At 37.6% G+C, this 144,179-nt stretch overlaps 1 protein-coding gene and 1 pseudogene across 1 annotated transcript; both read right to left on the bottom strand.

Annotated features, from left to right (window-relative positions):
- Positions 1 to 75,020: 75,020 nt before the first annotated feature.
- On the bottom strand, positions 75,021 to 140,265 carry MTX2 (metaxin 2). Its single transcript, XM_066346038.1, has 10 exons — positions 140,006 to 140,265; positions 112,320 to 112,367; positions 111,283 to 111,329; positions 90,448 to 90,520; positions 85,669 to 85,745; positions 84,339 to 84,431; positions 83,797 to 83,835; positions 82,929 to 83,054; positions 81,118 to 81,194; positions 75,021 to 75,688 (listed from the first exon to the last, which is right to left on the bottom strand). The coding sequence occupies exons 1-10, from the start codon at positions 140,043 to 140,045 to the stop codon at positions 75,505 to 75,507; spliced, it is 804 nt and encodes a 267-aa protein (XP_066202135.1). The 5' UTR covers positions 140,046 to 140,265; the 3' UTR covers positions 75,021 to 75,504.
- Positions 118,887 to 119,590, bottom strand: LOC136378499 (large ribosomal subunit protein uL23-like; annotated as a pseudogene).
- Positions 140,266 to 144,179: the final 3,914 nt, after the last annotated feature.

Raw genomic sequence — 144,179 nt, 5'->3', positions numbered from 1 at the left:
GCATTAAATAAGACAATAAGGTCAATGTTGTCGCTTTCCACATTAATTCCTTTCCCTCTCGCCCTGCTTTGCCATAGCACTACCCCACCCCTGCTCCTTTGAAAGTGTTGCACGCAGTAGCTTCTCTCTGGCACTGCACAGCACTTTTATTTTCCAGTGTTGTAAAGTCCAATCCAAACTACTTCAGCAGAAAGGGAATTCACTGGGTCTCAGCTAAGCACAGGGTAGGAGCCACATTAGACTCAGCTGGGCTGGGGCTCAAGGAGATCTCCCAGATGCAGCCACAGGGTAGGAGCCACATTAGACTCAGCTGGGCTGGGGCTCAAGGGGATCTCCCGGATGCAGCCCTCTCAGGCTCTGGGCTGGGCTCTGCTCTCCTTCAGTCGTTGATGCTCTTCTCAGGCTCCACGTGATCCACAATGGTGCAGGTGCTTCCCGCTTCCCAAGTTCAAGACCAACAAAAAACAACAGCCTTTTTAATCTTAGCTTTTCAAAAAAGGATTTAGATGGACTCTTATTGGAATAGCTTGAGTCATGGGCCCATCTCTGAGCCAGTGACTGCGGTCAGGGGGATACTAGCTGGATTGGCCAGGCTAACAAGCGAACACCGTGAGAGGGACCACATTGCTGCACATCTTGAGTTTAGGAGATCTTCAGTTAAAATGGCAGGTGTCTGCTTTTTATTGAGGTGGTGGTCAGAGTCCAAACTGTTAGTGTCTGAGGGCCAGGAGAGGGGTACTTCTGAGTAAAGAAGCAAAAGGAGGTTTTTAGTGTTCCCAAAATGACTTTTGAGGGCTTTTTGCTTTGGCCAAATTCTATTGATCTGGGTCATGGTTAAGTGCACAGGTTCTAAGCTGACTGGGTCCAAATCCCGGCTCTGCCAATTCCTTAGCTTAGACAAGTTACTTTTCTAGCATCTGTTTCCTCATGAGTAAAGAATTATGGGCCCTGGCTGGTTTCTCAGTGGTTAGAGCGTCATCCCGGCGTATAGACATCCCGGGTTCAATTCCCAGTCAGTGCACACAAGAGAAGCCATCATCTGTTGCTCCACCCCTCTCTCTCCCTCTTCCCCACCCACAGCCAGTGGCTTGGTTGATTCGAGCATAGGGCCCAGACGGGACTTGCCTGGTGGATCCCGGTCGGGGCACATGTGGGAGTCTGTCACTATCTCCCCTCCTCTCACCTAAAAAAAAAAAAAAGAAAAAGAAAAAGAAAAATTATGAGTAATAATAATCATCAACAAATAAAAGCTTAAGACAGTATTTGGCTTTGTAAGTACCCAGTAAGTCTCTTTTGTTAATGGAGACTTTATAAGAGCACCCACAACACCACCAAGGGCGTTAACATCGAACTACAAGTGGATAATTAAAGCTGTACATGCGGAAACCTCTTCAGAGCAATGAACCACATATGGCTCTCCAAGTTTCCAAATGCCCTGCAATGTGAACACAAAAAAACTTTGCACTGAACAAAAAAAAAAAAAAAAAAAAAAGTAATTAAAATGTAGTTCAGATAAATACTATTTAAAAAGAAAGAATGATTATTGAATGCCCTACTCCTAGGGGCCTTTGTTTACCGAGCTCTTACATGGACGGGTATCTAACATGCACTTCATTAAACCAGGAAAGCTAGAGCCTGGCTAATTGCATACCTAGTAGCAGCATTCATTACAGAGGCCCCTTAATCAGATGGTTAGCTAGCCTGAGTGATTCCCCTTGGAAGGTGACCTGACTAGTATCTGAAAACACTCAGATGTCCCAGCCAGGTTGATGGAGGGCAGGAAATGTAACCTTTGACCGGGCAAGTGGTAACAATGTTGCCCTTTCTGCAACCAAGAACCAAAGGAATTAAAATTGAGTCAGTCACCAAGTAGATTGCATTTAGGGTCACCTATAAATCTCTCTGAAGCATTTACCAAAATGTTTACTTTTCTTAGTAATTTAAAACAAATGGGAACAGGCTTTGTTCCAAACATTAGAAAAAGAAGCTGGGTCCCATCGTCCTGGTTCCATTCCAGCAGTCTGTCTCTCCGTCCGCTGGGAACACACTTTGCTCACCTCCTCAACATGACAGCGACACCGCACATTACGGTTCATCCTCTCACAGATTAGATATATTTCTGCCCCTTTCGCTGAATCAGTTGAAACGATTCTTCAGTAATGTACATATGTGGATGACCTGGAATTTTTTTACAAACGAAAGCATAAACGATGAAAATGTGTTCCAGGTAATTTACTTTAAATCTGCCTTTGTTCTGCACTCCCATTTAATAGCATTTGGATTGTGTTTGCAGTGTCACCAAGAGCTTGCCTGGGACACAAGGGACCCAATTCTGTGGTTTTTCCTGTTTGTAGTTATGCTGCTTATTCTAGGGATGGGGTTGGGGCATCGTGGATGGAGCTGTTCTTTCACAATTAAAACCAAGCACGTGTGAGTCTAAAAGCAGCCCAAACCGGATTTTCAGCTTCAGCCTAGATCATAAGGTTTGGTCAGTAGAGTGTAAAGATTTGGGTGAAACTGTAACCGTGTTTCCGTACTTCCTTTCTCGGATGTGTCGGCATTGGCCAGGGCTACTTAAGGCCTGATGCAAAGCAAGTACCACTTTGATAATGCTTCCTCCTTTGACGCTACATCATGTTACACTTTTCAAGCAACATATTGATTTTAAAATTGGCTTCCTGACTTCTAAGTAATTGTCAATTCTTTTTTTTTAATGGAATTCCTGTCTACTGAATATACATTCCTTTTCTGCTTTTTGCCTTCTCTAAGTGAGGGGCATTTTGAATTTCTCAGAATCATTCTTGTGTTGAGATGAAAAAGTTGAGGACAGCACTCAGAGTTCTGATCCAACTCCAGAACTTTCTCTACAGCTCCATGAAGGTTCTCTCAGCTCTATGTGTTCACATAATCCCTGAACTTTAACTTAAAACTCCACAGAACATGGTTTACTTGTAAGAGAGATGATTTTGTCTCCATCTAGCCAAAGTTTCTATTTGCGTTTTACATTTGTTTTATTAGGATGGCCTGGTTTAATTGGCCTCTACCCCATAGGCCCTGCTGGGAAAACATAACACAGGTAATTTCACTTGTAATCTAATCTTTTATATACACTGTCAGAAATGAAATGCTGTGTGAATCTGGAAATTACTGGGATAGACAAGGAAAGATTCTTAGGGGCCAGGCTATCTCTCAGGATGTCCAACTTCGGTTTGTTTCTTTTCTTTTTTAATTGATTTTAGAGGGAGAGAGGAAAGGGAGAGAAAGAGGGAGAGAGGGAGGGAGGGAGAGAGGGAGAAAAGGAGAGAGGGAGAGAGGGAAAATGAGAGAAACATCGATTTGTTGTTTCACTTACACATTCATTAGTTGATTTTTGTATATGACCTGACTGGGCATTGAACTTGCAACCTTGGCATATCAGGTGATGCTCTAACCAGCTGAGCTACCTGGCCAGGGCCTGAGTTGTTTCTGAGAAGGCCTGAGATTATCTCTTTATTAGACACTCGGGTAGATGGAACTCTCTCTGCAATGAATGCCCTTAGACATTATAGAAAAGTACTGAAAAATAATAAAGGTTGCTATCTCTTAATGCTGTCTCTCTGTGGTTGTGCTTCATTGTTAATCATTCATTCAACAGTGTTTCTTGAGTTTGGCAACATCCCCCTTAGACATCAGCAACCACTACCTCTGCCCTAGGTCCCACAAACTAGAGAATGTGCCTTGGCCCATGCCCCATTTTCTAGACCAGTGGTTGGCAAACTCATTAGTCAACAGAGCCAAATATCAACAGTACAACGATTGAAATTTCTTTTGCGAGTCAAATTTTTTAAACTTAAACTATATAGGTGGGTACATTTCTTATCGAGGTAGCACCCATACATGGTGTTTTGTGGAAGAGCCACACTCAAGGGGCCAAAGAGCCACGGTTTGCCGACCAGGGTTCTAGACCATGCTCCAGGTACCCAAGACCCTAAAATCCCCCATCCAAATGGCCCTGAGGAGGAGGTAAAGGACTAGCTATGGTGGGGTAGAGAAAGATAGAGCTTCAATGTAAGGCTGGAGGTTCAGGATTGGAAGAGAAAGGAGGATGGGGGGGACCAAGGCCCAGGGCTTCCACTTGCAGCTTTGCCCCAGGTCCTGCACGCATGAATTGACTGATGAAGGAGCGGACTGCTCCAGCACTCTTGAAGCCTCCAACCCAACTGGGAAGACAGATGGGGAAGAAGCAATTGGAAGGGTGATGGGTTCTGCAAATGAGAAGCAGAGGGTGCTTTGGGAGCTTCTACCTAGGGGTAGGGAGCCAAACTGGAGTTGGAGTGGGTAGAAGAAAACAGGGATGTCTTCTGTAAGAAAGTCCTACCACAGGCCCTGGCCGGTTGGCTCAGTGGTAGAGCATCAGTCTGGCGTGCAGGAGTCCCGGGTTTGATTCCCAGCCAGGGCACACAGGAGAAGCACCCATCTGCTTCTCTACCCCTTCCCCTCTCTTTCCTCTCTGTCTCTCTCTTTCCCTCCTGCAGCCAAGGCTCCATTGGAGCAAGGTTGGCCCGGGTGCTGAGGATGGCTCTGTGGCCTCTGCCTCAGGCGCTAGAATGTCTCTGGTTGCAACAGAGCAACACCCCAGATGGGCAGAGCATCGCCCCCTGGTGGGCATGCCGGGTGGATCCCGGTCAGGCGCATGCGGGAGTCTGTCTGACTGCCTCCCCATTTCCAACTTCAGAAAAATACAAAAAAAAAAAAGAAAGAAAGAAAGTCCTACCACAATTTCCACCTACAACTTTCCACGCACCCAAGCCAAAATGTGTACACTAGGACTCAAAATCGTAACATCTACAACTTTATTATGATTAAGTCTGATGTGCTAAAGTAACATTGTCTCTTTCAAGCAATCTTTACCAGTTTAATTCACTTTCTCTCAAGTTCCCCTTAATTGACAAATACACATTTTTCTCCTGTCAGCAGCTGAGTAGTGTCTTAAGAGCAAGATAAACCAATATTTAAATCGAGAAAGTTGTTTTCTCATAACCTGTAGTGTATGAAGTTCACACCCTGCTACCCATTTCAGATGTAGTTTGACTCCCAGCTCTATGACCTTGAACAAGTCCCCTCATCTGTACACTGGGGAGAACAGTGTCCATCTCAGAAGCTGGCATGAGGGATAATGGGATGAAATGCTTAAAGCATTAAGCACAGGGCCTAGGATGGGGTAACTGTTAGGTATACTTCTCTGTTCTCCCATTAACCTTAGAAACCCAGACTGGTTTTTAAAAACTTTGAATTTAAAAAAAAAGAAGAAGAAAGAAATGCTGTATTCTTCACACTCAATAGTACTCTTCTTCACTTTAATGTTAAGAAGCCATGATTATGTTTTCTATAAGGATAGATACCAAATAATAAATGCACACATGCCTGCTTAGATAGAGACAGAAACAGAGACAGGAAGAAAGCTACTCTTTCAAGGTGAAAAGAAATATAATAAATGCAAATATCATCACTCAGACTTCTGTGCTACCAATTCTATAGTTTGAAATCAGAGAAATGAATTCCTGACATGCAATGCCATCTTTGGACAGAAACTAAACAGAAATCATGTGGTGTTGCCATTGTTAAGTGTTTCAAACAAGTAAACAGATGTGGAAATGACAAGCATCATGACACTTCGGATTTCCTTTGAATGTGAGCATTCCTCCACCTTCTGCTGTTATCTAGGAGGTAGCTACTTCACACAACACTCCTTCCTCTTGGCTCCCCCAGCCTCTTACCTTCTAGACTCTACCTTTTAGTTTTACTAAATATACTTTCCAAAGATGACAGTCTCAGATACAGAATCAAATCCTGGAATTATCTAAACTCCAGTAACACATAATACATGAAAATCCATAGAATCATAGCTCTCAGTGGGTTGATAAATAGCACTTTTATACTCACCTTGGGTTTCTGGTGTGTTATGGTAATGTAACATGCCACTTTTCTGTATTTATTGGCTCTGCCTCCTTTTATTTATAGGGACTGACAAAACCAAACATCTATATTTTTTGTTTTGTGTGGCTTTGGGGAGAAGGTGGATCTATAAATGCACTATTTTCAAGATAATGTAGTAAGTACACCCTAATAAAGGTTTTTTCTAACAGCAACGTGACTACCTCCATAAAGTAAATTTAAAGATAAAAGCTGTTTGGAAGTCTGTTTTGAGTTGTTGGAAAAAAAAATAATGGATGCAATAAATAAAATGTTAGAAAACAATTTATATAAAACCTCATACCTTTATTTCCAGCACACATCCAGCACTTTCACTGTCTTCTATGCAGTTTTCATTGGACACATGCATTTCACAAAACAACCTTAGTTTAAATGTCATTGTGAGTTTTGCTTTCTAAACTTTCTAAACTTTGTTCAGGTTTCTACAGAACAAATTTTGTTCATTCACTGTGAATCTATATAATGTAATTACTATTAATGGCTTCAGTCACAGTGATTTATATTTTGATAATTGTTGCCTTCTGAGGAATTTGAACTGTTTTAAAAATAGCACCTAAGGTAGTGTTCCATTTTTCCAGATGGGAAAACTGAGGTTCCAAAGAGGTTATGGGACTATTCTGAGCAGATCCAGGACTGAAATCCACACTCCCAGAACCCAGGCCCAACCATGGCTTTCTGCTAAACCACAGCTGCTTCCTGTCCACCTAGCATCTCTGCTTGGTCCTGACTGGATGTTGCAGTGCATGTACGTCACACAAAGATCACCTCCTACTTACCAGTTTTCCCAACTCAAGTGGACCAGGCAGCTGCTACCTGTCTTGACTTAACGCTGGTTTAGATACTATGTCCTAACCTGACAATTCATATGTGATTACTTCTGTTTTTAAAAAACTGTTCCATATTTCATGGGAAGCTGAGCTCAGGTACCAGGTTCCACGCCGTTGCAATCCCGAGTCTCCTATCGTAGAACTGGAGGCTCTGTAAAGATGGTACATACCCTTATGCAAATTTTACTGCATCCAAGCCAAACCGGAGGGCTGCTCCACCACTGTCCTGGAGGGAACTCCCTAGGGTACCTCTTGGTGCTTTGGGATGAGGCAGGAGCCTGGAGGGAAATCAGAGCTACGTGACTTTTTCAGAGACAGGGAGTCAAACCCGGAAGCCAACTCCTCCCCACACCAGCACGATTCTCAGCAGCTGGAGTCATGCATGAAAGGTTTTACTCTGGGCTGACAGAATTCGTGCCGTTCACACAGTCACAGAGCACGTTTTCTTCTCGCACACGCCATGAGCCTGCAGAGCCCCGGGAGGCGTTACAAAGGCAGATGGCAGCAGGGTTCAGCAGACCGTGGGAGTTCTGGTGAGTTCGAGTTTCCCTGCACGCCAGCTGAAACGGTGGCCCTCGCTAGGGTTTCAGCGGCCCAGCTGTCTACAAGGGAGCCGGGAGCACCAGCCCCACATCCCCGCTGGCCCAGGAGGCCATCATGTGCCATAATTTTTAGTAATGGCTGAACACAGCTGCCTTTGAACTGATGACCTGGTAATCTGCACTAGAAAGGTCCAGATCCCTTTACAAATCCCCCAAGCCTCGCCATTTGTTTGACTTGTTGCTCTTAAAGTTTCACATCATTTTCAACACTTTAAGCCACCACTTCAAGAGCGTTATTGAGTCTGAGGGAGAAGGCAGCCCATGAACATGTTTTCTTCACCACTGTGCCCACTTCCTTTATTTTTCACAGCTCACCCACCAGAGCAAGCAGGCATATCATCAAGTTCAAGATTCAGTGCTGCTTTGCTCACTTGAAGGATCCACCTGCTGAGTATCTACAGAGGAATCAGCACATGAAGAAATGCTTTAGAGAACACATACATGCCAACGCAGGCAATTCTTCATGAAAAACAGCAAGACAGCATCTTACAAGATTTCACAAGCATACAGATGGCTGCTCCAGGACTATCAAGCATTTGTCAGAAATGTTAGACAAAGAAAGTTTTATGTTTACAACGCTATTACTGCTGCTAGCTGTATTAGATTAATATAGAATTTGCAGACAAAAATATCATCTCACTTTCACTTCATGAGTAATATTGCACTAGTGCATGTTCTTGGAAATTGATGTATATAATAATATGCTTAAAACTGTGCATTTCTTTCTTAGTCTTCCCTCTAACCAACATTTCATAAATATTTCATGAATTGTCTGTGTGTTTATTAAGTATATACTATCTACTAAAGAAAACCAAAAATTGTATAAAATCTGACATAATTAGAACTCCTGAATTATTTCAGAACTTTTCTTTTTGACTAGTTTTATTATTTTTTTTACAACTTCCTATTAGTTTATGGATTTAAAGACAACAAAACATATCTAAAATCGGATGCAATTAAAAACATGTAGAATATGTCAGAATTGTGTTTTTCTTTTCTCTTTTTTTAACGGTTATCATTTTTGCCCCTTCCTGGTGCTTTGTGGATCTAAGGTATTAAGTTCTTTTATAGTCTCTCAAAGCTGACAACTCACCTTGCGCCCCAGCACCACTCCGTGTGAGGAATTCTCTGGGGGCCAGTATTTGGCAGCGTTATTTTTTATCTTATGTACTGATATTTATGACAAGACTGAGAAATGTGCGGGGTCCCCAACTCCCTCCTCGGCCGTACACATATTTTATTCCAAAAGAAGTGATGTTTTTGTTCATGTTGTTTTGCAAAATATCTAAACAGAGAAACATTATGCAAAAAGTTTTAACATTCCTTTGAGTTTGGGGGAAGAGGTATAAGGGCTTCTAATGAACAGCTTTAAAATAAACTAGCAAATGATATGTGCTTCCTAGTAGCATCATGAATTTGAAAGTTCCAGATTAAAAATACCCTTCCAAAGCATCTTCTCCCCAAAACACTTGTCGCAATCCCTCACAGTGGGACACAAGGGAAACAATTGCAGTTGCCCTGATCTCCACATAATTGCTCTAGCTTGCTCTTCAAAGCCCACGTTCTAAAAGCATATTTGTCTCTTTTTTTTTTTTATTCCCACCAGGTATTGAAGAACAGAAATTTTCTTCAAAGTAGGCAACTTCAAGCTAAAATGGCTTAACTACTGCCCATGCCATAGGACAATTCTTTTTTTTTTTTTTTAATTTTTAGAGAGGAGAGAGAATGAGAGAGAGAGAGAGAAGGGGGAGGGAGGAACAGGACGCATCAACTCCCATATGTGCCTTGACCAGGCAAGCCCAGGGTTTTGAACCGGCGACCTCAGCTTTCCAGGTCGACGTTTTATCCACTGTGCCACCACAGGTCAGGCCATAGGACAATTCTTAAACCAGAACTCCCTGCCATTTTTCCCAGGCTGTTAGGACTCATCCTAGACCCTTGCCTAAAGACACAAAAAAATCAGGAAGATGGTCAGTGTTACTTTGATTACTGTATTTATCCTGGTGACTGAAGGGGTAAGCAGAAATGAAAAAATATTTCTGGAACCCTTAGCAGAGAAATTCAAATGGAACTTTACTATAAAGAGAAATGTGTTATATACAGAGAGCCACTATATCCTGAATTGGACAACTCTTTTTCTTAATAGCTTTCAGCAAAGCAAATATCTACTAAAGAAACCTTTAATGACCAAAGGGTTTTCTTAAGTATCAATATTGTCAGGACTCTATAGGCTTTAACAATTATGCTGTATTAATCCACTCAGGCTGCCATAGCAAAATATCACAGACTGGGTGTCTTAAATAACAGAAATTTATATTTGCACAGTCTGGAGGCTGGAAGCCCAGGGTCAAGATCTCAACAGGTTTGGCTTCCTCCGAGGCCTCTGTACTTGACTTGCAGATAACTGACTACCTTCTCCTGTGCCCTCACATAGTTATCCCTCCGTCTCGCTGTTTGTGTCCTAATCTTTTCTTCTTATGAGGACAACTGCCATACTCCATTACAGCCTGTCAATATTACAGTCACATTCTGAGGTACTGGGGGTTAAGACTTCAACATATGAATTTGGGGAAGTTACACAATTGCTCCCATAACATATGCTAATAAGAAACATAGGTAACGCTTAACTGGTAATGTTTGTTTGGGTTATTCATAATGTTCTTACATTTTCATTAATGTAATGGTGGCACTAAGTTATTTATCTGTCTATGTGGTGCTGAAAGACAGAAGACTTGAAATTCAGACAAACTTTAAAAGATTTTCCTGAGATTATATATAGAAGTACTTACTTTCCTGTAGCTATGAGATTCAACATACTCCTACTGGTAACAGTAAGGGGTTCAAAAGAAATTGCGATTTATCTGACATGTTTCTATGTAACCTGGTGAGGTAGAGAGAATATGGTGGTAGAAATCAAGAGAGTTGAGTTTCACCCTTACTGAAAGTGACTTTCCTCAGGGCACTTGTGGCTTATTTCCTCAGGGAAGGTAACAGTTACCAGTGACTTCTGTAGTCAGACTACCTGGGCTCACATCTACCACCTATTAGCTGTGTGATCTTGGGAAAACTACTTAATCTCTCTGTCATTCTGGTTCCTTATCTGTAAACAATATTTATCTAAAAGGGTGAGAGTAAATGAAGCTGTATCTTCAAAGTACTATAACAGTGTCTGTCGTGATGTGATAGCTTGGGTATTTACCATTTTTATTATCTAAAAAACATAAGGATTAAATGAGATACTTTCTGAAGTCCCTTCATTCACTAAAGCTAAGATAGTAATGTTGTTAATTGTGTTTTATATTTCTCAAAATTGCTGTTTGGCACTTGTATATCAACATATGTAGGCATTGTAGTATCTCAGGGGTAAATTTCCTTCATACTCTTTGTAAAAAGTTAGCTGATTTGTGCTATAGAGAATCAAATGCTCTGTGCATCACATTACCAGAAGCTCTTGAAATTACTTTGTATCAGTTCTTCAACATAACACAATATGCCCTAAAACACAAATAAGGTGTACCCTATTGCTTTATGCTATATGTCTCTATTATGCAATAAAAATAATTTTCTTTTGCTGTTATAATATTCAATATTTTATTCTGGGTAAGGCAAAGTAATAGAATTTTCCTGCCCATATTGAGGATACCAAAGCATTCTATAATTAATAAAAATACCAGACTGCTATGAAGGTCCCTTTCATTTAGAACATCAAGCATTTGAGACACTTTACCCTCAATTACAAATCTTTTATGAAAATAGTTGACAATTTAATTAATAATTAAGTAACATGACAAACAAACCATGGATTAAGGAGATGAGAAATTGTAACTATTTGAAAGCAATGGCCAAACGATTGTAGTTATATGGGAGGCTTGTTAAAAATATACATTCCCAAATCTATCTTTGAAGCACATTGGTAGGGCCAAGGACACTGTACTTTAGTGACTAATCCAGCCTGTCCTTAAGGCCAGGCAAATTTGGGAAACACTACATTAGTCCAGAGATTAGATTACTAGAACCAGCCCTCGAGCGTGGCAATGAGAATAGAAAAGAGGGATAGAGACAGATACACTCAGAAGTGATAATCACTATAAACATTGATTATAGTATTCATGTCTATGTATTCCATTATTGTAGCACTCTTTATAATATATTTAAAGGCCACTTCAAAAGCATAAATTTCCAAGGAACTCTCCTTAATTAAATAAGAAAAATCTTTTACTTTTAGAATTTTTAAAAAGGAAACTCTTAATTATTTAGAAATCTTCTTTAACTTCAGAGGGAAAAAGCAATGGAAACTCAAATTTATAAGTTTATTAATTGTCCAGAAAATTCAGTTCAACCAATTTTTTCCCTCTTTTTGTCCTTTTTTTTTTTTTTTAGTGAGAGAGATACAGACAGGAAGAGAGAGAGAAGAGAGAAGCATGAACTCAAAATTGCAGCACTTTAGTTGTTCATTGATTGCTTCTCATACGTGCCTTGACTGGGGGGCTCCAGCTTAAGCCAGTGACCTTGGGCTCAAGTCAGTGGCCTTGGGCTTCAAGCCAGTGACCTTTGGGCTCAAACTAGCAGCCATGAGGTCATGTCTATGATCCCACACTCAAGCCTGCAACCTTGGGGTTTCAGACCAGGGTCCTCAGCACCCCATGTTGATGCTCTATCCACTGTGCCACCACCGGGTCAGGCAACAAGTACTTTTAAAATATTTTTAAGGAGTCATGTGAGGTGTTGGGGGAAATACAAGGATGGAGCCTTTTCCTTTCATAAACTTTTTTAAAGCAGTGATTTTTTTTTTAATTTTTATTTTATTTATTCATTTTAGAGAGGAGAGAGAGACAGAGAGATAGAGAGAGAGATGGGGGGGGGAGGAGCTGGAAGCATCAACTCCCATATGTGCCTTGACCAGGCAAGCCCAGGGTTTTGAACCGGCGACCTCAGCATTTCCAGATCGATGCTTTATCCACTGCGCCACCACAGGTCAGGCCTCCTTTCATAAACTTTTGATCTAGCAGAATGAAGAAGATAAAAATCCAACTAACTTAAAGAAGGACAATGTGAAAAATGGGGAAGAGGAAGATAAACTGCCTTGAGGATTCTGGGGAAATGATATATTGCTCAGATATTAAGAAAATTTCTCTCCTGGGAAGAGAAGGGTTGGGGAACTGGGTGAGAAAGCTGAAGGGAATAAGAAGTACAAATTGGCAGTTACAGAATAGTCATGGGGATGTAAAGTACAGCTTAAGGGATATAGTCAATAATATTATAATGACTACACATGGTGCCAGGTGAGTACTTGATATAAATGGGGGAATGTTTTGTAAATTATTTGAATGTGTACCCACTATGCTGTACACCTGAAACTAATATAAAATGATATTGAATGTCAATTATAATTAAAAACTAAAATTTTTATTAGAAAAAAGTTCTCCTAAAAAAGGTATTATTTAGGACAATCCAAAAGATAGGGAAAATTTCAACAGATATAAATATGGATGGAGGTATAGACAAACTGCATGAAGAAACCCCAGAGGAGGGAAGGCAGAGTGTGGATGTAGGGTTAAAGGGTTGTGGGGCAATTCCAACATGGGCTGGGAAGGGGTTCTCATACCACCAAACAACTCTTGGACACCAGCTAGGTGTACTACAATTCAACTCAGTTCTGACACTATCTGTTTGGAAATAGCACCAGATCCCACAGGCTAAGGGCCCAGCCCCACAGGACTGTGCTCTCCCCACTTCAGATGCCATGCTGTGCTTCTGACTCAACAGCGATAGACTGGCGGTTCCAACAACCTCCTCCTTCGGTTCCATTAATTTGCTGAGAATGGTTCACAGAACTCAAAGAAACATGTTACTTCCTAGACCACTACTTTATTATAATAGACTTTAACACAGGAATAGCTAGATGGAAGAGGTGCATAGGGCAAAGGATGAGAAAGAGCACGGAACATTCTCCCCATATCTCCCACATGGTCACCAACTGGAAGTTTTCTGAACCTTCTCCTTTGAAGATTTTTATGGAGGCTTTATTATTTATGAAGGATTGATTAAAACATTGGCTACTAGTAACTTATTCCACTTCCAGCCCCACTACCCTGCAGGTCAGGCTGATGAAACTGAACTTCCAACCTTTGAATCACATGGTTGATTCTCAGGGCAATCAGCACCCATTCTTAGATGTGGTCCAAAAGTCACATCATTAGCATATCAAAGACACCTTTGCAGCTCTCATCACTCTGGAAATTTCACAGGTTTTATAAGCTCTGTGCCAGAAACAGTACTGAAGACCATCACTTTGATAGATAATAAGGTCCATATTGGATGGTGGCAGGTAACAGTGCTAATAGTGTTTCAGTTAGCCAACATCACTCAGGCTAAAATAGTGATGCTAACTCAAGGGCAGCAAAGCATCATTGAAGATTTTCCCGTTAGTGATAAAGTGAAATTTTCTTTAGAAAAATGTACCTAGTAATGATCAGGAAATGGAGTAGAAGAAAGGACCAAAGCTAGGGAGTTTTAATTTCATGAAAGAATTCATTTTCTCCACTTTCAAGATGATTTCTTTCATGAAGCTGAAACTCACAAATAGTTAAAAGTACTTGTTACCAAACTTCAGCATGATCAGAACCATCTGAAAAGCTTGTTCAAACACAGATTGCCACAATTACATCTGAGGATTTAATCGCTCCTTTCCACAATTGATAGAACTACTGAACAGCAAATCAGCAATGATATAGAAGAAATGAACACTACCATCAACCAACAGGACCTAAATGGTAGTTATAGAACACCACTTATAAGAGCAGAGTACACATTCTTTTCAAGCATCAATAAAACATATACCAATGTAGACCATATGCTGGATCATAAAACAAGATTCACAAATTTAAAAGAATATTTTCATACACCAATGATGAAACTTCAGAAAATAAACTAAAAAAAATCAATCTTTTTAAAATTGCAACAAAAAATAAATAAAATAAAATACCTAAGAATAAACAAAGGATGGGAAGGACCCATCCATATCCTGAAAACTACAAAACATTATTGAAAGATATTTAAAACGACAAAATGAAATGGAAAATATTCCATATCCATGGATTAGAAGAATCAACATAGTTAAAATGGCCACATTACTCAAAGCAATATACAGATTTAATGTAATCCCCATCAAAATCCCAATGTCATTTTTAAAAGAAATAGAACCAAGAAATCACTAGCTTTGTATAGAACCATTAAAAAAAAACCCACATAGCCAAAGCAATCCTGAGAAAAATGAATGAAGCCAGAGGTATCACACTACCTGACTTCAAATTATACTATAGAGCCATGATAATCAAAACAGCATGGTATCAGCAGATCAGACATACAAACCAATGGAACAGAATAGAGAGCCCAGAACTAAAGCCACGTACATATGGACAAAGGGGACAAAAACACACAAAAAAGAAACCAAAATCTCTTCAATAAATGGTGCTGGAAAAATTGGAAAGCCACATGCAAAAGAATAAAACTTGACTACAGTTTGTTCTCCTGCACAAAAATTAATTCAATGTGGATCAAAGACCTAAATATAATACTTGAAACTATAAATTACATAGAAGAAAACATAGGTACTAAGCTCATGGACCTTGGCCGTAGAGAACAATTTATGAATTTGACCGCAAAGCAAGGGAAGTAAAGGCAAAAATAAATGAATCAGACTATATCAAACTAAAAAGCTTCTGCACAGCAAAAGAAACTGAAACAACAACAAAAAATAGGCAGCCAACTAAATGGGAAATGATATTTGCAAACAACAGCTCTGATAACAGGTTAATATCCAAAATATATGAAGAACTCACAAAGATCAGGAACAAACAAGCAAACAATCCAATTAAAACATGGGAGAGGACATGAATAGACACTTCTCTAGGAAGAAATACAAATGATCAACAGATATATGAAAAGATGTTCATCTTCACTAGCTATTAGAGAAATGCAAATCAAAACTACAATGAGATATCATCTCATACCTGTTGGATTGGCTATTATCAGCAAGACAGGTAATAAAAAATGTTGGAGATGCTGTAGAGAAAAAGGAACCCTCATTCACTGCTAGTGGGAATGCAAATTAGTATAACTATTATGGAAGAAAGTATGGTGATTCCCCCCAAAAATTAAGAATAGAATTACCATATGACCCAGCAATCCCTCTACTGGGTATCTACCCCAAGAACTTGAAAACATTGGTACACGAAGACACATGCACCCCTATATTCATCATAGCATTATTCAGTGGCCAAAACACGAAAACAACCAAAGGGTCCCTTGATAGAGGATTGAATAAAGAAGATGTGGTACATATATACAATGAAATACTGCCATAAGAAATGATGACACAGTGACATTTACAACAACATGGATAGACCTTGAGAACATTATACTGAGTGAAATAAGAAATCAGAAAAAACGAGGAACTGTATGATTTTACACATAGGTAGGATATAAGTCTGACACTCATGGACATAAATAAAAGTGAAGTAGTTATGGGGGCGAGAATATGGGGGAAGGAAGAGGGGAGGGAGTAAAAAGGGACAAATAATAAGGTGACAAAAAAAAGATTTGACTTTGGGTGATGAATATACAATATAATCAACAGTTCAAATGCTATAGAAATGTTTGCCTAAAGCGTCGACCTGGAAATGCTGAGGTTGCCGGTTTAAAACCCTAGGCTTGCCTGGTCAAGGCACATATGGGAGTTGATGCTTCCAGCTTCTCCCCCCCTTCTCTCTCTCTGTCTCTCCTCTCTCTCTGTCTTTCTCTCTCCTCTCTAAAATGAATAAATAAAAATAAATAAAAATTTGCCTGACCTGTGGTGGCGCAGTGGATAAAGCATCGACCTGGAAATGCTGAGGTTGCCGGTTCAAAACCCTGGGCTTGCCTGGTCAAGGCACATATGGGAGTTGACGCTTCCTGCTCCTCCTCCCCCCTTCTCTCTCTCTGTCTCTTCTCTCTCTCTCTCTCTCTCTCTCTCTCTCTCTCTCTCTCTCCCTCTCCTCTCTAAAATGAATAAATAAATTTAAAAAAAGAAATGTTTACCTGAAACCTGTGTACTCTTATTGATCAATGTTACCCCGTTATGTTTAATTTTTTAAGTAAAATTTTTAAAAAAGACTATTCTCTGACCATAATGATATCAAACTAGAATTTAATAATAGAAAGACAACATGAAAATCTCTAAACACTTGGAAATAAAACAACACATTTCCAAAAATGTATGAGTGAAAAATGAAATCTAAAAAAAAAAATGATTAAATTCATAGAACTAAATTGAAAGTGAAAATACAAGATAATAAATTCATGGGATGTAGCTAAAGCAATTCTGAGAGAAAAAATATGTTTATATCAGAAAAGTGAAAGGTCTCAAACCAATAATCTAAGCTACTATCCCAAGAAATTAGGAAAAGAAGATCAAAGTAAACTTAAAGCAAGAAAGGAAATAATAAAGAGAAGAAAGTAAAATTGAAATCATGAAAACAATAGAGAAAAGGAATTTAAAAACTTTTTTAATCAAAGCAATAAAGTTAATAAACTAGCAAGACTGATGAGGACAAAAGAGAGAAGACACAAATCACTCATATCAGGAATGAAGTAGATTTCAATGCAGTTGCTAAAACGATTAAAATGATAATAAGGAGTTACTACAAACAACTTAACACTCATAAATTTGATAATGTAGAAGTAATGGATCAACCACACCAGAAAATTAAAATTACCAAATCTTAACTAGGATGAAATAGATCATCTAAATAGTCCTATAACCATTAAGGAAATTAAAATAATAATTTAGAAATTCTCCCCCCAACCCCTACATTATCTGGACTTAGATAATTTCACTGGAAAATTCAACCAGACAGTTGAAAAAAATTAACACTAATTTTGCACACTCTTTTTCAGTGAAAAGAATAGGAAGGAACAATTCTTTCTATGAGGCCAGTATTACTCAAACATCAAAATCAAACAAACAGCCCAGAAAAGGAACCTATAAACAAATATCGCTCATGAAATTAGACACACACACAAAAATATCTCCCCAAAAAAGTTAGCAAATCAAAGCCAGTAATACATAAAAAGAATTATGTACCACAACAAAACAAGACTTATTTTGGATATTCAAGGCTGATCCATTACTCAGAAGCAAACAATGTAATCCAAGAAATCAACAGGCTAAAGAAGAAAAAATCACATAATCATTTCAACTGATGAAGAAAAAGCATTTGACAAAATTCAACACTCATTCATGACAAAAAAAATAACTTTCAGCAAACTAGAAATAGAAAACTTTTGCAACTTGATATGAGCATCTACAAAAAACCTGAAGTTAGTATTATTCTTAACGGTGAAAAATTGAATGCCTTTTGCACTAAAACTGGGAACAGGTAAAGATAGCCTATGTTACTGCTCTCATTCAACATAATTAACTCAAAAAGACTACAGTCTTAGATAGAAAAATAATAAAACTTTTAGGAGAAAAAAGAGGAAATTTGGGGGACATAGAGCTAGAAGAAGAGTTCCTAACCTTCATACCAAAAGCCCAATCCATAAAAAGAAAATATGTTAAATTGCACTATATCACAGTTTTTAAACTTTGCTCTGCAAAAGATCCTGTTTAGAGGATAAAAAGTAAAGCTACAGACTGGGAGAAAATATACTGCTCATAAAAATTAGAAGATATTTCAAAAATGAATATGAAGCTATAAAGTATCCCTTAATATTTGTGAACAGTGTATTGACAAATGACATATCTGAAGGCCTCTCAAAACTTAACCATAAAAATCAAACAATTCAGTAGAAAATAAGCAAAAGACATGAATCAACATTTCACCAAGGACAAAATACAGATGGCATATAAGCACATACCACGATGTTAAAAATCAACCACTATTAGGAAAATTTTAATTAAAACCACAGTAAGATATCACTACACATACCTATCAGAATAGCTGACTAAATAAAAACAGTGGCCAAAAACAATTTTAAAATGATACAACCACCCTGGAATAGTTTGCAGTATTAAAAAAACACCCCAACTAAATATGCAACTGCTATATGACCCAATAATTGTATTGTTGGGCATTTATCCAGGAGAAATATAAACTTGTGTTCACACAAAAACCTGTACAAGAATGTTTATAACAACATTATTTATAATCGTCAAAAATTGGAAACTATCCAGATGTCCTTCCATGAGTGAATGGTTAAGACAACTGTGGGACTTCCTTATCATAAAATACTACTTAGCCATTAAAAAGAAACAAACTATTGATTCATGCAACAACCTGGATGAATCTCAGAGAATTATACTGAAGGTTTTTTTAAAGGAATAAAATTGAAATAAAGTAATTGGGATGCAAAGCAGATTAGTGATTGTCAGTGGTTAAAAACGGCAGGGGTGTAACTAGAGAAATAACACAAGGGAGCCTCATGGTGATGAAACAGTTCTGTGTCTTGATTATGATGGTGGTGACACAAATCTATGCATATAATGATATTACACAGAACGACACACACACACACACGCATAACTGAGTGCATGTAAAACTGCTGAAACTTGAATTAGCTCTTTGGATTGTACCAATGCCACTTTGCTGGTTTTAACATTGTACGCTAGTTTTACAAGACGTTAGCATTTGAAGAATCTGGGTGACAGGTACATAGGGCATCCCTGTACATTTGTTTAATGAAACTTCTTATGAATTTATAATTATTTCAAAATAAAAAATTAGAGACAATAAACCCAATTATTTTCACAAAAGATGAGGCACTTAGGAGAGTTAAGCTGGGGGAGGGGAGGTTAGGTGGGGTCTTTCACGTTTTACTTTATACACTTCTATAATTGGTTGAGGTAAATATATAACAAAGTTATAGATCCCCAAAGGGGGAGGGCGGAATGGGAAAAGATACATGGATTTCTTGTTAAATAGATCTGAGGTAGAGCTTAAGAATTTGCATTTCTGCCTGACCAGGCGTTGGTGCAGTGGATAGAGTGTCGGACTGCAACACGGAGGACCCAGGTTTGAAACCCCAAAGTCACCAGCTTGAGCGGAGGCTCATCTGATTTGAGCAAGGCTCACCAGCTTGAGCTCAAAGTCGATGGCTTGAACAAGCGGTCACTTGGTCTGCTGTCGCCCCCCCCCCCCCCAGTCAAGGCACATATGAGAAAACAATCAATGAACAACTATGGCGCTACAACAGAATTGAGGCTTCTCATCTCTCTTCTCCCTTCCTGTCTGTCTGTCCCTTTCTCTGTTTCTCTCTGTCTCTGTCACAAAAAAAAAAAAAAAAAAAAAAAAGAATTTGCATTTCTAATCAGTTCCAAGGTGAGGCTGGAACCCACACTTTGAGAACCACAGGGTAAGGAACCAGTAAATTCATTCAGTCCTTGCTAATTTAGTTTTATATAAAAGGGCTCCTAATCTAGTGGTTAAATAATTGCAAAAACTAATCTGAGCTATTATTTCACAGAGGCCACTTCTCTCAAATATACAAATATAGACAGAGAGTTCATATCAAATGTTTTCCAACTCAAACAAATGGCTACTAACCTGGTCCTAGAAAGAAAATAAATAAGTTAATTTAAATTTAAATTCAATATAATCGGTTTATAAAAGGAGATATCCTCATCTAATCTGTATCATAAAATAAATCAATCCTTCTGAAACTTTAGATAAAAGCAGCCTTTGAGAAAACCTTCTGCTCACCTTGAGCTTGGTAAGCCAGAGCCGAGTATTTTTATATCAACCACCCACAGGAGGGACATCCACCCTCTCATAGAGTAGAAGCCAAGCGTAGCTCAGTAAATAAAATGTTACTTTCGTTTTCAGTTTCTTTCTCAGTCACATTTCATGCCTTCTTCTCAGAATGTTTATCACCAGCAAGAGTCATATTTCTGTTTGAGTCTGGCAAGTGACTCCCTGCTGCACAGGCAGGGGAGAAGCCCCATAAATCAGAGCCCTGTACTCCTCATGCTGCCTTCCCAGCCAGGGGTGGACTCTTGAATATTCTTCAAAGCTAAGGGCTTCAGAGCAGCACTCTAAACAATAAAGATCCAATTACTCAGAGCTGGGTGGCATCAGAAATACCCCAAATCCCCAAGTTAGAGGAACTCTGAAGGGCTGTGAATAGTTCCGTTGGCTTCCAAGAGCCCTGACTAGCTCTGACCCTGTAAGTTCAGGGACAACATACCTCCCTGCGATGCCAGCCTTCTCAGACATAAGCTAAAGGTATCCACTGGGCCACCAGGAGAGGCAAATAAAGTACAAAATCATGGGTCTGTAATTATCAGTAAAAAAATTATGACAAATCAACATAAGGAAGTTCAGCATGTCTGCAGCACTCTTACTCTTAAAAGTAACACAATTTGGAGCACGAACAAATTCTTCCAAATATTTCTAACTTCTTATGATTCAACATCTGTTCCTCAGAAGGGCAGCACTGGCATCGCCCGTGAGCTTCTGCAAACAGACTCTGCAGACCCACCCAGACCTGCGCAGTCAGATTCTGCAAGGTAACGAGAGCCCAGCTGACTTGTGGGCACACTGACGTTTGAGCGGCTCTTGGGCTAAGGTAGCACATACCTGTCAATTACAGAGCGGAAGCTGCTGGGGAAGGGGAGCGCAGATATGGAGGCTGGATCTCATGAGTGATTGGGTCGCCCCCACAAACCCTGCAAGACCGCACTGGAGGAGTAAATCGTGTTGAGTTCAGGCCTGAACAATCAGGAACATTGCTATAATCTGTGACACTCTGTCCTCATAAAATGCCCTTGAAAGGCTACAGAGCTTTGAGACTCAGTCTTAATTCAAACCTCATATATCCCCAGGGAAGCACTATTTCAACTCCACTCAGCATTCCCTAATTGAATGTCTATTTCCAAAATAACTGGGAATTTGATAGTTTTCAGAGGTTTATTATTAGGGAAATTTTGTAATAACTGAATTTAATACCAGAGGAGGTACTCTGGAGAGGTGGTGAAATTCATCAGTCATTACAATTGTTGCTTGTTTTTTTCTTTGCTTTCAAACCTCTAGTTATTATCAATGGAATCACAGGCATTGACCATGGAGAAAGGCTGAGGTCTCCATAGAGACCGCACTGGAGTTGGTGCATTCTATCCATCTGAGTTTGGTGATGTTGGGAAATTTCTTGCTGTCTTACATTGTATGAACTTTTATGCAAAACAGTAGCTTTGTGATAATCATAGTAACCATAAATACATTTAGAATAATTGTGTTTTACAGTTTCAGCACTTGGTTTGAAATATTTTGTCTAATTACACAAATATTTTTAAAATATTATATATATTAAATGATGATTCTAATATACAATTAAGGTAACCTGGAAATATCGTCTCATGAATAACTATTGTAAAAAACATTGGAGGAGCTTTTCTTATTTATCAAAGAGAATTTGAAGGCCTCTAATTGCTTAGGACTTTGCAAGAAGCCATAGTCACATGGACACAGGCTTGGGCATAAGCAGCATAAGAGCAGCTGTATTTATGAGGTCTTCAAAGTAGACATCAAAGAGAAGGAAGAGCCTAGGGTTGAGCCTCCAAGAACTCTCCTTTGGAAACAAGAGAAGAAAGAAAATCAAGCAAGCCTAACAGAGGACAATCGAAGAGTTAGGAAAATGGACATTTCTACTTAAACCTGGTAGATTTCACAGATTCTCTTACTCTTAGTCCCTTCCAAATCACTGAAGGGATAATCAAATGATTTTTAAAAAGCATTCATTTAAAAGGATTAAAAGAAGAGATGGTGCCCTGTCTGGATGGCTCAGTTGGTTAGACCATCATCCCAAAGCACAGAGGTTGCTGGTTTGATCCCTGGTCAGGGCACATACAGGAACAGATTGATGTTCCTCTCTCTCTAAAATCAATAAAATAAACATTTAAAAAATAAAATAAAATAAGGAGATTATTTTTAAAAAGAGAGAGAAAAAGTGGAGAGATGATGATAATAAAAATGTGGGAGCTTGGAAAGCAGAAGGAGAAGTCTTACCTGTGTCAGCAGACTGAGAAAACAGAACCTGAAGCCAGCAGTGGAGGAAACTGGGGAGAAAATATATTGGCACCACAGAACTCCGACAAGCTCAGGAATTAGAGGCACTTGATAACTCTAGAGGTGGGGTGCAGTGAACTAAAAACAATAGGATAGTTAAAATACTATATATTCTATAGCAGTTATATACAACAGATCTTCTTCTTCAGCAAGTTTAGACAATACCCTACCCCGAATCCGGCAGTATTCTAAAGATCTGTTCTCTAGAAAAGTTGACTTTGGACACAGGAATACATATTACTTCTGAGCACAGGATTGCGTACTAAAACCAGAAGGACTAAGTGAAAATGTATTGTACATAGTGAAGAGTGCTGTTCCCCAACTGAATTCCAAGGAGAGTGGGAACCTGGCTTATCTCTCTCAGGCAAGATTCCTCTCTGAACAAACTGACTAAGCTAAAAAAAAAACCAAACTCAAAGAACAAAACAAACAGTTAAGCTCTCCCTAATGTAAAGATGCAGTCAGTTCTAATAGTGAAGACTAGTGCTCATCCAGCACTGACTCAGGCATGCACACACACACGCACACAGACCATCCAGATCACATGGTAGAAACTCACTCTTACAAACCAGCGTTCCAAGATCATTAGACATTTAAGAAACATTTCTACCATGAAAGACAAAAGGGAGAAGGAAGAAAGAGAGGGAGAAAGGGAGGGAAGAAGGGTGGGAGGTAGAAAGGAACAGGAAGGAAGGAAGGAAGGAAGGGAGGGATGAAAGGAAGGAGAAAGAGAGGGAAGAAGGGAGGGAGGGTGGGAGGACCAGATTTGGAGAAAACAGGTACACGTAAGAACAGAAGAAAATATTTAAAAATTAGTAAAATCCTCAAAAGTATAGGTTATTTTGAAAGACATATTCAAAAAACAGTAAAGACTTCTTGGAAATTATAACCACTGAAATGCTGGGAAAACAATAGAATGGTTGGAAAATAAAGCTGAGGACAATTCTAAAAAAGATAAATGTGTGACCATGGAAGAAATAAGATGAAAATTTATATAATTTGTTTAGGAAGTCCAGCTTTTGATTATAACAGCTTAGCAAAGAATGTAAGGAAAGAGATGAAGAAAAAAAACCATCGAAGAAAAACACTAGAATAGGACACATGGAAGAGAAAGAAAGACATGAGCTTTTGTATTAAGGGGGCTCATGTACCCAATATAGTAAATGGAGTAAAATTGATTACAAAGCTCATAATCATGAGATCCTGGAAACATGAGGAAATCCTGGAACGCTGATGTGAGGCTGCGTACAAAGGATGGCATAGGAAGTCTTAATGGCAAAATTAGAAATGGGAAGACTATGGAGCAATGCCTTCAAAATATTTGCACACTCAAAAATTATTTGCATACTGGAATTCTATTCTCAGTCAAACTATTGGTCAAATATAAGGATAACATTAAAAAAAAATGTTTTTGGGCCCTGGCCAGTTGGCTCAGTGGTAGAGCATCGGCCTGGCGTGCAGGAATCCTGGGTTCGATTCCCGGCCAGGGCACACAGGAGAAGCGCCTGTCTGCTTCTCCACCTGTCCCCCTCTCCTTCCTCTCTGTCTTTCTCTTCCCCTCCCGCAGCCAAGGCTCCATTGGAGCAAAGTTGGCCCAGGCGCTGAGGATGGCTCTGTGGCCTCTGCCTCAGGCACTGAAATGGCTCTGGTTGCAGCAGAGTGATGCCCCAGATGGGCAGAGCATTGCCCCCTGGTGGGCATGCCGGGCGGATCCCGGTCGGGCGCATGCGGGAGTCTGTCTGACTGCCTCCCCATTTCCAACTTCAGAAAAATAAAAAAATTCAAAAAAAGTTTTTGGCAATGCAAAGACAAAAGGTGATCTCCTCTGCATTTTTTAAGTGGGAAGCTAACACTTCCCAAAGAAGAGATAAAACAAGAAAAAGGAAGATTTGGCATGCAGGAAACAAAGGATCCAGCACTGAGAAGGCAAAGGAATCTACATGATGACAGTGAGGGACCTTCTAGAGTAGCAGCCACGAGGCAGTCTAGACTGCAGCGAGGCAGAAAAGGGATTCTGGAGAGATGGATCTAAGAAAAAGCTAAGTGATTTGTTTGTCATCAGAAAAATCCAACTTTGTCTAAGATATAGGATTAAACTAGAACAAAATCAGAAAACTAAACAATGAAAACAATAAAGAGAGTTATTAATTTCAGGGGAAACAACAAAGTAGATAGTAAAGGAAATGCTGTCATACCATATGGCTTAGCGGTAAAGATGTGCTTAGTCATCAAATTTAAATATCGACCTAACTAAAATGAATGAAGATGTCTAAAGAAAGAAAGGGTAGAAAAGCCAAACTTGGTAAGTAAAGGTAAGAAACTAATAGAGGCCCTGGCCGGTTGGCTCAGCGGCAGAGCATCGGCCTGGCGTGCGGGGGACCCGGGTTCGATTCCCGGCCAGGGCACATAGGAGAAGCGCCCATTTGCTTCTCCACCCCCCTCCTTCCTCTCTGTCTCTCTCTTCCCCTCCCATAGTGAGGCTCCATTGGAGCAAAGATGGCCTGGGTGCTGGGGATGGCTCCTTGGCCTCTGCCCCAGGCGCTAGAGTGGCTCTGGTAGCGGCAGAGCAACCCCCCGGAGGAGCAGAGCATTGCCCCCTGGTGGGCAGAGCGTCGCCCCTGGTGGGCGTGCCGGGTGGATCCCGGTCGGGCGCATGCGGGAGTCTGTCTGACTGTCTCTCCCCGTTTCCAGCTTCAGAAAAATACAAAAAATAAAAAAATTAAAAAAATTAAAAAAAGAAACTAATAGATAATAGCTAAAGCTAAGAAAAAATTAAATTATAGTGAAAGGATGTTATTCAGAAACACAATCACAAACACTAGAAGAACAAGTTAGAAGATTGAGCAGCAGTCAGTTGCACTAAAGAGGACTCAAGAGGGAAAAGTTGAGTCAGGGGCTGCTGTTCTTTTTTATTTATTTATTTATTTTTGTATTTTTCTGAAGTTGGAAATGGGGAGGCAGTCAGACAGACTCTCGTATGCACCTGACCGGGAATCCACCCGGCATGCCCACCAGGGGGCAATGCTTTGCCCATCTGGGGCATCGCTCTGTTGCAACCAGAGCCATTCTAGTGCCTGAGGCAGAGGCCACAGAGCCATCCTCAGCGCCCGGGCCAACCTTGCTCCAATGGAGCCTTGGCTGCAGGAGGGGAAGAGAGAGACAGAGAGAGGAAGGAGAGGGGGAGGGGTGGAGAAGCAGATGGGCGCTTCTCCTGTGTGCCCTGGCTGGGAATCGAACCCTGGACTCCTGCACGCCAGGCTGACGCTCTACCACTGAGCCAACTGGCCAGGCAGGGGCTGCTGTTCTTAATTTTAAGTCTTGAAAAATGATTTGCCTTTTAAAATTGTATCTATATACACCTTTATAAATGTTTAAAAAATAAAGGGACAAAATAAGTAGAGTCAAGATACCAAAATAAACACATATTTTAGAGTCAGATGCATTTATGATAGTGAATGAATATTTCAAATTTAATGACAAAACTTGTTAAACAATCTTTCAAGTTTTACAATTTTAAGTTAATAAATTTTTATAAGGAAAATGAGAGCATTGTAATGGAATTATATAGCCACAGTATTAAAATAGTGCTTCTTAAGACAGTTTCAATACATTATGTACATCTTCATATCTTAAGTATTTTGTATTTTTTTAACTAACATAACCACTATTTTCCAGTTCTGTATTCATTGAGAAACAATACTGGGTAGATGACATAGTACAAAATCTCCAGTCCTCAGAGGTTTAAAAAATTTATTTCTTATATTTTCCAGATGTCTATGTGGTAGATGCTGTCATTGATTTTTTTCCCCAGTTCATTATTTGAATAGTTTTTCACATGTATAAATGTGAGTATCCAAACAGTGGCTCACAATACACTTCAATTTACACCCATAAACATTTTGATGGGACAGAAAACTGTACTTTATTCAAACAATAGATTAGGGATGAGATAGTAATTTTAAGGTTGTTTCTGACATTTAAGAAGAGCTGAAGTATTTTTATCCTTTTGCTGCCTGTTGTATCTCTTAATACCTAATAACTTTGAGAAGATCCCAGTATGTTATGTACACTGAAACCCCCTCCAATGCAAAGTGATATTTCCCTTTCTATTTTTCATTTCTGGCTACAGTCAGCAATATAATCGTGTTCTCTTATTGATTTTCTTATAAAAATGTATCCTTGTTCAATTTATTGATGACTATATATTACTGAGACACCTGATACCATTTCATTGTTATTACCACCACACAGGAAATGCCCTTTGCTGAATGAAAAGAACTACTTTCAGGGTGGAGATGAAACTAAGCTTAATGCAGAATTCCAGAGAGTGGCATTCTTATTTGAAAACTAATCATCAAGGACTCCCACCCTCACATCAATTCAATATTATTCTCTGTTGAAAAGGTGCACTGTATCATTCTAACTTGACCTCAGTTTTCCAGTTTTTAAGAAAGATTAACTTTCCATTTTAAACACTTAACAATTTAAAGTGTTGGCTCTTCAAAAGGATTCTGATGCTTTCAGGACTGGCCTGTGCATTGCACCTCCTGAATCACTCTCGATAGTTTCTGGTGGCCGTATCTGATAACTTAAATTGACCTGGGTTAGAGGATTTGTTAGAACAACTCAAGCCAAATAGTGACTTTGTATTTGCAGAGTTGCATAAATATATAACCCATAGTTTTCTTCCTTTTTTATTTGGGGGATTATAATAAAAAGTCTTCCTTTTTACTAAAAAATGCTAAAATATTCTCTCTGGGTTTTTTATTGTTGTTGTTGTTTGTATTTTTACAAAGATAGAAGAGGAAAGGCAGTGAGGTGATGCTCTGCCCATCTGGGGGGTTGCTTGTGTACCCCAGAGCCATTCTAGCGCCTGAGGCAGAGGCCATGGAGCCATCCTCAGCACCCGGGCCAACTTGCTCCACTGGAGCCTTGGCTGCTGGAGGGGAAGAGAGAGATAGAGAGGAAGAAGAGGGGGAGGGGTGGAGAAGCAGATGGGTGCTTCTCCTGTGTGCCCTGGCCGGGAATTGAACCCGGAATTCCACACGCTGGGCCAACGTTCTACTGCTGAGCCAACCAGCCAGGGCCTAATATATTCTTTTTTTTTTTTTTTTTTTTTTGTATTTTTCTGAAGTTGGAAATGGGGAGGCAGTCAGACAGACTCCCGCATGCGCCTGACCGGGATCCACCCAGCATGCCCACCAGGGGGCGATGCTCTGCCCATCTGGGGCGTTGCTCTGTTGCAACCAGAGCCATTCTAGTGCCTGAGGCAGAGGCCATAGAGCCATCCTCAGCGCCCGGACCAACTTTGCTCCAGTGGAGCCTTGGCTGCAGGAGGGGAAGAGAGAGACAGAGAGGAAAGAGAGGGGGAGGGGTGAAGAAGCAGATGGGTGCTTCTCCTGTGTGCCCTGGCCGGGAATCGAACCCGGGACTCCTGCACACCAGGCCGACACTCTACTACTGAGCCAACCGGCCAGGGCCCTAAAATATTCTTTTATTTTATCAGAATTACAGGCTTCCTGAAATTCCTAAAGCACCACACTGACAAAAACAACAGAGAATTTGTTGTTGTTTTTTTAAAGATTATGAATTATTTCTAAAAAGTCCAACTAAAAAGGAAATCGAATGTTAATACTGTCACTTAAAATGTGATATGACATACTTTTACAAGATCATTTGCTTTTCAGTTAAATTCCATCTCAGCCTGTTCTGTTCCTGATGGAATGGATCATGGAGATACTATTTTAAAAAATAAAGTTGAATTTTCTTCTTGATGAAAAATAATTTTTAAAAAGCAATTTCTCATTTAAAATTAGAGTAATTGTTAATTTTAAATAATAAAAGTATTCAAAATTCCAGAAGGATGACAGAAAATTGATGAATAAACTTAATTTTTAAAATTAGGACACAAAGCTAGCACTTTGCTACATAAAAGATGGCATCAGCCTGACCTGTGGTGGCTCAGTGGATAAAGCGTCGACCTGGAACGCTGAGGTTGCCAGTTCAAAACTCTGCACTTGTCTGGTCAAGGCACACATGGGAGCTGATGCTTCCTGCTCTCTCCCACCCCTCACTCTCTCTCCTCTCTAAAATGAATAAATTAATTAATTTTAAAAAAAGATGGCACCAGAAACTGTAACACTTGCTAGTTTGGTCTAATCTGAAATAGAAACTATTTTAATCAGTTTTTTATTTCTTTAAATTTTACACGATAACTCATCCAGCTTACACGGCACTGGTAGGAAGAGATTATTTAGGGACCTGATTAACAAATAAAAAAATAATTTATAATTAGTATCCTAATTGCACATGACTGGATGCTTCCTCAGACTTAAAATAGCATTACACTAAGCTATGCTTTGTAGTTTATTAATTTGTTTAGCAAATCCTTTCTCCAGTCTAGAAGTAAGAGCCCAGTTCTTGCCTTGATTATCAGAGCTCTTCAGACTACAGTATCCCTACAGCTTATAGGTAGCACATTGGCTAGATTTTTAAATAAACTGACCTGGCTCCTAATTAATCACTTCACTGTCTTTGGCTGAAACTGGAGCACATTATTTGCATGTCTGCAAGCCCCAGCCCTGGCTGGATAGCTCAGTTGGTTAGAATTTCTTCTCCATATAAATATGCAGAGGTTTTCAGTTCGATCTCTGGTCACAGGGCACATAGAGGAACAGATTGATATTTGTCTCTCTCTCTCTACCTCTTTCTCTCTCTCTAAAATCAATACATAAATTAAAAAAAAAAGAAAAGTGGGGACAAGGGTCTGTGCAAGTTCAAGTGAATCAAGAGTTCAAATCAAATTTGATGCTAAAAAAGATGATCAGGCAGATAGTAGTTTTCTCCATAAATCATTTTGAGGGAGTTCTGACCACAGTAACATCCTACTTGGCCATTGTATTAAATGTGTATAAACAAAGCTACTCTTTTAGGCCATTCTAAAAAAAAAAAATTTGCACTTAGGGAATTATAAACAGCATATTTTTATTCATTAAATCATTTTTAAAATAGGCTGTGAATGAGAACTTAAAAGTGCTTAAGAAAATATTATTCATTCTGCAAAAGAGTTACTATAGCTCAGGATACAAACTGGTCACTTGGGACTGTTTAAAAGCTACAAGCAGAAGGAGGCAGAGGTCATTGCCTCCTCCCTCTATGACAACCCAGACCTCCTCAGACTTGGCCTGTCCACTCCTGATTCGGGTGGGGCCATCCGCTGGGACTTCTGCAGCCTGAACATGACCAAGATGTTTGATTTGAACAAGGGAGAAAATCACAAAACTAAAAACAAATTTGAGATAAGGAAAAAATGTGCTTTGCTTTGCAGATTTTATTTTAAAACATTTATTCAGGCTTCTCTATGATTTCAAGCCCCACAGCCCAAAGGCATTAAACTGTATTGAAGCTTAATGACCTGAAAAGTTGCTTTTTGAATTAAAGCACATCCAGTTACAAAGGGGGGAGGGGAGGGCATCTGCAACTAATCTGAAAATTCCATCTGATCCTGGACTTTGAGGACACAAAAATAGCCAGCCGAATCTAGTACTTTCAAATCACGTAAGGGAGCATATGATTTCCGGGAGCTGGGTTTCTACCAATATAGTTAAGGGAATTTTCCACTAGTGAAAATAACCTATAATATAGAGAGGTTAAGATGGGCATGGAGATGGAAAAAAAAAAAAGCTACATAAGCTTTTCTAGATTCTCTTCTCATGAAGTTCTTCATTTATTGTACAGGCAAATTCTACAACCTTTCATTCATTTTACAGGTAAATGAGGCATTGCTCCCAGACCAGTGGACTCCAAAATAAGAATGATATACTGGGCACAAGTAGAAATTTTATATTTTTTAATTTATGTGTACTATTTCAATTATCTTTTTAAATTTGTGTTTGGTATATGTAAATACATGTGACATCTCCTAAATAAATAAATGTACTTATATTGGGGTATTTAGGTAAATTCAGAGATAACTCCTCTAAACACTACACCTGAGACATAGTGAAGTTGTTCTAAATCTTAGTCCATAAAGGAATCTCTTGAATGCTGCAGATGCAGCCCCCACAGCTCAGAGAACCTGATCAACAATAGCTCCAGCCATTGGATTTTCTGTTATTGCATCCTGCTGTTTTTCCTTTCATTAAAAAATAAAATAAAACAGTGCTAGTGTGCATTGTTAGCCATGAGACTATAACAAAATACAAATAATTGAGTCCTGTGCAAATCTCTATTATCAACTGTCAATGTAAAATATGACATTATGATAGTGCAAAAAAGAGCAACTCTGACATGATTGTGTTCCGCTGGACGTCCTAGTTATTATGATCACCTAGACTATCTCAGGAGTAAAGATATGCTCATTATCAAAGTGGACGTTTTTAATATCAACTTCAATCTGCTATTTTTTTGTTTGTTTTTACAGAGACAGAGAGAGAGTCAGAGAGAGGGATAGATAGGGACAGACAGACAAGAACAGAGAGAGATGATAAGCATCAATCATTAGTTTTTCATTGTGACACCTTAGTTGTTCATTGACTGCTTTCTCATATGTGCCTTGACTGTGGGGCTACAGCAGACCGAGTAACCCCTTGCTCAAGCCAGCGACCTTGGGTCCAAGCTGGTGAGCTTTTGCTCAAACCAGATAAGCCCGCGCTCAAGCTGGAGACCTCGGGTCTCAAACCTGGGTCCTCTGCATCCTAGTCTGACACTTTATCCAGTGCGCCACCGCCTGGTCAGGCTCAATCTGCTATCTTTGAAGAGCTATTTTTGTCTCTGTACAACAGGAATAGCAAGTACAACATACTTTTGTTAAATATTTTTTTTATTTGAGTGTAAGCTGCCTGGATGGTTATTTAGAAACTAGTTATTTAGAAGTAAGAGAGACAATGCAGGGAGCTGAAGAAAACTTCCAAAAACTACAATTAAAATCCTCTAAGGAAAAAGAGAAAATATTGTATCCATGAAACAAGGCTTTATAAAAACAAAATAAATAACAAGGATAAGCTTCTAGAAAAAAACAATATGACAGCCAAAAGAAAAATCCAGTAAGAGTACTAAAAGATAAACTCAATAAAAATCTTCTAAGGAAATAGATAATGACAAATATAAGAAAATTTGAGTGTTAATGTAGAGTATTGAATAGCTAATAAATAAAATTGACAAAAAGAAAATGGTTAGGAGAAAATTCTCAAATGTATAATATAAGAAACATTCCTAGAACTGAAATTTATAAATCTGATAAATGAAAATCCCTTTGAGAATCCAATATACTCAATGAATGATGTCTATATCAGGAAAATCTAAACCACTCAGGATAAAGAGAAGATCCTAATAGCTTCCAAATGGGAGGCTGGTCAACCCAGTACATACAAAGAATCAGGAATAAGAATTCTGTATTCTGCTCCTTGGGTTGAGGAGCAGGGAGATATGATGGGGTGGGGGGCAGGAAGAAACAACAATAAATTAGATATATTTTATTGTTAAGATTGATCTTTTTTTATATTGAATGATGGGTTCATGGATACTTATTACTTCATAAAAATACACTAAGCAAGTAAACAATAAGAGCAAGACCAATAAGAATGTGTCATGAACCAAAAATTATCAGCTCATTTCTGTATACCAGAAACCTGTGGAGACAAAAATCTATTAACCCAGAATCCTGTTTAACTCATAATAACTCAGATGGCACATTGCCCATATATTCATTGGTCACATGCAATAAATATTTATTAAATAACTCCTAAAGAGTAAGGCATTAAATAAGTTCTATGGTTAATTAATAGAGACATGGCCCAAGGCCTATGGGTATTAGAGAATCACCTTTTCCTTTCAGAATTTAAAAATGATATTTAAATATCTGGACCATTTCAAATGTTTAAAAAAAATACACATTATTTTTAACAAAACTGAAAGGCAACAGTAAAATGGGTTAGGAAAAGTACAAATATGTGTGTTGGCACTTCTAAAAGAAGCTTTAATGAGGAATATAGTGACTTCTAAAAATGTCCACGCAGGTTCGAAAGGGCCTATAAGAGCTGATGATGCTGATCCTTCCCTCTCCTTGACGCACATGTCCTTGAGCACTGCTAAAGCTTACTAATCAAGATCAGGGACATATTTAGGTCACAGATATATGGGTACATGTTAATACTGAGAGCATACTGAAAGTCGCTAAATTCTCTCCAAAAAGCAGTACTTTCCCATTATTTCTTGATTCTTCCTCTTTTATACCCATTCTTTTCCAGAGTTTCTCTCTAGTTTTCTCGAGTTGTGTTCTATCATTCTAAGCATGTCTCTGAATGTCTTGAGTACAAAACAGGTTTTAGCCCAGAGGGATTCTGGTTGAAACCATGCTCTCCACACCTCACAGACTGCACACACGCTCACTCCACATACACCTGGCAGCTCCATAGTCAGCAGGCTTGAAGTTCATGATCGTACATCAGGGCCAAGCCTTAACATGGGCTTATTTAGAGAAAATATATTAATCCTGCATTTACAACTTTGCCAGGGGCTAGGACAGCAGATAGGTGATTCCTGGTTCCTGGTCTCTAAACACACATCCTCATCTCCCCAGGAAATCAATGCTATAGGGAAAGGCAAAGTATATACTTAGAGGGAAGATCGAAGAGGAGAAATTCCTCATTATTTGAGAAACACTTACATAGCACCTCCTCTTTGCCAGATCTGTCCTAAGTGCTTTACAAACATTAACCTGTGAGGTAGAGAGTATTATTCACATTGGAAGATGAAAAGATGGAAGCCAGACAGGTTAAGTAACTTGTCTAAGATCACACAGCTACAAAATGATGAATTTGATCCAAGCAGTCTGGCTCCAGAGTCTGTGCTCTTAATTATGACTCTGCAACCTCCTTGAGCCAGATGTATAAAGCTTACTCTCTACCTTTCTAATTCCCAGGATAATTAAGAAGCTGTTTTCATTATCAGAAAAAAAGTAGAGAGAGTGTGGGTGGGGAAGGTGCTTGGGATAAGCCCAGAAGCTACCTCTCAGGGCAAACAGAGGGGCAGAAACAAGAACAAGGGAATCAGGGAAGGAGCTGGGGATAAGATCGTTCGTCAGGGAGAATCTGGTACTCCCTGGCCAGAACATACTTGAGGATGGATAATGTTAGTAGCCAGCATGCAGGGAGGTGACTTCAGGCCTGGAGGCCATTCATAAATAAAAAATAAGCCAGAAGAAAGGTTAAAGTCTGCCTGAACTGATAAGAGGACTCTCTGGATATCTGTGAATGTTGCACATTGGAAAATGAGCCAAATAACTCTCATCAGAGAAGCATATAAATAGCATTTATAGACCTTGGCCTCCTTTCCCATTCAACTCAGTGAATGTTCATAAAAGGCCTGCTATGAGGAAAGGATCTCATTTGACAGAATGAAATAAAATATACAGCCCAGGTTTTTCTCATCTCAATGGCGTCTTCACATTGAATTTGACTATGGGCTTGTTATGACTGAGATGTTTGGTGGCCCCTCAGCCACCAGGGGCCCTTGAGTGCACCTGACAGCACAGTCTGCAAGGCTGAGAGAGGCAGGACTTCTCAGAAGTTCCAACAATTGGAAGGAAAAAATAAATGGGGGCAAAAAGTAGAGGAGCCAACATTAGTCAAGATAAAAGAAATCCACAATAGAAAGGTCAGCCACTCTAAGAATAGCTGTCCTGCAAAAACAAAACCAGGCCAAGTATAATGTCTCCTACCTCAGCCAAAATCATCTCCCTTTTGAAGTCAGTGTTATGTTCCAGTACATTTTTTCTCCTTTATTCCCTATAGGTTCTTCTAAGGTAGGCCATTCTCTGTGAGAAGATATATGTGAACAAGGTTTCATCTGACATCTGTTTTCCAACTATTGAAGTTGCAGTAGTTACTTTTAGAACAAAAGATCATTTTAGAAATAATTAGGTGCCCATATATGACACAGACTAGATATTTTTAAGTGGTTTTAAGATTTTGTCTAAAAAATTCCACTTGACTGAAAAGTAGGGGAAAATAACGTAACTTTGAATTTTATTAAAATGACCAAATAGTTAAAATTCAACAATATAATGTATGTACCTAAATTTCCTCATTTGCATACCGCACTATTGTTTGCAAAAAATGACTCTCCTGACCCTCCCAGCCCGCAGTCTGTGAGGCCAGCGTGATCAGTTGGGTTTCCTATAGTGGTGATGAATTTGCTGTGATCCACCCTCACCCTTTCTCCCGTTTCCACCCATGATGAATGGGCACCATTACAAGATGGAGACTGGGGTTAGGAGTGCAACCTAGGAGAGCTCACCCCCACTGGAGAATCAAATGCTGGACCTTGGCCTCTTTTGTGCGATGCTTTAACCTACTGAACCAATTGGCCACAGAAAAATAAGGATGCTTATCAGTGACTTGCCAAATGGAAGTGCTGTGAAAATATATTTTGTAAAAAGAAGAAGGATGAAGGAAGCTTTGCTTTCACAGCAAAACAGCTATTCAAATATCAGCTAATATTACTATAAATCAGGAACTGAGGCAGTGACAATTAAAGCTATTTCTATAAGTCAACAACTGGGTGAGGACTACATGTGTCTACAAAATAGGTTTTCTAAGACTAGGCTTATTTTAGAAACATCAATACCAAAACAGCAGTAACAGAAAGCGTTTCTCCCTTAGTTTAAGCACTGTTTGAATATGTATTATATCCAGCCAAGCAATAACTGAACAAATTCCTCTCTTAAATTTCCTCAAGTTCAAGTATATGGCTTTGAGCACACCACAAGCTTTATAAAACAGCCTAGCTTTAAGTGTGCAATAATCGCTCATTTCCTGGCCATTAATTCAGACATCATGCAATCACTCAAAGGCATCCATTTTCCTTTGCTGCTATTTTGGGGACTGCTGCCCTATTGTCATCCTTGCCTTAGACCCCTGACTTAGTCGTCTTTTAATTAGAGCCACGGAGAATGACAGGCGGAGTCAGCCTGCCCAGGGTGATCCATCACATGGCTCACTTTGCTCCCTGGCCTCATAGATGACAGTGTATAAACAGGACATCTTGGATAGCAAGATAGTTGCTTAAAGAAACAGAACAAATGGTGACCACCTTGTAAGCTACTTCCCTGAGATTATAAATTCTAGTGTAGGGCTGTATTTACTGACACCATATTTTGATTAAACATCCAAATAAACATTACCAATGATGATTCTTTGGAAGATGTTTTCTCTGAGTTTGTTGCCCTCAAACAAACTGATGTCATAACCTAACAGTTCTCCAAGGTGTTGATTTATGTACTTACAACTGAGCAATTGAGCTTATTTTTCATGAATCTGCTTTTTAGCTAAATTCTTTCTTCTTTAGTCAACAGCTATAGTCTAAGTCCTGGAAAAGAAAAAAAATATATTAACTCAATGTTGGTTGGCTCTTTTATTGTCATTACAGAAAGCGTAACATAGTAAGCTACAGGGTGTTACTATTCCATCATATATTCCAGTAAAACCAAAGAAGTTATTTATGCCTGATGAAATATAAACCTATTATTCCAGAAAGAAATATATATGAGCCAAAGTTATTCAACTCTACAACTGTGAGGTGAGCTAGTAGTACGTGTGCTAGGTGCTGAGTTACAGACACCCAGCCCTGACCTGGAGGAGCTCATGGTTAGAGGAAGTGCTGACACAGAGGATGCTAAGGCAAGAGCTAGTCTGACTAGATCTGACTCTCAGCTCCTCCATTTAGAGTGAAGTGCAACCTTGGGCAATATACATAAATCATCTGTATCTCAGTTTCATTACTATTTTGATGTGCTTGTTTTCTAGTCCTCTGAGTGTGTCTGTATGTAATATACACACAACAACAACAAAGTTGAAACATATTTTTTGCATACTTAAACTGTATTTCATACACTTAAGATTACAACTGAAGTATTTTCTACCTCAATATTATTTCTCATGACTTCACAGGAAGACAAAATATAAATATATATTAACTTACTAAGTAATTCTTATTATTGGATATTTACATTGTTTCTACTCTTCATTATAAAAGATTGTGATGAACATTTACCCCTATCTTCTAAAAGAGCTTAATAATGTTTAATTAAATATTGCCTGAAAGGTTTTTGAATCTCAATAGAATTATCTAAAATCCAATGGTTTAGGAGGTGATTATTCCATAACAATTTTATTTTCCTTGGTCACATTCTATTCTATTTTTTTTATAATAATGAAGACTCTACAAATTCTGTAAATAGAAATAAAATTTGATACTGAACAATAAACGTCAATTGACCTCCTGGTCTATTGCCAGGCATTGATCTGGGTACTGAGATTACAGCAGTGAACAAGATAGACCAAATGCAGCCTTCATGGTGTTTACCTTCTTGATAGGGAGACAGAAAAACAAATGCACAAATATACATATAGCACCTCAGAAGGTGATGAAAGCTTTAGAGGAAAAGGTTGAGAGGGAGTCAGGTAATGCCTGACAGGATGGAGGAAATGCCATTTTTTATAGAGTGGTTGTGGAATAACTCACTAAGAAGGTGATGTTTGCACAGAGATTAAAAGAAAAGAGGTGGGAAAGTGGCCCAGGCTACTGAACCCAAAAGAGCGTGGAGGCCCATTTGGCTAGAGCTAAGTGGGTGAAAAGAATGTGGCAAGAAGTGTTCAGAGAAGTAGCAGGTGCCAGATTATGTCAGGCCTAACAGGCCTTTGTAAGGACTTTGAGTTGAGTTGGTAGGCATGAGTTTATAATGGATGCTTGCATACACATCCGAAAGTATCTGCTTCTTTCTAAGGTATGAGCCCCAAACTAACATTTCGTATAAGTTCTAATCAAAATATTTTTATAGACCTTCTTACCATTCTAAGCCCCCAAAACACATCCTATTGGAATCTTTCTTATCCAGATACTATTCATGAGTATCAGAGCTCTGTTCTTAAAAGCTTTGCTGTTTTGTCAAGGAGAAGTATAAAGGCTGAAAACAAAAAGCTAGTAGAAGTAAACATTTTTCCAGGTAAAAAATAATGGGCTTCCATAGAGATCAGAATTAAGACAATCTAATGTGTTATAAGTGTCCACCAAGAGAGCACAAGACAAAGCTCCCACATTATATAGTTAACACTAAGACAGCTAGAACGTGAAACATTGTTAGAAACAAAATACTAGATAAATCTCTCAAAATTCTGTGATTTTATAAAAAATTGAGAGATTAGTGCCAGCCTTTAGAAGTCATATAAAATGTACCTATGAAATGCCAAGATCTGGATTTTCGGTTTTGTGATAGAGTTCAAAGGTTTTCTCTAGAAGACAGAAGTTTTCTCATGGGGACAGAGACGTAAAAAGTGAATAATTATAGGATAGCATCAGAAAATCTAACACATAAATTATACTTTCTTTCAATAAATATATACTGAGCACAGATTATGTGCCAAGCACTGTGTTAGCTGTTGAAAATACAGAGTTATAGTCTTACAGGATGACAAGTTGATGGAATATGATGAATTCTTTTCTAGACAACACCACATGATGCTATATGGAAAAAGAACACACAGCCTCAATGGTTAGGGCCAAGAAAGATAAAAGAAGTAGGAGTTAGATGGAGGTAAGTGGATTGAAAAGATTTAGTGTCCTAGAAAGAAAATAACTACAAAAGAAAAGGCCCGTGCAGAGATTAGCAGGTGTTGATGAAGCTATCTGTGTGGTTGAAATGCTGAGACAGAGAAATGGAGTGTGGAAGTGATGAAGGTTGAGAGGTAAATACTTGCTATTACCTTCCTGGGCACAATGATTTGTCCATATCTGGAAAGGTGTGTACAATTCAGGCACTCACACTCAATATCCACACATGGTCAGAAGGTTAGGTGAAAGGCAACTAAAATAATCATGGGGATGAAGCAATTTTCACAGAAAGAAAGACAAAAAATTAAGACTCCCTACTCAGTAAAATCTAAAAAGAAAATTGTTTAAAACCTATGAAATTGGCCCTGGCTGTTTGGCTCAGTGGTAGAGTGTAGGTTTGACGTGGGGAAGTCCCAGGTTATATTCCTAGTCAGGGCACACAAAAGAAGCCACCATCTACTTCTCCATCCCTTCACCTCCCCTTCTCTCTTTCTCTCTTTTTTTCTCTCTCTCTTCGCCTCCCATAGCCATGGCTCAACTGGTTCAAGCAAGTTGGCCCCAGGTGCTGAAGATGGCTCCATGGCCTCACGTCAGGCACTAGGAAGAGCTTGGTTGCTGAGCAACAGAGCAATGGCCCCAGATGGGCAGAGCATTGCCTGGTGGGTCCTCATTGGGGCTCACACGGGAGTTTGTCTCTCTGCCTCCCTGCCTTTCACTTAATAATAATAATTTAAAAACTTATGAAATTAAGATAAATATGAGTAGTGTCCTATAACTCATCTAATTCTTGAGATCAAATTCTAGACAAAATCCAGCTAATCAGGGCATTTCATACATTATTCCTACCTAAAGTCAATGTCTCCTAAACTTGCAGAACCTCCAATTAATGGGCCTTAGAATTTGTATTTTAACAAATGTCTCAAATGGTTCTTATGCTTAGACAAAATTTGGGAATAACTGTTCTAAAAGTAGAGGCTGGAAATTCCTCAGATGAATAATATTAATTGAAAAAGTCTTACCTGGTCTGCTGTTTGTCTTTCATATACCAATTATCACTACACTAGATAGCTTGATTCCCCCAAAGGGTGGTACTGATGACTGGGTCTATTTGTGGATAACATAACTGATCCCAGATCTCACTAGCCTCATCAGCCTATGAAGACCATAAAGTTCCAAAAAACAGTATTTGTGACTAACTCAATATTCCAAATGCTTATGCAAAACCTCAGCCTACTTCAAAGCCTATTACCACAGCCTATTACCTGTGGTCTCCCCAAGTTCTCTCACCAAAACTTATTTACTCAAAGTCTTCCTTTCAAGAATCATCATAGTAATTGTCAATCCAGGCCCTGGCTGGTTGGCTCAGTGGTAGAGCGTAGGCCCAGCGTGTGGATGTTCCAGGTTCAATTCTCAGTCAGAGCACACAGGAGAAATGACCATCTGCTTTGCTACCCCTCCCTCTCTTGCTTCTCTCTATCTCTCTCTCTCTCTCTTTCTCCCTTTCCTCCTCCTGCATCCATGGCTTGATTGGAGCGAGTTGGCCCTAGGCACTGAGGATGGCTCCATTGCTTCCACTTCAGGCACTAAGAAGAGCTCAGTTGCTGAGCAATGGAGTGACACCCCAGATGGGCAGAGTATTGCCCCCTAGTGGGCTTGCCAAGTGGATCCCTGTTGAGGCACATGCAGGAGTCTATCTGTCTCCCCTCCTCTCACTGAATTTTAAAAAAAGGGAAAAAAATTGTCGATCCACAGGCCACTCAAGAGAGTCACCACATGAAGGGCAGCTCCTGGTGGCCTCCTCTGTCTTCCTCCTCTTTCTTTCCAAATGACCTTCTCTAAAACCCCCTCGCTTCTTCAGACTTCAGGACCATAATGGCTGGAGCAAGAGACTGGGACTTGTGCTATATTCCCATTCCTGGCTGAACTTTTCCAGGACGGCGCTGCTAAAGGCAATTACTCTAAAAAAAAAAGGCTTGATTTTTACCTGCTTGTCAAAAAGTAGATTTTCACATTCATGGCTATCACTTTGGGTGGTATTCCCAAGAACATAAAAGATAGATTTAAATTTTTTTTTCTTTAATTATAGTTGCCACTCAATATTATTTTATATTACTTTCAGGTGTATAGCATAGTGGTTAGACAATTATATCATTACAAAGTGCCCTCCCTGATCATTTTAGTATCCACCTGGCCTCATACGTAGTTATTACAATATTATTGACTATATTGCCTATGCTGTCCTTTATATTCCTAAGGCTATTTTGTAACTGTCAATTTGTACTTCTCAATTCCTTCACCTTTTTCACCTAGCCCCTTACCCCTGCCATCTGGCAACCCTGTTTGTTCTGTGTATCTATGAGTTCATTTCTGTTTTGTTTGTTCATTTACTTTGTTAAAAGAAAGAACTGTTTTAAAAAAATAGAATAGAAATTGTTTTGCCAATTTTTCAATGGCATTTGAAATATGGAATTAGTAAGATGATGGGGCTTCTGCATCCTGGGAACCACTGGGGAAAGAGCGTGCCTTTGTTGGCATTTGCATAAGCAGACAGCAAGTGGAAGACATTTACAGCTTAATCAATACAGTACATAGATGCTTCTAAAATGTACTTGCATTTCAATAATTTGTAAGTGAATGTATTCTAAGAGCTCGATTAACTAGAATCATAAATGCAACTGCTTCACAAACCAAGTCCAAAGTTCCAAAGATGTAAGATGAGTGTAAGAGCTTCCTCAGTCTGAGTCAAATTTGATCCCTTGTTTTTTGGTCATTTCACTGCTTGCTAAAACCTTCAACAAAAGGCAGGTGTTGATTGACTATATAGAGACCCCTACAGTCTGAAAAGTCTGGAAGGATCTATCCCTGGATAATGTGGAAGACCAAGAGAAGTTTCTGCTGGGCAAAAAATTTTCATATGGTAAACAAGGGGAAAACATGTAGAAATTACGTTTACAACCTAATAAAGTTTACCAGTCAAGATCAGGATCAGCCTACTACAGCCAAGTAACTTCTCTGGAGAATTACGTGAGTTTCATAAAGGGGAAAGAAGCCATCATTAAACAGAGGATTTCCCATGCTTAACCCTTTATTTTTACAACACATATTGCCCTCATGTGACAAGTGTGTAGGTCTTTGAAAATTATAATCTTCCTACTGAGATGCTTTGCCAGGAATGGGGTGTGCTCACACTATCATTTCTGTTTCTTCTTAAAATTAAAGTCTGACTACTTGTGATATGGATCCTTATTTAGAAAAGGGAATAGTTCTCTAAAGACATCAGCCCTGGTCATATGTACCTATCAAACATTTTCATTATTCAGCATTTTGTACTTTAAGACCCTTTTCAAAATAAATTATGAGAATATATATTTGTTCATCTGGTGTGTTTTGGGGCCATAGATACACGAGAATGTTATTCTCTTATTTCCTCTTCAATTCACTAGATAATAGATTTTAGTACTGAAATGCTTCTTTCCATTAAACTTTTAATAGAGCAGGATTATAAACTCATTACAATGGGGGTAACATAGGAGAACAATACCGTTGCTGGTGGCCTTGGTACCCAAATGTAAGGGAGGAATTCCTTTTAACAAGTTTCAAATTTAATCTTCGTGTGAGCAGATTCAAGTCTTATAAAGAAGACATAATCAGACATCAAAATCCAAAAAAAAGGAATGCTGAGCATATGAAATCAGTAGTTGTGAAATATTTAACGAAAGCCAAATATTGAACTTGGACTTGGGGTGAAAGACTTTGTTTCTATTGTGACCTGCTGGAGGTAAAAAGGAAACCAGCAGTCGCATATGGAGCCAGACAACAGTAATTGGCCATTTAATCCAGCTCAGAGAAACTGTCAACTCCCTAGGGAGTGAAAGACAAGCATGGGGAAGGGGGTGTTCATTCCTAGAATATCTTATCTGATTATTTAAACATTCTAAAGTTTCCAAATGCTCAACAAGTAAGTTGAACCAAGGTCTGTGGACAGGCTTTTCATACAGATGTTTGTGAAAACACACAGGTTTGAGTTTATTTTAAACATATTTCTGTGCAAAACTTCATTTATATGTAAATATGAATATTATAAGAATGGTCTCTTTTCAAAAAGCACTAAAGCTAGGGTTGCACTATTTAGCAAATAAAAATATTGAACACCAGTTAAATTTGAATTTTAGATTAAAAAAAGCAATTTTTAGTATAAGTATGTCCCATACAATACTTGAGATATATTCCTTCTTTATCTGAAATTCAGATTTAACTGGGCACCTGAAGGGCCAGTAGTCATGACCATCGTCTTGGCCATGTTCATGCAGGTTTCCATTAGATTTGGACAGACAGTAAAAAAATAGTAGAGCCAAAAACTGGTGGGCTATTCCTTTATTCTAGCCTCACTCTGGCTGGTGAGTAAAACACACATGAAGAAAAAACACTTCCTTTTCGCTCATTCAGAGCTCACAAAGCTACTGACACATCTGGGTTTTCCTAGAATCAAAGGCGCCGCACCAGTCTCAGTCACCTCTGGTTACCCCTCTGCACGCCTTCTCCCTTTTCCTCTCTGCACAAACTGGCTTCTCCTTCAGCACCCTGCCATCTTGGCTTCCTTCTCCTCAGCACACTTCCTCCCTGCTCTCAGTCTGCAAAAATGGCTTCCTTCTTCCCCTTCTGCTTCTCCTTAAAACTTTTTGGCACGAAAACTTCTCCTCCAGCAACATTAGCATAACAATGGCCTTTCTCAAGCAGGAAGGTAATTAGCAATTTCAGACCAGCACCATTTTTAACAATAAAAGTGAGCAAACTCAAACACAGATTTTACAAACTCATTTGCCCAACAGCACCCTATATTTTCTTTGCTAACTCCAGCATCTCACTACCATAAAAGCAGACCAAACTTGAGTCTACAGATGAGAAATAAAATTTGAACTGATTTGCCTGGTTCAATATTATATGAAGACCAAGAGTCCCAAGGCAGAGATTTGGCACAAAGAAAAAATCTCATTTTTGCTGAAAGTAGGACATTACATGTTGTGATGATGCTTTTATTTTTGTTAAAAATCCCTTGAGTTAATATAATGCAAAATCATAATACTTTGCATTTTGCAGTTGCCTGTGGAAACTCCTAGTAAGAATGGCACCTTAATAGGAGTGTATGTGCATTTCTAACAAGACGACAGTGACAAGGGATGAAGTACACACCACAATTATAGTTAACATAGGGAAAGAAGGGCTTGTCGATGTGGCCGTTATGGGTACAGAGGGGCAAACTTGAGGTGGGTTTATTCGTTGCTTGGGATTTAATGTTTGGTGTGTCTGTGTCAATGTGCTTTTGAGGGTTTTCTTTCTTATAATAGGGGAAATCTCAGGAAAGCATTGACTATTGCACTGATATAAACAAATTAATTTTAAAGTCCACAATAAAAAGAATTATATATCTATATTTTGGAAAATGCAGAATGCAGAATATGTATATATCTTTCCATAAATAGCTACCTGCAAAGGGCACAGAACACCTCTGAACAAGCATTTATTTAAATTAAGAAATTAACTTGTACAAAAAAAATACGAGGTCAAAGATCATCATATATAATTCATCCTTAAATACACAGACTCCCTTTCAGATGAAGGAAATTACACTGGGGAGCAAATTTTTTGTTGCATCCACAAAAACACTTGTTCTTACCTAATTTGAGTGTGCTGATCTCAAATCTGATATTAGTTTTTCTCTGTAAACTACAGGTTTTTTGCAATTCAAGATATTAGGTTTTCATCTTATTGTAAAATTTTCAACATTTAGTTTAACATAATGAAGTAGAATGTCTTCTTGGGCATCATCTTTGTGAAAATCTAGTAATTTATATAATGCAGTAAATACACTAATACACTAAAAGATATGATTGCATCAGAATTTGCCTACAATTTTGAAATAGAACATATTAAAACACTTATTTTAATCATAAAATTCACACAAAACATATTTAAATTCTATTCAGGCAAAAATCTGCGTTTGTAGCTCTTGTGTTTGTGTACTTCTTGAGGACAATCTCGTTTGATGCTCCAGCAGTAATATACTCATCACTAACAGCTCCAAGATTTTCGGGAAACTTATCAGTGTGATTGTTCAGGAAGTGAATCTTTTTTTTTTCTTTTTTTTTTTTGTATTTTTCTGAAGTTGGAAATGGGGAGGCAGTCAGACAGACTTCTGCATGCGCCCAACCGGGATCCACTTGGCACGCCCACCAGGAGGCGATGCTCTGACCATCTGGGTCGTCGCTCTGCTGCAACCAGAGCCATTCTAGTACCTGAGGCAGAGGCCACAGAGCCATCCTCAGCTCCCGGGCCAACTTTGCTCCAATGGAGCCTTGTCTGCGGGAGGGGAAGAGAGAGACAGAGAGGAAGGGGTGGAGAAGCAGATGGGCACTTCTCCTGTGTGCCCTGGCCAGGAATCGATCCCAGGTCCCCCACATGCCAGGTCGATGCTCTACCACTGAGCCAACTGGCCAGGGCCCAGGAAGCGAATCTTAACACTCATGTTACATCCAATGTTGTGGAAAGCCAACAGCATCCTTTGAAACAGAAGTTCATAGTTTTTTGCTTTTTTGTTGCCAAGGAAGTTCTTTGTAACTGCCACAAAAGACTGCCGTGCTGCTTTCTCCTCCTTATTCATCTTCCTGGCAAATTCTTTGTCACATATGAGGGTTCGAATTTGAGGTCCATCGAATATACCTGCTTATATCTTCTTGAAAGACAAGGTAAGAAAAGCAGAAATATGTTGAAAGCATTCACTTTTTCTTTTCAAAGCCTGAACAAACTGCTTCATTAAGCCAAGTTTGATGTGAAGTGGGGGAAAAATGATCCTGTCTCAATTAACTACAGATTCATTCACAATATTTTGCATCCCTACTTCCAGAGCTTCACCTTTCAGCCACTCCTTCTGTGTCCAGTGTTTCTCCCGAGCTCAGCTGTCCCACAAACACAGAAAGCAAGGATACTTCGTGAAACCTCTCTGTTGTCCTAGCAGGAAATTTACCATTTTAAGATCCACAAAAATGATCCAGTTATGCTCCTCATACTTCAGAAAGTCGAGGACAAATTTTATGTCATATAATCATCTCGCAGATGAATTGAAAAACCAATTGGAACCACTGAAAATAGGTAATATATGCACATGTCACAAATGATGAAATATTGTGCCTTTGACATTGAAGTGTGCAACAGCCACATAAAAAACAGAAGGTGTCAGGATTATTCTTACATTTACACCTACTCAAAGAAGCCATGATTCAATCTTAAGACAAAAGAGTGTTTTTATCAGATAACATTTTTTTACATTTAAAAACAACTATAATTATGTAAAAGTAATGTTTGTAAAACATTAATTGCCTAGTGGTTATGTTCAATCCAAGAGTCGCTTCCCTTTAATTCCAATTTAAAAACCAATGTATGCCATTAACTATAACAAAAAGAAATTAAAATTGCATAAAAACTAGAGCATGCAGCAAAAACAGGTTTCAGGCCCTGGCCGGTTGGCTCGGTGGTAGAGCGTCGGCCTGGCGTGCAGGGGTCCTGGGTTCGATTCCCAGCCAGGGCACACAGGAGAAGCGCCCATCTGCTTCTCCACCCCTCCCCCTCTCCTTCCTCTCTGTCTCTCTCTTCCCCTCCCATAGCCGAGGCTCCATTGGAGCAAAGATGGTCTGGGCGCTGGGGATGGCTCCTTGTCCTCTGCCCCAGGTGCTGGAGTGGCTCTGGTCACAACAGAGTGACGCCCCGGAGGGGCAGAGCATTGCCCCCTGGTGGGCAGAGCGTCGCCCCCTGGTGGGCGTGCCGGGTGGATCCCGGTCGGACGCATGCGGGAGTCTGTCTGACTGTCTCTCCCCGTTTCCAGCTTCAGAAAAATACAAAAAAACAAACAAAAAAACAAAAAAAACAGATTTTCGATTTGGAATCAGTGATGCAGAAATATATAGAAACAGTTCTAAAACCTCATGCAACAGAAAATTAAAAAAAAATTGTTCCCCAGTGTTATCTAACCATCTATTATACATCTTGAGTATTCTGATGTTTTTCAGTATACATAAAATCCCATTATTTCTCATTATGCATCAGCTTATCAGAAACTGATTCCAAAATATAAGTGAGATTAACTTCTTTATTACACACATCAATCTCCCTCTGTTTATCTAGAAACCTCTTAAGCACAAGAATGTCACTTTTTTTTATGTCCCTTGATCTGGCAGTTCCTGACTCCCCATAGGTGCTCAGGAAGTTATGTTAAATAAATGAGTCAGTGATTGTAACAAGATTTGTTTGGAAAATAATTCATATATTACATACAATACTAAAAAGTGTCAACTGCCTTTTAGCATGGGTTTTATTGGGCAAGATTTGAAATGAGGTGGGCTTTTTTGTTTTTTGTTTTTATCTCTACAGTTGGAATCTAAGAAAAATGATGTCAAGCTCTAACTTGGCTGTAGCCTCTAGCTCTCAAATCTCCAAAATGGCGCACTGGCTTTCTCTGCATTCAGGAAGGACTCCATCTGCTTCCGTGGGAAAAAAGCAACAGAGATTCCTGGATTTATTCATGTCTTCAAAGAGACTTCTCATGAAAGCAGGAGGCTTACCTACTACTCTCTACTTTGTCAGCTTTTGTTACAAATACCATTGTAAAACTTAGAAAAACAAACATTATTTTTATTCTATGATAATCTAACTCTAAATAAAATGAAATATAAATTAAATGTGAGTTTCTTCAACCACACAGTGATAATAAAGCCAAGATCACAGCTTTAACTTCTGGTTGTATCAATGGCACACTACAGAGAAAGACCAGGGCATGAAATAAACCATAGCCCTCTCTACTCACACCTGCATTAATGATGCCTTAGTAAAAAGACAGGGGAAAAAGGAGAAAGTATTATGCACTTTACATATAACCAGCTCAGCACCATATTGGATAGCATTATACGCTCATTTTACAAATGAAGAAACTGACTTTCCAAGGTCACAAAACTAGGAAGCAGCAGTGCTGAGATTTGAGCCTATGTCTGATTGATTCCAGAGGCTGTGCTTTTGCTAAAGCATCATGGTGTCCTCCCTACACCAAGGCCGTGCAGCAGGCCATCACTGCTAGTGGTTAGTCAATTCAGTACACATAGCTGACTATGACTGCATAACGGGTGTCTTTTCCTTTTTGATGGAACAGCAGACAATTCTGTTCTTTTGTGGAATGGGAAGTGCCAAAGTTAGGGCAAAACTTCAATGGAGCAATATAAGATCAGATCAGTACAAAAAGAATAAGATACATAATTTCTCTCACTGTTACTTTTGTATTTCTCTTCTCTGCAGTTTTCATACTAGCTTGCTGAAACACCAAGGTTAATGTCTCAGTTCCAGCTTCCCAAATGACCTTTATCCCGATTATCCTTCTATGCAACACCTACTTCAGAAAAATTAACCTTACAAATGCTCCTGAAATGGAATTTTTCCAAAGATCTGTACCCCCTTGAAAAATAAGTACACCCCACTCATCTTCCACTCACTTCTAGACTTAAACACATAAAACAAGTCAAATGTCCATCAATAGGTGAATGGATAAACTGTAATACACCCATACAATTTATAAAATGAATTTCAAAAAATGAATAACTGATGCATGCAACATGGATAAATCTGACATTGTGTTAATTGAAAGAAATAAGACACAGACAAGTACATAATATGAACCATTTATATGCAATTCTACAATAGGAAAAATTAGTCTATAGTGATCGAAAGCAAATTAGTTGTGGAGTAGGGAGTGAGGATTTACTATAAGGATCACAAAAAACTGGGGTATAATGGCAATGTTCTATATGCTGATTTTGGTGGTATTCACACAGATGTATACATTTTTCTAAATCTGAATACTATACACTTAATGTTTACATTTACTATTCAGTAGTTCCTTCTTATTCGTGGTTTTCCTCTCCACAGTTTCAGTTACTTGTGGTCAATTGCAATCTGAAAATATTAAATGAAAAATTCTAAAAATAAACAATTCATAAATTTATATTGCACACCTCTCCGAGTAAAATCTCTCACCATCCCATCCCATCCTGCCCCAGACCTGAATCCCCTTGTCCAGTGTATCCACATTATATAGGTTGCCTGCCTGTTGGCCACTTAATGGCTGTCTTGTTTATCAAATTGACGGTACGGTATCACAGTGCTTGTGTTCAAGTAACTCTTATTTTACTTAATAATGGTCCTAAAGTGTGAGTAGTGATGCTGGCAACTCAGATATTCCAAATAGTAGCCATAAAGTGCTTTCTATAAGTGAAAAGTAAGTATAGTATAGTAAGATATTTTGAGAGAAACGGAGAGACCATAATCATACAACTTTTATTATATTGTTATAATTTTTATTTTATTATTATTTATTATTGTTAATCTCTTACCATGTCTAATATATAAATAAAACTTTATTATAAGTATTTATGTTTAGAAAAAACCATAGTATGTATAGGGTTCAGTGGTTTCAGGCATCCACTGGGGGTCTGAGAGCAGCATATTCCCTTGAGTAAGGGGATTTACTATATATAAATTATACCTCAATAAAGTTGATGTATAAATTGAGAGGGAAATACTATTTCTTACTTATCAAATTAGTAAAATTGAAGAGTTAGAAAATGTACTTTGTTGATGAAGATATGAAGGAACAGGAAGTTGCACACATTACCAATGGATTATCCATAGGAAAGTTTCAATACCTACCAAAAGACTGATACATTTACCTTTAACCCATATCTCACTTTTAACAATTTATCCCAAAGGTATATTTGCAAAAAAACATAAAAAATATATACACAACTCTTCATTAAAGCATTGTTTGTTCTGCAATAAGATGCAGAACAATGGGAAACCACTTAAGTACATAAGGAATATGGTATATTCAGGACAGAGATACAAGCCAGACTCCTTTGAATAACTTATGTTTCATTTGTGTGTATATAATATATCATCTGTATATTGTATTGTGTGTTCAAGTCAAGTCTTCTTCCAAAACCATTTATTCCCCCTTTTGCCCTCTTCCCCCTTCTTCCTCCCTCCTTCTCCTCTGGAAATCACCATACTGTTGTCACGATCTAGGTCCTGAGTGAGAACAGTGGGGGATCAAGAATTAAACACAAAGAGTCAAAGGATGGGATCGGGAGGTCTCTGCAGGCTGATGATCTACAAGAGCACAGACACCCACAACAGCTTTATTTTATAATACAGAGAACAAATCTGTTCGCAGCTTGCATATTACCGGGAACTTTAGCAAGGAAGTCTCTGATATAGTCATGCATAACATCTTAACTAGCCATTCCTCAAACAAAGTATAAAAGGAAGGGAATATAGATTGCCTTTAGCAACTCAATCAAGCAAGGAATGTGGAGAAGGGCTGCAACGACTTTGTTAGCTTGCAGCTTCTCTCCCATAATACTGTTGGCTGTGTCTGTGAGGGGTTTTTTTTTTTTGCTCAATTCCTTTACCTTTTTCATCCAGCCCCCTCAACTCGCCTCTCATTCCCTCTGACAGCTGTCAGTTCGTTCTCTATATTTATGAGTCTATTTCTACTTTGTTTGTTAGGGTTCTCTGTTCATTAGATTTCACGTATAAGTGAAATCATATGGTACTTGTTTTTCTCTGACTGGCTTATTTCACTTAGCATAATACCGTCCAGCTCCATCCATGCTGTTGCAAAAGGTTAAGGTTTTCTCTTTTTTATGGCCAAGTAGTATTCTATTGTGTAAATGTACCACAACTTTTTTTATCCACTCATCTACTGACAGACACTTGGGTTGTTTCCAGATCTTGGCTATTGTAAATAACACTGCATTGAACATAGGGCTGCATATATTTAAAGCTGATACAAGTCATCTAGGATCTGATTTAACTCAATGGTGCATAGAAACAATGGGAATGTATATATAGACAACATTCATTGTCCATGAGTTCATTACTGTTGAAGTTGGGCAAATGGGTACAGCGAGTTCATTATATTATTCTCTCTAGGTTTTTGTATGTTTAAACTTTGGCATAATAAAATGTTTTTAAGTACCATATGTAAATAGTTCAAAGTAAAAGAGAAATTAAGATCTGGACGTGTAAGTTTAAAATAGATGCCATGTACAAGCAAGAAGAGACTTGATAAAAAAGCTGCAACTCGGCATGAAAACTATATTCTAAAATTCAATCTATGCAAAAACTTAAATATTTGATAAGTAAATATTTTATAAGTCATGCTGAATAAAACATAAATAAGCAATCAATCCATCATATAATGAGGCCGTGAAGTCCCTGGAGCAGGAAGAAGAAAGCAGCACATGGACCACAAGGGGACCTGTACCCAACTAGAGCAGAAGCAGAACCTGGAGACTTCAGTCTGGAGAGAATAGTTAACAACAAACAGCAGAAGAACGATGAGGATCTGAAACCAGGAAAAAGTGTATTGAAGATGACAGGATAAATTCTAAAGATATTCCTAGAGCAGTTGACAGTATTCGATGTTGAGATGAGAAAGAAAGAGCAGCTAAAAATCTTTCAGCTCAATTCACCAAATATTTTCCGAGCATGGGTGAGCTTGACATGATCTCAGAGACCTAACTTTCTAATTGAAGAAGTAAGTAATTAAAACAATTAACTATACTCTATACAAATGTTTTATAACAGACATTAGAGTGAAAGTTATAGGAGATCAAGACAAAGAAGCAACCAAACAGATGGTAATATTAACTGAGATGGGGAAAATACTAAAGGAATAGCAGTTTAAAAAGGACTATAGAGGCCCTGGCCAGTCGGCTCAGTGGATAGAGTGTCAGCTCAGCTTATGGATGTCCTGAGTTCGATTCCCAGTCAGGGCACACAAGGGAAGCAAACATCTGCTTCTCTCCTCCTCCCTCTCCCCCTTCTCTCCCTCTTCTCCTCCCACAAGCCAGTGGCTCAGTTGGTTTGAGCGTCAGCCTCAGTAGCTGAGTATGGGTCAGTTAGTCTGAGTGTCGGCCCCAAACAGGGGCTGCCAGGTGGATCCCAATTGGGGCACATGCAGGAGTCTGTCTCACTATCTCCTCTTCTCTCACTAAAAAAAAAAAAGAATAAAGAAAGGACTATACAATTTGAGATGCTTGTGGGACACCCAGTTGAACAGATTCAATGGGAGGTTAGACATAGACTTTATATAACAGCACATAGGCAACGACTTCTATAATAAATGCATTAGTTAAGTTTGTTGGAAGGCAATTTTAAAAATGCCATCTTTACACTTTGGTTCTATAAATACAATTTGGTTTTATCAACATCTTCATCAAGTTTAAATTTTTTTATTTTAATCTTGCCGGAATGCTAAGTAAAGAAAATTCCAATTTAATGCTACTATAAAGACTTGCCGAAATCATCTGAACCTAATGTCAAAGTCCCTAATGCACCATTTAAGTGCATCATTTAAGATAAATTAAAACAATTTCTTTGTAAATGCTTGCCTCACTGCACTTCTCAGTAGAGATATAAAAGAGCAGAGTGATCATGGCTACCTTCAATGAGAAAAAAAGTGTTATTTCGAAAATGGAAATATAATAAATCTTTGTTTTAAAGGCTGTGTAACAAGAGAAGATAGATGCAGCTCTGCTGATGTGACTGAATGGAGGTAACTGTTCCCAATGAAAACAGATCATATTTCTCTTTAGAAATGTTTGTGCTCAATTTCTGAATGCTTTGTTTTAGAATTTATTGTTTTTTTGCAAACGAGGAAATTGAGAAACTGTCCTTAAAATTTATTTATCAATTGGTCCAAATATACGCAGTAAAGCAATGACTCCAAAGTGTCTACATCTGCCGTGTACGGTTAAGCTGTAACACACAGTTTTCAACATTAATTGACATCGGGAACTCAGCAAGTAAAAAGTGCCATATGGCACTAAGTTCATACTGTAGGAACAAGGACAGTGTCATCAACTATTTAATCATCTTATTGTTATTTTCTTAGGTTGAGAAAAAAATACAATATGGCTGATATACAATATATAAAATTTAAGGTAGTTATGACATATCGTTGAACATTTGCATTTTAACTTCTTAAATTTATTACAAAAAATAAATCAGAAAAATTCGTAGGAGAGCCCTTTTCATCTTATTCATGTCTGTAGATCCTTATAGTGAGAAATGAAAGTCTACATTCTCAAAAATAACCTCACCAACTTGAACAATGAACTAAAGATGAGTAATGGTAGAGATGGAAAGGTTTATTTAACTACCACCTCACAGATATATGGCATCGGAAGACTGCCTCAGGATTTCCATCCCCTAGAACGCACGTTTTTATTTTTATCTAAGCAACGTGCATGATACAGTACATGACTAAACATAATCCAATTTGATTTGTGTTGCCGTGGTTCTCCAAAGAACAAATCTGTAAAATGACAACATGTGAAAGCTTAACACAGTGATATAAAATGGCAGTGGCACGGCTCATATCTTAAACTGACAGACTGATGTTGATTATTGCAAGGACAATGCCCTGCATATGTCAAACGATTTGCAAATAATTTATGTCACCTTCCCCTCCATTATTGTTTTTGCAGAGGACATAAACTGTGTCACCAATATTAAACTGTCTGCAAAAAAAGCCGAGCTCAGCTTTCTCCTCTCTGAGAATGCGGAGCCATCTGCACCCAGACAAACATGCATATGGCCATCATTTGTCCAACATCTTACACAGTGTGAAGGTTTTTTACTTGAAATGCCAACCTGGGTGGCAGATGATGTATGTGTTTCCTCAGTCCTGTGATTACCAGGCCTGCGCCGCGGTGCCGCGCTCTCACCTCATCAGTTCCACAAGCTGCACTCCAAGGTGTGTGAGGCATTTGCAGCAATATGGCTTCTGACATGCGCGGAGGTGGGGGTGGCCTGGTGTGAATATCTGACTCCAGATTTTGTTCCAATCAGGGTCAAAGTCTCACCCGCAGAAATTGGTGTGGGTAGAGATTTAGGACTAAAATACAGCAATTTGAAAACTGGAATGAATATATTTTGTTAAAGAGGAAAGCAAAGGGCATTCTCTATCTCCCGCTTAACTTGTGCCAAATGCCTTAGAAATGGCCTGCGTGTTGTTCTTTTGGAAGAGAATGCCATAGAAGGCATACTTGTTAGCACCATTTGTAAATACAAAAGGTTACGCCTGCAGCTAAAAGGTGTCATTAGTTTTAGGGATTTGCCATTACTATAGACAGAGAGTAGAGGGAATGGTCACCTCTGCAGAATGACGTGACAAGACAGCTCTCCTACACGTCTATTCCAAGTTTTAGGGACATTTAAATAGGATTTTCTTTTATGTATGTATATATGTACGTACACACACACATATACACACACAGGATAAGAATGAGATCCTAAAATATATCTCTAAACTAGTAAGATCATTTTTTTTCTTTTAAGAACTCTCCAGGGTTCTGGTCGGTTTGTTCAGTGGTAGAGTATCATCCCAGCATGTGGATATCCAGGTTCAATTCCCGGACAGGGCATGCAGGAAAAGTGACCACCTGCTTCTATACCCCTCCCTCTCCCCCTTTCCCTCTCTCTCTTTCTCTCTTCTCCTCTCCTGCAGGCATGCCTTAACTCGTTTAGATGCACCACCTTGGGCTCTGAGGATGGCTCTGTGGAGCCTCTGCCTCAAGTGCTAAAAATAGCTTGGTTGCCAGCATGGCCCCAGATGGGCAAAGCATCAGCCCCAGATGAGAGTTGCAGAGTGGGTCCCAGGTGGGGTGTAGGCGGGAGATAGTCTCTCTATCTCTTCTCCTCTCACTTGGAAAAGAAAAAAAAAAGAGCTTTCCAGAATCCAGACATATAAATCAAGGCAGAATACAGTATTTTTCTCTTACTATGATCCTCTATTTTTATCAGGGAAGGAGAGGGAGCAATAAAAGAAAACTAAGTTTAAAGATTGTCCCAAAGGGATCTCTTTAGACATCAAATAGCTTTTACAAACCACACATTTTGATGAGTTACATATAAGTTCATCAGAAACATATGGATTTATTTTCTTATAAAGTTCACATGGACATAAATATCTACCCAATCTCCCTTTTTCTATGACAGGTAGTCAAAAGAACTAGAAGAAGACATGATATTTAGTTCTTTTTCAAACATGGACTTTGAAAACAACCAAAAATGCCTAATTTTAATTTAAAGAAATAATTGCTCAAATTTAATTTATAAAACAAAACAAAAAAAAATAACATGTACTTATCAAATGAAAACATATCCCACCTAGGACCAGTTATGCTTATGGGAATAAGTAAAACAGAAGCCACCAAGACCATCTTAAGGATGACTCACTATGATATGATTTCCAGAAATTGAATTTTCTCAATTGAGAATAACAGTTAATGGTATTTCCATCAATATTTGCCACTTCTGATTAACGGTAATTCTTTCAATTAATGACAAGAGGGAAGAAAATGGAAAATACATATGCTAATAATAAAATTATAGAAAAACCAGCATGACGGATTTTGTGAATTTACATTTGTAGAGTTTGTAAGATGTGGCCAGCTGCCCCTTAGGAGTTTATTCTGACAAATTTAATTTACATATTTTTAAATGAGCATTGTCAAGGTTGGCAGAGTTAAATTACACCCAGTTTACCCCTTCCTCCAGGATTTTTGTTCTCCTACATCCTAAAAATACCAAGGTTATTAAAGCTCTCTTTTATGTACAGAAGATTTTTTTTGAGAGCTTCATTAAATTGGAATTGTAAAAATTTAATGTCCTTTCAAACTGCCTACTGGACCTTTCCATTTGGATGTTCAACTAGGCTTGTTCAAAACTAGCTTGCCAACTGTCAACATCTCATGAACTTGCTTTTTTTTCTATCAACTGTTCTTTTTCAGCCAATGAAGCTCAAAATCTTTGATGCTACTTTTTCTTTCACCACATCTGATTAGATATCAGCCCCTCTATTTCCTTTTTCATGGCAACTTTCCTAATCCAAGTCCTCATTACCTGAACTTAAATGAATGAAACCTTTCATTTTTGTTTCCCATTTGGAGGCAGATGACACATCTCTTCCTGATTAATCTTGCTCAATGGTCAACTTAATAATATCTTATTCTCCTCTCCAATAAAAATAATCTTTTGTATTTGTAGAATACTTCAAAATCCACAAAGCACTTTCACACCAAGCCTGTGAGGTGGGCAGAACAGGTGTTGACATTTCTGTTTTGTAGATGGGGAAGCTCAAACTTAGAGAGGGGCTCGCCTGAGGCCATATATAGCTACCAGTTGTAGCAGAAGTCCCAATTCAAGGTTTTTGACTTCAATCCCAGGGCAATTTCCATTACACCATTCTGTCTAGGATAAGGGCATGTTGCCTAAATGTGGAAAATGCTTAAGTACACTCAGGCCTTTAATAATCAAGTCCAAATTTACACTTATAAATTTATCCTCATGACAGCCCTATAGAAATCTTCTGATTCAACTGCACTGATTTATTACTGTCCATAATTTGCTGGGCATTCTTTACTTATACTGTGGCCTTCTAATAAAAGTCTTCCACTATTCAAAATCTATCTACTTACCTCTTAAAATGCAATTCAATTTACTTTTTCCATAAAGTTTTCTATAACCATTCCATTAAATGTCAATATTTTTTTCACATGTTTAAACTCGGTATATTTTTTGAATATTAATTTGGCTTAGTCCCCTTCTGAGGACTCCATTTGATGCCTATCAGAAGCAAATTAAGGTTGGTTGAGGCCCCAGGCATAGAAGAAAATATTGAGCCCCTTAAAAAGAGAGAGAGAGAGACAGGAAAAATAAAAATACACATTAACCACATTTTTAAATAAATAAAAAATATTATGTACTATTAGTGTTAAAATTGCACATATGGAACCAAACTTGGTGTCATTAGAAAACAGTGTAAAGTTGGGGTTTTGTGGGGCCCTTCAGAAGTTCGAGCGTGGGCGCGCGCCTGATGAGCCTGCCCTTAAATCTGCCTCTGATGCTCATGGGCATCAGGTGATTTTCCACTGTAACTGGTGGGAACACAATTTCCAGACCTCTGTGAGCTCTAAAGATCATCTGCTTGTTCTTTTCCAATAGCTCTTATTGTTTGTTTGGTTTTGTATTTAAAAGTCGTTCTTTATTCTCTTCTGGAATGACAGTTCTTTCCTTAATCTTGGTAGCATCTTCATATGTGTGTGATGATCGATACTCAGTTGAAGTCTAGTAGCGGAAGCCTCTACAGCTCTGTAGAGTTCTCTCTCTATGCAGTTATCTCATCGTCAGTGTTTTACTTTGTGAATAGCCACCTTGCCTTTCTTCAACTCCAAACTCTAGGCTTCTGAACTAGGCTTCTAGGAATCTACTGGCCTCTGTCTGGCTCCCCCGTCCTGCGCTACAGCCTGGAAATGCTCCCTAAGCAGAAGCTGGGATGACTGAAGAGCTCTCTTCATTTCTCTTCATGCAAGGATCACTGTCCTGAACTGACTATTGTTTCACATCTGAAAACCACTGTGTCATATATTTTGTCTGGTTTCTTTAGTTGTTTAAGGCAGGAGAATAAATTCAGTCCCTGTTACTCTCATCACGACAGGAAGTGGACATTCTTAGCTAGCAGTCAGAAATGTAAAGAAGGCTCTAGGAGTCAAAGTAAAAATAAGCTTTTCTTATTTGAGATTATCAAAAACAAAACAAAAAACAAGAATTCAGCAATATTATTTAGGTCAAAGTAGAGAAAGTAAAATGCATCAACTCCTCAGAGTGAAATCTTTCATTTATACACATATGAATAGGTAATTCAAGATTTTAAAGATAATTTACCTACCTAATGGCTTTCAAACTCATTTTAATTTCTTAAAGGTCACAAAAAGCATTGTTTCAATAGCCAGAAATATTTTCTGATGTACTATTAAAATAAAAGGTATTTCTTCATTTGTGTTGTGTGGTTGCAAAAGAAAAAATAGTGTGATTGGCAACACAATCTGTTTATAGTCAAAAAGGAAGAGAGAGATGAAATAAACAGAAAAATTGGTCTGAGCAAACTAGTACTTTTTCTTCCTTACATGCTCCACTTTGAATTGGTAAGACCAGATAATGAGTAGCACTTTTTCTTTGTAACAATTCATTAATCAGAGAAATGATCCTTGCTAGTGTTTAGATGTTTTACTTAATTTGGTACCTCTGGCCTGCTGCCCCACTAGTGCCAAAATTATTATTTCTCACCCAGCAGGTGATAAATAACAACTTCAGTTGTGATTAATACCATGAATCCTTCAACCTGACTAATGCAAAAAAACTTGAGACACACAGAAGAAGTGGGTGATAATTGTTGTGAGAACCGTTGAGGCTCTGCTCAGCTTGTAAGTAGAGAAATCTACAGGAAACAGAGCATTTGCTAGCAGTCCAGCTGATCGTAAGAAGCTTCATTAAGCCTATCTCAGCAACATTCGCCATTTGAATACCAGTCTTAGATATTTCTCCCTCCCAACACTAAGTTTGAGGTATCTTTAGAGAAAAGAAACCACTAACTCCATTTTGCATACATTTAAATATTTATTGATGGACAAATGAATGGATGAGTGAATAATAAATCAGTAAATAGAATTCTTGCCCAAGTACTTATTGTTAATTTGGGTCATTTGAGAGCTACATATGGATATCTTGTCATTTCTCTAATAATACAATTGTGCACAAATGTGGTTTTGCTAAAGTCCATAGCAAAATAAACATTCTTTGCTGGCAAAAAGAAAACTTTTAGTAATGGCCAGTAACTAAGGCCACATGGTACCATCATCTTGATTATTATCACTTAGCAATAGATACCAAGATAGTATAGTGGTAGTCCTTAATTAGGTAGCTGGTTAGAGGAATATGTATTTTTTGAAGAGCTTCCCAAGATATTCCTTGCCTCCTGAGAAACTTCTTTAAATGGCACAATATTTTCAGTCACAAGTCAATAAATGCTGATCAACCAGTTGAATATGGCTTACAGAAATATTTGTTGGACAGGAAAGTTGTTTTAATTATGTTATTTTAGTGCTTTAGGTGGGGGGATGCATTCTACAATTTGGAACAGCCCCCACTATTCCTACTGTCTTAATATCCAGTCTGTCTCACTTAATATCTAGTCTGTGATTGCTGGCTAAATGGGGAGGTGTTAAATAGTAACAACCAAGGTTGGGGGCCTGGGAGATTAAGAAAATAGATGGGATTGTGGGTGTGGCAAATATAGGTTTACAGTGGTTATTGTTGTAGACCTACTTTTGCCCCACCCTGTACATCTAAAGATTTTCAAGAATCACAAATTATCTAAGCATCAATTTATTCAATTAAAAAAATATTTTACCTCTGCCCTTAATCTAAGCAAGTAATGCCTGGGAAAAGATGAAGGTCACTTGAAAATTGCACTATGTTATAAGTGTTATGAAAGATGGGAATGTAACCTAGCCTACATCTCAGGATAACATTTTTTTAAGTGAGAGGAAGGAAGATAGAGAAACAGACTCCCACAGGCAACCTGACCAGGATCCACTGGGCAACCCCTTCTGGGGCTGATGCTCTGCCCATCTGGGACCGATGCTCGCAACTGAGCTATTTTTAGCACTTTAGACAGAGGCTTGAGGAAGCCATCCTCAGCACCTGGGGCTGATGCACTTGAATCAATCGAGCCATGGCTGTGGGAGGGGAGGAGAAAGAGAGAGAGAGAGAGAGAGAGAAGGGGGAGGGGAAGGGAGTGCAAAGCAGATGGTAGTTTCTCCTGTGTGTCCTAAGTTGAACCCAGGAGGTCCATATGTCAGGTCAATGCTCTACCACTGACCCTACTGGCCAGGGCCAGGATAACTCTTAAAAATAGTCTTAACCAAGATTTAAAGCAAGTGGAAAAACAAAACCTCATCTCTCATTAACAAAATATCCCATAATTTTTAATAAAAAGTAAAGAAAAATTCCTTAAACTGAAGTTCTAGACTAGTAACTTAACACTGATTCTCTCTTTAAATTAAAAGGAAATAGAAAACAAATAAATTAATGACAAAAATTGAATTGGTACTCAAACTCCAGCAAACTTTTAATTTCAGAGAACAAAAAATGTCATCCAATTCATTTCTTTAAATCAGATTTATTAAAGTTTAATTTACATAGAATAAAATGCAGTTTGATGAGTTCTGACAAATGTATACATCTTATAATAAACACCAAAATCAAAACATAGAATTTTCCATTCCACTCCAAGAATTCCCTTGTATTCCTCTAAATACAATCAAAAAACAATCCCAAAACAAAACACTTCATCCTAGTCAACCACTGATCTGCTGTCACCATAAATTAACTTTGCTTATTCTAGAATTTCATATATATGTACATAGAGTATATATTTCACTTCAGCCTCTCACCTTCAACATATGGAATGGTTTCGAGATTCACTCAGGTTATTGCCAATAACAATAGTTTGGCTCTTCTTATTATTGAGTAGTATTTCATTGTTTGAATATACCATAATTTAACTATTCACCTGTAGATGTACTTTTGGATTTTTTCAGATTCAAATTAAGCTGCTATAAACATTCAAGTACAAATCTCTGTATGGACATGGTTTCATCCCTCTAGGGTAAATACTCAAGAAGCTGATTTGCTCAGTCATTTGGTAAATGTATTTAAGAAACTGCCAGTTTTTCAAAGTGCTTGTACCAATTCATGCTCCCACTAGCAGGGCATGAAAATTCTAATCATTTCAAATCTTTGCTAACACTTGGTAATGTCAAACTTCAATTTTATCTCATTGTGGTTTAATTACATTTATTTGATGACATTAAGCTTGTTTTCATGTATTCATTAGCTATTTAAATATATTCTTTTCTATAATATCCATGTAAGTCTTTTACTAATTTTTAACCTCATCTGTTTTTTTTATTGCATTCTAAGAGGTTTTTTTTAATCTGTTCTGGATATGTAATTTTATCAGATATATTGTCGTAAACATTTTCTCCCAATCTGTGGCAAGACTTTCTGTTTTATGAAGGGTTTTGGAAGAGCGGAAGTTTTTAATTTTGATGGAGTCCAAAAATTATTTGGCAGTATTGTCTTTCATAGGTGCTTTCTGTGTCCTATCTACAAAATCTTCGCCTACCTTTAAGGCCACAAAGATTTTTCCCAGTGTTTTCTTCTAGAAGTTTTAGAGTTTTAATTTTCACACTAGGTCAATAATACATTTTGAGTTCATTTTTGTGTATGGTTGAGGTAAGATTTGTTTCTTTTCCATTTGATATTGAATTGTTCCAGAACCATCTATCTAAAAAACTATCCATTTTCTTCATTGAATTATCTAGGATTTTCTTGTTTTTCTTTACTATGCCTCTGTTTTCTATGTCATTTTGGCTTATTTTTCTCTATTGTTTTTATATTTTCTATTTTATTGATTATCATTCTTTATTATTTCACTATAGTACTTATCTAGAAATTACTTGCTCTTCTCTTTCTGGATTCTAAAGGTAGAAGCTGAGATAATTGATTGTAGGCTTTTTTTTTTTTTTTCATTTTCTGATATGAACATTTAAAGCTAGTTTTCCCCCTAGGCACTGCTTAAGTTAAATCCCACACATTTGGGTATATTTTTGTTGCTTCTAATTTCAAAATATTTTCTAATTTATTTTGTGATTTCTTCTTTGACCCTGGGTCATTTTGAAGTGTGCTGTTTAATCTCCACATATTAGGGGATCATCCATGACGTAAATGGACTCAATAAGTATTTTTTAAGTACCTACCATATGCTCAACAAATAAGCAAGAACATGGAGATAAGGGGCTGGGAACTAGTCAGCAGATCTTTATCCAAAGTATTTACTTCGCACAATCCCTGGCAAACTAAAGGTGTTTACAGAATGACTGAAAATAAACATTTTGGGGGATGTAAACATAAAGTTTTATTAGAAATTATGTAACTCTTGCCCTGGCCAGTTTGCTCAGTGGATAGAGCATCGTCCCAGTGCTGTGAACCAGCACAGCTAGTAATTCCGAGTCCTAAGGAAGAACTGTGAAAAATTAAGAAAATAGACTCACTGAAAAAAGAGGATGGGATTGGGAGGCCTCTGCAATACTAATGGCAAGATCAGAGAGAGAGAGCCCCTGGTCTTGCTTTATTATATAGCATAGACAATTAAAGCTTTTAAGCCAATATACAAATAAGGAAGTCTCTGATACAAAGCCACTTATCTGAGGCATAAATAGAATTCCTCAAAAGAGTGCACCACCCCACATCATGCAACAGTCAAGGATGTGGGGGAAAGCTTAGTTTTGAAAAGGGTGCTGAGAAGATCTTAGTATTATAAGGGTGTGTGGAAGATCTTAGTATTAGAAGGCAGGAGAAGATCTTAGTCTTAAACTAAGCACTAGCGTAGGCTGTAAGGATTTTGTCAGCTTATAGCCTGTCTCCGACAGTCCAGCATGCAAACATCCCAGGCTTGATCCCCAGTCAGGGCACATATGAGAAGGAACCATCTGCTTCTCTTCATCTCCCTCTCCTTCTTCTCTCTCTCTTCCCCTCTTGCAGCCAGTGACTCAATTGGTTTGAGCATCAGCAGGCACTGAGAATAGCTTGGATGGTCCAAGCATCAACCTAGAGCACTAAGCATAGCTCGACTGATTCAAGCATTGACCCCAGACAGGTGTTGCCAGGTAGATCCCAGTGGGGGTGCATTGGGAGTCTATCTCTCCTCCTCTCACTTAAAAATATTTACAAAAGGAAAGAAGAAAAGAAAGGAAAAAGGAGAGAAAGGGAGGGAGGGGGGAGGGAGGGAGGGAGGGAGGAGGGAAGCATGAGAGAGAAAGAAAGGAATTAAAATTATGCCTGATGAAATTTCACTATTAATTATATTCTATTGTATTTTAATTATTGAAAAACTGATAATCCATGTAATAAGAAATACTATAACTTATTATAATTGCTAAAGTTACTGTAACATTTGGGTAAAATTTTTCAAATTGGAATTTAGTATAATAGATATGGCATTTCTAATCAGTGAACTCATAAAATGGTGTTGAGACAACCGGCTAGCCATTTCATTAAATAAGTAAATAAATAATCATACAAACAAACAATAAAGCCAGATTCTTAACTTTTTTATTTCTTGCTTCAAGATGATTTCCAGATAGAAGCACGTACACAAATCTGAAAGCGTAATAGAAAAGAATAATATAGCTCAATATACTTAAATTTTTTTTAACTTACTACTGGGAAAAATAAAGTCAAAAGCAAATGGCAAGGTGAGGATAAATATCCACAACATCTATGAAAACAATGGGTTAATTTATACATACAAAAATCACACATCAATCTATAAGGAAAAGAAATAGGCCCTAGCCAGTTAGCTCAGTCAATTAAGAGCGTCGTCCCAAAACAATAAGGTTGAGGATTCGATCTTTACTTTATCCATATAAAACCAAAAAGAATACTTACAAAGGTTCAACAGTTTACTGGTCAGATTTCATACAAAAATAAATAACATTTTTGTGTGTGTGTGTGTGACAGAGACAGAGAGGAACAGAGAGAAAGACAGATAGGGACAGACAGACAAGGAGAGAGATGAGAAGCATCAATTCTTCATTGTAGCTCCTTAAGTCTCCTTAGTTGTTCATTCATTGCTTTCTCATATGTGCCTTGACTGGGAGGCTCCAGCACAGCAAGTGCCCCCTTACTTAAGCCAGCAACCTTGGACTCAAGCCAGTGACCTTGGGCTTCAAGCCAGAGACCATGCTCAAGCCAGTAACCCCACACTCAAGCTGGTTGAGCCCGCACTCAAGCCAGTGTCCTCAGGGTTTCAAACCTGGGTCCACTGCAGCCCAATAGGACACTCTACCCACTGCGCTGCTGCCTGGTCAGGCAAAAAATAAAGGAAATTTCTTTATATCACTAATTTATCATTTTAATTCAATAAAGCATGATTTATAATAGCTAAAATAGAAAGAGTTGAGCAAATAAGAAAACAAAAGATGTTCAAGACTTCTATGGAGGAAAAACTTTATTGAAGAACACATATGAAAGCATGACACATTTATGAATATAAAGACTCAATTTTATAAAGCTAACAATCTTCCCCAAATAATTCAGAGATTAAATGCAAACCCAATTAAAATCTAGTTTTTGCTGGAATTCTTAAGTTTACATAGACGTGCTGAGGTCCAACTTCAATTTCTGAAAGTAAAGAATAGGATGGGAGATTTACCTTACCAGATATTAAAACTTGGTACAAACTATAATAATTCAGAGAATTTGCATTTGATGCAAAATAAGATAGCCAATGTAATAGACCAATGCAATAGAATAGCCAAGAAACAATCCTACGTGCAAACTGATAGCACACTGAGACTGTGTATCAGCAGAAAGAAGTCAGACCAGTCAATAGGGTCAATAAACAGTGCTGGAAAAATTAGTTATCTATTTGATAAAATAAAATGAAATAGCTATCTCACACCATTAAAAAATGATCAAAATACATTAATAACTTTAATATGAAAGACAAACTTGTATAAAAAAATGTTGGCATATAGCTTTATAACTTCCAGGGTGAAGAATAACATGGATTGCTTTTCAACATTTATTGTAGCATCCTTTTAGGGAGTCTCCTCCTACAGAAGCTAGAAAGCTAAAACCTATATTTTCCAGACTTAACAAATAAGGCTCTAGGTGTTATTTGAGTTCAGCCAATCAGATGCATCTATGAAAAATTTAGGTCCTGGCCAGTTGGTTTGGTGATAGAGTGTCTACCCAGTGTGTAGAAGTCTGGGGTTCGATTCCCAGTTACGGCACACAAGAGAAGCCACCATCTGCTTCTCCCTGTCCTGTGGAATCATCACGAATTGTCATCAAAATACTGTATAAAACACAAGAGCCAGGTGAGTAAAGTTTAGTTCTTTGTAAGACAACCCTTCATACTTAAGTACTTGAGGGACTTGACTTCTTTCCCTTAATGTTTTTTAATTAATTTTTAAATTTTATGTAGAGAATTAACTTTAACAGGGTGACATTGATCAGTAAGAGTACATTGGTTTCAGGTAAACATTTCTATAGCATTTGAACTGTTGATTATGTTGTATACCCATCATCAAAGTCAAATCATTTTCCGTCTCCTTTTATTTGTTCCTCTTTACACCCCTCCCCCACCCTCTCCCAACTCCCCTCCCCCATGTTCCCTTCCCCCTGGTAACCACTTCACACTTTTATAGAGGGGTGCTCTGCAGTTGAAAATAATGCCTTTCTCAATATATGTAATGTCAACTTCCTATTTGTGTCAAAATTTCCAAAAATTTTGAGAAGTAAACAGAATGTGCTTAGGAATTTCACAAAGTTTTCTTCCTTGATATTATTTTGACGTACAGTTTTTAAGTTTCCCTTCAGTTGGCAAATTTGGCAAAAACTTACAAGATGAACACTAAAATACACAGAATACACAGAAATATTTTGCTTAAGATCATACTATGACTCTAATATCCACCTTAACCATATTAGATACTAAGACTATAGCCACCTGATGGGTTAAACAACAAAAAATTACTCTCAAGAGCTTAGGAGTCATTTTCAATGAACAACATTAAGGCCTTCTTATTCTGGAATCCCATAAATGATGGGACTCAAAAACTGGACCCTGTCTTATAAGGATTGGGAAGGATGTCCTAACAAGGCACAAAGAGCTCAAATCATAAAGGAAGGGACTGATCATTACTTTGACTATATGTTGGGCAAATAAGTTTGTAAAATGTGTTATTTGATTCTGCTCACTTTTATTGTTAAAAATGGCCGCTGCCCAGATATATGATCTGTGAAACTGATAATTACCTTCCTGCTTGGGAAGGGGCTTTGTTATGCTAATGTGTGCTGGAGGAGGGGTTTTTGCACCAAAAAATTTTAAGAAGAAGAAGAAAGAAGGAGGCCATGTTTTGCAGAGTTTGTGCAGAGAGAAGGAGATGGAGAACCAGAGGGGACTGAGGCTGGTGGGGGGGCCTTTGATTCTAGGAAAAACTGGATTCTCCTGGTTGTGGAACCGGAGAACATGTGAGTGGGTTTTGGTGACCTGTTTTTACTTGCTAGCCGGTTGTGAGGCTAGAATAAAGGCATGGCCCACCAGTTTTTGGCTCGGCTGTTTTTCTAGTTTCTCTACCATCTGTCAGAATCTACTGGGAATCTGCATGTGCCTGGCTGTGATGGCGGTGGTCCCTGGCCTTACACTATATAAGAATTAAGAACTTCTGTATATCAGAACACACCATAGAAGGAATGAAAAGACAAACCACAAACGAGGAGATACTTGTAACATTTATAACCAAGGAAAGGCATTAATATCTATAATCCAAATAGGACTCCCAGGAATCACTAAGAATAGACAAACAACCAATTAAAAATAGGCAAAGCCACTACTGACAGTCATTTCAAACACAACAAAAAAGCAAAAAAGGAAGAAAATGGCCAATAAACACACACACCGTTAACCTGGAAAATGAAAATTAAAATCAAATTGGAAAAAAAATTGTCTATTAATTCCATACACTGGCACAGAGGTGAATAAGTATAAGTATGTAAATTGGCACAGACATTTAGGGAAACAACTTGGAATTACCGAGTAAAATTAAATACATACATACCTGACAACCCAGCAATTACACTCCTACATATACACATTGGAAGATTTTTCTGTACATGTATATCAGGAGATATAAACAGGACTGTTCATAAGCAACACTTTTTACAATAGCAAAATTCCAGACACAACCAAAATGTTCCCTGACAAGAGAATAGAAATAGTGTTGTATTTGCATATAAAAGAATACTATATAATAGTGAAAGTTAATTAACCACTACTAGATGCAACAGAATGAATAAATGAAATTCAAAAGTGTAATACTTTGTGAAAAAAGCAAAACACAGAATAATGTAGATAGTATGATTCTATTTACATAAATATCAAAGACAAATATAATAAATCATGGAAATGATTAATACAAAATTAGGGTATGAAGCTGGGATTAAATGAAAATGGCTAAGTGTCACAGAGAGGTCTTTAAGATACTAGTAGTGTTCTATTTTTTAAATTAGGTGTGGATATGACCTACATAACAAAATATTAAGAAAAAAGAAAATGGTTATATATTACATCTTTAAAAAGCAGACTTACATAAACTTATTGCAATGTTAATTATTAAGTAAACAAAGTATATAAGAAAAAATGAAAATATCGACTGCCTTGAGGTGGTAACTGTGGAAGCGAGGTAGTGAGTGATTCATAAGTACATGAGATCTTTTTATTTTCTCTTCTATGTTTAAATTTTCACAATAAAACTTGTTTAAAAATTCAGCATTTTTCTGAATGAACATTTATCTCAAGAATAAGAAGCAACCTAGATTTCCAGATTTCCCACTTTAAAATGCAGAAAGTTGACTTGCCAGTAGAGTCAGAGCCTGCGAGTTTTTGATAGAAGGAAGATCCTGTTTTGAATATGAATGGAGCCACACCACGGGAAAGTGTATCCTAAGAACTTGGAGCCTTTTGGCTGGAGGCAGCAAGGTAATGGCACCTCAGTTTTCCAGATGCAGGGAACTGAATGACGCCAGAAACCTAAATGATTAAATGATCTGGGAAGCAGATTCTTTTCTCCAGGCTCCAGACGAGAACTCAGTATAGTTGGCATGAGGATTTCAACCTTAGAAGACCAGAGAAAAGGAATCAGCTGTGACATACCTGGGCTTCTTACCTAGGGAGCCAAGAGATAACAATTTGGTGCTGCTTTTAACCACTGCATAATAATAATAATAACAATAACAACAACAATAATAATAAAATATAGAAAGCTGAAGAGTATTGCTTCTACCCTTACAATAATGAATACAATACAACCTGCAAATTCACACCAGTTCTTGGTTACAGGGCCAACTAACCCAAAGTCTGAGAGAAACCTAAAACATATACAATGGTAAGAAGAACTCAGCTAAAATTTTTAACTAATTGCTAAAAGCTGAGCATAGGCTAACAAGAGTATTAACACCTTGGGACTAAAGACAAATGAAGAATTCACACTCACTCACAAGCTCTTCTCCAAGGGCAGGAAGTTCACAAAAAACAAAACAACAAAAAACTGGAGAGTGGGAATATGAGAAAGTGTCCTTTGTGGTCTCCTGGAGAACAGCATCAGTTGCAAGAAAGACACAAAGCCCCCCCACCCCCACCCCGCCTGATTTCTTCTCCATATCTCTCACATAGAACAAAGGTACCAAAGAACTTCAACTCTTACACCTCAACCAAAGATTAAAATTAATTCAGTATAGACCATACAATATAGAACAAAAGGTACCAAAGAACTTCAACTCTTACACCTCAACCAAAGATTAAAATTAATTCAATATAGACCATACACTTAAATGATAAGAGCTAAAACAACATTCCTAAAAGAAAACAGAAGAAAATCTTTAGAATTTTCAATTAAGCAAAGATTTTTTAGATATGATGAAAGCATAATCTATAGAAGAAATTCTTGATAAACTGCATGTAAGGCCAGTAGGCACAGCCACCATCACAGCCGCCTGGCCCATGCAGGTTCGCATTGGATTCGGACAGTCGGTAAAGAAACAATGGAGCCAAGAACTGGTGGGCCATAGTCTTTAATTCTACTTGCACCCGGCGGGCAAGTAAAAACACACACTGGGTTCCAAAACCCACTCACATTCAGTGCTCACAAAGCCACTGACTTATCCGAGTTTCCTAGAATCAAAGGTTTCTAGCTCACCAGCCATATTCTCCTCAGTTCCCCATCTCCTTCCTTATCCCAGATACAAACTCTGCACAAACTGGCATCTCACTCAGCACTCCGCCATCTTGGCTGCTTCTCCTGGCCACATGGCCTCTTTCTGCTCTCTGCTCTTCTCCCTCTGCTCTCTCATGCTAATCATCCCAGGAACCAAGAGGGCAAGCTCCCGTTCTGCCCCCATTTTATAGTGTAGATTCAAAACCTTTAATCCAATATACAAAATAGGGAAGTCTCTAATACAAAGTCACTTCTCTGAGGCATGATTGGATTGTACCACCCCACATCAAACAGGGTGGGAAAGGCTTAGTCCCAAAACCAAGCCCCAGGCTACAAGGATTCTGCCTGCCTTTAGCCCACCCCCAACACACATTAATATCACCTGGGTGAAGGCCTCCACGTGGGCAGCATTTTTAACAAAGTGAGCATAATACATTTTATCTGCCTAACACTGCACTTCATCAAAATTAAAATTCTGTTCTTCCGAAAGCACCACTAAGAAAATAAAGACAACCCATAAACTTGTAGTAAAGTAGTATCTATTATTTGAACATATGCTCTGATTATACACACACACACACACACACACACACACACACACACACACGCAAGCACGCATACACGCATGCACCTGGGGTCCTCTGGTTATAGCAGTCTCGACATACTGCATTTACCTGTGCATAAGATGCACTTCTTTTTAAAAATTTGCTAAAAACTGGGTGGGTCTTATACAGTGGTTGTAGGTTTTTTACTTGCATTTCTTGCTGTTTCACTCTTGTTTTTGCGCTCATTGTTGAAGGCAGTGATTCGTCATCAGACACAGATGAGGACAAACTAATGGATGGGAGTTTTGACAGTGATGAGGAGCTGTATGGATTTTATGATAAATTAAACTTGAGTTCAATAACTTTATATAATACATGTTTTTTAAATTTTGGCCCCCAAAATTAAGGTGCGTCTTATACATGGGATCATCCTATACATGGGGATATACGGTCTATTTATGTTCTTTTCCTTTGTCTGTGGCTTAGTTGTGTTTTTTATGTTCTAGATTATGATTTTACAACAGTAGTTGGATAGGTAAGTGACTTGGGCTAAGGTGTTTCAACTTACATCAAAATTCAGGTTATGTCACTGCTTACTCTAAGGTACTACTATAAAAAAATTTAAAGATATAAATAAGCCAATAGAAATAAAATGGCATTATTAAAAAAAAACAAAAACCTCAATTAATCTAAATGAAGAGTTAAAAGAAACTAATACAAATACTTGAAAAAATATCTTAATCCAAGTCTATCAATACTTACATTAAATGTAAACACCCCAAAAATACCAGTTAAAAGACAAATTGTCAGGTAATACAAATCCAACTCTAAGCTGTTCATATAAGAAAAACATATATAAGGATATAAGTATGAGGAGCCACTGAGCAACTTCACCCGCAGGTGTTGTAAAGTACCAAAAACTACAGAATTAATATTAATATTTTAAGAGGCTTGGAGAACATTTTATTAATTTGGGTTAAGGTGTGCAGAGAAATTGTGAGAATAGTCTCTGTACTGTGTGATTGGCATAGTCAGGATGGCCCTTGGCATTGTATTGTAAATGCAAAGGGGAGGAAAACATGGATCCCCCGACATTCCACCACACCTGTGGGGAAAGGGGTGAATGGCTAGCCAGGTGCAGGGAGAGAAAAGCCAAAATAAACCCTTTCTTATAACTATGAGCCATTTGCGGGCATTTGTCCCCACAGAAACTACCTCTCCTATGTAAATGCGTGTAGTTAACACGTGTGACTCTGGACAGAGAGATAGCAGATGAACACTAGATAATATGGGAATGCCTTTTAATATGTAAAAAGATATCTTTCTGCCATTGTGTTGACTTGTAAATTTTGTTTTCTCCAAAATAATGTATGACTTGCAAATTGAACGTGGTCCTATCATGTTAAAGGACATATGACTATAACCAATAGTGGTAAGGGGCTCCTAATTACAATTTTTGCTTCTGTACTTCCCACTTACAAAACTATAAAAACTAGGTAAAACAAAGGGCCGGCGCTCTCCTTCAGATTTCTGTTGGAGTTGCTGCCGCTTGGCCAAGCTAGACAATAAAGCTTTGGTGTGTAATGGACGGACTTTGTTCGTGTCTTCAATGTTTCGGTTCCCTCCGGATTAGGATTAACAAGTAGACTAAAAGTAAAATGGTAAAAATATATAGACCTCTCAATTTCTTTTTTTTAAGTGAGAGGAAGGGAAATAGTGAGACAGATTCCCACATGCGCCCTGACTGGGATCCACTGACAACACTGTCTGGGTCGATGCTTGAGTACCAAGCTATTTTAGCTTTGAGGCTAACATGCTCAGACCAACCGAGCCATTCTCAGTGCCCGGGGTCACACTAGAACCAACTGAGCCACTGGCTGCAGGAGGAGAAGAGGGAGAGAAGGGGGAGAGAAGCAGATGGTTGCTTCTCCTGTGTGCCCTGGCTGGGAATCAAACAGGGGATGCCCATATGCTGGACCAACACTCTATCCACTGAGCCAGTGACCAGGGCCATAGACCTTTCAAACATTAAAGAAAACTTAAGTAGTTATATCAGATAAATAAGTAAATTAGCTGAAATAACTAAATTGATGTAACTTCAGAGCAAGAAAAATTACAAGGGATAAAGAACAAAAATATAATATGAATAAAGAGATCAATTTTCCAAGAAATCATATTCCTAAATATATATACATCGAACAAGATCTTTAAAATGCATAAAGCAAATTGTTAGAAATAAGGTGACCCCCCCCCCACAATTCAACACTCCTTTCTCAGCAATGTAAAACATTCCTCTCAGTAATGTAGAAAAAGTAGGCTGAAAATTAATAAGAATATAAAAGACCTGAACAACACTATCAACCAATTAGACCAACTTAACATTTATATAAGTACTCCATCCAATAATAGCAAAATACAAACTCTTTCCAACTACACGTGGAATAATCACCAAGATAAACCATATCCTGGACCATAATGCAAAGTTTAACAAATTTAAAGAACTGAAATGTGATGAAAAAGGGGCTATACAAACTCAAAGACCTAAGGTAACCACATAGGATGGTCTGAAATTAAAATTTTCTAACTAAAAGCAGTTCATGGCAGATAGTCATGTCCTAGAGTGGTATTTTCCCTAACAAAAATTAATGTTTACCTTAACTGAGCCTGGTCTTTTGTATCTAAAATAACATACCTGTAACATACTTTTTTTATTTTTTTATTTTACAGAGACAGAGAGTCAAAGAGAGGGATAGATAGGGACAGACAGGAATAGAGAGAGATGAGAAGCATCAATAATTCGTTTTTCGTTGCGACACCTTATTTGTTCATTGCTTGCTTTTTTCATATGTGCCTTGACTGGGGGGCTACAGCAGACCGAGTAACCCCTTGCTTGAGCCAGGGACCTTGGGTTCAAGCTGGTGAGCTTTGCTCAAACCAGATGAGCCCGCACTCAAGCTGGCGACCTCGGGGTCTCGAACCTGGGTCTTCCGCGTCCCAGTCCGATGCTCTATCCATTGCGCCACCGCCTGGTCAGGCCCTATAACATACTTTTAAAATACAGGGGGTCCTCGGATTACAACACAGTTCCGTTTCTACAACAATGATGTAATCTGAATTTTGGTTTAAGTCAAAACACACCCTAGAAGTCACTTACCAATTCTAACAGTTATAAAATCATAATCTAGGACATAAATACCCATCTAAGCCACAGAAAAAGGAAAAGGACACAAATACACTGTATTATATTAACAGAAAATGAGTGTAAAAAAATACTCCTTACCTTTATTCCTGTGGTTGGCTTGCTTGCACACTGGAAGGGGCATTGCAAGGTGGGAGAGAGTAACCTATTGGGAGGAGGAAGCTGGAGAGGCAGGAGAACCTGCAGAAGGTGCTGGAGATACTGAGTCAGGTGGATCAGGATTGCCTAAGGAACATGCAGGAGACACTGGAGATGATTCTACCTGTACTACAGGTGTTTCATCTCAAGAAGCAGCTGATATAGAGGGTACCGGATCTGTTGCAGGCCTCTCTACCTTCTCAAAGAATTGTTCCAGGCTAGTCTGGAAGATTGATGACTACTTCTCTTCCAAAATCTGCCTATAGCATTGCAAGGCATCCATTATAGCTCTGTAGACAGATCCTTACTGAATCTGTCATCGCTGGGGTTCTCAACCTGAAATTTTGCCAACCCATCCTCTACCATAGAAAACATTCTGCCAAACCCTTGGTAGTAGTAAATCGCTTGGATTCTGGTGTTTCTGTCTTTCTCTTCAGTCAGCTGCTTCTCCAGCTGAATGAGGTCCTCAGCAGACAGCTCCTTTCCATGAGATGCCGGTAGCTCTGTGACATCCTCATCCTCCACCTCCAAATGAAGCTGTTTACCCATGACAACAACCTTCTCTGTTACAGCCTCCACTGACTCTTCAAAGCCATGGAAGTCATACACAAACTGGGGACTGGGGACACAGTTTTTTCTACCCATTTAAGATTGTTTGCCTCACTTCATCCCAGGCAAAAGTCGCCAAAGCAACACAGACGGAACACTTGCACTTTTAACAGTCCAAACTGGTGTAAGAGTACTGGGAGATGCCAACTCCCTCACTCATATGCTGCGTTACTGCATATTCTTCCGCCATGCACAACCAAACTAGTTTGCCCACAGTCCGTCAGTACAATGCTAATGGTGTAAGCCGAAACACTCACATCTCAATTTTTTAAAGTTTTTATGGGAGTGAGCACCATAAACTCAAAACGTTGTATGTGGAGACTGTTGTAACCCGAGGACCCCTGTATAAGAGTAAAATGCCTTTGAAATGTAAGAGTAACCTTTTCCGGACCACAAATCCCCTCATTATCACATTAATGTACTGCTCACAAAAATTAGGGTATATTTTAATCGCTTCGTATTTGTTCTGAAATATCCCCTATTTTTGTGAGTATAGTTAACTATCCTATACCTGCCTATGTAAAATATTTGTCTATTAGTTTTACCTTATATCCAATCCTAGAGATTTTCCCACTTTGCTTTCTCCTGTCTCCATAATCACTAATGAATTTCATATAACCCCTTACATCTCCCCCTTTGATTCTGAGGTATAAAGTAAGTGGTGAACTGTCATTCTCTGGAGCATTTTCTCAATCCGTTGAGATTTTGCTTCCCAGCAATTGTCTTCAGTTTGGCTCAAATAAACTCATAAAAATTCTTACAGGTTTGGACATCTCTTACATTGGCAGAAATATACAGTATGTTCTAGAAATACAACAAACTAGAAATCAGTAAGAGAATGGTATTTGAAAAATCCTCAAATATTTTCAAATTTAAAAATACACCTATAAATAACCCATGGGTCAAAGAAAAAAATCACGAGAATTAGAAAATATTTTGAACCAAATGAAAATAAAAGCACATCTCAAAATTCCCTCTAAGCAGTGTGTAAAGAGGAATCTCAAGTATTAAATTTTATATTGGAAAAGAAAGTTTCAAATCAGTCCAAGCTTCCATATTAAGAAACTATAAAATGGAGAGCAAGTTAAATCCAGAACCACTAGGAGAAATAGATAAGAGCAAAGAAGAGCCTGATCTGGCAGTGGCGCAGTGGATAGAGCATTGAACTGGGACACGGAGGACCCAGGTTTGAAACTCCGCAGTCGCCTGCTTGAGTGCGAGCTCATCCAGCTTGAGTGCGGGCTCATCTGACTTGAGTACAGGCTCACCAGCTTGAGCGTGGGGTCACTGGCTTGAGCATGGGATCACAGACGTGACCCCAAGGTCACTGGCTTGAGCCCAAGTTTGCTGGCTTGAGCAAGGGGTCACTTGCTCTGCTGTAGCCCCCCCCCCCCAGTCAAGGCACATATGAGAAAGCAATCAGTGAAAAACTAAGGTGCCACAACAAAAAACTGATGTTACTCATCTCTCTCCCTTCCTGCCTGTCTGTCCGTATCTGTCCCTCTCTCTGTCTCTGTGGAAAAAAAAAAAAAGAGCAAAGAAGAAACTGAGAACAACAAACTACAAAAAAAAAAAAAAAAATCAATGAAACTAAAAGTTACATTTTGGAAAAACAATAAAATCGATAAACCTCTACCTAGACAGACCAAGAAATATATTTTTTAAAGCATCTAGTACACAACCAGTGTAAAAATATATACAAAAATAAACCTGTCATAAAAATTGTGCAAAAACAGGTAACTTGGGATTTTTTAATTTCAATAGTAATACACATTACAAAATTAGTTCAGGAACGCTATAATAAACACTGCAGTCCAAAGAGAGTACCTAATGCCCAATGTTTATGTGGGATTTAGGCTAAAGAGAATATAATATGCCCTTTATAGGGTATACATATATAATCTTAAAAGAACAAGCATAGTTCTCCTGAAAAGCCAAATGAATGCTAGACTGCCTGGTTTGAACTCCACCTCTACCACCTGTGACACTATGACTTTGCGTAGGTGTTACCCTTTCGGTCTCCATCTCCTTCTCTGTGAGCTGGGGATAATAACCTCTGCAGTGCTTTTATAAGGATTGAATGAGTTAAAAATGGTACCTAAAGAGAAAATATAAAACTACTATTAATCTAGGAGTTTTCAAGAAATAATTTTTACATCTGACTCTTTAAAGCATCCCTGGTTTTATATAAAATACTAGAAAATGTGAAAGCGACACAACATATAATCCTTAATGTTTATATACAAACCTTTGTTGACATTTCTATGAAAACTATCCTCCCCCCCCCCCACCAAAGGAAGACAACAGCATTATTAAAATATTCTTTTCTCAAAATGAAAAGTTTCAAAAAAATAAGGTCCTTGAAACTATCCCTTTATCAAATGTAAATTATACCTGCTCTGATGCAATGTTTTTTCAATTCAATTAAGTTCAGATATGAAGAATGTTCTTAAATGGTAATCACTCACATTTTCCAAGAGCACACTTGTTAACATTTGTCCTATGACAAGGCTTACCATGTATCTAGTAAAATAACCTTGGGAGTAGGAACACAAATTACTTGCCTTAGAAAAGACACTGTTCGTTGCATGTATAAAGCTCAGAGAGTGGCTTTCAGAAAGAACAAGTAAATACACCAGCCATACAGTTGTTTAATGTTTACTTTTATATACATAACAAGTTTCAAGAAAACAAAAATTTCAAGCTACAGAGCATAACATATCAAATGAAGTAATTCAGAATTATATCAATGTATACATAAACAACAGTATCAAGTACATATATAAGATACATTACAGAATTTATTTTGAAGTGGCAAAAAAGCAGTGTTTTGTTTTTAAAGTTCTGATACCACTATTGTATCATTCAAGTAACATATATTTCAAAAGTTAAAGCTTTTTTAAAGCTTTTTTATTTATTCATTTTAGAGAAGGGAGAAAGAGGGAAGAAGGGGAGGAGCAGGAAGCATCAACTCCTGTATGTGCCTTGACAAGGCAAACCCAGGATTTCAAACTGGTGACCTCAGCATTCCAAGTCGACACTTTATCCACTGCACCACCATAGGTCAGGCATCAAAAGTTAATTTTTTTAATAATTAAATTAACACATAACTCTAAGACAATCTGATAGATGAGCTGCCTTTACCACTATCTTCAAAATACTGTTGTTCAATTCTTCTACAAAAAGCAAGAAGATTGCTATAGTTTTTCACCTTCTCAGAAAGTTCATCATTGGTCAATTGTGTGGTAAGAATGGTGTACAGATGGCCAAATACCAGTGCATCTAGTTCAGTAGGCCTAAAATAAAAGTAGAAATGAGGATAACATTAATAGTGTTTAATCTGTACAGTAGGATATATACTATTTTTTGTAACATTTTATTCATCTATTTATAAGAAAAAAAGTCACACAAAGAAATAAATCCTACTCCAATTTGGCATAATTTGTTGTTTTAAGTTGGAGTTTGCTATAAAGATATGAAATAGTCTTTCAAACTATGATTTGCTAGTTGTGTGTCTTCCTTTATGAAGTAACAGCATTTATTTTTTTAAATGAGAGGAGGGGAGATAGTGAGACAGAATCCTGCATGCACCCTGACCAGGATCAACCTCCCTCTGAGGCCAGTGCTTGAATCAACCGAGCTATCCTCAGTACCTGAGGCCAACGCTAGGACCAACAAAGGCCCTGGAGGGAAAGAGAGAGAGAGAAGGGAGAGTGGTAGGGGAAGAGAAGCAGATGGTCACTTCTCTTGTATACCCTGAAGGTGACGTCACTTCTCTTGTGTACCCTGACTGGGAATCGAACCAGGATGTCCATATGCTAGGCCAATGTTCAATCCACTGAGCCAACCAGCCAGGGCCACAATATTGTTTAAATCCATTAAAATAATATTGGTATAACTGATCATAATTCATCTTATTCATTAAATTTTCCACTAAAAAAATATAACAGGGCTCCCTTTTGCCAGAAACTGTGCCAGATGCTAGAGATATAAAAACAAGAAAGGTATTCTAAGACATGGACACAAAACATAAATTACCAGAGTACAACTTAGTAAATGCTTTAATAGATGCATAAAGAAAATGTTTATAGACTTTTTATTAGAAAAATATTCCAGGGTGACACATATATTTTTAAAGTCCTAAGCAATTTGTTGCCTTCTTATCTTGTATTATCATTCCTCCCACATTTCTGCTGGCTATCTGCTATTCTTTCATGCTTCTTATGAATGACTTAATGGGGGCAGGGGGATCTGGGGGGTTCAAGCCAAGCCAGTGAGCCCTTGTTCAAGCCAGTGACCTTTGGGCTCAAGCTGAGGAGCCTGCGCTCAAGCAGGATGAGCCCACACTTAAACCAATGATGTAATCAGGATAGAAAAAGTTACATACTCTCAAGTATTTATGACCACCTTGCAGGTCTTTGTTTCCAAACCTGGGTTCTCAGTGTCCCGGGGTGACACTCTATCTACTGTGCTACCACTGGTCAGGGTGTATTTTCAAATTTTACTATTTACTTAATGGTTACTAGCAGCATTTAACTCTTTTTCCAATCTCTCACTCAACTAGTTTTAACTCACATTTATTCAGCTTCTTCGAGCTAACAGGTTTTGTCTGGAAAACACAGACCTGCAAGATGGTCATAAATACTTGAGAGTATGTAACTTTTTCTATCCTGATTACATTTAGAAAAAAATACATATTTTTCTATTTTTCTTCCCCTTTATTAAAAAAACGCATAGAAATATCTCTTTAGGCAAAGTTTTAATTTTTCATTCCAAGTCTATATTTGAAGAAACAAATGACCTAGTAGTCTTTGTGTAGGTGTCTTAACAGATATCACACATCAGCAAGGTAGTGTAGTATAGATTTTGTTTTTGTTGCATTTCAGAAATGACTTAAATACTTACAAGCTACCAACACTATAAATTTTGAACGATCAAAGGCCATATATTTTAGTATGTACCTTGTATAATTTCTAATATTTTTCAAATTCATTTTTCTTTTGCTTTTGCACCATTTAGCTTCTTTGTCATTTTTTCAGAATTACTATTCTTACTGCAAGATCTCCCTCAACTACCCTTTCCCTTTCTCTTATCAAGCAAAGCTATTCGGTTTCCTTCAGGAGCCCTCTCAAAATCCCCAGTAGGTAAGCTAAGAGAAAAACTGATTCTAATTTAAGACAGTAAGGGGAGGACACACAGGAAAATAAAACAATCTGCAAAAGTTTGGTATATGTTAGAGCCAAGAATAGAATTCAGGCCTCTGACTTGGAATCTAATACTCTCCAATACTTAAGTCAGTATCTTGACTTAAGCCAGAGTTCTTTCACTAGAGGATAGTGTCTAACAAAGTAAATACTCCTGTGACAAATACAGGAATGAGAGAAATTTTACAACAACAAAGTGAAAATACAAGTTCCTTTTTCTTTTTCTTTTTTTTTTCTGAAGCTGGAAACGGGGAGAGACAGACAGACTCCCGCATGCGCCCGACCGGGATCCACCCGGCACGCCCACCAGGGGCAATGCTCTGCCCACCAGGGGGTGATGCTCTGCCCCTCCAGGGCCTCGCTCTGCCGCGACCAGAGCCACTCTAGCGCCTGGGGCAGAGGCCAAGGAGCCATCCCCAGCGCCCAGGCCATTTTTGCTCCAATGGAGCCTTGGCTGCGGGAGGGGAAGAGAGAGACAGAGAGGAAGGGGGGAGGGGGGGTGGAGAAGCAAATGGGCGCTTCTCCTATGTGCCCTGGCCGGGAATCGAACCCGGTCCCCCGCACGCCAGGCCGACGCTCTACTGCTGAGCCAACCGGCCAGGGCCACCTTTTTCTAAATGTAGTTCACTTGCATGTTAATATTAATTAAATACACTGCTCACAAAAATTAGGGGATATTTTATAGCTTCATATTCATTTTAAAATATTCCCTAATTTTTGTGGGCAGTATAATTGGGTCAAGTTAAAATTAAAAACTAAGTCTATTCTACTCAGATCCTGCCATCAGCATTGCAGAGGACAGGCAGCCAAGATGGTAGAGTGCTGAAGGAGAAACCAGTTTGTGCAGAGAGAAGGAAGGAGATGGGAAACAGAGGTGAATAAGGCTGGTGAGCTAGAAACCTTTGATTCTAGGAAACTCGGATCAGTCAGTGGCTTTGGGAGCCCTGAGTGGAAAGGGAGGGGTTTTCCCACTGTATGTATTTCTCGGCCTCTGAGTGTGAGCTAGGATTAAAGGTAATGGCCTACCAAAAAACAAACAAACAAAAAAAAAAAACAAAAAAAAACTAAGTCTATTCTATTCTTTAATCATAACTGTTAGGGGAAATTGTTTATCTAGGTCTCATATAAGGTAAAGTTATTTCAAAAACCTATATCTTAATATCAAACAGTTCTTCAATAGGATACCTTTGGTTTTGCAACTGTTCTAGATTTTTAGTTTTTCATTACAAGTTTAAATATAATTACACCCTTATGAAGAAAAAAATGTATTGAATATTTCCACTAAGTCACATGCCATATGTTACCTGGTTACTAACTCTTTAACACTGAGCTTAAATAAGAGAAAAATAAGTTAAATCTATTCTCCCATGAAGATAGCTTGTACAATAATAAAACTAACTCCTAACACAATGATGAACCTCAAACAATAAAACACACCCCTTCTGAGCTTTGCTCCTAGAGCTTTTGAACTCTATGACCTTTCTTCAGAGATCAACAAACTCTAGTTTTATTTTAACATGTTATATATAGTATATAATATATAACTTAAATATTTCCAACCTATCAAATAGTCATTTCTGCTACAAAAATTAGTATCTCTACCAAAAGATGTTTGATATAGTTATAAAAGATAAATGCCTATAAAGCTATAATAAATAGCAAAGCTTTATAAAAAATAATCAGTCTAAAAAGAAAATTTATTAAAAAGCCAAGAAAAAGTTAGAATTTCTAAGCAAATCATTGAGATTAAAATGCTAATTTAAGCCCATCTTAAACTGGATCACAGGATAGACGATTCTGATACACTGAAATTATAACTGCATACATTAGAAATTCTTTTCCAAATTACCAAAAAATATCTTAATGAAATAGAATTAACCTATATACATAAATATCTAATCTATATCTTCATATTCATTTCTGTGTTTTACAAATACTTTCACTGACTTTTAAAAGATAAGTTCTTAATTGTGCTTGTCTATCCAACAATATTTCTTATTGTTTAGTTTTATTCACTTTTCTAGTCACCAGGGTATCGCTCTATATACACAAGAATGGTTACCCTTCTTTCTTTTTTAAGTGAATAGAGGGGGAGACAGTGAGACAGACTCCCACATGCACCCCAACCAGGATCCACCCAGCAACCCATGACTGGTGCTGATGCTCAAATCAACTGAGCTATTTTTAGTGCTTGAAGCTGAAAAGCTCAAACTAACCAAGATATTCTCAGCTCCCAGACCACACTCGAATGAATTGAGCCACTGGCTGCAGAAGGGGAAGAGAAGCAGATGGTTGCGTCTCTTGTGTGCCTTGACCGGGATCAAACCCAGAATGTCCACATGCCTGGCCAATGCTCTATCCACTGAGCCAACCAGCCAGACCCTAAACTTTATAACTGAACAGTATTTTGCAAGTTTTGAATTCTGTTATGATGCTATATTTCTTTATATAGCACCTTGAACTACTTCTAGTAGAATCTCTAACATATCTTTTTTTGGGGTATTTTTCCGAAGTTAGAAGCAGGGAGGCAGTCAGACAGACTCTCACATGCACCTGACCGGGATCCACCCAGCATGCCCACCAGGAGGCAACACTCTGCCCATCTGGGCGTTGCACCGCTATGGCCAAAGCCATTCTAGCACCTGAGGCAGAGGCCATGGAGCTGTCCTCAGTGCCCAGGCCAACTTTGCTCCAATGGAGCCTTGGCTGCAGGAGGGGAAGAGAGAGACAGAGAAGAAGGAAAGGGGGAAGGGTAGAGAAGCAGATGGGCGCTTTTCCTGTGTGCCCTGGCCAGTAATCAAACCTGGGACTTCCACACGCAGGGCCGACCACTGAGCAAACCGGCCAGGGCCTCTCTAACATATCTTAACACTAATGACTGGTTGAACATATTTGCCCTTAAGAGAAATTCTTAATGGCAAAAACTGCATTTTAGAAATCTCATTCTCGCCTGACCAGGTGGTGGCGCAGTGGATAGAGCGTCAGACTGGGATGCGGAAGACCCAGGTTCGAGACCCCGAGGTTGCCAGTTTGAGCACAGGCTCATCTGGCTTGAGCAAAAAGCTCGCCAGCTTGGACCCAAGGTCACTGGCTCGAGCAAGGGGTTATTCGGTCTGCTGAAGGCCCACGGTCAAGGCACATATGAGAAAGCAATCAATGAACAACTAAGGTGTCGCAATGCGCAACGAAAAACTAATGATTGATGCTTCTCATCTCTCCGTTCCTGTCTGTCTGTCCCTGTCTATCCCCCACTCTGACTCTCTCTCTCTCTGTCTCTGTAAAAAATAAAATAAAATAAATAAAAATAATTAAAATAGAAATCTCACTCTCCCAGAGCCTAGCGCTAATGCCTGACACCCAAAAAGTGCTAAGTAAATGTATAATGAAGGCAAAAATAAATTTAAATACAACTAAATCTTTTCACAAATATTTCTTGATAAAATAATTCTTCTATGATAAAATAAGTTTGTAACCTAACAATACAGAAAAAAAAACGAACTTAAAAAAATAAAATTTCTTACTGCTTATTGAAGAAATATGGCTGTGTTCCCAGTCTTTGAGAAAGAGCTTGACAGCACTGGTCAACGTCTTCTAAGACCTGGTATGGCAACAGACCCAAAAGAAAAATATTTAAATTAGCAAAACAATAAAATATGTCTAAAACAATTTATATTATAGTTTATAACAAAAATATAAATTTCAGTAATCTTTTATAATATATTTAAATCAGATTACAAGTCACACATAAAATATAAATACTACTTTCTATACAAGAAATACAAAGAAAACTTGAGAGCTAATTGCTTTCAAATACAAGTACAATTAAGTTATTTATAAGAATTACTCTCAAGAAAGATTTTTACCTTAAAACTCCAGTCCCTACAAAAAAACTTTTCCTGAATCCATATATTCAAATAATTTGACATACATTGAGAATCCTGCTTCATGGTCCTGGCCAGTTGTCTCAGTGGTAGAGCATAGGCCCAGTGTGTGGATGTCCCAAGTTCAATTCCTGCTCAGGGTACACAGGAGAAGCGACCATCTGCTTCTCCACCCCTCCCTTCTCTCACTTGCTTCCCTCCTGCAGCCATGGCTCGCTTGGAGTGAGTTGGGCTCGGGCTGGAGGATGGCTCCATGGCCTCCGCCTCAGGCGCTAAAGAAGAGCTCAGTTGCTGAGCAACAGAACACCTCAGATGGACAGAGCATCGCCCCTTAGCGGGCTTTCTGGGTGGGTCCAGTGAGGGCACATGCAGAAGTCTGTCTCTGACTTCCATCCTCTCACTGAATTAGGGAGAGGGAGAGGGAGAGGGAGAGGGAGAGGGAGAGGGAGAGAGAGAGGGAGAGGGAAAGGGAGAGGGAGAGGGAGAGGGAGAGGGAGGGGAGAGGAGAGGGAGAGGGAGAGGGAGAGGGAGAGGGAGAGGGAGAGGGAGAGGGAGAGGGAGAGGGAGAGGGAGAGGGAGAGGGAGAGGGAGAGGGAGAGGGAGAGGGAGAGGAGAGGGAGAGGGAGAGGGAGAGGGAGAGGGAGAGGGAGAGGGAGAGAAAGGAAGGAAAGAAGGAAGGAGGGAGGGAAGGAAGGAAGAAACCTGCTTCATAAATATAACACTGCTGACCCACCATGAGCAAAAGTATTTCAGTTGACTGACGACTAGGAGAGACAAATTTTATTTACTCCATTCCTATTCATTTACTCAATCCTCCTTGTGGTCAATGGCACACAAAAGTGAATCAGCTGGCTAGGACTAGGGGTAGACTTGGAAAAGAGGCATTAATTAGTCCAATAATGTTCAAACTCATGTTCTAGACAAAATTTTTAATTTTTAATCTTGCTACTTCAGTGAATTAAGGACCAAAATAAATAAATAAATAAAAGATATACTAAGCACTATATTAAACAGGGTCTTTTTTTAAAAAGCCCTGATATTGCAAAGCAATATTTATTGGCATAAAAGATGCCCACAATGTATTGTTGAGTGGGGAAAAAAAAGAGGTTATAGACTGCTAGGTATAATATGATCCCATTTAAGGAAAATGTTATTGAGACGTCCAGAAAAATGTTCTCCAAACAATTAACAGTGGCAACTTCTAGGTCACAGAATTTCAGGCAATTTTTATCTCCTTTTTGAACTTTTGTGTATAATAGAGTTTTACAGTAAGCATGTGATTTTTATAAAACAAAATTACTTCATGTCAAAGAAAATAAGAGCAAATATTTTATTACTTTTTTATTATGTTGAGATTTTTTTAAAGGACTATCAATATAAAACATTAATTAAAGCTTTAAATGTTTATCTTAAATACATTGAGGGTTTTGTGAACTTCAGTCTGAACTAACCTGGTCCAGAGTCTTGTTACCCCATCCAACAGCTTTCATCTTCCGTTTGATTTCCCACTGCTTCTGATAGGCCAAAATATGATTCAGAGGCCACGGGTAAGGAGAGCCGTACCTAGCATGTGTAATCTAAAACAAAAAGATTCTGTTAAGACCATGATTTTGCCCTGGCTGTTTGGCTCGGTGGTAGAGCGACAACTTGGCATGTAGATGTCCCGGGTTCGATCCCAAGTCAGGGCACACAGGAGAAGCAACCATCTGCTTCTCCTCTCCTCCTCCACCTCCCCTCCCACAGCCATGGCTCGACTAATTCAAGCCCTCTGGCCAGGTGCTGAGGATGGCTCTGTGGAGTCTCCTCCACAGGAGTTAAAAAATAGCTCAATTGTGAGCACTGGCCCCAGATGGGCAGAGCATCAGCCCCAGACAGTGGTTGTCAGGTGGATCCTGGTTGAGGCGCATGCAGGAGTCTGTCTCCCGTCCTCTCACTTAAAAAACAACAACATGATTCTTTCTAAAAACAAAGCCTCTTTTTACAAATAGAATTCTAAGGGAAATATAGAATATTTCCCCTAGAGAACACAGAGCAATCTGAAAAAAAAATACAGAGTTTGTAATCTAAAAAATTAAAATTTTAAAACATTCCCTTTAAAAATATATAAACTTTTATGCACTTTGCAACCAGTTATATCAAACAATATATAACAATATAGCTTCCCTAAAATGTATGTGCAAGCAAAATTAAAGTATGTGAAAAACTGTATGACTAATGGTATAAACCACAATGTTTCATTTATGAGCAGGGACTTGAGATTCTGAGCAAAGTGTTTTCTCATTAAATTTTAATTAAGATAAATGCTGCAGAACCACTCACCTCCCCTACTGTAGCTTCATCACACCACTGAAGATACAACTAGGAACAAAAGAAACAGTCACTAAAACTTTATAATACCAAAGATGGATAAAAAGAAAGTTATTTTCTGCCATGGTAATTTTTTATAAGCCAACTTTATAAAAGTCACATATGTAACGGTTTTTTTTTTTTCTTCACTAATATTGCTATACATAATTATTAAATTTAATGGTGGTACTTAATAAAAATATTTCTTATTCATACAGTATATCTCTAAATACCATTAAAGTATTTTATAGATATTATTTAAGTAAACTTTACGAGGCCAAAGTAATATCATAAGTGGGCAAGAATCACTTCTTTTTACAAACAGAAAAATTAGAACAGAAAGCATCAGGCAATTTGTTCAAAGATAATGAACTAATAATTTGGGTAAGCATCCTAGCCCTAGCATTGCTTGACTATCTTCTTATTTGTTGATAACATTAAAATAACCCATAAGAAAAGATTATCTTCTATGAGAGAAAAAGCTTATTTTCAAGGCCTATTATTTTCTATTATACCTCTGCAGTCAACAGCATATTGTTGACTAATTCCATGTAGGCTTTCATTTCTGCTTTTTGGACCTCATCCAGCCCATCACTAAGAGAATGGCCCTAAAGGGAATTTAAAAAAATTTAAGAGCATTATATTAAATATACAAAATCTTTCAGTTATCTTACTACCAAGTAATATAACATCAACCTTTTTACTGAAAATATCCAATGGATTAATTTTCAAAATGCTTCCAAAAAGAAAATTATTTTATATGAAAACACATAATACTCTATTTCTACAAAATATTAATAAGTAGTGTTTGTCATAAAAATGCATTTCAATGGATAAAATTATACTATCAATTATTTCACAAAAGAAAACAAAAATGATCTGTAAACCTTGTTAAGAGAATAACCTTATTAGTAAAATAGTGAATGCCAAAAGATTGGCATGTGTTGCTTATAAAGTAGTCAAAGATAAATAAAGGTATAGGAAAATAGAGACCAATTTTTAAATTCTAATACACTAGAAATGAATGAATGCATAAAATGCATTCATTTAGTTCAATCTGGCATTCTGTTTTAAGATTTTAAAAATGCATATTCTATAACATTGCAATATCACTCTTAGGAATTTCTCCTAAGGAAATAATCTGACAAGTGTACAAAGGTGTATGTATAAGAATATTTACCTTAGCACTAAGTAACAGCAAAAAACTGGCAACAACTTACAACTTCAGTGTACATTAGTAAAGACTTAATAAATTATAATACACTCATATACAGAATGCTATACAATTTAAAAGGGTAATTTATATATAAATATTTATATATATATATATATAAATTTCCAAACATATTGATGATTTTAAAAGGCAGGTTGCAAAATAACTAATAATAGTATGATTCATGTTTTTCTATATATATAAAGAGGAAAGTCTGGAAGGATTTTCCCCAAAAAGTTAATGGAGGTTGTCCCTTAACAACTATTAAAATCTAAACTGAATAATTCAAATGGATAAATTAAATAATTCAACTTCTAAACAGATCCTATATCTCCCTTCTCAAAGGTTACCTTGACATTTTATAACAACCTAACAGTTTTCATTTATGACCAAAATTCTCATAAGTTAGAAAAGTATCTACCATTTCGTAAAGATCAAATTACCTCTTCCTTTTGCCAATGATTTGCATTATTAAAAGAAAAAACTTACACTTTAGAAATAGTTCTCCAGTAGTTTATATTGGCATTTTATAAAACTAGGGTAAAATCAATGTAAATGTTAAGACATCCTAAAGAATGATAAATGATTTAAGAGCGGCTGTGATCAAATGCATTTAATATCTTTTTTATTACCTTGGCTTTAACAAATTGGACTATTGGACCAAGTTCTGATACTACTTGATTTCCTACATGAATAAAAGGTACTTTACCTGTTGAGGAAAAAAAAATGCATGAAAACACTTTTAAGTAATTAAAGTTTGTGCTACCAAACAGGAAATTAAAGTTTGTGCTACCAAACAGTTTAACACAAAACTGGGATATGTTTTTATAAATACAGAATTTCATAAAACTATAACTTTTAAAAATTACAATTCAATGTGTACATTTAAAAAATACATATTTTTAAAACTGATTATTTGTTTTACAACAAAGAAAAAAAGAAAAATTTGAATTACTCATCTCTGGAGTTCTCACTTATACATAACAGCACAATATTCCCTTTTCAGAGCTAACACTAACAGATCACTCTATAGCTGTAAATATCAATTATTCAAATTACCTGAACCAAGCCCAGATATTGGTTTATGACCACTGATAGATTCAACTGAGCCTTCTCTTCAGAGTAAAATGAATCACTCCATATTTTAAACTATATTTAAAAAGACGTACTTTCAGCCCTGGCCCATTGGCTTAGTGGTAGAGCATCAGCCAGGCATGTGGATATCTCAATTCCCAATAGTCAGAGCACACAGGAGAAGTGACCATCTGCTTCTCCACCCTTTTCCCTCCCTTTTTTCCCTCTGTTTCTCTCCCACAGCCATGGCCTGATTGGCTTGAGTGCAAATGCCCTGGCCGCTGAGGATGGCTCCTTGGAACCTCCACCTCAGGTACTAAAAATAGCTCGGTTGTGAGCATGACCCAAGATGGGCAGAGCATCACCCCCAGATGGGGGGAGGTGCCAAGTGGATCCTGGTTGGGCTCATGCAGGAGTCTGTCTCTCTATCTCCCTTCCTCTCACTTGGAAAAGAAGAAAAAGGAAGAAGGAGGAGGAGAAGGACGGGGAGGAGGAAGAGGAGGAGAAGGAGGAGGAGGAGAAGGAGGAGGAAGAGAAGAAAAAGGACTTATTTTCACATCTTCTTCTTTCAATTCTCAGATACTCATTAAGGTCAATATTTTAGGTACATAATGGTGTACTAATAAATGTCTTTGAATTAGAAACATTAGGAATTAAGAGAATGAACAATCCAAAGTATGTTCCCAATACACGTGGGAAGAAAGAACAAGTAGGATGCTTTTAAAAATTGGCTTCTCTAAATGAAAGCCATGTTAAAAAATTATTTCATTCTTATAAATACTAAAGTTGATGAAATTATCAGAGATGATGAGAACAAAATAGTTTCCAAATACCAATAAAATTTACCCCCAAAACTAGAGAATAAAACTTGGTGTCAGGCCTAGTTCAAATAGAGTTCACATTAACATCAGGCTTCTTCACGGTCCTTTTCAATAGATGCACTCCTCTGAGGCTCAGTCAGCCTGAGGGTAATGGATGAGGTGGACAGCACCAACAAAAGCTTCGTCTGCATTCATAGGGTAACACGTTACAAAGGAAGCCAGGTTTTTTGGAGCACAACTTAATAGACGCATTTTAAAAATCTATGTTACCAACATAGAAACACTGAATTCTGCATTCTTTTCTTCTATTACTTTACAAATCTTTCAATAAAGAAATAAAATTCTTATCTGGGTAAGCATTAGATCATATTGTTTTTAAATTGGGATAAAATCTTTGTAACTACTATACTGCTAGAAATAGTGCAGATCCTCTGAGATGAAATAATCTGAGAATGAAAACTATTCATGAATGCCTAGACTGAAGGGTATTTCTAGAGTGTAACATTTTGAGAGCACAGTGTATTTCTCATTTTCAATGACCAGTTTGGAGTTCTTGGAGAAAACATTATTTCTTTACTTAAAAATACTTTGAGCACTGGAGATTCTGAAACAGGAAAGTAGTGTGGGTAGTCAATGAGGATTTAAATACCTCTAAATATAAAGACTATATACTGCTCACAAAAATTAGGGAATATTTCAAAATGAATATGAACCTATAAATATCCCCTAATTTTTGTGAGCAGTATATAAAAGGCAAGAAATTACAGTAGAAGTGAATAATGTTTTCTGTTACTTGCATTACTTCAAAGTGGAGTCAATGTTATAGCCTTATTACATCATTATCAGGCAGAAGCACACTTAAGACAGTTACTCTCTAGCACCAATCAAAATAAAACTAAGGACACTCTTTCTCACTTTAGACAGAATAATCATTTTTACAACTTTTGTTTCCAAAGAAAGCAAGAGGATGTTGCCAAGTAAGTATGTAGATTTAGAGAATATTAGAAATAGAAAAGACCTTGGATGTCATCTAATCCAACAACCTCAAATTATAGATGAAGTCACTAGGGCTCAAAAAAAGACAAGTAAAATTTCCCCCCAAAACTGTTAATATGTGACAAAGTCACAGAAGGACTAGAGTAAAAATTTCCTAACACTTAGCCAACTGGTCTTCTGACTATTCTATGATGCTTTTATTTTAAAAGTATTCAACAAGATCAAAGAAGCAAATAAAATAAAATATATTCCCCTGATCACCCCAAATCAAATGCTGAAAGAGAATACTTGAGATATAAATTTTAAATATCTTAATAGTGCTATTTTCATTTTTCTATAAAAGACATCTCTCATGTATGTATGTATGTATGAATGTATGTATTTATCTACAATTACATTAGTGTCTACAATATTATCTGTCTTTATAATATTTATCTGTCTTTCATAGTCTATAAGAAGCTAGGTACCTACCTAGGTGATACTTAATAATAGTATAGTCATTTAGGGAAACACCTAGATATAGTTTCTCCTTATATACCAAAGATATCAAGTTCAGTATTAAATTACTACCATTTTGGCCCTAGCCAGTTGGTTCAGCAGTAGTGTCGCCCTGGCATTTGGATGTCCCATGTGTGATCCCCATTCAGGGCACACAGAAGCGACTATCTGGTTCTTCACCCCTCCACTCTCCTCTCACGTCTCCCTCTCCCTCTCTCTCTCTCTTTCTTTCTGTTCTCCTTCCCTCCTGCAGCCAGGACTTCATTGGAGCAAGTTGGTCCCGGGCACTGAGGATGGCTCCATGGCCTCCTCCTCAGGTGCTAAAAAAAAATGGCTCAGGTTGCAACAGATTAAGGGCCCAGATGGGCAGGGCATCGCCCCCTAGTGGGCTTGCTGGGTAAATACAGGTTGGGGCGCAGGTAGGAGTTTGTCTCTGCCTCCTCAGCTCTCACAAAAAAAAAAAAAAAAAAAAATTACTAACCTTTTTATGTCTATCTATACTCTTCATGTGACTACAAAGAGGAAAAAAATAGATGGAACCCAAGATTTATTACTCCAGAATTCAGTAAAGTTTACAAAATCTATGCATAAAATTAACACAAAATGAATCAATTAATGGTCTTCAAGAATCTAATATATATGTATGTAAGTGTAGAAATTTTTTTATGGAAACGTTTTAAAATGCATATTCATAAACCTACAAATATAGGCTGGGGCAAAAGTTGATTTATAGTTCTGAGCATATAAAATACAGGTTATTCTTGTATTATTATTTATTAATTATTATATTCTTTTCCATATAAACTATAAAGCCTACTTTTGTCTGGCCCTGTATACATGTATGCATATAGAATTTTCAGTGTGTATGGAGAAAGCATCTTCACAGCTTTTGACAATTATTACCACCCTTATGAACTTAAGATGGAAAAAAAGTGTTTAATACAAGTTACCATTAAAATGAAGAGATAACTGTTTCCCTAAAAAACAATGTAACACTTATGCCCATCAGTTACAGTCAACAAGATTCATTCATGAAGGAATAATTCTGTGTTATTACTGCTCCAGCAAAATCATAGTTATAATAATCCATATCACATCTATTTAACATTTATCAGCTTTGTTGTATTTTATTTTATTTAAAAATTACCTGAATCATATTTATTTAAAACTGTGTTTTACTAAAATGTGACACTCAAAAAGCAATACTGATTATGAAAATTAGCATAAAATTTAAAACCTTAGTAAAAGGTATCATAAAGCCAGTTAAAATAAAAAGGATTGGAAACTATAAAACCATTCAGAAATAATTTGACAAGTTAATTTAATTATTTCACAATCTTTCTTTTTCCATCTTTATAATGGGATAGTATAATTTAAAAAGTCTGTTTAATATAAATGGATTCATTAATATTAAAGTTTGTTTTGGCCCTGCCATTTGGCTCAGTGGTAGAGCGTCGGCCCGGTGTGTGCAAGTCCCGGGTTCAATTCCTGGTCAGGGCACACAGGAGAAGCGCCCATCTGCGTCTCCATTCCTCCTCCTACCCTCACTCTATCTCTCTATAATAACTCTTCTCCTCCCCCAGCCATGGCTAAAATGAAGCAAAGTTGGCCCCGGGCACTGAGGATGGCTCCATGGCCTCACCTCAGATGCTAAAATAGCTCAGTTGCCGAGCAACAGAGCAGCCGACCTGACTGGCAGAGCATCACCTGGTAGGGGGCTTGCTGGGTGGATCCTGGTCGGGGCTCATGTGGGAGTCTGTCTCTGCCTCCCTGCTTCTCACTTAAAAAAAAAAAGTTCGTTTTGTGAAAAGGAAACAATCCTATGTAAATAAGATTGGCAAAATCTAAGATTTTGTACTTTCTTAATATCTATTATTTAAAACAATTCCTCTGAACACAACTGAAATGCACAGACATGTCCACTACAATACTGCAAACTCGACACTTAAAAAATCTAGGTACAAAATTGTAGCAGTGCAATTTTATTAATGTAGATTAATAGAGGAAAAGAAAAAAACTTACCAGATGGAGACATATATTCTGCATTTGCCCTACAAACCACTTTGATGGGCAAACTACACATCTGCAAAAAGGCCTGTAAATCAAGAGAAGCATAGGAAGCCTAGTAAACGATATGTATATCTGAACACAATGTGTATGTATATCTGAACACAACTTTTAAAAAATTTCTCTCCTAGACTTCAGTAATGATTTATACAGTAGCACTTTATTGGAAAAGAGTAAATATACTGGAAATAAAAGATTTGTATTCCGAACAAAAATAAATCATTTCACAACTAAAAATTCAATGACACAGACACCAGTAAATATATGAAGTTTAAAGCATTTATACATATAAGGAAACATAAATTATCCACATTTTGCTGTATTAGTTTATGTAAGTCAACAATACTGTATATTGCTTTAATTTTCTTAACAGATGACAAAAGTCCAAATTTTATAAGGTATTACTTAATTCCACTACTGTTTCTTGTCTTAGGAAAAAATTCTCTAAATGTTTCTTCTGCTACTTCAAAATTCTCTCCAATAATACTAAATATCCTAGTTTGTATGCTCATTATCACTTATTAGAGATATAATTTTCACTTTGTTTAGAGTAACAAAAAATTTATAAGCAACTTAAATATCTAACAATAAGGAATCAGTAAATTATTTACAGTATATCCAAACCATGAAATATTATGCAACTTAAAATCATATTTTAAAAATTTTATTTAGAGGGCCCTGGCCAGTTGGCTCAGTGGTAGAGCGTCGGCCTGGCGTGCAGAAGTCCCGGGTTCGATTCCCAGCCAGGGCACACAGGAGAAGCACCCATCTGCTTCTCCACCCCTCCCCCTCTCTTTCCTCTCTGTCTCTCTCTTCCCCTCCCGCAGCCGAGGCTCCATTGGAGCAAAGATGGCCCGGGTGCTGGGGATGGCTCCTAGGCCTCTGCCCCAGGCGCTAGAGTGGCTCTGGTCGCAACAGAGCAACGCCCCAGAGGGGCAGAACATCGCCCCCTGGTGGGCAGAGCATCGCCCCCTGGTGGGCATGCCGGGTGGATCCTGGTCGGGCGCATGCGGGAGTCTGTCTGACTGTCTCTCCCCGTTTCTAGCTTCAGAAAAATACAAAAAATTTAAAAATTTAAAATATAAAATAAAATTTTATTTAGAAACATAAATTTAACAGGGTGACATTGATCAATAAGAATATAGAGGTTTCAGGTAAGCGTTTCTATAGCACTTAACTGTTGATTATGTTGTATACCCATCACCCAAAGTCAAATCGTCTTCCATCATCATCATCATCATATATTTGTCCCTCTTTACACCCTTCTCCCTACCCCTTCTCCCATGTCTCCCTCCCCCTAGTAACCACTTCACTTTTATCTATGTCCATGAGTCTCAGTTTTATATCCCACCTACGTGTGAAATCACAGAGTTCTTAGCCTTTTCTGATATATTTATTTCACTCAGTATAATGTTCTCAAGATCTATCCATGTTGTCATAAATGGCAATGTCATTTCTTATGGCTGAGTGATATTCCATTGTGTGTATATGTGTGTGTGTGTGTGTGTGTGTGTGTGTGTGTGTGTGTATACATCTTTTTTATCCAATCCTCTATCAATGGACATTATGGTTGTTTCCATGTATTGGCACAGTGTTCACACTATAATACTAAGCAAAAAAATACAAAAATGTATTGACTATATATATCCTAATTCATTTTTAAGTGTTTTTAATATATCAGTAAACTCTTTGCCAAACCTACATGGCTTCTGATTGGTTCTTTCCACTATTTTTGGAACACTCAAAGCTTACTTCCCTGTTCTCTCTTCTATGACATCGATATTTGTTTTATCCACTCACAAAATATACCTATCTTTTTTCTATACTATTATTCAATGGGAAATCATAGGTTACAATGGTTTTAATTACCACATACAAATTAGAAAACAAATTTTTTATCTATTTCAAAACTAAGGAAACTACTACAAATAGCAGTCAAATGTCAGTTAAGATTAATTAATAAATAAGGCTATTGCTTATCATATACTAATATTATGAATAAACTAGCCTATCCTACCCAATTGATTTCTCATAGGGTTACTTATAATCAATTTTGAGACTCTTGTGAAGTAGTAAGATTGTTCAACAATGTATTAGCTTATACAAGTACTCCCTTTGCCTAAAAGTATGTCAAGGCTCTTCTTCAAATCCAAAACTCCAGTCCTCTAGGAATGCTCCTCTCTAAAAACAAAGCCCTCATGATGAGTCTGATCCTTCTCTTCTTACACCCACTGATTCCTGCACTGATCTGTAACTTATGTCTACATGTCTGACGCCACCAAGTAAAAGTAATACCTTAGCCAAGGAATAGGTTTGAATTTTTAATAATTCTGCCAATATCCCTCATTTTCCTACAGCTACTGTAAGATAGTACACTACTTATAATAAGGATTCAATGCTTAGTGACAAAGTCAACAAAAGGTCCGAGTTTACTATAGCAGAGGCTCCCAATTATTCCCCCATATGTTTCCCCTTTCTCTACAGTGATAGAACTCGTGTCTTCACACATGACTGCCTGAAATATGAACTTCATTTCCCAGGCTCCCTTGTAACTGGTGTGGCCAATATCTAAATTGTCAAATGACTAACAATATAAAATATTTTAATAAAAACCTTAGTGCATCCTATCAAAGTAATGATCTATAAACTGTGTTGTACAATATGGTAGCCACTAGTACTCTGTGGCTATTTAACTTAAATTTAAATAAATTAAAATTCAATAAAAATTTTAAATTCAGTTCCCCAGTCATACTAACCACATTTCAAGTGCTCAAAAGTCACATGTGGCTAGTAGATATCATATCTATTGGACAGCACAAATAACAGAACATTTACATCATCACAGAAAGTTCTATTGGACAGAGTAGGTTTATAACAAGTGCATAAAAGACACGCTAGCAAGAAAGGCTAACATCAGCTGAAAGTAATTAGGCTAAACACTATATTACAAAAAACAATCTGCAAAATAGTGCAGTGTCCACAAACTCTGCAAGTGGTCAATCAACTTTTGTTGACAATGACACATTAAACACTACAATATTTTCAATTTCAGAAATAATTAATATAGTATTTACTCATTTGGTGAGCAACTCGTATAGCGAAAATGTTCAGCAAAAACTAAGAACTAAGGAATGAATCAATTAAAACAACAGTCAATAATATGTTCATTCTTCGAATATAAATTTACTGAGTACCTAAGCACATGATATGGTAGGTATTTTTTAAACACACACACATACACACTATAATATCCCGTATCTGACTTCTAAGACCCTGGAATTTAATAAGTTTGATGTTTCAACATAATGAATACATTAATGAAATTCCTAATGTTAAAAAAAATCATTGAATGTTATATTTTTTATTTTCTTAAAAAAAAAAAAACTAAAGGGAAAAATGTAACACCAAATCACTGATAACTGCTTAGACATGAAGGATCAAATTCACACATTTATCTCTACAACCATTCAAAAAATAAATGAAATAAAAACATAAACCAAGAAAGACATAAAGAATGGGAGAGGAAACTAAGGCAGACCAGAGATGTCAATCCATTTTCTTTTTTAGGTGAGAGGAGGGGAAATAGCAAGACAGATTCTTACATACATCCCGACTGGGAACCACCTGGCAACCCCAGCTGGGGCTGATGCTCGAGTACTGAGCTATCCTCAGTGCCTGGGGCTGACACTCAGACCAACCAAGCTGTCCTCAGCACTGGGGCCGATGCTGGAACCTATTGAGCCACTGGCTGCGGGAAGGGATGAGAGAAAGAAGGAGGAGAAGGAGAACAGTGAGAAGCAGATGGTCACTTTTCCTGTATGCCCTGACCAGGAATCAAACCGGGGACATCCATATGCCAGATGGGTGCTCTATCCACTGAGCCACCAGCCAGGGTTTGTCAATCCATTTTTATAAAATGGAAAGCAGACATAATGAGGCAAAGAAAACTGAAACATAAAAACATGCAGCCCTGGCCGGTTGACTCAGTGGTAGAGCATCGGCCTGGCGTGCAGGAGTCCTGGGTTTGATTCCCAGCCAGGGCACACAGGAGAAGCACCTATCTGCTTCTCCACCCCTCCCCCTCTCTTTCCTCTCTGTCTCTCTCTTCCCCTCCTACAGCCGAGGCTCCATTGGAGCAAAGTTGGCCCGGGCACTGGGGATGGCTCTATGGCCTCTGCCTCAGGCGCTGGAATGGCTCTGGTTGCAACAGAGCAACGCCCCAGATGGGCAGAGCATCGCCCCCTGGTGGGCGTACCAGGTGGATCCCGGTCGGGCGCATGTGAGTCTGTCTGACTGCCTCCTCATTTCCAACTTCAGAAAAATACAAAAAAACAAACAAACAAACAAAAACATGCAGAGGAGCCTGGCCTGTGGTGACACAGTGGATAAAGAGTCGACCTGGAATGCTGAGGTTCCTGGTTTGAAACCCCTGGCTTGCCTGGTCAAGGCATATATGGGAGTTGATGCTTCCTGCTCCTTCCTCTTCTCTCTCTCTCTGTATCCCTCTTACCTCTCTAAAATAAATAAATAAATAAAATATTTTAAAACATGCAGAGGAGAAAACCAATACAATTGTATCACAGAAATAAGATTCCAAAACTGGAGAAAGCCAATGCCACAGAAGGCAGAGGTGAGGTAAAAGTATAAAAATAGGAGAATCAGATGGAAGTCTGTATAAGCATCAATTAGCCCACCCCCAATCCGGCAGAAACAGAGGTTCAGTCTCTGGACAAAACGAACCAGAGAGACTCTTGGATTCAAACCCAAGCACAGCAGAGAGGGAGGAAGTAGGGGGAAGGTGTCACACTGAAAAAGTTCAGAGAAAGTATACACTGACTGAAGAGACTCACAGAACCCCCTCCCTCACAGCTTCCAATCAATGGCAGCCAAATTAAGTCCTTCATGGATATCTCTGTAGAACAGACCAACAAATACTGATGGTTTTACTGGGGGCACAAATGGGGTAGGATTGGTTAGTGGCCAACAAAAATGGCAGCTCACTGTGCACTCAGTCTATAGTGAAGCCACATGTCAAAAAGCCCCTCAACACCCCATCAGCTTTGCAGTGCCTGCCTTAAATTATTAGCAGTGATCAACAGATATTTGAGGAAAGCCTCAAACAGAGAGCCAAAATAAACCACAAAAGAAAGAACTGAGAGGAAACCAAAAATGAAGAGTACAGAAATGTCAAAGAAAAATCATAATGGCTAATACAGTGTGTCCGTAAAGTCATGGTGCACTTTTAACCGGTCACAGGAAAGCAACAAAAGACGATAGAAATGTGAAATCACCAAATAAAAGGAAAACCCTCCCAGTTTCTGTAGGATGATGTGGCAGCATGTGTGCATGCGCAGATGATGACATAACACCGTGTATACAGTGGAGCAGCCCACAGCCATGCCAGTCGAGATGTGGACAGTACAGAGGAAAGTTCAGTGTGTTCTGTGGCCCCTAAATTCGAATCCATGACCAAAGTTCAACGTGAATATTGGCACGTTTATTACGAAGCGCCACCACATAGGAATAACATTATTCGGTGGGATAAGCAGTTGAAAGAAACTGGCAGTTTGGTGGAGAAACCCCGTTCTGGTAGGCCATCAGTCAGTGATGAGTCTGTAGAGGCTATATAGGATAGTTACCTAAGGAGCCCTAAAAAATCTGTGCGTGAGCCCACATCGAACTGCACTGAATAGGTATGAAACTGGGAGAGTTTTCCTTTTATTTGGTGCAGATTTCACATTTCTATCGTCTTTTGTTGCTTTCCTGTGACTGGTCAAAAGTGCACCATGACTTTACGTACACACTGTATTTATCGAGCACTTACTATATGCCAGATACTTGCTTAAGAGCTTCTTTACCCTGTGAGGTATTTACAATGTAACAAATATCCCCATTTTCAGATAAGAGAACAAGTACAAGAGATTTAAGGAATCTGATCAAGACATAGGAAGAAAAGGAAGGAGGGAAGAAAGGAGAGAATAAAAAAAGGAAAAGAAAAGTAAGAAGCAAAGCACACAAAGAACTGAGCAAACAGATGACAATGAATGATTCAACAACAACTCTAAAAGCTAGATGATAACACAGGGCCTTCAAAATTACAAGGAAAAATCTTGCCAACCTAAAATTCTACATGTGGCCAAAGTATCAGTCCAGTGTGAAGACAGAATAAAAATAGTATCATTCAAGCAAGGTCTTTAAATTTTTATTTCCCATATGTCCTTTCTCAGGAAGCAGGCTAATGATGAAGATGCTACAAAAAACAAAAATAATAAACCAAGAAGTAAAGAACATGGGATCCAGAAAATAGGGGTTCCAACATAAAAGAAAAGCAAAAAGAATTCCCTGTATAACAATGAATATCAGTCACAAGGAAAAAGCTCTGAAGCCAGCCAAGAAAGGAGCCACTTCAGTTCATGTAGAAGAACCAGGATTTCAAAGGTAGAATTTCCACGAGAAAAGGGGGCAGGGCTTGATATGTTTAAGCTTTGTAGGGAGAGTTTCACAGTTCAACAAATTCAGGAGAGAAAACTACCCAAATGAATTAACTAAGGCAATTATTTACCCAAAGGTAAAAATCATATAAAAATAATATATTCATTGTACACCAAGCACATAAGCTGAGATCAATATTTACATTCTAATTATACTGCAAACACTGAATATTAATTCATTCCAAAAAACTGAGAGAACTATTAGGAAGACAGGAAGGAATAGGGGAGGAGAACTGTAATAGGTGGAATTCAAGAGATATATTTAATATTGAATAGCAAAACACAAGCATCTTATGTAGAAACCTTGAGAACTGCCTGGGAAATAATACAGCTCAAAGGACTGAAAATGGCTGTCTCTGGGTATCAGCATTGGGGTGGGGTAAGGGTGGAATGGTAGACTGGTTTTTGGTGATAAACCTCTCAGACATTGCTGGTGGGAATGTAAATCGACCCTAACCACTTTGAAACTGGTAATATCTACTAACCATATGCCTAAGAGTGTGGCTCTTCCACAAAATACTACGTGCGGGTGCTACCTCAATAAGAATGTACCTACCTAGATAGTTTAAGTTTAAAAAATTTGGCTCTCAAAAGAAATTTCAATCGTCATACTGTTGCTATTTGGCTCTGTTGAATAATGAGTTTGCCGACCACTGGCTTAACCTATCAGCCAACAATTTCAGTCCCAGAAATATAGCAAAAAAATCAGTCATATAGCCACTTAAGAAACATGTACAAGAATATTATGTTGATCCATAATAACCAAATATTGGGAACAAGTTAATATCCATTAACATGAGTAACAAATTTGACTCTAAAATTCCTAATACCAACTCAAAAAAGATAAACAATGTGGCATCAATTGCTATTAAGAAAAAGGAAAAAGTAAACATAAAATGATTATACATTTTGACTCTTTAAGTTCTTTAGAAATAACTTTTAAATCAGAGAAAGTTTAGAAACCATCCCAAATGATGACACCTGTGATACTCCAACTCCAAGTTCTATTTTTTTAGTAATCACTTCTGAATCATATCTTCTGGGAACTATGGCTCCAATTTTCTGTAAATATTGGTTTTGAGAAATAAAAATATTTTATTTACACATAATTGAAAATAAGGCCAGGAATCTAAAGAAACAAGGACAATCTGTTCAACCTTTACAAATATCTTAAATCCTAGATTAAAAATTGTTATTGTACGTGACAATGCCACTGCTTTCATTAGATTGATTATAAAACAAGCAGCTTAAATGTTAGAAGAATCCTTTCAATGTTGCAGCTTATAGAATATCAGGAATACAGACAGGGACCCTATTACAGTAATCCTTCAGTAACATAGTGGCGAGGCTTCCTCTGGCTTCTCATTTCAGATTTTTCTATCTTCTGAAGCTAACTTTACTGCTGTAATCCCATTTCTGTGCATGGTACGTAACTGGCAGACAATGATTATCAACCAAATGAAAACCTGAACAATAAATCAAATCACAAAATAAACAAAGAGTGAGAACTCCAAAATTCAGTAAATCTAGTTCTAGTTACATGTGATTTTTTAAATGAAGCAACAGAAACTTCTGATAATAAAAACATAACTAAAAAATGCTGCTTAGTAAAAATTAATAACACAAAATGTGTACTCAACCACTGGCTAAGGTATAAATCAATGCAATCTTTTTGAAAGGCACTTTAGCAACATCTAATAAAATCTGAAATGTACATATATCCTTTGACCCAGCAATTGTATTGTGATAAATATATCATATGAACATATCTGCATAACATTATATAAGATAAGCATAAGGATATTCACACCTAAGCCCGATTTGTAAGTGCAAAATAATAATTGTAACAATAGCCTAATACCTCGTCAACAAGAGACTGGTTCAAAAAACTATGGTGATCTATCAATGGAATATTCCTAGTCTTCAAAAGAGAATGGGGTCACTCTTCAACTAAACTTCTCATACTAAATACCAAAAGAAATTTCTCACCTGGAATCTTCTATAAGAGCTACTGAATGACATGACACCAAATGCAGAGTTGATTTTTGTGTGATTCTTTTCTAAGGGCCTAGAACAAAACAGAGCCCAAAAGGCCTGCAAAAGGCTAATTTGTGGGTCCAAGGTGTACCTTCCTGTGAACTAACTTCATAGGAGAATACAAGTTTGATTATCTAGAAGAATAAATGAAAAGCACTTACTCATTTATTCATACACTCAATACATATTTGCTGAACACCTACTATGTATCAGGAACTGTTCCAGGTAATAAAGCTGTGAACATAAAGTCCCAAACCTCATAGAGTTTACATTCTAATGGGAGACATGATAAGCAAATAAACCAGAAACTATGCATGGTAATTCCTGCTACTTGTAAACATAAAGGAGTAGGAAGGTATTGCTGTTATATGTAGAGTGGTCAGATAAGGGCTCTACAGTAAGGTAACATTTAAGCATAAAATTGAAGAAAGTTAGGGAGCAAGCTATGTAGATATCTAAGAGAAGAGCTGTCCAAGTTCAAAGGTATGAAACAGTCTTGTGCTTAAAATGGCATGTTTGAGGAATAGCATCAATACCAGTGTGACGACGCGGAAGAAAGGAAGTGAGTGGTAAGAGGTAAGATCAGAAAGACAACCAGGAGATCATGTAGGACTTACAGATAATTGTATGGACTTTGGCTTTTACTTGGAGTAAGATCAGCAATCACTAGAAGGTTTTAGACTGGGGACTGCTGGAATCTGACTGACATTTTAAAGGATTACAAACAGCTAGCTATACAGAGATTTGATTGCAGAGAGTAGAGGGATGGAAGCAAGAGAACTAGTTAGGAGGATTTTGCAATAATCCAGGCAAGAACTGATAACAGTCTGGACTAGAGTGAGAGTGATAGCTCTAATTTTAAAGTAAGGCCAAAAGGATTTGCCGACATCTCAATGTGGATATAGGAAAAAAGAAAACTCCAAAGGTGACTCAAAGTTTGACAACCAGAATGATGGAAATACCATTTACCAAAATATGAAAAACTGGGATGAGCAGGTTTTTGTGGGAGGACAGAGACTTGGGAGTCATTAGATGCTCTTTTCCAGTTATTACTTCTATGTTAACAACTTCTGAGAAGAAATGAATAGCAGACAACTCTGCTTTCTTTTCAAAGGCCTGGAGTTGCTATGGTACAACTATATTATTTGAAACCAGACAAGCAGGTTCTACTGAAATATTGAGAAGCCCAATCTTGATGGCCACCCCATGTCTTTTGTGGACACAGGTGACAGAAGTGTGTACAGATCAATATCATCTTTATCAGGTCTATAATATCAAGGTTTTAAGAAACTGGTGACCAAAAGACATTACACAGAATAAAAACAAACTTTGGTCATTTCTATCCTCTGCATCTATAGCCCACCAAGTGAAAACTCAATTTAACTACCTGGTTAAAATAAGAAGCTTCAAGAAGCTAAGAAAGCCATCCAATTAGAGCAGTACTACCTTCTGAAAATTTACTGAGAAGTAAGTGACACATGAAAAATCTCAGCAACCATGGCTCAATCTTCAGCTGATTAAAAATAAGCATGCAGGTCTCATAATTAATATAAATAGAAAAGTAGAATAACGTTAATAAGGAAATGAAAAAAAAAAACAAAACACCTCAAATGTTATATGTATCTAGTTTCTTCAAGTCTTTATGCATGGAGAGATATATTGACAGTATTCCAGAAAAGAAATCTGGGGAAGAAATCAGTGAAATTAAATAAAAAGGCATTCATTTCTTTTTAAAAAGCAGTAAATATGACAGTTCCTGACAAAAGCAAGGAAATAGAATCTATACCATTAAAAACCTTAAAATATCAAATATCCTTTGTTTTCGCTGCTTTATTTATTTAAAATAACTAAACACTCAGTTCAGAAAATGGTGAAAAGGGCTCAACCCCAGCTAAATGGAAACACGGCCAGCCAACAACAGGCCTTCCCTGGTTTCTACATCTGCACAGGGCGGATGCTGCCTCATGAGATACGCTCCTTACCATCACTTAAGCAACTACCTTCCTGTTGCCAACTCACAAGCCATACCACCCTCATGCCTGGGCAAAGCACATTCCCACTCCTTAATTGTTACTGGTTAAGTGCCCTAGCAGAACTTAATCCATCCTAACAGTACGTAGCTTTAAGAAGCAAATTGTTTAAATGGAAGACTAGAGTATCCTTTGAAAAATGGGAATCCTCTGCATCAGTCTTAAGAGTTAGTATAGAGCTAAAAGGAGTTAATAGAGCAGATGCCTCCCAGTGAGGCATTTCTGAGTGGAATCTAGGCAACTGACTGTGTTAGCTTGAGAAAGTTCCTTTACCTCATTAGCTTTCTGATTTCTCAAATAAAAGAAATTTATTAAGCAGGCTGAGGTGCTGTATGTAAAATGTTATTTATAATGAAAATAGCAAAATTGTATGCTAAGATAAAAATCTCTAAATATTTATTAAAAGAATAAGGGAACACAACAAAAAGCACTTTTTAAAGAATAATAATGTAAACAGTAAATATATGATTTGTTTTCAATATGTATCTCATATAAAATCTTTCCTAACAAGGCAAAAACAAGTGAATAAAGATATTGATATAAACTTCTGCTTTATGAATAATTTTTCAAAGTAATACACATTAATGAAACTGGTACAGTGATAAAAGGCCTCCATCTCCAGAAGACAAGCTCTGCTAGTACACACTAATCATGTTTTCTTCTCCACTACTTTACCCTCAGCATACAACAGGTTCTCAATAAACATTTGCTTAATGAATAAGATATTGATATTGATAATAAATAGAACATAAGCTCATAGAAAACAAGTAATCTACAACAAAATTCACTGCTTTAAAAAATTAGATGTAGGCCCTGGCCGGTTGGCTCAGTGGTAGAGCGTCGGCCTGGTGTGCAGAAGTACCGGGTTCGATTCCCGGCCAGGGCACATAGGAGAAGCGCCCATCTGCTTCTCCACCCCCCCCCCTCCTTCCTCTCTGTCTCTCTCTTCCCCTCCCGCAGCCAAGGCTCCATTGGAGCAAAGATGGCCCGGGCGCTGGGGATAGCTCCTTGGCCTCTGCCCCAGGCGCTAGAGTGGCTCTGGTCGCGGCAGAGCGACGCCCCGGAGGGGCAGAGCGTCGCTCCTAGTGGGCGTGCCGGGTGGATCCCGGTCGGGCGCATGCGGGAGTCTGTCTGTCTCTCCCCGTTTCCAGCTTCAGAAAAAAAAATAATAAAAAATAAAAATTAAAAAAAAAATTAGATGTAATCCCTATAAAGTTCAGAGGTGACCCTGGCAGGTTGGCCCAGTGGTAGAGCGTCCACCCAGCATGTGGAAGTCCCGGGTTTGATTACTGGTCAGGGCACACAGGAGAAGTGACCATCTGCTTCTCCACCTCCTTCTCTCTCTCTCCTTCCCTCTCTCTCTCTCTCTCTCTCTTTCTTTCTCTCCCTCCTTCCCTCCCTCCTCCTGCAGCAGCACAATTTGTTTGACAGAGTTGACCTCAAGCGCTCAGGATGGCTCCATGGCTTCCACCTCAGGCCCTAAAATAATGGCTCCACTGCAGAACAATGGAGCAATGGCCCCAGATGGGCAGAGCATTGCCCCCTAGTGGGCTTGTCGAGTAGATCCTGGTTGGGGCTCATGTGGGAGTGTGTCTGTCTGCCTTCCCTCCTCTCACTAAAAATTAAAAAAAGTTCAGAGGTATTTTTTAAAGTCAATAAAATTACAAATATCAATAAGCAGATAATGTTTTAGAAAAAGAGTAACAGGAATTCAATGTAAAACAATAGCTGTGCAAAAATCATCAGGAACCAAAATTCAGTAAGTGTAAACAAGCTTTAAATAGAGCAAATTTGTTACCAAAAAATACGAAATGTTGTTGAGAGCACAAAGACAGATCATGTCAGAGGAACTTCCTTCATACAGCTCTCACTTGAAATCTGTCCCTGGAATATTTGGCTCATTTTAGACATATCTGACAGCTGTAGAAGAAAAGTCAAATTCAGAAAGAAAGCAACAAAAACAATAACTACAATAGGAAAAGATACAAACTTCCTCTGTTAGAATAAATACAAATAAAAGTAAGGTATAGGATCAAAATTAAGCAAAAGAATTATAAAATGGGCCAAGGAACCGAAAGAATAATTCTTATAACCCCAGAACCTAATGCAATACTGCTTGCATGGCTGGCACTCAATGAACAATCTGGGAGTAAAGAAGAGAAACTATTTTTTCCCCTGAGGTCCTATAATGAATGTTTTAAAGTTTTGTCATTTACAGGTTAAAAAAATATTCCCAACTCAGAAACATAACAGAAAAAAACCCACAAAATTAAAAAGTCTTAGGATAAGCTAAATAGTAAATGGCAAGAATATAAAATGTATTCCTTTCATTTTAATAAGATAATAGTACTCAATATCGAATCATTTACCAATGAGCAGTAACAACCATCTTCTTTCCTCTTTATTCCAAAAACAAAATAAACACTGGTCTTACAAGTAAAATATATAACAATACTCCTTAATTGCACTTAAAACAAGAAACTTTTTTTAAAAATTTTTCCACTGATTTGAGAAAGGGAAAGAGACAAAATACAGAGAAACATCAAGTCATTGTTTCACTTAGTTGTTCCATTTAGTTGTGTATTCACTGATTGCTTCTCTTATGTGCCCTGACCAGGAGTTGAACCCATGACCTCTGATGCACTAGGTTGGTGCTTTATCCATTAAGCCACCGGCTAGGACCACCAGAAATTCAACATTGCTTTCTAATAAAGGTATAAAACAATTCAAAATTTTAAAGATCATCTTTCTTAAGTTTTTAAAAGATGCATTACTTTATACTGATTAATATTGTGAAATTTAAGGAACTATAAACATAGCTTCTAAAATGTATGTTAATCACATTAACAAAGTTATTCAAATTATAGTCAACAATCAAACCATTTTCAGTCCAACCAGGTAAATTTATCCAGAGACAGCAGACCTCGGGTTTTCTCCTTCAAGACAAAGCTTCTATTCATTTCATAATTAAATTTGAAAAATTTTATGTAAAGACTCACCAAGGACTACTATTCTAAAGCATGCAAAGCCATTTTCAGGACACAAAATGAAAATGGTTCTGAATTTTAATTCATATTTTGTTTTACTAGGACACAAAAGAAAATCTGTGATGACAACTGAAGAATTATTTTCCACCTTACTGAAGAGGCATGTTTTAAAATTAAAAACCATGAACAAATCTATCTACAAAATAATTCATTTTTATATCAAACAGCTGCAGACCCTGTAATTGAAATAATGTATCTAACGTTACAAATGAAAGTGTTAGGTATCATTCTTGAAGTGACAGATTAAGTACCTAATCCAGTTAAAGTAATAGCCATATTTGTAGTTTAACATAAATTAAGACCTTAATTATATTTGTGACTATTTTAAACAAAATAACAAACTCCTTTGTACCTGAGAATGTAATTTATAGCAAAGCCAGGTTCATTTTCCAAACCAATCTATTTCACACTGCAGAAGTACTCTGGTATAATGCAATTCTTGTTGCAGAATGTTGAAAGAGTAGATTCAGTAAAAGCACAGAAGAGGTTTGAAGATAAATGAAGATGCTATTCATTCAAGGGTAATTTCATCTTAGAACTATATGAAAGATGTTTCGCTCACACGGGGTAGTGTATGGCCTCAAATTTAAGTGTATTTTCAGCTCAAATATAATGCTGCTAGATCGATTATGTTGATACTGTATATCTAATAATGAAGAATTCTAGCCTTTTTCTTTTTAAAAAATAGACTGTCATTTTTTTCATCTTACTGCTATGTCTTTATTGCTCTAACAGCAACAAATTTTAAAATCCTGCTTCCTATTTGCTTTTTAAACAGAAAAATATAAAGTTGATATTCTAACTTTAATCTCTCAGAACTACAGGAATATGAATTTTTGCTAAGTTAAACAGATGCTTATATTAGCAAACTATTATTACCCTATCTAACCATTTTATATTATTTCACTAATTACTAAAAATAACAACTCTCAGAGCCACCTAATTCTATTCTGAATATACTTCATTTTCACAAATCTAGTAAGACTAATTTAAATATTTTATATAACCATTCTATTTATGTGTTGACAGATTAATATTAAATGAGAATATTTTTAAATTTGCTACATTGTTTGTAATTTAAGTTTTATATATTTAAATCATTCCAGGTATTACAAGCAGAAATCACAAAGAAATGCTTTTATAGTTCTGGTATATAAAAGGTAATGAGGATAAGATACTTAATCTGAAAAATTTTAACTCAGTGATAACAAGGAAACATCTGCAGCCACCATTTTCTCATTTTAGAATACTGCAAAGGATTTTACAAGTCCTTCTATGTAATAAATGTTCACTAAGTTCTCTCTAGCCCTTAACTTTCCCTTCCTTCTCCTAATTCTGAAAGTGAATACAGAAGCCTCATTCTGCAGAGGATAAGCAAAGGAGAGAGATGAACAAACTTTAAAAAACTAAAATTTTATACTTATTAAATTTTAAAATGTCAACTTTTAAAATATTTCCATAAAATAGTATTCTGTTAATTCTCTATTATAGTTTATCCACTGGTATCATTCTATTTGTATTTACAACAGGTTTAAATTACACCGAGACAAAAAATAGTGCATACAACCATAAACAACTTGTTTAAAGCAAAAATGTATCAAACTAAACTGAAAATTCAAAATCATTTCCTCCAAAATTCTGCAGGTAGGCTGTCCGCTGTGGCCACCTCTACAGCATTTTCACAATCACAGGTGTTTCTCCAGTGTAACACCTGACCGGGAGTCCCAAGAGAGAGGAATACTCCTCCTCTGCTCTTCCCCAGCCACTACATTAGGTTATTTCTATTTAACTGCTAATTAGTATGGCCACCTAAAAAGCATCACTTGCTAAAAGAAAACAGCAAGGATCAGCTAACTATCAGCAGATCTGACATGTTAGTGTTCATGGCCCAGCATTAATGGGTCCTATAAAAATGCTTATTTTTTTAATGATACAATATATTCAACAGGAAGAATATTGTTTTCCTTTCTTCCCTTTTATTTTTAAAGATAAAGTATTTATTCACAAAAGGAAAGGGAAAATGAGAATATTAAATGGAACAGGGACACTTCTCTTAATCTAACCTGTTATTCTCACTTGAAGTAAAAACTTAGTAAGGAAAAACTAAGACTACTCTTTCATGCAACATCCTCATAATCAATCATCAGCTTGAGGCACTCTCTAAAAGCAAATTCAAACTTCTACAATATTTAGATTAACCCATGCAAAAAATAAGCAGATTTCTTTTTAAATTAGCTTCATATATATACTAAACACAATCTTCTCTAAAATGATTAGAAAGTAACATTATATAAAGACATTAAAAATATGTATATGTATATACATTTTTGAGGTCAAAATAGGCACTAATTCAGCATTGAATATCATCTAATATTTCTACTGCTTTTATTTTTCAAAAGAATTTCTCATTTACAAATTTGACCTTCACTAAATAACTCATAAGACTGCCTTATCACATTTTAAAGATCCAAAAACGGAAATGTTTATCTTTCACATCTTACTACAATCTATAAATTATAAGATATAATTTTCTAGGAAATGTCAGAAATAAGTTTTGAATTAAATGTCCACTTATTTTTGGATAAAATTTCAAGGTTCTATATCACTGGGCTGAACTGATATGCAGCAAAGTGTTATAAGATTCTCGACTCAGACTCTCTGGGTCTGCTTTCTAGCTGTGCCAAGTACTACTTAAATAACTTTGAGCCATCTGCTTAACCCCTCTGCCTCAGCTTCCTAATTATACAATGGAAATCATAATACGACCTACCGCACAGGGTTGCAGTGTGTGAGGATTATCTATGATAGCGAAAGTACATATAACAAGACCTGGCACACAGAGTAAGTGCTATCTAAATTCTAGCTATGTTATTATTACTGTTCTTACTAACATTATCTGCAGAATGGGAATGATAATAGCACCTACCTCACATAGCTGTTATAAAGATTAAATGAGTTAATAAGAAACAAGTGCAGAGCACATGGTAGGCACTCAACCAATACTGTTGGTCTGTTTACCTCCACAGTTTCTGGGCTCTATGACTTTGTAGAGTTTTTCTAAGCTTCAGTTTCCATACCTTTAAAATGAGGTTACATTAAGCAGTGTGTGATAAGAAATGAATGAGATACTTCACATAAAAGTTCTTAGTAGAATGCCTTTCATAATAAAAGCATTCAATAAACGTTCAATTTTAAAACAAATCTTAGTACTATTAAAATATTTTGTTTGATTTAAAGCATTCAATATTAGCAATTTTGGGGTATGAAATAAAAGCTCACACAAATTCAAATATGTCTTAACATTTATTTGAACTACTTTGATATTTTTAGGAATTATAAAGCCTGCAAGCTTCCCTTCTCCCTGCTGACCTTGATTACATGTACTTCTGTCAAAGAATCAGGAGGAAAGAAAATAATAACCAACATGCAGTGCATATTTACAATATGCGAGCTACTTTTTCTAAGTGCTTTAGGTATACTGATACATTCAATCCTCACATTCAATTCTTCTATTATACCTCCAACATCTACTATATCTTACAGATGAGGAAACTTGAAACAGTATTGTTTAAACTTAGTATGCTACTAGAACAGAGACCAACTATCCATTTCATTTGTAGAATCTGCTTTATATAAATGACAGCATTTGAAGAAAACCAAATAAAACGGTTTTTTTGCAGAAAACTTGTAAGTCGAATTCATATGTGTTCATTCATACTGTAATTCTAGACATGTGTTTCCAATACAAGTCATCAGCTACATGTAGCTATTGAGCACTTGAATTGTGATTAGCACAAACTGCAATGTGCTATAAAGTGTCAAATACACATCAGATTTTGAACTTAATATAAAAAATTTAAAATATCCCATTAATAAATTCTGTATAATTACATGATAAAATGATAATATCTAAAACACTGGTTAAATAAAATAAAATTCATTATACATAATTAACTTCACTTGTTTCTTTTTATTCTAATGGGGCTACTACAAAATTTTAAACTACATATGTGGCCCACATTATTAATCTATTGGATAGTTTTTTTAGGTTTCAGGGTAAGAGCAGTAACAGAAAATTATTATCAAAGTTCTTTTACCAATCAATACAAGCTTGAGTCCTTCAAAGTAGAAGTATTATGAAGTGGAAGGTTTCTCTTTCTCTCTCTCTCTGTATGTTTATGGTGTCATATATATGCATATATAGCTAGCTATATGTGTATGCATGTAAATATATATCTATACACACACATATACATACATATACCATGAAAACGAGAGACACTCTACCCTGATACTTCACTATATTCAGCACACAAGATTATTTTACGACCAGGCAAACACTTGAGGTAATACTTTGTGAATGAGAAAAAAAAGCAAATCCAAAAGGAAGTAACAGCCATGAGAAAAAGATTTATTTTCTGTTAAATGTAAATCATAAAGGTTCCTTTAATCAGAAAAGCCCTCACCACTTCGTTTCAGGGGTATAATAAATGCCAAGTCTATGTGGTAAGTAAAATTTAAATGTCCTGATGGTTCAACTAGCAGAATATTAAAATACCTGATGTTTGATAGCTGCTATCTTCCAGAAAATATCCAGTTTATGGATACCTGTCACATTGTTTTGATCAATTTTATACATTTAACTGATTCTTCTAAACGGATACTGGTCCACTATATATTGATGAAAATTACTCCATAAAGTTTACATCAGATATCTGGAAAAGTCATATTTATAGTCATGGCTACTATCAGCTGTCAAGCCAAAGAATATTGAGGAAAACAAAGAATTTTTAATATATGTTGGTTAATTTATCATCTAAGTGACATATGTAGGCTAACAAAAAAATTAAAAATGGTTATGTAAAATTCTGCATTTAAAAGGTTCTTTTTTTTCTGGTTTTATTTTTAATTGCAACTGTGATTTGAGAAGCCATGGTGAGAAAGAAATTAACAGGAACCATAAAAACAGAGCTGCTAAATAAAGTACATGCTAACATTTCTTTTTCCCTTCCACAGAGTACTTAAAGCATTAATTTTTTTAATGATACTATACTAATATTTTAGTTTGTAACAGAAACTAGTTAAAACCAACTATTCCAGGGTTTCTCAACACTGACATTATTTACATTTGGGGCTGGATAATTCTTTATTGTGGGAGACTTCCTGTGCATCAGAAGATGTTTAACAGCATCCCTGGCATCTACCCAACAGATGGCAATAGCACCTCCCTCCAACAGCTATGACAATCAAAAAAAGTCCAAACATGCTGAAATGTCCTTTGTGGGGTAGAAATCTCTCTTGATTAAAAAGCATTGATCTATTCCTACCCAAAATGCCTTCCTATTTAGTGAAAATTACTTCAGTACTTTCTATACTACCATTCCTTAGTTTAAAGGGCTCTACATAGGATATTCCCTGACAGCTTTCGCATAGATATCAGCGAACTTCCTGAAACTGTATGCAGAATAGTCCAGGTATGCTTTTATTTATATGTGTGCACTGGAATATATTTCATCAGTTCCTCAGTTACCCCAGAAATGGCAATTAAAAAAGGGTTAAGAATTAAATAAACTAAATATTTAATATTTAATATGCCCTGAACCATCTTTTCAAAGCTATAAAGATTGAAAATACTATTTTATACACAGTATATAATTTATTGGAGCTATCAATTATCAATTATCAGGCAAGATTACTTTTACCACACTTATAAAACATTCATTCAACAAACATTTACTAAGTATATTCTATAGTCTAGGCACTATGTTATTAGTATTTGAAAGCCAAACTTAAATTCCATCTCCCTCACAAAAAATAAACAATTTTTTAAAAATGTAAATTTAAAAATAGCAGTATAAAATCCATACTTATTGCCTGTAACCATCTAAAATTTCTGCTTCTCAAAAGTTAACATATGAAAATATGCTAGTTATAATACTAGTGCCTAAAAAGTAAAATAAAGGTATATCCATAAACATAACTTATATTCTTCATAAAAAGATATAAATTTTCTAAAGAAAGAAACTTAAAAATAACTCAGAATCATACAAATAAATTATTGCCCAACATACTTCTTTCCATCTACTTCCCCTACCTTAAACAAAACATGAATGGACTGAATAACATACTGTGATCAGACATACTTATTAAGCCCAGAGGATATCAAGTTGAATAAAAAAATATAATGAGGTGCCTAGCATCATGCCTAGAACACAGCACAAATTCAGTTCCTCTCCTTCCCTTTTTGTCCTCAAGATGCTCGCAATCTCAACTCTAATAAATATCACATTTTAGTTTTCTTTTTTAATTTATCTTTTAGATGCTGGACAGAAAAATAAAGCCTTGTTTTGAATCAAACTATGTAAGCTAACTAATAACAGCAGCTAAGTATGTAAAATGTTTGAAAAATTATAATTCTATGACATACATAAACATTCCTCCCCCTTTTTTTAAAGTAAACAATTCCCAAGTATCCTATTTTTCCTATAGTGCAGTTTAAAGTTTACAGGGCCACTGCCTGACCTGTGGCAGAGCAGTGGATCAAGTGTCAACTTGGAAAGCTGAGGGCACCAGTTCAAAACCCTGGGGTTGCCGGTCAAGGCACATATGAGAGTTGATGCTACCTGATCCTCCCACTGCCTGCTTCTCTCTCTCTCTCTCTATCACTTTCTCTCTCTCTCCCTCAAATGAATAAATAAAAAAGTTTACAGGGCCACTAATCTTTGTTGGATTACATAACTGTGTAAAAACTTAGAGAGCTATTGAATGCAATAAGTGGTTTGGGGATAATAGACACTAATGTAATCAGTAAGTATAAAAAATGTCTAAAGAATGTCTACTTCAAGATTATCAAATGGATTAATGTTAGAATGAATAAAATGTGAAAATATGCGATGAATAAATCTTTACAAATAAGTTAGAAAATAATTGTGTCTGTAAATGAATATATTGCCCCTAAAAAATCAATACCATCATATCTAGCCAAAAGCAAAACTACTAAGAAACAGAAGTGATTATAAAGAGAATGAATAATGAAGATTTTTATGTTTATGTTATATCCTTCACAGAAACATGCTATATTGATAATTGTAAATTACACAGAAAAATCCTAAATAGACCACATCAGATTGCCTGAGGGGAAAAACTGCAACCCAACGTGAAAAAATATTACATTTATCTATTTACCTGCACAGCAAGAGAAGCTGCATTGTCAGAAAGCAAAATTTGTTCCCCTATGGAAACACAATAGAAGGTTTGAGTCAGAAGTGTGATTGCTAAACAAGTATGATACACTTATATTATTTTTAAAACCTATCCTTATTTTTAAAAAGAAAAGATACAGCCTTTCACTAACATAATTATGAAGTTCTATATCAATGCTATTGTGTAATTATAATTTTGATTGTATTATCATATGTAAATATAAAACAAGACTTTTTTCTACAACTGATCATTTATCACATTTTATCAGCAATATGTAATTAAAACCCCTCATTTAAAAACAAATTCATTTTTCAACTTTTCAAGATATAACCCTCTTCATTAAAATTAAGTATATTTTAGAATTAAGTACTACTTGTATCTATTCAAACCTCTCTAGTTAAAAGTAAAGCCATTTAAAATCATATAAAAGCAGCTTGCAGTTAATATTGCACAGTGTGTCTAGGTCTGTCACACAAAAGAAAGATGACAAGTTCGCTGCAATAAAAATTCCATGCTTAGAAGACTAGGGCTGCTGCCTATTAGTCTTCATTACTTTGCAGTCTTCTGACAACTGTAGCAGGCTGCTAAGCCCCAAATGGGGTCCATAATGTGATCTGATGATATATGAAGAGCTGCTAAAGGGAGCCTGAACCATCCTAGCCTATACATTTTAACAGTTCCTTTTTACTGAGAGCCCACTTTACCACAGGACTTCAAAAATCTGCTGCGTCAGCTATTGGTGCAGTAAATCTGCCAACTGCTCCTGCAACCACATCATTTTACACTGCCTACAGCAGCCAATATAATGAGTCAATAATAAACTAAGGACCTTATAGGCCGTGAATAGTTGGTTTACACTGGCAGATACAAGTTTAGGCAAAATCTAGATAAATTATACAAAGAATCCCCTTTCTTTATGCTTTACGTTCACCTTGCAGTACATTATATTATTGAGAGAACTTTTTTTGTAATAAATATATTTGATTCAAATCCATTTTTAATTGTGAACAAGTTCCTACCTTTCAGTTGCTGATATAATGTAGCATTTTCAGGCCAAGGTTCTGCAGCTGCGGAAACAAGGCAATGATAATTAGGCAAACAGAGCAAAAACATGAATAAACCACCAAACTAATAAGCACATACATTGACCTAGCATTTTAAGTCAATTGCCAAGGTTACCTTAACCATGGCAACTAATCACACTACCTTAAGATAATGTTTCAAATGCATTTTTATTTTATTTTTTGGTGGTAATTTTTTTTTTTTATGGCAAGGAGGTGGAAGACATCTTGCCCAATCAAAAGTGAGAACTGAAAAAATAAAACAGCCTCTACGCTGCGATTTTTTTCAGCCTCTTTCAAACAGACATATACAAATGTTACTCATACATATAAAAAGACACTGGATTTTGATTCACTATGAAATAGTAAAACAATATTTATAATATTTTACTGTAAATATTTAACAAAGTACATAAATTTTCAAACAGACAACATAGCATAAAAAAATCAAATATATTTGTATAATGCTGTGCATGTTGCCTTATAAGCTGGTAGTATTTAAACAGAGGAATTCTGTTGCATTCTAGAACATTTCATTGCCTCGATTCCACCATCACTACCCCACAAAATCAAAGGAGAGTAGCATAATGAAGGAGTAAGTACTTACAATATCAAATAAAGCTGGTAAAGCTAATTTCAGGCCAAAAGCCAGGCTTGACCTTGACTCTTAGCCCATCTAGAGAAAATTCTAGCTAACTACAAAGTATTAGCAACCTATCAATGCTTGGAAAAAGCACTAGATTTAAATTTCATCTAATCAACTGTACCCTGAGAAGCAATGTCTCCCCTGATAGAATATACAGGACATCATTTGTTGAATTTTCTTTGTAAAAGCCATAAAACACCAGAATCACCAATTCTAACATAGTAAGTTTACTCTCAGAAAATAGGTAAATTAATATATGAAATTTGGGAATAATTAGTATTTTCTTATTGTGTTTAATCAAGTTTCTGTGACATAGCAACAAACTTTTTGAATATATAACTCTAGCTAAATTTTTAAAGAAATTTGTATATGTGAAGCATTATGAATGATCATTTAAAATTCATTAAAACAGTCCCAGGAATAAAGGGACTCCTTAATTTGCTTTTATTTATACTAAAATGAAAAGGAAAATATACTAGTAGTATTTTACACTATAAATACTATTTTTGCTTTGGTTTGGTTTGGGCTACAGAAAATTAAACTCATACTGAAGGGTAATACACACAAAATCATCAAGCAAATAGTGAACCATACATAGTTTTGTATGCTACTACCACAATATTATACATATATGTAAAGACTACTAAATTTCAACTCACATACCAAAAAGGCACTTAAACTAAATATTTATTGTTACTGTAAACTTTTAACAAAGTAAAATTTCAGTAAGAACCCAATTAACCTGTGTAACACAGTTTTATAAAAGTCAGGAAAACAAAAACAAGCTGATATCAGCAAATTACTCAAAAATAACCTTTAAGGATAAACTGTATGGTCAGCACTCCTATACTGTTTACATCTGTATGAGAAACAATACAATGAGGCTTATTATAAGACCCTACCATCAACAGAGATGCAATTATATTAATATTATTAAAGCAATAAAGCATAGAAATAAAATTTACAAAAATATCAAAGATATTGTAAATAAGTTCCTGAGAACACTAATACATTGTTTGCATCCTGTGTGGGCTACACTATACCATGTTGAGCATATAACTAGTGTTCATTAATTGTGTGTAGAACAAAAGACAAAGGTATTTTGGTTAAACCTACCACTCCAGTCCCTAAATATTCTGACTAATCAAAATTTTACTGAACTTAATATTACCAACTATGTTAAAGTAATGGGATGTTCTAATTAAATATTGTAATTTTAACAGCTGGTGAGCTGTTTTGTACACATACTAGAGATAGGTTAAAACTTTTTAAAGCAATGGAATAACATAACCTTAGCATTAAATACATGCTGAATATAATTTAAGTGTTCTTTGATAAATCTGAGACTACTTCACACTCTGCAATATTAAGAGTTCTCATATAAACAATAATTTAAGTGTTCAGTAATTCCAGTTAAAAGTTAATTTATCAACACCCCTATGGATTCTCCAGATCTATTACAACAGACATTTGGAAAGTAAAAGAAATCTTTCAACATATTACCTGACTGCAAATAAGAATAAAGAAGTTGCCTACAAATACTAAAACCTCTGTTATTAAAAAACTAAAGCTGAAAACGGGTTGAACATGGTATGCTTTTGTTGATCCAGGATGCAAACTATCTTCCAACTCAGAAATTATTATTGAAAATAAATTCTCAGAAAGTAACTGCCAAAATATCTGATGTTATCTTCACAAATAGAACCTACCATTTAAAAAGAGAAGACAAGAAGGCTGGTAGAAACCTATATAATCATGTTATTTTAACAGCCTGGAATTCCAGTGCATTCATAACCAGGAGGCAAGAACCGGTAAAGGAGGCAGGGAATGACCAGCTGCCTATCTCACCAGTTAGCAGCGCAGAGGACACAAATATCACTGATTTAAATGTGTTGCCTACATTAACCAGCTCAAATAACTACACGTTAAGCGTGGCATGGGACAACAAATGGCTAGAGTGATATTTGATAGTGTGCCTCAAGTGAAAATCCTAAATTGTGTGGATCTACAACCATGCAGGTTTCTACCCAGGAAATGAGCCCTATAACTGACGTTATAAGTAAATCCATGAATCATGAACGTTATTATCCACACATAACAAAGTACAAAGCCTATTTCTTGGTTTGGGTAATACTAATTAAAGCCTTTTTATTGAGAATGTCATTTTGTGAAAGACAACGTCCAAAAATACAACTTCTTCCCCACTTGTCTTTCCCAAGGATAGGCAAGTCAATACCCCTTTTGAGCATATACAGGAGAGAGATTAAGAATTTAAAATTTTAGTGCTTACAAAAGACCTTAAAAATCTGTAGTATTTAAGAAGAAAAACCATTTTAAAAACAGTAATAAAACATTTTCATCTTATGAGTTTTACTTCAGTTGACCTAAAATGTTTTAAACAATGAATAACTCAATAGTGAATAAAACTTCATAACTCACTCATCCTATTTCCAATTTCTACCATCAAAAGCACTCCCTGAAATGAAATCCTTTTTAAACTTGCCTTAGGGAAGGGTCAGCCTTAGAATAAATACAAAAGATGCATCTAAAAGTTTCTAAAAAGAAGGCTAGAAGGAAATGGGGACTCAGAGACCATTGTCTAATGCTGTCAAGTGGCCAAGTTACTGATATTACTAGCACATCAAAAGTATACTTTATGTTTCACAAATATAAATAGTTTGTGTGGCTCTTGGAATAAAGATCACAATCAGCAACTTGGCCTTATATATTACCTCTCTACCTCTTAAGCCTCATCATACCTCAACTCCACCCACTCTGTACTCCAGTCACCTTGGCCTTCATCTGGTTCCTGAAAGCACCATGTTCCTTCCTGGTCTAGAGGTTCATTCGGGCTGTTTCTTCTACCCCGGAGCAATCTGCCATCCTGCTCTGTCCTTACATCTCCACTCAAACATCACTTCCTCGAGTTGGTTCAATTTCAGGGACATGCAACCTGGGTAGCTGCACAAGGCCTGCACTTAGCAAGGCTCCACCCTTGGTTCAATGTTCTGCTATCTCAGTCCTGAAATTCTTTTGAACAAGGGGCTTCTCGAATTTTGTTTCTTCATTGTTGTTGTTTTTTTAATTGAATTTATTGGGATGACAATGGTTAAAAAAATTATACAGGTTTTAGGTGCCCAATTCTACAACAGATCTCTGCACACCATATTTCATGCCCTGCCAAGTCAAGTCTTCATCACCATTTACCCCCTCTATACCCCCTCCACTTCCCCTACCCCTAGGGCAATTACCACACAGTTGTCCATGTCCAAGAGTTTTTTCTCCTTTTTTTGTCCTTTTTTGCTCATCCCTTCACTCCCATCACCCAGCCCCACCAACAGCTGTCAGCTGGCTCTCTATGAGTCTGCCTCTATTTTGCTTGTTAGTTTATTTTGCTCATTACTAGATTGCACATATGAGTGAAATCATATGGTACTTGTCTTTCTCTAACTGGCTTATTTCACTTAACACAATGTTTTCCAGGTCCATCCATGCTGTCACAAAAAGTAAGATTTTCTTTTTTATGAATGCACAGTATTGCACTGTAAAAATGTACCACAGCTTTTTTATCCACTTATCTCTAATGGGCACTTGGGTCGCTTCCAAATAGCCTCATTTTCACTTTGCACTGGACCCTACAGCCAGGCCTGTCCTCAGGAAAGCCTTCTCTGAGCTCTCTGTAAATAGTTCAAACACTCTCTTTACAAGCTTGATAACACACACATTGTTGTACCACTTATCAGTCAACATTTTTACATCGAGTGAGGACTATTTGTTTATCTCCCCCAGTAGAACATAAAAACAACATAAATATCCAGTGTTTATTTCTGATTTTTTGTTACCACGTCATTCCTAGAACCTAGCACCCAATAGGCAATCAAATTTGGCTGAATAAACATTTCCTTTTATTAGTACTACTATCATTATTATTATCATTCTGTACCATTTAAGCTAAGAATACAGCAGGGAAAATAAGGAAACTACACAACATACCGCAAAGAAAGTTTCAAAACTTGACCAATAGAACTTCAATACTACAACCAATAACACAACTATAGAAATATTAAACAGCTGCCTAAAATAGTTGGCAGAATTTAATTCTATAAACTCACCTACACTGACCCCCTAACACTGGAAATTTCTATATTTCATAACAAATATATAGTTTTCATTAGATACTGTTGTTCCAGTTAAATAACTACATTTTTGAAATTGTAGCAAGGAACCCAGCCATTCATGTAGCCTTTAACAAAGAAGAATCCTATTTTATTCTAGTGAAATCCTTTTTTGACCACAGAAAAGGCTTGGAAAAAACACAAATTAATGGGAAGGAGTGATATCTGCCTACCTAATCTCCCTAAAAACAGGACTCTCATATCCTATAGGAGTCCTTCAAATTTCCCCCATATATTTCATACTTTTTCAAAATTGTGACTTTGTTCAAATTGTTCTCCTCTGTCCAAAACTGTTATGAACTCCTCCAGCAGCACTAACTTAAATCCTATACCTTTCTCAAAACCAAGTTAAAATACTACCTCCATCAAGAAATCCTTTGTGCCTGACCTGTGGTGGCACAGTAGATAAAGCACCAACCTGGAACGCTGAGGTCACTGTTTGGAAACCCCGGGCTTGCTCAGTCAAGGCACATGTGGGAGTTGATGCTTCCTGGTCCTCCCCCATCTTTCTCCCCGTCTCTCTCTCTCTCTCTCTCTCTCTCTCCCCTATCTAAAATGATTTTTAAAATTTTTTAAATAAGTCTTTTGTAACTAAACAAAGATAATTTCTCCTTTATCTATACTGTTCATAGTAGTTTGTACTTGTCTTAGATCATATATTACTTTCTACAGTATTCTATTATTATGTCAATATCTTATCTCCCTTAGCAACCAGTAAGTTCTGAAAATGTGAAAAACTCCTGTGGTACTGAGATTATTAAAGATGGCTTCTCAATTGCTCCAAAGTGAATATGGGATATATAATAACATATGCCAAAATATGAAATTCAAATTAAGCAAGATTTAAATTATTTAGTCTAAGTATCACTTAAAGCTAATGTCTATACTATAAGAGTTCCAAAGTAAAACTACCCACCTTTCAGAAATTTATAATTTCACAGTAAGAAACAAATATCATTTTCACACCAATAACTTACTCCAGGATACCCTGAGTGACATACATTAATTCATTCTTTAAAATTAGAATGACTTCGCCTGACCTGTGGTGGTACAGTGGATGGGGCATCGACCTGTAATGCTAAGGTCATCACTTCAAAACCCTGGGCTTGCCCAGTCAAGGCACATACAAGAAGCAGCCAAGAGTTGATGTTTCCTGAGCTCCTCCTCCTATTGCTATCTCTCTCTCTCTCTCTCTCTCTCTCTCTCTCTCTCTCTCCCTCCCTCCTCCCTCTAAACTCAATAAATAAACTCTTTAAAATATAAAAAATAAAATTAGAATGACTTCTTAATCCCTAGCAAAAGACCCATGAAAGTTTTTGTTTTTACAAAAAAGAAATATATTCCTAATTTATAAATATAAAAAACATCTAGAAATAAGGCAAATATCAAAGCACTGCATAACATAGTTTTATCAATATTAATTAGTTATTAAAATCTTTTTACCTACTTTACCTACTTTCCAATTTTGCCCAGGCAGAATGATATCTAATGTCTCTTTCACCAGGAGCAAAAGGAAATGCCTCTTAAGGTTTCATTCTTCAGTGGAATACAGGCATTTTTTCATCCAAACGAATGTTTTTAAATTTTTCAAAGAAACTTCCCCTATTCCTAACAGTAATTTGTTAGAGAACAAAGTGGTTTATTTATTTTTTTTTTTTTTAAGTGTAAAAGCTTTATATTTAGAATTAGCCAGCTAGACTCAGTTTAGATGATCCCAATTTTGTTGGCAACATCCAAAGCAACATAGTCAGGAGCCAGTCGAACATATGCCTTCTTCTCTCCATCAGGCCTGATCAGGGTGTTGATCTTGGCCACATCAATGTCATAGAGCAGTGGTTCTCAACCTTTCTAATGCCGTGACCCCGCAATACAGTTCCTCATGTTGCGGTGACCCCAAACCAAAAAATAATTTTGGTGGCTACTTCATAACTGTAATTTTGCTACAGTTATGATTTGGAATGTAAATACCTGATATTCATTATGTATTTTCCGATGGCTTTAGGCGACCCACAGGTTGAGAACCGCTGTCATAGAGCTTCTTCACAGCCTGTTTGGTGTTTGTTGGCCTTGACATCCACAATGAACACAAGTGTATTGTTGTCTTTTATCTTCTTCACGGCTGACTCAGTCGTCAGGGGCAACTTGATGATGGCAGAGTGGTCAAGCTTGTTTCTCCTGGGGGCACTCTTCCGAGGGTATTTAGGCTGTCTTCGGAGCAGCAATGTCTTCCGCCATCAGAAGGTGGGTGACGTGCAGATCTTCTTTTTTTTGTGGCTTTGGACTCCTTTCAGTACTGCTTTCTTTGCCTTCAAAGCCTTTGCTTTGGCTTCAGCTTTGGGAGGGGCTGGGGCTTCCTTCTTCGCTTTCGGCGCCATCTTCATTACAAAGTGGTTTCTTGTTTTTGTTTGTTTGCTATTTTTTAGCAAGGGAGAGAGAGGGGGACAAACAGGGACAGACAGACAAGAAGGGAGAGAGATGAGAAGCATCAACTCATAGTTGTGGCACCTTAGTTGTTCATTGCTTTCTCATATGTGCCTTGACCGCAGGGCTCCAGCCAAGCCAGTGACCCCTTGTTTAAGCCAGCGACCTTTGGGCTCAATCCAGTGACCATGGGGTCATGTCTATGATTCAACACTCAAGCCAGCAACCCCGTGCTCAAGGAAGCAACTTCAAGGATTCAAACCTAGGTCCACTGCTTCCCAGGCCAACATTCTATCCACTGGACCACCTCCTGGTCAGGCTGTTTTTTGTTTTTTTGAGAGAGAGAGAGGAAGAGAGAGAGTGGCAGGGAGAGAGAGAAGGAGAGAGAGAGGGAGAGAGAAAAAGAGAGAAAACATCAATCTGCTCCTACTTTTAGTTGTACCACTGATTGCCTCTCATATGTGCCTTGACCAGGGCTCAGGCCACCATGGGGGTCGAACGGGAGCCCTTGGGATTGAGCCAGTGATCCTGGGATGGAACCAGCAACCTCAGCACTTAGGCTGACATGCTGTCCACTGCACTACCCGCCAGTGTGGAGAACAAAGTTTTAAAAAAGAGAGAGAGAGGATCTATATCCTTGGACTTTAGAAATCCATAAAATAAACTTAATAATGCATAAACTAGTGCTTGAAATACATATATAGTAAAGTAACACCCACAGTCAAAAAAATTACGTTTCCTTCTCATTTAATTATCTTTAAGGTACCTACTATTTTTAAGTTTTATCAACCAATACAATAACAAAGAAATCAATATTCTTCACTACTAACCCATTTTAAGAGAAATTACTACCAGTCAATAAATTCCAGGGATACACTTATCTCTAGATCTCTTAAAGATTCTATATTTTATCTGCAGTATTCTCTCAAGTACCAGGTTGGATGATAAGTCAGTGGGGTAGCAGATGATCTATGAACTCCACTCAACTCGGTATGTCCGAGTATGAAAGTGCCATGACCTAATAAACAAGTCTAATTCCAAAGTCCATCTCTTGATAAGCTAACCTAAGAGGACAAGAGAAAGGACATGCTCTGTATTGTTGTTATTGGTTTTTAGGTTGTGCATTCTTAATGTATAACATGACTCCTTTGGCATACAAATGTAGGTGAAGACATAATTTGTAGAATAATAGGCACTAATATTATAATGCTGCTTCAATGCTGTCATATTTCTAATCCATCAAATTGATTAATGTTATAATAACTCTACACAAACCTATCATTTGTACACTAATGAAGTCAAACCCAGTTTATCCTCAGGCAACTAGATTCTAAAAGCTCATAGATGCCATCTCTTTAGCTTCTAAAGACAAGGTAGACAGTGTTATATAAAAGAAGAAACATGTGCAGCTTATCTCTAAATTTGAATGGCTTTCTGCCAAAGGTGTAAATACAAATACTACTAACATAACAAAATGCTCAAAGAGCATTTGACAGCTCTTAAATATGAACAAGTTACTGCAAAGACACAGAGAAAAAAAGGAAATAAATTTATTATTTTGACATAAATACTATTCTCATGATTTCAGTGATATCAACACAGACATTAATTTCAAAACCTATCAAATTTTAGGCAGTTATGATATGAAGGCCCCATTTAAAGTAGATTTCAAAGATGTTTAGACTTGGCCCTGGCCAGGTGCCTCAGTGGTAGAGCGTCAGCCCAGTATGTGGATGTCCCGGGTTTGATTCTGGGTCAGGGCACACAGGAGAAGCACCTATCTGCTTCTGCACCCCTCCTCCTCTCACTTCTCTTTCTCTCTCTCCCCCCCTCTCTCTTCCCCTACCCATCTCCTGCAACCCCGACTCGATTGGAGCAAGTTGGACCCAGGCCTGAGGATGGCTCCATGGCCTCCGCCTCAGGTGCTAGGATAACTCTGGCTTTGGTTACAATGGAGCAACACCCCAGATGGGCAAGGTATCACCCCCTAGTGGGCTTGCTGGGTGGACGCAGTTGGGGCGCATGCGGAGTCTTTATCTCTCTGCCATCCCTCCTCTCACTGAATTTAAAAAAATGTTTAGACTTAAAATATGATGACATGTGATGTTATCAAACTAGAATTTTAAGAGCTATTACTAGGTTCAACAGCAACTCAACCTGCAAACTATAGTACAATTAAAAGATAACACTATAACTCATATAACACTGATAATGAAATGAATAAATAGTGATACCCCTTGAGCTACTGTTTCTTGGGAGGTGTTTAATACTACTACACAGGATATGTAAGCAGGAGTGACTCTTCCCACAAAAGGAGTTTAAAACCAATCTCCCACCACCTCAACAATCAGAAATCAATGTTCACATCAGAAAACGGCTGAGTCTGAAAAAACTGAAAAGCACAGAGTAACACTGTTATTTCCATAAACCTAAAAAACTGGCAGGCAGCATTCTGTATCATTAGCAGTAAGGCTAGTGTCTTAGCTCATTTGGGTTACTTATTACATAATACTACAGACTGGATGACTTATAAACAAAAGTAATTTATTTCTCCCAGTTCTGGAGGCTAGAAGTCTAAGATCAGGATTGTCAGGTTTTGTGAAGGTCCTGTCCACATCGCAGACTGCTGACTTCTTGCTATGTCATCATATGGTAGCAGGGTAAGGGAGCTCTCTGGGACCTCTTTTATAAGGGTACTAATCCCAATCTGAAGGGTTCTGCTTTCATGATCTAATCACCTCCTTATGGCCCCACCTTCTAATACCATTACCTTGGGGAATGAGAATAGGATATCATAAATGAATTGATGCACAAAAATTCAAATCACAGCAGTTACTTAAAGAATATACTGCAAGCAAGTACAGATACAAAGATTAAAGACCACCTTAGTTTGAAATAAGAGCTCTGAAGCAAGAAGCAGACATTCTAGGACAGATTTGAGAAATATAAGACAAAACTTTTAAAAAATATACAACAGTGCACAATCTCCAGAATGCCAAATGAATGCCAATTTACTGAGCCAATAACAAATATATCCTACAAATCCCTCATTTGTAGGGAATTCCCAACCACCAATTCATTTGTAAAAAAGTGGTAAACAAAAAATTTAAATGACCCAAAGTGACAGCACATGAATGAATGACAGTAGAATTACTATCTAAAACAAATGGATTCAAATATTCTGCCATTCATGAAGCAGAGGACAGAAAACAAAACAGATTAAAACTTAAGGGCAGAATTTCTCCCTCACAAACCAATATTTGGGCCCAAATAAAATGAGAGAATAATGAGAATCTATCTTCTTCTGGTCAAACACTACCTAAACTTCTATCTAGGCAGCTGCTGCTGCTGCTGCTCATGATGATGATATGATGGTGATAGCAGTTAAAATTCCCTAAGACTCAGCCCTGGCCGGGTACCTTAGCTGGTTAGGGCATCGACGCGATACGCCAAGGTTGAGGATTTGATCCCCAGTCAGGGCACGTACAAGAATCAATCAGTGAAAGCCCAAATAAGTGAAACAGCAATTTCACATCTCTCTTCCCCCCTCCTTTTCCTCTCTCTCTCTAAAATCAATAAATAAAAAATCTTTTTAAGCCCAAGACTCATAAAGCTTATATCCAGAATATATGAAGAACTTACAACTCAATAATAAAAAAGAAAAAATATCCCCCATACAACGTTATGGGCATAAGATTTGAACAGATATTTAGGAGATGATGGCCAACAAGCATATGAAAAGATACTCAATATCATTAGTTATTATGGAATTACATATCAAAATTATAAGATACCATTTCATACCCACTAGACTGGCTATCTCAACAAAGACAGAATATCCAATGTTTAGAGGATGTGAAAAATTGGAACTCTCATACATTGCTGATGGAAATATAAAAAGTTTGATAATTTCTCAAAATGCTAAACACAGAATTACTATATGACCCAGCAATTCCACTCCTAGGTATTCACTCTGGAGAAATGAAAAAAACATATATCCACACAAAGACCTGTATGTGAATGTTCACAGCAGCATTATTCATAATAGTCAAAAAATAGAAACAACCCAAATGACCATCAGTGGTAAATGGATAAAGAAATGTGGTATATTCATACAGTAAAATACAATTTGGCAATAAAAAGGAATCAGGTATTGATATATGCTATATCACAGATAAGCTTCAAAAGTATTATGCTCAGTGAAAAAAGCCAGACACTAAAGAAAACATATTGTATGATCTATTTATATGAATGTTCAGAATAGGCAAATCTACAGAGACTGAAAGTATTATAGATAGTGGTTGACTCGAAATGGGGATGGGGAGTGACTGTAAAGAGGCAAGGGATTTCTTTTTTTTTTTTTTTTTTTTCCTTCTTCTTTTCTAAGGGAGAGGAGGGGAGATAGAAAGACAGACCCAAGCGTGCAGTCGGACCAGGATCTACCCAGCAACCCCTGTCTGGGGCCAATACTCTACCCATCTGGGGCCATGCTGGCAACTGAGCTATTTTTAGCCCCTAAGGCAGAGGCATCAGCGCCAGAAGCCAATGCACTCAAGCCAATCAAGCCTTGTCTGCAGGAGGGAAAGAGTGAGAGAGAGAGAGAGAGAAAGAGAGAGAGAGAGAGAGAGAGAGAGAGAGAGAGAGAAGGGTCAGGGGGAGGGTTGGAGAAGCAGATGGTTGCTCCTCCTATGGGCTCTGATCAGGAATCAAATCCAGGACATCCAAATGTCAGGCCAATGCTCTACCACTGAGCCAACCAGCCAGGGCAAGGGAGATTTCTTTTTGAAGTGATGGGAATGTTCCACAATTAAATTGTGGTAATAATTACAACTCTGTAAATACACCAAAAAATACTTCAATTGTACTTAAAAGGGATACTGAAATTATATCTCAGTAAAGCTGAGGTAAATAGAAAATTTAAAGACTCTTACTGCATTTATCATGCACTTAAGTGCTTGACATATTAACTATTTCACAACGTTACAAGATAAACACATTATTATCAACCCTATTTTACAATAAGAAAATTGAAGCACAAGCATAATTTACCCAAAGTCACATTGCTAGTAAGTGATAAGAGCCAGGATTTGAACACTAGTAATCTGGACTCCAGAGTCAGTGAACACACAGCTGTACTAGCTAACATTTACAGAGCCCACAAAAATATTCTTGAGTAATAAATTAGAATTAAAGCAATTATATTCATCCTACAACAGTTGTTCTCAACCCTTAGTACATAAGAATCAGCTGAGGAACTTCATAAAATTGTGTACTTCCACCAAACCCAAAACTCAAGAGATTTCAATATTGTAGAGATGAGGACCAAAAATCCAAACATACAACAAGGTCTCCCAGTAAATCTGATGTAGACGGAATGTGAGCATGAAAAAAAAAGGCCTGTAGCCAGGACAAAGAACGCACTTGAAATAAGACTGAGTTCTTTTCACCTCTTTTATTCATTTGCATCAAAGCATGTGGCTTTGAGTGTCTATGTAGATCAATCTACAGCCATATCATCCTGAACATGCCCGATCTCATCTGATGTCAGAAGCTAAGCAGGGTTGGGCCTGGTTAATACTAGGATGTGAGAATCCATGTAGTTTAATTTTATTCAAGAATATTTTTTGCCTGACCAGGCAGTGACATAGTGGATAGAGCATCAGACTGGGACGCAGAGGACCCAGGTCAAAACCCCAAGGTCGCTGGCTTGAGCACAGGTTTATCCGGGTTAAGCGTAGGCTCACCAGCTTAAGCACAGGGTCACTGGTTTAAGCGTGAGATCAGACATGACCCCATAGTTGCTGGTTTCAGCCCAAAAGTTGCTGGCTTAAAGCCCAACGTTGCCAGCTTGAGCCCAAGGTTGCTGGCATAAGCAAGGGGTCACTCACTCTGCTGTAGTCCACCGGACAAGGTACACATGAGAAAGAAATCAATGAACAACTAGGATGCTGCAATGAAGAATTGATGCTTCTCATCTCTCTCCCTTCCTGTCTGTTTGTCCCTGCCTGTCCTTCTCTCTGTCTCTCGCTCTGTTTCTGTCACACATAAAAAAAAGAATATTTCTGCCCATTTTATTCTACTTAAGTACTTGTGGGCCCTGGCCAGTGGCTCAGTGGATAGAGCATCGGCCCAGTTTATGGATGTCCCAGGTTCAATTCCTAGTCAGGACATACAGGAGAAGTGACCACCTGCTTCTCTCCACCTCCCTCTCCCCCTTCTCTCTGTCTTCTTCCACAGCCAGTGGCATGATTGATTAGACTTAGAGCATGGCCATGGGCACTGAGGATAGCTCCTTTGGAGCACAACAGCCTCAAGTGCTAAAAATAGCTCTGTACTTGAGCACTGGCCCCAGACAGGGTTAGCAAGTGGATCCTGGTAGGGGGCACATGCAGGAGCTGCTTCACTATCTGCCCTTTTCTCACATAAGGTAAAAGAAAAAAGTATTTGTGGATATAGCTTACAGTCATGTTTTACAACATGCCTTTGTAACATGTTGTAATTTTATGCAATTTTATTTTATGTTGTTCCAGAATAAGCCTTTAAGATTAATGAATGAGACCTCACTTATTTTGGAACCAAGGTAGCTAAAAGATAGTTTTTTCATTAGATGTAATCAACAAGGAAAGTAAAATTAAGTTAGTAATTATGAGACCTGAACATGAGCCATCTAAATCTATATGAAACTAGCGATCAATCTGAAAATGGTACTAAAGGATCAATTTCATAAAACTGACAAACTTCTGGAGATTAATAAGGGTCAGAAAAATAAATTCACATCATCAATATGCCAATAATTCAGGCTAAAGTGAATACAAGTCAAATTTCAAATCTTCCATTCTTTCTTCTTAAATATGCATGTGTCATCCCAAATGGTTATGTGTAGACTACATAAGAAGCAGGCCAATTACATGTGATTATGCATACATATGAACCTTATAGCTAGGACTCAAAATCTGAATTCTCTTTTTAAAATGGTAATCTGAAATTCACAAAATAGGAAATACACTATGTCTGAGCTTTTCTCAGAAACAGATGAATATGAGATCAATAGCAGAACTACACAAAAACAGATGGTTAAGATTAAAAGTGTAATTTCTGGCCAAAAAATAGAGAGAATACAAACCACCATAGGTATCAACCCTCAGCAATGTTAACAATGTTAACCTTCAAGTTTTAATGGTTCTCTAAACCTAATCCTAGAAACTGGAAAATAGATTTCCCTCAAACTAAGGAGCAATTCTCCCCACTACACTAAACCAAACACAATCATTGTAATAACAGCACCTATTTTTTTAAAAGTACGGTATCTACTGTTTTCCCACTATTCTAAATACTTTGCACATACTCTCACATCAAGCTAGATAACCGAAGAACTCTCCATTCCTCCTTCCTCACTCCTCCCGGCTAGCCATGAAACAAACGATACTCTATAGAGGTTTGGATCTGTCTTTTCACCTCCTGAAATCCTAGCAGAACTGCAAGATACTTCAAGAACAAACAAACAAAAGACAAGATAACATAGCCTAATCATCACAGAGATCCCTTATGAATAGTTCAGGGTTAGAAAATCCTCAAAAACAAACAAAAATAAATACACATTTAATGCATTTAACAAATAAGTTATTAAAATTCCAAAATGTACCAGAAATTATAATAAAAAGATAAAGATGGATATAAAACTGTCCTTGCTCTCTAGAATCTAACTTTGTTGAGTGGGTTGGGGGCCCAGGGATGGGGTCACTGAGAAGAAGAGAACTGGGATACACATAATAATTTACAACACAATAAGTGATACAGGTTAGGTATAGGGAAAAACACAGGTCCTGAAGTCAAGCACCTGGGCTCCCCTACCAACTCTACAATTTATTGTCTGAATAATATTGGTCAAATTGCTTAACCTCTTCTTGCCTCAATTGTAAGGTTGTTGGAAGAAATGAGATAAATTATTTAAGTGCCATCTATAATCTCTATCTCACAGAATGTACTCAATCAATAATTATTAATATAAGCATCAGACCAAAAGTATGTTTAAAACACTACAGGAATCCTCTTGAAGAAATAACTAAATCTGCCTGAGGAAGACAAGAAAGAATTCACAAAGGGAGATGAAATCTGAACTGGATCCAAAAAATAATCACAACCATGACAGGTAGGAGCAGGGAAAGGAGTTGAGATGTTCAATAAAAATATCGCACCCCTAATTCAGTTTGAGAGAAGAAAGGTAAAACGCTTAGTAAAGGCATCCTAAATTAGCATTTCTATTATAGGACTCACTACTTCATATTGAAATTGTGTTTCAATGGATGTGTCCCATGCAAGAGTATCAGTTTATCAAAGGCAAGAATTATATCACTAATTTTTGTATCCCAGTACTTATGGAGCACATAACTTAGGTGCCCATCTTAAAAAATAAATATATTCTGTAGAAAATATAAGCAAGTCTTTTGCTATTTAAAGCCTGAACGATTCTGACAGAAAATAATTGCCATACTCTCGAAATAAAAATATAAACCAAATTAAGGCATGTAACATCTTAGTAATACACATTAAATTCAACAGTATAAACTCGTGAATTCACCAAATTGTTCAATATTCCTAACCAGAGGTACACAGCCCATTTATGAAATGTTTAAAATATATACTTGCCTTAGAACTACCCTCAACCTGCACATTGGTGAGGCTTTTGGTGAGAAGAAAGAATGTGTGTGCAAGTGCATAAGGGTAGGAAGTGCAATGCACAGCAAGCATGGCTTCTTTTAGAGAGCTCCCCAGATAACAAACTGCAATGTGCAGTACCACCCACTCCCACCCTTACACACTATTCTACCCACTCCCACCTCCCACCATCCCATTTTAAAACCTCATTAGGTCATGAATGGGACTAGTCAGTTCCCAGCTCTAAATAAAACAGCTTCAACTGAGCCTTCTGCACCAGTCTATCACCACCTTGGTTTCTGTGGCAGATTATTTTCTTCGATGGCCACAACAATATCTCCTGTCTCACAAACTCTTCTGAACCCCAAACTCCCCCACAGCCATAAAGAAGTGAAGTCTAATTCCCCTCCCCTTGAACCCCCTTGTAACTACTCTCTTGTAATCAATAGAACATAGTAGAAGTGATGCTTCCAGACTTCCGAGGCAAGGTCATAGAAGGTGATGCAGCTTCCCCCTTGTTAGCTTGGACACACATCTTTGGAGAACTGAGTAAAAAGTCTCACTACCCTGCAGCCACAGGCTCTGAGGATGCCCAGGCCACATGGAGAGGCAATGTGTAAGAATTCCAGAAGACCATCCCAGCTGAGTTCCTAGTCAGCATCAATTATCAGACATATGAGTGAATATACTTCCAGATGTTTCCAGCCTTCAACTGTTGGAACATCTCCAGCCTTTGAGTCTTTCTAGCTAAGGATCCAGACATTGTGAAGTAGGGAAACTCAAGCCATCCTTCCTGTGGCCTATCTGACTTACTGACTGTTGGGAAAACAATTGTGTTAGGCTTGCTTGCTGTACCCTGCCTGATTAGTTCATGCGCATGTGGCAGCACCATGTGTGTATAGGCTACGTAAGGCTACAGGTGCTCGCCCTCGGCGCAGACTCGGACTGCGGATTGCCTGCCTGCCACTGTGAGGGGCCATTTTTGCTGTTCATTAGCCTAAGAAGCAGTTTTCCCTGCCTGTTTACTTGTCCACTGTCGTGAGACTCAAATGGGAATGGCCCAACGCTTTCCGGCTCCGCAGTTTCTCTACTGTCTGCCCAAATCCAATGTGAACCTAGCTGGCCTCAGCCACTGGCATTACACTGACCCATAGGCTCCATGAAGGTAATAAAATAAATGCATTACAGCTATAATTTGTCGTGTGGCTTAAACACTACAATAGTAACAGTTATATATTTTAATAATAACTATTAGTCACAGGTTTAACATTAAAGACAAAATTAAAAACTGACTCATCTGAAATTTCATTATAAAATCTAAGGATACTATATTCACTGAAGATAAATATACCACAACTATATACAACAAAAGTCTTTTTTTTTTAATCCCAAGGCAAGTTAAGTCATAAAGTAGCTTCTTTGGCTTTTGAAGAGTTCTCAGAGATAAAAATATATAATCAGCACAAAAACATAACTAAGTGTGTATAAGCACAATGAAATGCCTTTTACAGTTTCTGTTTTGCTAACAGTTACACTTAATGGGAATTGCCATGGCAAAATGATTGTTTTTGTGAAAAGAACCTTCTTTATTACTAACCAATCAAATTTCATTTTTATTACTGATGTAGAAAAGTTCAAAATCATGATTCATTTATAGAGAGTATAAAAATAAGAAGTGTTCAAGAATAGAGGATCATTTACAAAGCAATAAAAAATTAAAGTATGCATTTCTCTTACTGGCAGGGCAAATACTTCTACACAAATGTCTGTAGTTAAATTTACTGAATATTATAACTTGTCTTTGAACAAAAAATGAAAAGCCTGAATTTAATACCTCATCTCTATTTGATATCTTCAGTCCATCTGATAACTGCTTATCGAAATTTTTTTAAGTGTTTGAAAAATGTTAAGAAGTTTGATGATGTTGTCTTTCAATTTTCACTCAAATATGGAAGGCTTGAGCTAACATTAATAACTCAAATGTCCACAGAAATAAGAGAGACAAATTTTATGGAGCACCCATCACCAAAATCTTAATCTAAAAACTAAGTTCAGAGTATAAAATGGTAATAAGCATTCAATAAAATTAAAAGTCACATTATGTTTAACTATAGACTATTTCAAGATCAGAAACAAACCTTTTTAACATCATATCAAAGTTTTCTAAAAGGCAACAAAACACTGCTTCTGAGAATGCAGCTGCCAACCTACTCATGAATACAAGTATGATAAATTAAAATAGGCCACACCACTGTCAAGAGAGGCAAAGTACATTCTGTCTTTGTTTTGCTTCTCTGTCTGCTCCTTCAATATCTACTTCACATGTGCCAAGGTGATAAGCACTACAGTATGAGACTATTCATATAATTAATATGAATCAAAAAAGAATCTCTGAAATGTGACAGCCAGTTCAATAACTTCTCAATAATTTCTCACTGCCTTCCTCAATACTGGAGGATCCTCCGAATACTGAGTATAAATAACAAACTAGCTTTATTTTCAAGAACAAAAGACTCAAACGCACTGTATTTTTTCAATTATCTGTTGCAACTAGCATCCTTAGATATTCAGATAGGCAGATATAAGAGTTTTGATTATCATTTTCTTTCTTTTTTTTTTAGATTTTATTTTTATTCATTTTAGAGAGGGGAGAGGGAAAAGGAAAAAGAGAAAGGGGGGGGGGGGGCAGCAGGAAGTATCAACTCCCATATGTGCCTAGACCAGGCAAGCCCAGGGTTTCAAACTGGCAACCTCAGCATTCCAGGTCAATGCTTTATCCATTGTGCCACCACAGGTCAGGCTCATTTTCAATAAACCTTATAAACAATAGTATCACTTATATTTTAAAAAGGACTTTTAAGCCATGTTTTTTACTTCTTTGTACCTCTAGATCCCTTCTGAATCTTCTGAATGCTTTTCTTCCTTTTATTTATTTTAGTGAGAGAGAGAGAGAGAGAGAGAGACTGACAGACAGACAGAAAGGGTAAGAGATGAGAAGCATCAATTCTTAGTTGCAGCACCTTAGTTATTCATTGATTGCTTTCTCATATGTGCCTTAGGGAGGGGGGTTCCAGCCCAGCCAGTGACCCCTTGCTCAAGCCAGCAACCTTGAGCTTCAAGCCAGTGACTGTTAGGTCATGTCTATGATCCCACACCCTGCACTCAAACTAGTTAGCCCACGTTCAAGTGATGAGCCCGGGCTCAAACCAGAAACCTCAGGGTTTCAAACCTGAGTCCTAAGCACCCGAGGCCAACACTCTATCCATTGTAGCACTGCCTGGTCAGGTCCCTTCTGAATGCTTTTCAAGTCCAGATTTCCCAGTGCTTATGTGGAAATGAGATGAAAAAGAAACATGTTATTACTGATATAAAAGCAAGATTTTTAAAATATAACTGTTTTGATTATACTTACTTTCAAGATGCTTAGAGATAGGTTTCATGAAACCTATAAAACTACTTTCCCAGATCATACTATAAATTAATGCTACTGCTAAAATGAAGTTATTAATAAATTTAAATAATTAAGCACCCACATGCCCACAATGAGATAAATGAAGTATTCCAAGTCTCCCTTTTTCATCCTTTATATAGTTTTGAGCTTCTAAATAAAGAACAGACAGATATTGTCCTGACTTCAAAAGATTAATAATTACAGTATGACAAAATTAACTAATATGCTTAAAATATAGCAAGGCACTGGGAAGTAATAAGATCATTCAGAAAAGATGGTATATGAGTTAATAAAAATATAGACACTTTGGACATTTTCTTCTGTCCAAAATGGTAATAGAATAACCTCCTCAAAGGCTCTTAGGTAATAAAAGTAAGGAGAAATTACCATGTATTGAACACTCATCATGTACCATCATGTACCTGGTGTTTAATACATATTATAAAATATATTACCCCCCTCTTACAAATAAATAGACTGTGGTCTAGAATGGTCTGCCCAAGATCATAAAACAAGTAGAGGTAGAGCTGAGTTCAGAATTCAGTTCTTCTGTTTTACTTCAATGTCCTTGTTTCTAACCTTTATTCTTTCTCTCCTAAGGGAACTTCAATGTCTCATCTGTAAAACAAGAGCACCTATCCAACAGGATCAAATTGTTAACATTACCAATTATGTATATAGGTCATCTAGCACAGGCTCAAAAATAGACACTTTTAAAATCAGTAATCAGATAATTATAAGCTAAGTTTTAAGGCTAAAACCTTTTGGCACTAAGAAGCAGGCCTCTACTGAAAAAGACTCAGTAGGGTGATGGGCACACAACACAATCAACAGTTCAAATTATTTTTAGAACAGAAATTTATAGTTAGAAAGGAAAAAAAATAGCCTGACCCGGCGGTGGCGCAGTGGATAGAGCGTCAGACTGGGATACGGAAGACACAGGTTCAAGAGCCCGAGGTCGCCAGCTTGAGCAAGGCCTCATCTGGTTTGAGCAAAAGCTCACCAGCTTGAGCCCAAGGTCGCTGGCTCGAGCAAGGGGTGACTCGGTCTGCTGAAGGCCCGCGGTCAAGGCATGTATGAGAAGGCAGTCAATGAACAATTAAGGTGTTGCAATGTGCAATGAAAAACTAATGATTGATGCTTCTCATCTCTCCGTTCCTGTCTGTCTGTCCCTGTCTATCCCTCTCTCTGACTCTCTCTCTGTCTCTGTAAAAAAAAAAAAAAAGAATAAGAAAGGAAAAAATAATAAAAAGAAACAACGAAAAGATATATGTATATACCCATGACCTATATCAAATATTCTATTTTAGCCAGACCAGGCAGTGGTGAAATGGATAGAGCATCAGCCTGGGATGTTGAGGATACAGATTTGAAACCCCGAGGTCACTGGCTTGAAGCCCAAGGTCGCTGGTTTGAGCTCAAGGTCACTGACTTGAGCAGGGGGTCATTGGCTCAGCTGGAGCCCCCCAGTTAAGGCACAAATGAGAAAGCAATCAATGAACAACTAAGGTGCCACAACTATGAGTTAATGCTTCTCATCTCTCTTCCTGTCTCTCTCTCTCCTTAAAAAAAAAAAAAAATTATAACAAGGATAAACATGGCTGGAGTTGATCAAATTTATAATCTTAAAACAAATCTTAAAGTAAGTTGTAATAGGAATAATTTTAATTGTAATAACTGTTGATGTTTTATATTATTGAAACAAATTTTGTATTCCATTATTTTTTTTTCTTTTCCGAGAGAGGAGGGGAGATAGAGAGAAAGACTCCCGCCTGTGCCCCGACTGGGATCCACTTGACAACCCCTTCTGGGACTGATGCTCTGCCCATCAATGGCCATGCTCGCAAGTTAGCTATTTTTAGCACCTGAGGTGGAGGCTCCACAGAAGGGTGGAGAAGCAGATGGTCGATTCCCTGACCAGGAATTGAACATCCACACACCTGGGCTGATGCTCTATCACTGAGCCAACCAGCCAGGACTTTGTATTCCATTTATAAGTAACTTTTAAAAGTTTGACCAAACATATCCTCACAGAGAAAGAGGCAAAACACAGAAGAGAAAAACTAATAGTTAAAGAGCTAAAAATAATATTAATGAATTATTGATGCCAGATACAGTGCTAAGTATTTTATATATTTTCTCATCATCTTTAAATAACCTACAATTGCCCTGGCCGGTTGGCTCAGCGGTAGAGCGTCGGCCTAGCGTGCGGAGGACCCGGGTTCGATTCCCGGCCAGGGCACACAGAAGCGCCCATTTGCTTCTCCATCCCTCCGCCATGCTTTCCTCTCTGTCTCTCTCTTCCCCTCCCGCAGCCAAGGTTCCATTGGAGTAAAGATGGCCCGGGCGCTGGGGATGGCTCCTTGGCCTCTGCCTCAGGCGCTAGAGTGGCTCTGGTCGCAACATGGCGACGCCCAGGATGGGCAGAGCATCGCCCCCTGGTGGGCAGAGCGTCGCCCCATGGTGGGAGTGCCGGGTGGATCCCGGTCGGGCGCATGCAGGAGTCTGTCTGACTGTCTCTCCCTGTTTCCAGCTTCAGAAAAATGAAAAAAAAAATTAAAAAAAAAAATTAAATAACCTACAATTATCTTCACCATTTCACAAATATGAAATCTGAGGCTTAAAAAGGCAAGTAATTTGCCCAAGGTCACATATTTACTAAGTAGCTGAATAAGAACCCAGGTCTGACTCTCACTCTAAAATCCAAAGGCAGTGTAAAAGCAAGATGAAGGAAGTTAGCAACAATACATGTGATTTCTCCTGTTTGTGCTCAGCACTCTCTCTCCTTTTATATATATCTGGCAGTACTGTGGAGCCCTAGAGTCTGGAGCCACTCTTGGCACTGGAATGGGAAAATGAGTCAGGACTGTCCACCACAGTATTCCATCCTTTTGGTGACAGTGGCTGCTCCAAATGTGGTCACACCATTCAAATGGGACTACTCAATCCTCCCCTAGGATATATTCAAACTCAACTGACAGTGAAAAAAAATTTTAAGAAACTCAACTAATGTATTGAACTATATTGTCATTTTAAAAAAAGTAAACATTTAAAATACACAGGCTGTTATAAAAGATTTTGAAAACCATTCAAGCCTGACCTGTGGATAAAGCATCAACCTAGAATGCTGAGGTGGCCAGTTTGAAACCCTGGGCTGCCCGGTCAAGGCACATATGGGAGTTGACTCTTCCTGCTCCAACCCCTTTCTCTCTCTCTCTTTCCCCTCTCTAAAATGAATAAAAAAAATATTTAAAAAATAAAATAAATTTAAAAAAAGAAAAACATTCAATATCCAGGACAATTTTTATTCTTCCTTTAAAGTTCTAAACCTACCATATCATCATCTAGAGAGCCAAGCTACTAATTCAAAATGATAATTTACTATGCCTTTCCATATTACTGATAAAAGAACAATTCAAATTCCTCTTTCACTTTAAGAAATTCATCCAAAGAAACGACTCAGTAGATACAAATGTCTATGCAAACACTCTTTACATACAGAAAAATCATATATACTTGTAATGGCTTTAGTATGCATCAACTTAGCTAGACTGAACTTACATTTGCCAGAATTCCTTTTTCTACTATATTTCTGATTAGGATGAGGTAAAAAGAACATTCTCCAGCAGACCCTAGAAAAGGGAAGGCAGAGGGAGGCAACAGCCACTGGGTAGCATACAAAACACCTCCCAGTATTCAAAGTCTCTGCTGTGAAGGGATTCTGCTGATATAATTAAGGTCCCTAATCAGCTGACTTTACCTTAATCAAAAGGAAGATTATCTTGGGTGGACCGTATTTAATCAGCTATAAACCCCTTACAGAAGTCCTAGGGCCTCCCTGAGATCACAAACTGCAAGCAGCACCTGCTATATGTGCTCTCTTCCTCCGGGCTCTCCCCTTCCTACCTGCCTACCTTGTGGGCTTGGTGAGTGGTCAACCTGCACAACAATAGCATAAGCCAATTCCATGTGTGTGCGCGCGCATGTGTAGAGATGGAAATATACTGATATAAAGACAGAGATAGAAGCAGAGACAAAGATAGAGATAGAGATGGAGATAAGAGTTCCTACTGCTTCTGGCTTCTCTGGTTGAACTATTTGTACACCCTAAATACCCATCAGAATAAGACTATATAAGTAAATTATTATTTTATTATAATAAAATGCTATGCAACCATTTAAAATGATGTATAATTCCAGTCATACACATGACATACATGTTATATAACAAAACAGGTTACAAAAAGTATGCATATTTTATATTTGTGTCACCTTTTTTTTATTTTAGGGAGAAAGAAGTAGTTCACCAAAGTTTTAATGATGAGGATGAGATTTTTAAGTCTTAATCTGGATGTTATGCTTTTAGGTGATTCTTACTTTATTCTTTATTTATTTATTTGAGGGGCTGCTTTTATTTTCTATAATGGGCATGTATCATTCTTTTTCAGAAAAAAATAAGCCATTCTCATTTAAGAGAAAAAAAATGTCAGGTAGACTTACAGGTAAAAATGTGCTGAAAGCCTTAAGGGAAAGACAGGAATTATCCAAACAAAGTGGACATTTCAGGTGGAGGGCAACATGTGCCAAAGGTGGACACTACAAGTAATTCAGAAAAGAGAGTTCTGTGTTCAGGCAAAGGAGTGACAGGAGATGAGGCTAGAGAGACACACTTGGACTAACTTACGGAACGTCTTACATGTGTCACTCCACGCACTGACAATGAGGAACTAATGAAAGTGTTAAAACAACAGGAGTCACACTTGCATTTTAGTAAAATAAAAATAAAACAACACAAACAAAACCCCACTGAGGTTTGCAATGTGGAGACTGTATTGGAAAGAGACCAGAATGGAAGCAAGGAAACCAACTCAGACTACCACTTGATTCCAAGCAAGAAAAGCAGTGGAGAGGGAGAGAAGAAGCCATTGAGTCACAGTAAGGAGCAAGGACTAAGAGAACTTGGGGGGAGGGGGAGATACACTGTAGTACAGACATAGAAGTGGTTCACTGAACCTTGGGAGCTCAGAGAAGGCTTCCAAAAAGTTGTTCTTAAAGCTATCAAGCATATTACAGATAGCCTTAAAGGCAAGATGCTTTTAAATGTTTCCAACAGAATTATCAAACAGTGTGTTGGCTCATGGCCACTGAAAGGAAAAATAATAAGCAAAGTGTTAAATACACACATTAAAAATTAGAACTCTCAACTACAAAAATACTCACAATTATTTATGAAGTTATAATAGGACTCTGTGTGTGTGTATCTCAAATCTCTTGAGGTTGAGATCTTCCAACAAAATCATATTACTGCCAGAAATGGAATACTCTGAATAGTTCTTGGATTTGAGTCACACTTAGAAGTCACTTCAAGTCAAACACAGGTTTCATATAAATTATTTCATTTGCCCTTTTTAAACTGCTTGCCAAATAAAATCTTTTAATCTTTAAAATTAGAATTATTTGGCCCTGGCCGGTTAGCTCAGTTGGTTAAAGCATCATCGCAAAACACCAAAGTTGCGAGTTCAATCCCCCATCATGGCACATACAATAATCAACCAATGAACGTACAACACAGTGGAACAACAAATAAATGCTTTCTTCTCTCTTTCTCTCTCTCTCTCCCTTTCTCTCTGACTCTCTAAATCAATCCATTAAAATAAAATAAAATATAAAATAAAATTAGAACCACTTAAATTACAAAAGTAAAATATTCTCACCAAAACTACTCACACAACTCAGAAATGTAGTTCTTCCTCCTTCCACAATGCCCTACCTGGATTACCCTGAATTTACTACTAAAATTAGTTAAATATTCTTCTATGTGGTTGTTTTTGCTTACATAAACATATACATGTTTACAAAGAGTTTATTTATTTAACAATATGGGTTGATACAATATATATTATTCAATAAGGTAATCATAACTTTACAGCCAATATTACTAACAGGTGTACCTCTTCGTTTTTAGTATCTGTAATAATACAAGTATGCCATTTGATATATAATTAGGACATTTCTTGGTTTTGTTATTACAAATAATGCTACAATTAATATCACTTTATATTTCTTTTCTTTTTCTATATATTTCTTTAAATAATGGTCCTTACATTTCTATCAGATAAATCCCCTAAAGAAGAATTCTGGGTCAAAGGATTGTATTTTGTACAATATTACTGTATTAAATTTCCCAAAAGTAGCAATAATTTAGACTTACCAATAGTTTGAGGGTAACCATTTCCCCATGTCTTTTATTTGAAATTACCATATTCATTTTTGCCCATTTGATGAGGTAGAAAGACAGTTACCTGCTTTTAGTGACAAATCGTTTCATAACATTGTTCATTTGCATTTTCCCTTTCATGATTGCCTGTTTCAATCCTTCATCCTTAATTCTATTGGGAGTCTTTTTATGAATTTGTAGAAACTTATGTCTTTTATCATACAAAGCTTTATAAATTTTTCTGCAGTTAAATCTGCCCATTTTTATTCCATGAATTCTGGATTCTGTGTTTTGCTTAGGATTTCTCTTGCTAACCAAGATTGTTAAAATAATCTCCTATATTTTTCTTAATTATTTTATTATAATTTGGTTTTGTTCTTATTTTATATTTAGACTTGACTTCATTCTTGCGGTGTTATGACTTAGGAGTTGTCCCAACACCATTTATTGAATTATCAGACTTAAAATGCCTCCTTAGAGTAACAACAGATCATTGCAAATATATAGCTAAGATGGCAGACATAAAATTCCTAGAACTTCTTAAACTTTGCTAAATGAAGCAAAATTCCAAACTTATTAAAAGTTTACTAAAAGACATTCATCACTTTAAAGAAAGCACATGTTGGAACACATGCATACAGTATACCAGTATCATCATTCACTGTGAAAAGGTTGATTTTTTAACATAGCAGCAATCTAAATTAAATAGATGGTCTAATTTTTTTTAACATAAATGGTAAAAACAGAAATAATCGTTTTAAATTCAAGATTATTCACTGATTCAAATCACAAATATTTGAGCACCAACTGATAGGTGCTCAGGATACAATGGGGGACAAAACAAGTATGATTCCTGCTTTCATAAAGCTTGCAATCTAGTGGGAGCTTCCCTCTCTCCTAAGAAACAATGTTATTTATTTTAAGTGAAAATGGAAGAAACAAATGTATGTTCACATAAATGCAATGCAATGAAAACCACTTTGGCAAATTTTATGACAAATTCTGTATTTTCCATTTCCAAAATACCTTATTTCAAATGTCTTTATTCACCCTATTGACTGTCTCCTTACTACTGAACTCATAATGAAAACATTGCTAGGACATTAACTTCATTTAAATAGTAACTATTATCCATCATGCCTGACCTGTGGTGGTGCAGTGGATAAAGTGTCAACCTGGAAATGCTGAGGTTGCCGGTTCAAAACCCTGGGCTTGCCTGGTCAAGGCACATATGGGAGTTGATGCTTCCTGCTCCGCCCTCCCCCTTCTCTCTCTCTCTCTCTCACTCTCTCTCCTCTCTAAAAATTAATAAAAAAAAAAGAAGGAAATCTTATCTTTAAAATAAATAAATAAATAAATAAAAATAAATAAATAGTAACTATTATCCATCAATAGACAAGTACAATAGGTATGTTTAGTTTCCTTTTTCAATATTTAATTTCACTACAATAAATAAAAACGTCAATAATAGAAAACGTAAGTCTATTTACATCAGTAATGTTAAGTCTATCAAATCAAAGGTGTTTCTAAAAGGTATATTCAGCTATAAAGAAGTTTCAGTGAATCCCAGAGACCTAGCAAATTGTTGTATTGTGTGTCACTTGGAGATGAAACAAGAACTTCGGTGGCCCCTCAATGATAACAGGTTACAAGAGCGACTCATTAGTGACAATCACCCTAAACTTCAGGTCGCACCACGCTGGCTGCTCCCGCTCTCCCACTTCTGAAGCTTTGGAAGACCAGGCTCCTGTGGCCACGCCGCCCACCTAAATCCCAACTCACCACTTCCTCCACGCCCACCCCCGGCTCCCACCCATTGGGAACTGGGCAAAGCACCGCCCAGGGGAAGCAGACGGGCCTCCAGCCGCTGTGGGGTGACCTTGACCAAGTGTCTCCCCCTCAGTCTCCTCATCCGTGATGAGGCTGGTACTCCGTGCCCACCTCTATCCTCAGACCTGGGTTCAGCACGTAGTGCCGCAGAGCCAAGGGAAAGCCGCAACCCTAAACGCCACTCTGCTCCCCGCAACTGTCCCGCGCCATCCCCCGCCTGAGGCCGTGGAACACAGCCACGCGCTCTACCTGCGATCTGCGAGACGAAGGCTTCCGCCACTAGAGACATGTCGGCTGGGCGGCCCTTCGCCCGTGGTCCCTGCTCTCCGCAACCCTCAAGAGTCCTCCGCCGCAACGCCGGCGGCTCCTGGCAGCTAACAGAATTGGCCCGGCTGAGACCCAGACTTGCAAAGCCCACCACGGCGGCGGAGGAGGCGGTGGCGGCGGCGGGGACCCCAAGGTGACGGCCGGCCAGGGACTTCCGGCCCCGCTGACAACGGCGCGCGAGTGCTTCCGCCGGCCCCGCCCCCGCCGCCTCCCCGCGCGCGGGGCGGCCTTCCCAGGCTTCCTGGCGTTGCGGGGCAGGCGGGAAGGGGGGTGCAGGATTCCCAGTGACCCGAGAGTCCAACTCGGGCTTGGACGAGGGGACCCCGGAAGTCTTGAATAGCCTTTGTGTAAGCGGGAATCTTGTCGGCAAGTAACATTTTTAAGCTCACACTGGACTCAGGCACTTAAAAAAATACATACGGCGTTCTATTCATTTTATCGCTCGGCGACCCACTGAGGTATACTGTTGTCGCCATTTTACTCATAAGGAAACAGAGTTGAAACGCTGCTCAGAAAGTCCGCTCAGGCCCAGTTTCAAATCTACATTGATTTCCTCTGTTGTACTATACTGCTAGTTGACAGTACAGCCCATGAACAGACATTAGTGTTTACTCCTTTATTAAAACATGCGTGCCAGAGAGGAGGAGACTTGAGCAGTGCCTATACTGAGAGATTATTTGCCCTTCAACTCGGTACTCCCCAAATGAAGCTTATCGTGGAAAATAATACTCTAGTTTCACACACTTCTCCCCTTTCCAGTGTCAGAGGGGCAGGAAAGGAAGATACTAAATACCATAAGTGATTTTTTAACCCCCTAACCTAATAACTTCTTAAATTATACATATACAATTAACAAAACAAAAAAAAACCCAGAATATATTACAGACATAGAGGCATAAAATATTGTTTAAGTGAAGCAGACTTCAGAGATCATCTGGTGAGCCAAAGCGCTTACTGAAGAAAAACAGGTTCAGAGAGGTGAAGTGACTCATTTTAAATCACGTAGTAAATCAAAAAGTCAGATAGCTTACTAAGTCTTTGCAAAGAAAACCTGGTACTCTAAGAAGTACTGCCCATGACATGACATTTAGGAAACTAGGTCTCCTTTCTAGATGCTTCCATAACTCTTTAAACCTCTATTACAGCGTGTTGTTCATGTTTCTGCCTCCTTAATTCGTATAATAGCTTCATAACAGATTGCCACAAGCTAAGTGGCTTGAAATAACAAAAATGTCTCACAGTTCCAAAGGCTAGAAGCCCAAAGTCAAAATGTCCACAGGCCGTGCTTTCTCTCAAGGCCCTAGGGAAGAATCCTTCCTTGCCTCTGTGTAGCTTCCGAGGATTGTCAGAAATTTTTAGCCTTCCTTGGCTCTAAGCATATCACTCAAATCTCTGTCTCCATCATTACATGGTATTCTCCCTGTGTGAATGCGTCCAAATTTCCCCTTTCTTATAAGGGTAACAATCATTGAACTGGGGCCCATCTCTCAACTTAGTGTCATGTGCAAACTCTATTTCCAAATAAGGTCACCTTCATATGTACCAGGGGTTTAGAAACTTGAACTTATCCTTTTATTTTGTTGGGGATGGGGGATAATTCTACCCACTATAATTTTTTTTAACTACGTCTTATCAATATTTGCATCACCTTCTGCAACTAGAAAACTGGTTGAATTAAATTTAAATTGAATTCCAAAAACTTACTTGAGCATAAACACAGCAGTGTTTTAAGAAATAGTCTTCTCACTGGCAGAGATTCAGAGTTGACAAAAGACTGAGAAAATAGGCTTTTCTTGTTTAACACTGATAGCAAAGAGTATGCTGTGCTCAGTGTTTCCCTCCTCCTCTCATGGGTGGTATTGACCAAGCGAAATTAACTCTTCCAAGTATCAGTTGAAAGAAAAGCTTTCAGTTCCCATTTGTTCTCTGGACAGTGGAGAATTATGTGTAACCTGTAAAAGTGAAAATGATCCATCAACTATTGAAGTCCTATTATCAAGTTCAGTTGGTCACCATTAAAAACCTGAAGATAAAATATTTTGACTTCTCTTTGACACATGAAGGGTAGTTTAGATTTCACTGTGTCATAGAGCCTGAACCAAAGTTCCTAAAAAGTACTTAGAATTGGGCCTGACCAGGCGGTGGCATAGTGGATAGAGCGTCGGACTGGGATGCAGAGGACCCAGGTTCGAGACCCGAGGATCACCAGCTTGAGCGCAGGCTCATCTGGCTTGAGCAAAGAAAAAAAGCTTACCAAAGCTGCTGGCTCGAGTAAGGGGTTACTTGGTCTGCTGAAGGCCCATGGTCAAGGCACATATGAGAAAGCAATCAATGAACAACTATGGTGTCGCAACGAAAAACTGAAGATTGATGCTTCTCATCTCTCTTCGTTCCTGTCTGTCTGTATCTATACTTCTCTCTGACTCTCTCTGTCTCTGAAAAAAGAAAAAGAGAGAGAGAGTACTTAGAATTGGACTGGGGAAACCAAAATCCAACAAGTAGAGGTAAGCCCCCAAAATGGATGAGAATGGTAAGAGCCAGGGACTGTGTACTCAGGCAAGAGAAACAGATCAATATGAGAGGCAAAGGAGAATGTGTCCTTGAAATGTCAGTAGGCATCTACGGCTTCATGGATGAACTGAACTGACTCAAAGATACTGAGCTGGTACTGATACCAATCCTGTTCTAGCAAGCTTTTGAGAAAGAATCAGGAATCCGCTGAGGGATGGTCTATGCTCAAACCTTTCTTCATTGTAGCCAGGGAAACAGAATCATCAGCACCATATGGATTCACTTTTTCTCCCTGAGTGATGGTTCCTTTGCTTCCCACACAGGCTAATTTATGCTGGAAAGAATCTATAATGTGGGAGGTCTTTATTACTAAAAATTAAATCCAATAAAATGCAGATGTCCTGATGGTACCCACAAGCAAGCTGTCTTTGTAATAAATAGCCAACTGGAGAAAAATATATTTATGTATCTGTATTAGAACTACTGGCAACCTTAAAACTGATCTGTTTAAGATCACCACAATTAAGGAAAATATAAGAAAACAAGCCTCTGCAATTTTTAAGAGTGAGGTTATAAAACAAAAGTGTTAGGGAATCCATGTTACTGAAAGGATAATCACACAATTATTTAAAATAAAATATTAATGCACGATATTAATAGTCTTATTGTTTGCCCTAATAAAATCATTCTTCTTGCAAAGCTCTTCATCATAAGCATATTTTCATGTCTGTGATCTAGATTTTCTACTACTATATTAAATAGAAAATATACAGCTTTTCTGTTCATCTGTTAACAGTTTTTACTTCTTTTGAACCAATGAAACTGTAGACAACTACAGGCATTCTAAGATATGGGATTTACAAAGATATTTTTTAAAGGGTACAGAAATGTGGTAGCCATTTGTCCTATCTCTCAAGTCCTCCTTCTTCCATTTTGTTTAATTCCTAAGAAATCATAACCAACCCAGGGCTAAGCTCTTACCTTTCTCTCACTTTCTGACCCCACCCTCTTGTACTGTAGACTAGCACACCCTCGCATAAACAACAGACATATTAGACTACACTTTGGGAAATATCTACATTATTGATTATAGTGGGCCTGGATTCTTCAACTGGTTGTCAAAAGTAGTTAAAATAGTAAATTTCAAAATTATTCAGCCAAATTGGGCAGAATATGTATATTGCCTTACTTCCATAGCTTTATATTATTATTGGCAGCTGAGTCTTTTAACTGTATCTACTAAGGGTACTCTTCACTGATGGTGAAGACTAGTGAGGACTTTTCTGGTTGCAAGTGATAAACGCACAATTAGCCCTGGCCGGTTGGCTCAGTAGTAGAGTGTCGGTGTGTGGATGTTCCAGGTTCAATTCCCAGTCAGGGCACACAGGAGAAGCACCCATCTGCTTCTCCACCCCTACACCCTCTCTCTTTTCTCCTCCTGCAGCCATAGCTTGATTGGAGTGAGTTGGCCCCTGTTGCTGAGGTTGGCTTCATGACCTCTACCTCAGGTGCTCAGAAGAACTCATTAGCTAAGCAGTGAATCAACACCCCAGATGGGCAGATCATCGCCCCCTAGTGGGCTTGC

This window comes from Saccopteryx leptura, chromosome 7 (genome assembly GCF_036850995.1).
Source record: "Saccopteryx leptura isolate mSacLep1 chromosome 7, mSacLep1_pri_phased_curated, whole genome shotgun sequence".
Lineage (NCBI taxonomy): Eukaryota > Metazoa > Chordata > Mammalia > Chiroptera > Emballonuridae > Saccopteryx > Saccopteryx leptura.
This window is presented reverse-complemented; position numbering and strand designations above follow the sequence as displayed.

Bases quoted from the DNA above. Each gene is read 5' to 3' on its own strand.
- MTX2 (XM_066346038.1), bottom strand. From the start codon at position 140,045: ATGTCTCTAGTGGCGGAAGCCTTCGTCTCGCAGATCGCAG. The intron at 112,368-140,005 runs GTAGAGCGCGTG...TTGTTTCCGCAG, and splicing joins CTTCGTCTCGCAGATCGCAG to CTGCAGAACCTTGGCCTGAA. The intron at 81,195-82,928 runs GTTAGTTCAGAC...TTGCCATACCAG, and splicing joins GTAACAAGACTCTGGACCAG to GTCTTAGAAGACGTTGACCA.